Source organism: Chiloscyllium plagiosum, unplaced genomic scaffold (genome assembly GCF_037043375.1).
Source record: "Chiloscyllium plagiosum isolate Xiang-an unplaced genomic scaffold, Cpla_swu_hap1 HiC_scaffold_45, whole genome shotgun sequence".
In the NCBI taxonomy this organism is placed as follows: Eukaryota; Metazoa; Chordata; class Chondrichthyes; order Orectolobiformes; family Hemiscylliidae; genus Chiloscyllium; species Chiloscyllium plagiosum.
In genome coordinates this window covers 13,878,939-14,023,117 of record NW_028270183.1, presented here as the reverse complement: position 1 = coordinate 14,023,117, position 144,179 = coordinate 13,878,939, and the positions used below count along the sequence as shown (strand labels likewise).

The following is a 144,179-nucleotide window of genomic DNA, read 5'->3' as shown; positions in this document are numbered from 1 at the left end:
GGTGGATTTCAAGACTAGGGGACACCATTTTAAGGTGAGAGGAGAGAGATGTAAAAAAGACACGAGGGGCAAACTTTTTACACTGGCAGGGAGATTTGTTAGAGCTGCCCGGGAGGTAAAGTGGGGGGATTGGACCCAGGGAAATAATGAGGAAAGAAATAAATCTGAGACTGGTACAGCTGGGAAAAGGAACTAGTCAAACAGTCAGTTCAGGCGGGAACAAAGCAGAGAACAAGGTAGGACTGGTAAATTTAAATTACCTTCAATGCTAGAGGCCAAGCAGTGAATGCAGATGAACTCAGGGAATGATTAGGAACATGGGACCAGGATATCATAGCAATTACAGAAATTTGGCTCAGGGATAGAGAGAATTGGCAGCTTAATGCTCCAGAATACAAATGCTATAGGAAGGATAGAAGGGGGTGGGGGCGTAAAGGGGAGGGGGAGAACCGCTTTTGATAAGAGATAACATTACAGCTGTACTGAGGGAGGATATTCCTGGGAATACGTCGAGGCAAGTTACTTGGCTGGAAATGAGCAAGAGGAAGGGGATGATCACCTTATTGGGATTGTATTATAGACCCATTCCCCCGCTGCCCCCCCCCCCCTCCCCAATATTCAGTGGGAAATTAGGAAACAAATTTGTAAGAAGATCTGAGTTATCTGGAAGAATAATGGTAGGGAATGGTTATGGTAGGGAATTTTAACTTTCCAAACATAGACCGGGACTGCCATAATGTTAAGGGTTGAGATGGAGAGGAATTTGTTAAGTGCGTTCAAGAAAAATTTCTGATTCAATATGTGGATGTTCCTACTTGAGAAGGTGCAAAACTTGACCTACTCTTGGGAAATAAGGCAGGGCAGGTGACTGAGGTGCCAGTCACCTGCCCTGCCTTATTTCCCAAGAGTAGGTCAAGTTTTGCACCTTCTCGAGTAGGAACATCCACATATTGAATCAGAAATTTTTCGTGGACACACTTAACAAATTCTGTTAGTTTTAAAATAGTGATGGAGAAGGATAGACTAGATCTAAAAGTTGATGTTCTAAATTGAAGGAAGGCTAATTTTGACAGTATTAGGCAAGAACTTTCAAAAGTTGATTGGGGACAGATAAAGGGACGGCTGGAAAATGGGAAGCCTCCAGAAATCAGATAACAAGAGTCCAGAGACAGTATATTCCTGTTAGGGTGAAAGGCAAGACTGGTAGGTATAGGGAATGCTGGATGACCAGAGAAATTGAGGTTTTGGTCAAGATATAGAAGGAAGCATATGTCAGGTATACACAGCAGAGATTGAGTGAATCCTTAGAGTACAAAGACAGTAGGAGTATACTTAAGAGGGAAATCTGGAGGGCAAAATGGGGACATGAAATAGCTTTGGCAAGTAGGGATAAGGAGAATTCAAAGGAATTTTATAAATACATTAATAACAAAAGGGTAACTTGGGAGAGAATACTGCCCCTCAAAGATTGGCAAGGCAGCCTATGTGTGGAACCACAGGAGATGGGGGAGATACTAAACGAGTATTTTGCATCAGTGTTTACTGTGGAAAAGGACATGGAAGATGAAGAATGTGGGGGAATAGATCATGACATCTTACAGAGGAGGAGCTGCTGGATGTCTTAAAATGCATAAAGATGGATAAATCCCCAGGACCTGATCAGGTGTAGGAGAAAGTGAGGTGCACATGCTGGAGATCAGAGTCAAGTGTGTGCTGCTAGAAAAGCACAGCAGGTCAGGCAGCATCTGAGGAGCAGCAGAGTTGACGTTTCGGGCCTAAACCCTTCATTAGGAATGAGGCTTGTTGGCCTGGGGACTGAGAGATAAGTGGGAGGGGAGTGGGGTTGAGGGGAAGGTAGCTGGGAATGTGATAGGTAGACGAAGGTGAGGGAGAAGGTGATTTGTCAGAAAGGAGGGTGGAGCGGAGAGATGGGAAAGGTGATGGGCAGATCAAGAGGGTGGTGTCGATTTGGAGGCTTGGGACTGGGATAATGTGGGGGGAGAGGAAATGAGGAAACTGGTGAAATCCACATTGATCACGTGTGGCTGCAAGGTCCCAAAGTGGAATATAAAACTTTCTTCCTCCAGGCGCTGGGTGCTAAGGGTTTGGCGATGGAGGAGATTCAGGACCTGCATGTCCTTGATGGAGTGGAAAGGGAATTGAAGTGTTCATCCACCGTGCAGTGGGGTTGGTTGGTGCGGGCGTCCCAGAGATGGTCTCTGAAACGATCCGCAAGTTGGCGTCCTGTCTCCCCGATGTAGAGGAGAGCACATTGGGTGCACGGATACAAATCAGGTGTACCTTAGAACTCTGTGGGAAGCTAGGGAAGTGATTGCTGGGCCCCTTGCTGAGATATTTGTATCATCGATAGTCACAGGAGAGGTGTCGGAAGATTGGAGGTTGGCTAACGTGGTACCATTATTTAAGAAAGGTGGTAAGGAAAAGCCAGGGAACTATAGACTGGTGAAACTGACATCGGTGGTGGGCAACATGTTGGAGGGAATCCTGAGGGACAGGATTTAGATGCATTTGGAAAGGCAAGGACTGATTAGAGACAGTCAACATAGCTTTGTGTGTGGGAAAGCATGTCTCAAAAACTTGACTGAGTTTTTTGAAGAAGTAAGAAAGAAGATTGATGAGGGCAGAGCAGTAGATGTGATCTATATGGACTTCAGTAAGGCGTTCGACAAGGTCCCCCATGGGAGACTGATTAGCAAGGTTAGATCTCATGGAATACATGGAGAACTAGCCATTTAGATACAGAACTGGCTCAAAGGTAGTGGTGGAGGGTTATTTTTCAGACTGGAGGCCTGTGACCAGTGGAGTGCCACAAGGATTGGTGCTGGGCCCTCTACTTTTTGTCATTTACATAAATGATTTGGATGCGAGCATGAGAGGTACAGTTAGTATTTTTGCAGATGACACCAAAATTGGAGGTGTAGTGGACAGCGAAGAGGGTTACCTCAGATTACAACAGGATCTGGACCAGATGAGCCAATACGCTGAGAAGTGGCAAATGGAGTTTAATTCAGATAAATGCGAGGTGCTGCATTTTGGGAAAGCAAATCTTAGCAGGACTTATACACTTAATGGTAAGGTCCTAGGGAGTGTTGCTGAACAAAGAGATCTTGGAGTGCAGGTTCATAGCTCCTTGAAAGTGGAGTCGCAGGTAGATAGGATAGTGAAGGCAGCGTTTGGTATGCTTTCCTTTATTGGTCAGAGTATTGAGTACAGTAGTTGGGAGGTCATGTTGCGGCTGTACAGGACATTGGTTAGGCCACTGTTGGAATATTGCGTGCAATTCTGGTCTCCTTCCTATTGGAAAGATGTTGTGAAACTTGAAAGGGTTCAGAAAAGATTTGCAAGGATGTTGCCAGGGTTGGAGGATCTAAGCTACAGGGAGAGGCTGAACAGGCTGGGGCTGTTTTCCCTGGAGTGTCGGAGGCTGAGGGATGACCTTACAAAATTATGAGAGGCATGGATAGGATAAATAGACAAGGTCGTTTCCCTGGGGTTGGGGAGTCCAGAACTAGAGGGCATAGGTTTAGCGTGAAAGGGGAAACATATAAAAGAGACCTACAGGGCAACTTTTCACGCAGAGAGTGGTACATGTATAGAATGAGCTGCCGGAGGATGTGGTGGAGGCTGGTACAATTGCAACACTTAAGAAGCATTTGGATGGGTATATGAATAGGAAGGGTTTGGAGGGATATGGGCTGTGTGCTGGCAGATGGGACTAGATTGGGTTAAGATATCTAGTCAGCATGGACGGGTTGGACCGAAGGGTCTGTTTCCATGCTGTACATCTCTATGACTCTATGACTCTAAGTAACGAAGAAGATTGATGAGGGCAGATTGGTGGATGTGATCTATATGGACTTCAGTATGGTGTTTGACAATGTTCCTCATGGGAGACTGGTAAGCAAGGTTAGATCACATAGAATACAGGGAGAACTAACCATTTTGATACAGAACTGACTCAAAGGTAGAAGACAGAGGGTGGTGGTGGAGGGTTGCTTTTCAGACTGGAGGCATGTGACCAGTGGAGTGCCACAAGGATCGGAGCTGGGTCCACTACTTATCATCATTTATACAAATGATTTGGATATGAACGTAGGAGGTGTGATTAGTAAGTTGCAGATGACACCAAAATTGGAGGTGTAGTGGACAGCAAAGAAGGTTACCTCAGAGTACAATGGGATCTTGATCAGACGGAGCAATGGTCTGAGGAGTGACAGATGGAGTTTAATTTAGATAAATGCAAGGTGCTGCATTTTGGAAAAGCAAATCAGAGCAGGACTTATACACTTAATGGTAAGGTACTTGGGAGTGTTGCTGAATAAAGACACCTTGGAGTGCAGGTTCATAGCTCCTTGAAAGTAGAGTTGCAAGGAAAATGGGATAGTGAAGAAGGCATTTGGTATGCTTTCCTTTATTGGTCAGAGTATTGAGTACAGGAGTTGGGAGGTCATGTTGCAGCTGTACAGGCCATTGGTTAGGCCACTTCTGGAATATTGCATGCAATTCTGGTCTCCTTCCTATCGGAAAGAGTTCAGAAAAGATTTACAAGGATGTTGCCAGGGTTGGAGGGTTTGAGCTATAGGGAGAGGCTGAACAGGCTGGGGCTGTTTTTCCTGGAGCGTCGGAGGCTGAAGGGTGACCTTACAGAGGTTTATAAAATGATGGGCATGGATAGGGTAAAGAGACAAGGTCTTTTCCCTGGGGTGGGGCAGTTCAGAACCAGAGGGCATAGGCTTAGGATGAGGGGGTAAGATATAAAAGAGACCTAAGGGACAACATTTTCACACAGAGGGTGGTGCATATATGAAATGAGCTGCCAGAAAAAGTGGTGGAGGCTGGTACAATTACAGCATTTAATTTGGATGGGTATATGAATAGGAAGGGTTTGGAGGGATATGGGCCACGTGCAGGCAAATAGAACTAGATTATGATTCAGAGATGCCGGTGTTGGACTGGGGTGTACAAAGTTAAAAATCACACAACACCAGGTTATAGTCCAACAGGTTTAATTGGAAGCACACTAGATTTCGGAGCGACGCACCTGATGAAGGAGCATCGCTCTGAAAGCTAGGGTGCTTCCAATTAAACCTGTTGGACTATAACCTGGTGTTGTGTGATTTTTAACTTAGAACTAGATTAGGTTGGGATATCTGGTTGGTATGGACGGGTTGGACTGAAGGGTCTGTTTCCATGTTGTAAATCTCTATGACTCTATGAGTGTGGAATGAACTTCCTGAGGAAGTGGTGTATTTGAGTTACAGTTACAACATTTAAAAGACATTTAGATAAGTTAATGAATAGGAAAGGTTTGGAAGGATATGGGCCAAGCGCAGGCAGTTATGGGATTACGGTCCGCATGGACTGGTTAGACCAAAGGGTCTGTTTCCGTGTAGTGTGGCTCTATGACACTATGACTGTGGAATAGCCTTTTCCGTTCTGTACATCCTTTGTAATCCTATGTGTGTGCTCACTTAGATCCCTCACAGCCACTCAAAGGACAGGAATAACTTTCTTATTCATACCTCTTGATTATTTTTGATTTTCAACAAAGTTCACAGCTTCGCCTCAATTAAAATGATCAAATATGGATTTGTTTCAATATTGTTTTTGCAAAGTTGCTGATATTTCTACAATTAATAATAGAGTCTTAGAGTGTTGTTGAACAGAGAGAGCCAGGAATGCAGGTACATAGTTCCTTGAAAGTGGCATCACAGGTAGACAGGGTGGTGAAAAGGCATTTGGCACACTTACTTTCATTGGTCAGAGCGTAGAGTACAGGAGTTGGGATATCATGTTACAGCTGTACGAGACATTGGTGAGGCCACATTTGGAGTACTGCATACAATTCTGGTTGCCCTGCTATAGGAAGGACGTTATTAAACTGGAAAGAGTACAAAAAAGATTTACAAGGTTTTACCAAGATTGGAAAGTTTGAGTTATAAGAAGAGGTTGGTTAGGCTGGGACATTTTTTTTCCCTGGAGCGTAGGAAGCTAAAGGGTGACCATATAGAGGTTTATAAAATCACGAGGGACATGGATAAGGTGAATAGCCGAAGTCTTTTCCCTCGACTAGGGAAAGCTTAAACTAGACGGCAGAGATTTAAGATGAGAGGGGAAAGATTGAAATGGGACCTGAGGGACACCTTTTTCACAGAGGGTAGTGGGTACATAGAATGAGTTGACAGAGGATGTGATAGAGGCGAGTACAATTACAACCTATAAAAGACACTTGGACAGATAAATGGATAGGAAAGGTTTAAAGGGGTACAGGCCAAATGCAGGCAAATGGGGCCAGTTCAGGAAACTCGGCATGGACAGGTTGGACCGAAGGGTCTGTTTCTGTGCTCTGAATGACTCTATGGTTTGTTCAAAGCATACATCTTCATTCCCTAATTTAACATGTTCTGAATTTGTGACCGTGAACAATGGTTTTAAGTATTTTCTGATGACCTTCAGTGAACAAAACAGTTTGATACCTTCAATGTGCAGGGCAGTGGAGATGGAAGTGGCTACAGCTCCCATATAGTTCACCGTGAGACCTCTGTAAATTGAATGAACTATAGTGTGAGAGGGAGGAGCAACAAAGAGAAAAAAACGAGCAGAGGATGGACAAATTAGAAAGAAAGATTGTAGCCAGGAGAGGAACAAGCTGTGGGAATAACGAAGAGTAACATGGGAGATGTAGGTGAATGGTAAGTGCCCTTGACAAGATGCATGAGGGATTCTGCATTAATCCTGTGAGATAGAGAGGATCTGCCTCCCTTTAGTTGTCTGAACAACTTAATTAAAAATATTTAGAAGGACAAATGGTGGATAATGTTAGCAGGTGATGATGCAAAATTGAGGAACCTGATGCATCTTTCACACAGAAGAAACAGGCAGTTGTGAGATTAACTCCTCCCTTATTGCATCCAAATGATACTAAGAAGAGATTGTGAGGATTGAGAATGAAATTTTAAAGAATTCTCCATTTTGCTGGGCTTTTTATTTTCGTTTGTTGTCATTTTTTGAAAATGTGTATGCTGCCGGTATGGCCAGCATTCAGCAAAGGTGATGTTGTTGAATGGCAAGAGGGGAATGTTTAGTTTATTTCATGTGGGAGACAGTCATTGCCTTGGAGTTGTGTCATAGAGTCATAGAGATGTACAGCACAGAAACAGACTCTTTGGTCCAGCTCGTCCATGCCGACTAGACGTCCTAATATAATCTAGTCCCATTTGCCAGCTTTTGGCCCATATCCCTCTAAATGCTTCCTATTCACATATCCATCCAGATGCCTTTTAAATGCTGTAGTTGTACCCAGCCTTCACCACTTCCTTTGGCAGCTTATTCCATACATGCACTACCCTCTGCGTGAAAATGTTGCCCCTTAGGTCTTCTCTAAATCCCCTCTCACCCTAAACCTATGCCCTCTAGTTCAGGACTCCCCCACCCCAGGGAAAAGACCTTGACTATTTATCCTATCCATGCCCCTCATTATCTTATAAACCTCTATAAGGCCATGCCTCACTCTCCGATGCTTTGGGAAAACAGCCCCAGCCTGTTCAGCATCTCCCTATGACTCAAACCTTCCAATCCTGGCAAGATCCTTGTAATCTTTTCTGAACCCTTTCAAGTTTCACAACATCCTTCCGATAGGATGGAGATCAGAATTACACGCAATATTCTAAAAGTGGCCTAACTAACATCCTGTACAGTCACAAAATGACCTCCCAACTCCTATACTTAAAGTTCTGTCCAATAAAGGAAAGCGTACCAAACGCCTTCTTCACTATCTGATCTAACTGTGACTCTACTTTCAAGGAGCTATGAACCTGCACTCCACGGTCTCTTTGTTCAGCAACACTCCCTAGGACCTTACCATTAAGTGTATAAGTCCTGCTAAGATTTGCTTTCCCAAAATGCAGCATCTCACATTTATCTGAATTAAACTCCATTTGCCACTTCTCAGCCCATTGGCCCATCTGAGGTAACCTTCTTCGCTGTCTACTACATCTCCAATTTGGTGTCATCTGCAAACTTGTTAACCACCTCCTACGTTCACACCCAAATAAGTTAGATAAATGTCGTGTTAATAATACTTATCATTTTCCAATCCGATGCTGAATGTTGCCCAGGTCCTGCTACACATAGGTACAGACTGTGTGAGTACCTCAGAAGTCAGAATTGGCATTGACCAGAGCAACCATCAGTAAATATCCCCACTTCTGACCACACGTTGGAGCTTTGGTTTCATGTGCAAACACACACCAATATTTTAGCCAAGTGTTTAACCTTCCTGTATAATTAATAATGGATTGCGTGAACACATTATTTGTCACAGCTCAGCCTCATCAAATTCGTACATATTTGAGCTAAGCAGAAGTTTAATACTGCATACGGATAGACACCCTGACTTATTTTTCCAACCTTAAATCAGAAACACCGAAGCACCTCCTTTAACTCTGTATTTTAGCTGAGGTCAGCTAACTCAGCAGTGACTGGGGCCAGATAGCGCTAAGGTACGTGTTGGGTAATTTCCTAAACTATTAAGGGAGGTTATTCACCTTTGTCATCTAACTCCCTTGATGTGTTATTACCGCCATTAACTCTGAAAATGGAAAGAGCATCAGTCATTGTTAAATAAGTGTTTAGAATTCAAAGCTTAGCCGTCCTATCATCACAGTGCTGCAGATTAAGAATATCAATTTTGACAACACATAATCCTAAAGCATCTTCTCAGGCCCTAATAGACTCTCCACCATACTGAGCACACTGGTGGTGAAGGTTAACATTATAGGTAATTGCTTATTAAAAAATAAGTTTTTCAAAATTTTTTCTCATTAAGTGCCATGTTTAGGTTGACTGTGATTCATTTAGTTATGGTTAAAATGGGGGCAGCTTTGAAGAGGGAATTGAGGTGCACTCTGTGTTCTGTTACAAAAACCAGGTGATTTTTACTAAGAGGCTGTGATAAAGGTGATCTCAGTTGCATTTTAAGGGAGTATGAAGGTCACTTATATCCACCTTTTGGGAGCAAGCAGATAACTGAAGATTCTTTGGTCTAAAGGAAATATTCTAGAGAAGACCTTTTGGAGGTTAAGATACTGCACAGGATAAAGAAAATATATCCAAAGCAATGCTTTCAAGTGTCCTCAATGTGTTGACAAGGTGACATAGTCTTGTTTTTTGATTTGATTTATTGTAGTCACATATACTAAAGTACAGTGAAAAGTTTTGTTTTGTGTACAGTACAGGCAGATGACAGCAAACAAGGACATACAGATCATAGGGCGCTGAGACAGAGCGAAGCATACAGGCTACACTGCACAGGAGGTGCGTGAAGCAAGATCAACATTGCTTTCAAGTTAGAGAGTCAATTCAGCAGCCTACTAACAACAGGGAAGAAGCTGTTCTTGAACCAGTTGGTGCTTGTGTTCCAACTTCTCTACCTTCTACCTGATGGAAAAGGTTGGAAGAGAGCATGGCCAGGGTGGGAGGGGTCTTTGATGTTGGCAGCCTTTCCGCGCCATTGTGAAGTGTAAATGGAGTCCATGGATGGAAGGTTGGCTCCCGTGATGGTCTGGGCTGTGCACACAACCTCCTGTAGTTTCCTGTGCTCCTGGGCAGAGCAGTTGCCGTACCGAGCCTTGATGCATCCCGATAGAATGCTTTCTATAGTGTATCTGTGAAAGTTGGCGAGAATCTGTATGGACTTGCTGAATTTCTGAAGCCACCGAGGAAGAAGAGATGCTATTGTGCCGTCTTGACCATCACATGTACGTGGGCAGCCCAGGACGGATTGTCAGTTATCATCACCCTGAGGAACTTGACGCTCTTGGCCCTCTCCATCTCAGCTCCAATGATGTCGATAGAAGTGTGTCCTCCTCCTTTCTACCTGAAATCAATGGTCGGTTTTTTTTTGCTGACATTGAGAGAGAAGTTGTTATTATCGCACCACGACACCAAGTCCTCTATCTCCTTCATCGTTGTTTGTTATCCGTCCTACCACAGTGATTTGTAAATGCCATTCGTTCAGAATTTGGCTACACAGTCATGGGTGTACAGGGAGTACAGTAGGGGTCTGAGGATACATCCTTGTGGGGGCTCCAGTATTAAGCGTTATTCTGGCGGAGATGCAGTTACCTATCTTCACCGATTGTGGTCTATGGGTCAGAAAGCTGAGGATCCAGTTGCAGCGGGAGGAGGGGAGATCTAGGTCTCAGAGTTCTGTGATCAGTCTGGAGGGTTTAAAGGTGTTTAAAGAGGAGCTGTAGTCAGTGAGCAGGAGTCTGACGTAGTTGTCCTTGGGGGCCACATGTTCCAGGGATGAGTGCAGGGCTAGGGACATGACGACCGCTGTGGACCTGTTACGTCAGGTAGGCACATTGTAGAGGATCGAGGCAGGCTGGGAGTCAGGAGTTGGTGTGGGCCATCACCAGCCTTTCAAAGCACTTCATGTTTAGGGAGGTCAGAGCCACTGGATGGTTGTCATTATGGCAAGTTGCACGTGCTTTCTTAGGTACCATGATGATGGTGGTCTTCTTGAAGCAACTGGGGACTTGGGCTTGTCATAGGGAGAGATTGAAGCTGTCAGTGAATACCTCCACCAGCTGGTCCACACAGGATGAGTGCATGACTGGGGATGCTGTCCAGGTTTCCTTGGGTTGACTCTCAGGAAGACCATCTGACGTCTGCAGTGGTGACAGCAGGCATTGGTGCATTCAGGGTTGTCATGGTAGGTGCCACCATGTGGCTAGCATTCTGCTCCAATTGTTGTCAGGAAAATCGAGGGTCTCAAAGAAAGACATAAAACCTTGTATTAATAAATCATTTTCCATATCTTCTGGCAATGAGGGCAGCTTTATGCTTCTTTGGGTTGGTGTTCAGCTAAGATTTAATCAGTCACTCCTTTTCCTTGTTGCACTTTCTATCTATTTCTAAACCTTCCTTTCAAGAGACACTTTGGTTGAAGTTTTTAGTTCTCTGAGAGTTTATTCTGAACTATTCCTGTTGTACTTGCAGCTAAGAGCAATGGGGAAGGGATGAGACCCCGTCCGGATTCATATCACAGTGTGGAGAGGACTCCACCGTACAAGGTTACCAAACTGCTGTCAACCTTAATATCCTGTGCAAACTCCACATTCACAGATCCCGAGGCCGGAATCGAACACAGGTCCCTGGCCCTGTGAGGCAGCATTGTTACCATTGAGCCAAGGGACTGGATGAGCGGATTTATTTAAATCTTTCAGGCCAGAATTTCTCACTAGTCTGTTCGAATTTAGTACTTTATATGGTTTGGTTTTTTGACAAGTGCTGTACTTTTTAACATGGAATTGTTCAAAACTATAGATTTCTTCTGTAACATCAACTTATGCAATCTATCTTCACTCCTTCCTGATCTCCTTTCATCGCCTATGAGGAGGGAAGTGATTTGGGCCATCTTAAAATATGTAATACAATTCAATACAGCACAGGAACAGTCCCTTTGGCCCATCAAGCCTTATTTAGATCTGCTACTTATTGCCCACATGTGGTTTCTATCCCTCTTGTGACGACGCTGCTCCTTGGTTATTTTTTCAGAGAGGTCGTAAAAGACACAGACCAAAAAAATCTAAGTTTGAAGGGTTTTTAGGCCAATTTGATTATAGCTAACAGATACTGCCTCAGGAAAAAGGCTTTCAAGTTTAAAAAAAAACATTGTACAATGAAAGGGAAGTGGTCAGTTCTCCCAGCTCAGCTTTTCTCTGGTTTGGTTTGGTTTGAGCAAGCAGTGAGTTGTGAAGCCACTGGATCCCAAGGAAGCAGGTCTATGCTGATCCTCCTCTCTCTCTGATTTCTCTCCTGTAAGACCCTGGGTTTGATTTTACCTTTTGTGCCAAGGGGTTGTTTATGGGGACTGTTGCAAGCATTTGGAACAGCATCATTAAGTTGGGATGATCTGTTGGGTTTTCGGATAGGTTAAGTTATTCTGTTCTGTTTTGCTTGTATTTCGTTCGGTAGTCTAGTAAATCAATTCTGTTTTGTTTGAAATGAAATGGTTTGACCAGTTGCATCCCTTCTGGAATTACACCTGCTTAAAATTTTGAGTGCGAGCAGCAGCTGAGTTTAAACGAACCCGGAAGGCTACAGCTAAGGTGAGACAGTTTGTTTTAAAATTTCTTCCCGGTAGCGGGCAGCGGTGTTTTTTTTCTCTTCACAGAAAGAGCGGGAGCAGCAGGGGGAAGTGACGACGACCAGAGGGGCAGCCGGAAGCTGGTGTAGCGCAAGCTTACCTGGGTAGGTTTTTTTTCCTATAAAAGCACGCAGGAGAGGAACCCGAGGCACTACAGAGGTAGTGCCTCCCACTCTCCCTCCTTCTCTAACCTAATAATAAGACCCGTTGTGGTAAGTAGGTAAGTGCTGCATTTTGCTTGTTCTATTCTTTAGACCTAGTTTTTTTTTAAAAGGTTACTTTTAGAGGGATGGCAGTGAAGGCAGTGCAATGTTCCTCTTGCAACATGTTTGAGGTGAGGGATGCCATGGACGTCCCTGCTGATTACACTTGCAGGAAGTGCACCCATCTCCAGCTCCTCCAAGACCGTGTTAGGGAACTGGAGCTGGAGTTGGATGAACTTAGGATCATTCGGGAGGCAGAGGGGGTCATAGATCGGAGCTTTAGGGAAGTAGTAACTCCAAAGATGGCAGATAGATGGGTGACAGTGAGGGGGACTGGAAGGAAGCAGCCAGTGCAGGGACCCCCTGCGGCCGTTCCCCTCAAGAACAAGTATACCGTTTTGGATACTTGTGGGGGGGATGACTTACCAGGGGTAAGCAATGGGGTTCAGGCCTCTGGCACGGAGCCTGTCCCGTTGCTCAGAAGGGAAGGGTGGAGAAGAGCAGAGCAATAGTTATTGGGGACTCGATAGTTCGAGGCACAGATAGGCGGTTTTGTGGGGGCGAGAGAGAGTCACGTTTGGTATGTTGCCTCCCAGGTGCAAGGGTACGTGACGTCTCTGATCGTGTTTTCCGGGTCCTTAAGGGGGAGGGGGAGCAGCCCGAAGTCGTGATCCACATTGGCACCAACGACATAGGTAGGAGGAGGGCTGAGGATGTTAGGCAGGCTTTCAGGGAGCTAGGTTGGAAGCTCAAAGTTAGAACGAACAGAGTTGTTGTCTCTGGTTTGTTATCCGTGCCATGTGATAGAGAGTCGAGGAATAGGGAGAGAGAACAGTTAAATGCGTGGCTACAGGGATGGTGCAGGAGGGAGGGATTCCGGTATTTGGATAACTGGGGTTCTTTCTGGGGAAGGTGGGACCTCTATAAACAGGATGGTCTGCACCTGAACCTGAGGGGCACCAGTATCCTTGGTGGGAGGTTTGCTAGTGCTCTTGGGGGGGGTTTAAACTAACTCTGCAGGGGCATGGGAACCCAGACTGTAGTTTTAGGGTGCAGGACCTGGAGTGTAGGGAGGTTAGGAACATGGCATCAATCTCAAAGGAGGGTGCCTGTAAACCGGAAAGTGGCTTGAAGTGTGTATACTTCAATGCAAGAAGTATACGAAATAAGGTAGGTGAACTTGCAGCGTGGGTTGGTACCTGGGATTTCGATGTTGTGGCTATTACGGAGACATGGGTAGAACAGGGACAGGATTGGCTGTTGCAGGTTCCAGGGTTTAAACGTTTTAGTAGGGTCAGAGGTGGGGGTAAAAGAGGGGGAGGTGTGGCATTGCTTGTCAAAGATAGTATTACAGCGGTGGAAAAGACGATGGATGAAGACTCGCCATCTGAGGTAGTTTGGGCTGAGGTTAGGAATAGGAAAGGTAAGGTCACCCTGTTAGGAGTTTTCTACAGGCCTCCTAATAGTCCTAGAGATGTAGAAGAAAGGATTGCAAGGATGATTCAGGAGAAGAGTGAAAGTAATAGGGTGGTTGTTATGGAGGACTTTAACTTCCCTGATATTGATTGGGAAAGCTATAGCTCGAGTTCGTTAGATGGGTCGGTGTTTGTCCAATGTGTGCAGGAGGGTTTCCTGACACAATATGTAGACAGGCCAACAAAAGGTGAGGCCATACTGGATTTGGTTCTGGGTAACGAACCAGGCCAGGTGTTAGAATTGGAGATAGGTGAGCACTTTGGGGACAGTGACCACAATTTACTCTAGTGATGGAGAGGGATAAGTGTGCACTGCAGGGCAAGAGTTATAGCTGGGGGCAGGGAAATTATGATGCGGTGAGGCACGATTTAGGATGCGTGGCTTGGAAAAGTAGGCTTCAAGGCATGGGCACAATTGATATGTGGAGCTTGTTCAAGGAGCAACTATTGAGTGTCCTTGATAAGTATGTACCTGTCAGGCAGGAAGGAAAGGGTCGTGTGAGGGAGCCATGGTTTAATAAGGAATTGGAATCCCTTGTTAAATGGAAGAGGGCAGCCTATGTAAAGATGAGGCGTGAAGGTTCAATTGGGGCGATTGAGAGTTATAAGGTAGCCAGGAAGGATCTGAAGAGAGAGCTAAGAGCAGCAAGGAGGGGACATGAAAAGTCCTTAGTTGGTAGGATTAGGGAAAACCCAAAGGCTTTCTATAGGTATGTCAGGAATAAAAGAATGACTAGGGTAGGAATAGGTCCAGTCTAGGATAGTAGTGGGAAATTGCGTGTGGAAGCTGAAGAGATTGGGGAAACACTGAATGAATATTTTTCATCAGTATTCATCAGGAACAGGACATTGTTGCCGATGTGAATATTGAGTCACAATTAATTAGAATGGACGGCTTTGAGGCATGTAGGGAAGAGGTGTTGGAAATTCTGGAAAGGGTGAAAATAGATAAGTCCTCTGGGCCTGATGGCATTTATCCTAGGATTCTCTGGGAAGCAAGGGAGGAGATTGCAGCGCCATTGGCCTTGATTTTTATGTCCTCATTGTCTACAGGAATAGTGCCAGAAGACTGGAGGATAGCAAATGTGGTTCCCTTGTTCAAGAAGGGGAGTAGGGATAACCCTAGTAACTATAGGCCGGTGAGTCTCACTTCTGTTGTGGGCAAAGTCTTAGAGAGAATTGTAAGGGATAGGATTTATGAACATCTGGATAGGAATAATGTGATCAAGGATAGTCAGCATGGTTTTGTGAAGGGCAGGTCGTGTCTCACAAACCTTATATGAATTCTTTGAGAAGGTGACTAAGGAGTTGGACGAGGGTAAAGCGGTAGATGTGGTGTATATGGATTTTAGTAAGGCGTTTGATAAGGTTCCCCATGGTAGACTACTGCAAAAAATACGGAGGTATGGCATTGAGGGTGAGTTGGACGTTTGGATTAGGAATTGGCTGGCTGGAAGAAGACAGACAGTAGTAGTTGATGGTAAAGGTTCATCTTGGAGTGCAGTTACTAGTGGTGTTCCGCAAGGATCTGTTTTGGGACCAATGCTGTTTGTCATTTTTTTAAATGACCTGGAGGAGGGGCTAGAAGGTTGGATGAGCAAGTTTGCGGATGATACGAAAGTCGGTGGAGTTGTTGACAGCGAGGAAGGATGTGTCAGGTTACAGCGGGATATAGATAAGTTGCAGAGCTGGGCAGAAAGGTGGCAAATGGAGTTCAATGTAGGTAAGTGTGAGGTGATTCACTTTGGTAAGAGTAACAAAAAGATGGGGTACTGGGCTAATGGTCGGATACTTGGTAGTGTGGATGAGCAGAGGGATCTTGGTGTCCATGTACACAGATCTCTGAAAGTTGCCACCCAGGTAAATAGTGCGGTGAAGAAGGCATATGGCTTACTGGCTTTTATTGGTAGAGGAATTGAGTTCCGGAGTCCTGAGGTCATGTTGCAGTTGTATAAGACTCTGGTGCGGCCACATCTGGAATATTGTGTGCAGTTTTGGTCGCCATGCTATAGGAAGGATGTGGAGGCACTGGAACGGGTGCAGAGGAGGTTTACCAGGATGTTGCCTGGTATGGTAGGAAGATCGTATGAGGAAAGGCTGAGGCACTTGGGGCTGTTTTCATTAGAGAAAAGAAGGTTTAGGGGTGACTTGATAGAGGTGTACAAGATGATTAGGGGTTTAGATAGGGTTGACCATGAGAACCTTTTTTCAGGTATGGAGTCAGCTATTACGAGGGGGCATAGCTTTAAATTAAGGGGTGGTAGGTATAGGACAGATGTTAGGGGTAGGTTCTTTACTCAGCGAGTCGTGAGTTCATGGAATGCCCTGCCAGTAGCAGTGTAGACTCTCCCTCTTTATGGGCATTTAAACGGGCATTGGATAGGCATATGGAGGATAGTGGGCTGGTGTAGCTTAGGTGGGCTTGGATCGACGCAACATCGAGGGCCAAAGGGCCTGTACTGCGCTGTATTTTTCTATGTTCTATGTTCTACTAAAACAAAGTTAGGGTCTGGGTTACTTTCTTGAAATGTTTTGAGGGGGTCTCGCCTGGTCCATAAACACCTCCCGTTTGTGTGTCTATCTAGATATTCCTTAAATGTTGCTAATGTGCCTGTTTCTGGCACTGGGTGTGTCCCAGGCTCCTCTGTGTGAAACATTTTCCCTGCACGTCTCCCCTAAATGTTATCCCTCTCTTTGAACCTGTACCCTCTTGTTGATCTTTCCACCCTGGGGAAAACAAGCCTTTGACTATAAACCTTATCTGTGCCTCTTATAAATTTTGTAGCCCTCTTTCAGGTTGTCCCTCAGCCTTCATCTTTCCAATGAAAACAATCCAAGTTTAACCAACCTTTCCTCATAACTAAAAGCTTCCAGACCAGGCAACATCCTGGTAAACCTTCTCTGTACCTGCTCCAAGGTTATTTTTTCTCTCTCTCTCTCTCTGGGCTTCTGCCATTTACTCCTCACCCCCAACCAACCCCAACTTTAGCAAACATACCAACCTTTTTCCAGCTACATTCAATTCTGAAGAAGGGTCACTGGACGTGAGACATTAACACCGCTTTCTCTCCACACATGCTGACAGACCCGCTGAGTTTTCCCAGCAATTTCCGTTTTTTTTTACAATATTTTTGTTGCGGGTCTTAAAAAAAATGATAGTCCACAAACAGAGCGACTGGAGAAATACTCCCACTCCACCACCAACCATCGCCACATCCCACAATCTGTCAGTAATTCATGCTTTATGAATATTCTGATACTGAATGGGAGTGGCTTGAGACAATGACCAGCTGTATTGCTTTGGATTATGAATTAAGGGCGAAAAGGAGTTGCAAAAAGCAGAAATTGCTGGAAAAACTCAGCAGGTCTGGCAGCATCTATGGAGCGAAAGCAGAGCTAACGTTTCAGATTCAGTTATCCTTCTTCAAAACAGAACAGTTCAGAACATAGAATCCCTACCATGTGGAAGCAGGCTCTTCGGCCCAACCAACCCTTCGAAGAGTAACCCCCCACTCCAGACCCATTCCCGTACCCTATATTTTGTCCCTGACTAATGCACCCAACCTAAACATCCCTGAACACTCTGGGCAATTTAACATGGCCAATTCACCCTAACCTGCAAGTCTTTGGAATGTGGGAGGAAACCCACGCAGGCACAGGGAGAATGTGCAAACTCCACATAGGCAGTCGCCTGAGGCTGGAATCCAACCTGGGTCCCTGGTGCTGTGAGCCACCCCTTCCAGTTAACTCTGATCCAGTTCCAGTTTACTCTGATCGGGGTGGGGGGGCATCTGTAATGGACTGTTCATTGCCAACACTTGAAATTGGAGCTGGTTGATCTCCCCACCATGAAACCTCACATATTCCTAATTTATCAGACGTGTGCAAAACCCATGCAAGGGAGGAATATTAATGCCCAAATCAACCAAATAGCAAATAGCTCCCATTTGGTTGCGACTTTGTGAATTTCTCTCTTAATTTCCCATCCATGACGCACACAGAAAAGCAGGGTTGTGACTAAATTGTTAATAGAATAATCTGCTCCACAGATTTCTTAAAGTGTTCAGGATGACAAATGATTCCTGCTCAAGGCGAATGCTGATACTGCAGCCCTCGGGTTTTTAATCATGAAGATTCTGCCACTTACATCCCCACATTCTACAACGGCAATTACATCATGTATATTCCTTGCATGGCTGGCAAAGGATTGGAAAGAGCTTCTCTACCCACTGAGTCCACAATGAAGAGTATCCCACTCATCCCCCATCCCTGTAACCCTGCATTTCCCATGGCTAATCCACCCTGACCTGCACATCTTCGGACTGTGGGAGGAAACCGGAGCAACCGGAGGAAACTCACGCAGACATGGGGAGAACGTGTAAACTCCACACAGACAGTCACCTGAGGCTGGAATCGAATGTGGTGCTGTGAGGCAGCAGTGCTAACCACTGAGCCACTGTGCCACCCCGTGGAGTTTAAAAGTCTGCTGGACAGAAACACAATCTTTTAATCTTCTCTCACTAACCGAGCAAAATCATCGTTGCTTCCATTGATTATCCAGATCTAGTTTAAATGTGACTTATTTCCTGCGGCTCACCATTTCGCTCTTACCAACACAGAGGCATGATGGCCTCTACATCATTTTACATTTTACTGTCTTTTTATTCTTATAGCGTTTTGAATATTGAACTGTATTTTGTAAATGTTAAGACTATTACTCCTCGGTCTAAGAGTACTCTGTGGAGACAATTTGAATTTTGTTGCACTTCCTGTTATTTTTGAGTCAAAACGTTTTGCAATGTATTTTACAAATGTTATGAATGAAGTATATTTACCAAACTACAAATCAGGAATACAGTAATTAAGAGACCTGTTGCCATACCTTTTGACAACCATTAGAACACACGTATGAACACCAAATCTCAGACAATCATGACAGGAGAGAGAGAGAGTTGATACTGCAGTTGAAAGAGGCACTAATTAATTGCTGTGTTAATTTAGATTGGTGGAGGTTGAGATGGCTTAGCACTTCGGGCTAAAAATTGTCGCAAATGCTTCAGTCTTTTCTTTTGCATTGACGGGTTGGGTTCCCCTGTTATTAAGGATGGGCTTAAGCAACTCCAAAGAGTTGCTTAATTTGCCCAGCACTGTTCAAGACTGGATGTGGCAAGACTGTGGCGTTTAGATCTGATCAGAATGCTGTGGCCATCCAATCACTTGCTACTTATGGTCTTGGGCACACAAGCAGTCCCGTGTTGTAGCTTTAGCCAGGTTGATACCTTATTTCTCGGTACGCCTAGTGCTGCTCCTGGCATGTCTCCCTGAACTTTCATTGAACCAGGATTGATGCTGATGGTTGAGTGTGCAATGTGGTAGGCCAGAGATTGCAAATTGTGCTTAAGCACAATTCTGCTGCTGATGGCCCACAGTGCCTTATGAATATCTGATCTTGACATGTTAGATTTGCTCAATGTCTAAGGCGTTTGTTGTGGTGATTATCCCACACAACATGACGGAGGGCATCCTCAATGTGAAAATAGGATGTAATCTCCACACGGACTGTGTGATGGTCACTCCTACTGATACAGTCATGGATAGATACCTCTGCAGCCAGCAGATTTCTCATTCTAGAACTCATATTTGACAACTGGATTTTCATTTTTCTCATTAAGTCCTATCTTCAACTTTATTACCTATAGCAATCCCCACTTCCACCTCCATTAGGGACAACTTTTGTTTCTTTATTCCACCCCCTTATCACTCCCTTTGTTTTTGCACCTGTTTTTCCTTTGTCACTGCCCTGAAACACTAGCCGCTTTCCTCTGTCTCTGAATCTGATAAGGATTTTCAGGGGTTTTATTCAGATTTCCAGCATCTGCAGTGTTTTGTACTAAGGGATGGGCCAGGCTGCGAGTGTGGGCTACTAAAAGGGAGGCCCACTTGTGAGCTGCCAACACCTTTGGAAATGTGTACCCCAATTCGTGTCAAACCTGAAGGACAAATGCAGGGAGGGATAATCAGAGAAGAAAAGTCGGGGGAGGGGAACAAACTCATCTGCAGCAATGTTACACTAAAGATCAGTTATGGCAGAAGACAAAAGTCCATTTCCAAATTGAAATAACTCCACAAAGTCTGGTATCCTGTCGGCAAGCCATCTTTTATTTACACATGGAGAGTCCTTGACACTGACCCAGCTCCCTCAGAGTCAGCCCTCAGAGTGAACAGAACCCCTGACATTCCTGTTTATATCTGTCAGCCAGGGCTTCCTGATTGGACCAGGTTAACAGCCCCAATCGGGGAACTCAGATTCTATTAGCTCCACTTGGCTGACCTCGTTACAATCACTACAGAAATGGTGATTACATACCCCACTTTTGTGAAGTCCTGAAGAAAGGTTACACCTGAAACATTGACCTCCTGATGCTGCCTGGTTTGCTGTGTACTTCCTGTCTGTCTACTTTGGATTCCAGCATCTGCAGTTTTTCTGTTGTCTCTATCCCTCTTCTATGGTCAGATTAATTTCACTTGCAGGATAAATGATTCTCCTTTTCAAAATGCGTGGAAAGAAAAATGTGCATACAGTAGGATATCAATTTTGGGTTCGCTAACTGCAGCTCAGATGTCGAATAAAAATCATTTAGTTTTTTGTAGCTAAATGAAATGTTTTGAAGACACTGCTGCCTGGAAAATGTAACCCAGAGGCTGAAGGATCTGATACAGCGCTAACGGAATAGACTTGAAAAAATATTATTTGGAATGACAGGCATTGGGAAATAGAGGCTATTGTTGGAATATTGTGTGTAATTCTGGTCTTCTTCCTATCAGAAAGATGTTGAGAAACTTGACAGGGTTTAGAAAGGATTTACAAGGATGTTGCTAGGGTTGGGGGATTTGAGCTATAGGGAGAGGCTGAACAGGCTGGGGCTGTTTTCCCTGGAGCGTCGGAGGCTGAGGGGTGACCTTATAGAGGTTTACAAAATTATGAGGGGCATGATAAGGTAAATAGACAAAGTCTTTTCCCTGGGGTCGGGGAGTCCAGAACTAGAGGGCATAGGTTTAGGGTGAGAAGGGAAAGATAGAAAAGAGACCTACGGGGCAACGTTTTCACACAGAGGGTGGTACATGTATGGAATGAGCTGCCAGAGGAAGTGGTGGAGGCTGGTACAATTGCAACATTTAAAAGGCATTTGGATGGGTATATGAATAGGAAGGGTTTGGAGGGATATGGGCCGGGTGCTGGCAGGTGAGACTAGATTGGGTTTGGATATCTGGTCGGCATGGATGGGTTGGACTGAAGGGTCTGTTTCCATGCTGTACATCTCTATGACTATGTACGGACGCAGAGAAAGATACTTCCATCACAGGCAATATTTGAAGGGCAGAATTAGCCACTCAGGAGAAAGTGAGGACTGCAGATGCTGGAGATCAGAGTTGAAGAGTGTGGTGCTGGAAAAGCACAGCAGGCCAGGCAGCATCCGAGGAGCAGGAGAATCGACATTTCGGGCATAAGCCCTTCATCAGGCCTATGCCCGAAATATCCACTCTCCTGCTCCAGGATTAGCCACTCATCCAAGGACTCACACTGGACAGAGAGCCATAGAGATGTACAGCATGGAAACACAGCCTTCAGTCCAACTCATCCATGCCGACCAGATATCCTAAATTAATCGAGGTCCCATTTTCCAGCATTTGACATAGTGCAAATTTAGTAGTGTTAGACTGGCAAGTACAGGCAAACATTAATCTGAGTATCGTCAGCTATGAGCAGACCTTGTTGAAGATAGGACTTAATATGAAAATCCAGTTGCCAATTATTGTTTCTAGAATTATGAGCTCCTGCCATTGCCCCTCGGTGCCTATGAAGAACCTGGATTATGAGCTGCATCATCCAAACAGGTGGGATCCAGATGTTGTGCTGGATTGAGTTACTTCAGGTTGGAGTGCAGGTGGGCTGGCTTGATAGTTTCAGACTAGAGAAGAAGAAGGGAAAAGAAAAACAGGCCATGTTTCTGCAGGTCATCGGCAATATTTCTTAAGTGCATGATGACAGCAGGATGCCTGTTGTCCAGTATATGGTCCACCCATGGCTCATTGGGAATGGCCATGCTAAATTGCCCATTGTGTTCAGGGATATGTATGTTTGATACATTAGTCAGGGGTAAATGTAGAATAAGGGGTTTGGGTGGGATACTCTTCAGAGGGTTGGTGTGGACCTGTTGGGCCGAAGGGCCTGTTTCCACACTGTAGGGATTCTATGATAACACTATTAATCATAGAATATATCACAGAATCCACCACTACCAACATCTCAGGGGGTTTACCATTGACCAGAAATTTAACATGACTAGCCACATAAATGCTCTGCTTCCACATGCAAGACAGAGACCAGGAATTCTGCAGTGAGTAATTTATCTCCTGACTCTCCAAATCTTGTCAAAGGGGTGTGTTGGAACACTCTTCCCTGGCCTGGATAAACATACCTCCAGCATCTTGACACCACCTAAGCAAAGTGGTTCACTTTATTGCTAGCCCTTCTGCCGTCTTAAACATTTCCTCCCTCCAGCATCTTCTAGAACTGCTGCAATTCCTAAAGTGCCCTGAGGGAACGAACTCTAGGATTTTGACCTAGCAGAGATGAAGGAATGGTAATTAACTTCCAAGTCAGGATAATGTGGAGGAACTTGCAAATGATGGTTCTGCCCTCCCCCGTATAGGTGGCAGAACTGGAAACATACCAACCTTTCATAAAATCCTCCCAGTCAATTGAGAAGAATAGTGGTCCATCAGCGATGTCCTCTCACAAGCCGATTCCCGTAAGCAACTGCTCTACTCCAGCTTGGTCTATTCTAGGAACGTGGTGCAAATGCTTTAGAGATGTCCACAAAACATCCCTTAGGAGCATGGAAAATACTGGCTTGTGACGGACTGACATGGAGGAAGCTCGTTCGGAAAGACACCGAGCACATCCAGGGATTTTGTCAAGAGTGGAAGTGAAGTCAAGGTGCTGGAGGGAACACACAAACCTACAAACAAGTGCTATTCAAGCCATCTCAGAACCCATCGAACTGGAGTAGAAACAAGGCATCCTTGACCCCGAGTGACTGTCCAAGAAGAGTTGGTGAAGGTCACCTTTGGAAAGTGTTGTTGAAGAAATTCTGGCAAGCTGTTGCAATGTTGATGGTGAACACACTGCATCTGATGGTGGAAGGAGTGAGTGTTTAAAGTGGTGGATTGCTTACTGATCAAGCACACATCCAGGTAAGTGGAGAAAGTTCCATCGCAATTTGGATACCTACACTTCAATGACAGTGAGTGCCGATCAATCTTGAAATAATTTGTACTAGAAGGTCACCACTGCACCCCAGAGCACTTATTTATCTAGATTATTTATCTCACAGCACAATGGATTACCTTACAGCACTTAGACTGCGGTGGGCTTGGAGGGTTTGAGCTGTAGGGAGAAGCTGAATAGGCCCGGGCTGTTTTCTCTGCAATGTCAGAGGCTGAGGGATGACCTTATAGAGATTTATAAAATCATGAGGGGCATGATTAGCTGAGGTCTGTTTCTCAGGGTAGGGGAGTCCAAAACTAGAGGCCATAGGTTTAAGGTGAGAGGGGCAAGATTTAAAAGGGACCTAAGGGGCAACTTCTTCATGCAGAGGGTGGTGCATGTATGAAATGAACTGCCAGAGGAAGTGGTGGAGGCTGCTACAATTACAACATTTAAAAGGCATCTGGATGAGTATATGAGTAGGAAAGGTTTAGAGGGATACGGGCCAAGTGCTGGCAAATGGGACTAGATTCGGTTAGGATATCTGGTCGGTATGGATGAGATGGACCAAAGGATCTGTTTCTGTACTGTACAGCTCTATGACTCTGTGACTCTATGTTTCAAGAAGGTGGCTCATCACTACCTTCTCAAGGTCAATTGGGAATAAACAACAATAGACTGGGGCACCCACATTCCATGAAGAATGCATTCTTAAAAATTGCTCCCCATTTAACTTGATTGTGCGTTTTTGACATTTCTGTTTAATTTTATAAGAAGCTTCTGCACTGAAATCTATTATCAGCTGCCCTCTTTTAAGGTTTCAATGAGCTTCTTTCTAAATAAAGGTAAAATCTCCATTGTGCCCCCCCCCCCCTTCACTACAGGGAGACAACTGGTGGTGGTTTAACCTGAGGGTCACTATACCTCAGGTAAAGGGAAAGCTTGGGAAGGTAGGATTTTCACACTGACCTCAATCCCGTATAGGAATGGAACCTGCACTGGCGGTATCAATCTACATCGCAAACCAGCCATCCGGCCAACTGAGCGAACCACCAGTGGGGTTTAAACTCACAAGATCATGTTCAGCCTGAAAGCAACCACTGTGCTGAGTTTCCAATTGCTGGAGAAACCTATCAGATCTGGGAGCATTGGTGTTTTCTCTCCAGCAGTTCCTGCTTTGGTTTGCTCCAGACGTCGAGCACCTGCTGTTCCTCGGTGTTTTTTTCGCTGTACTGATTTTGTTGCCTTGATAACTCAGTATGTAGCTGCACTAAGTGGTATGAAATCCAATCATGAAGATCAGGAAAGTCTCCAGTCTGAGAATAACTTACATTCGTGAAGCCCTTTCGACAATGATGCTTCATAAGGTTACACACTGAGGGGGAAATTGATAGCAGTGACCAATATGATATGGCAGGTGAGGTGTGATCACCCCCTCTGTTTTTAATTCCTCTCTCAGTCACTCACAACAATTTCTTTAGCACATAACTATCACACCAATTAAAACTAATTACAAACTAATTGCAAAATTTGCTCCAGGGAGTGTTGTTCATTGTTTTGGAAAGTTGCAGATGGTCGTAGCTGCTGTGGGAGAATTTATCACAGATGTGAGCACAGTTTTCAGAGCAGGTTGTTGGATGTGAAGCATCCTCTCAGCATTTACCCTTAAAGAATCCTAAGCGTCTCAATGAGATCATCTCTCCATCTTCTAAATTCCAATGAGCAGAGTCCCAACCTGTTCAACCTTTGCTAATACCACAGGGAAATGAAAGATCTTATTAAAAAGCTTCCTCTTCCACCTTTGTATTTACAGAGCAGCAACCAAGGGGTAAAAGCTGCATCTTTGCACCAACATAACTTCAAAGAGGTGTGTTTGTGTGTGTGAGAGAGTGTGTGTTTGACTGATTGTTAGTTTCACTTGTTAATTAACTTAGTTTTCTCAGCTCCAGTGATGGTATTGAACTCATAACCCCTAGACTATTCGTCTGAGCCCCTGAATTTTTATCCAATGACTTTATTACCATGGAAAAGGCCCATGTGGGAGAGGGAGAGATTTAGTTTAGGACTGAATACCTGCCATTAATGGTGTGACAAAGGGAAGGGAGAAGATGCAGAAATCCAGAGTCAAATGTATGGAGCATTTGAGAGGCTCTAGAGGGGTAAGGAGTACTGATCTGTGGTGGCTAGTTGATTTTGGGCATGTTAAAACATGCTAGCATGGGAGTACAATTTGCTTTCATTACATGGGGTTAAAAGGACAAAAGAAAATATTGGCTTGAAAAATTCACAGAAAGGTCATTCAAGTGAGCTAGCTGTTGGTTCCTCGCTCTCTATGTAGGAGAGCAGGAGCGATTTTGGAAACGGAATAAGGTCACAAAAAACTGCACAGGAAGATTGACTAATTCCAATTGTGTGGGCTGAGTTCAAGACCAGTATGTCGATGCTGTCATTTGCAAAAGGCTATTTTGTCCTTGGTTTCTTTCAAGAGGGATCGTAAAGGCAGAGGTGCCGATATGTCTACTTTAACAATGGCAGGGGAATGGCCAGTTCTCCCAGTTCGGGTTTTTTTTCTAGCTTGGTTTAGTTGTAGCAGAGAAGCTGCTGGTAGCAAGCACAAAAGCTGCGACAGTGGGGAAAAAAAAAGATTCCAAGCTTCAGCAGATGACTCCTGACTGGCTTCTCTTTTTGAAATCTCTCCTGTCTGTAAGAACCTGTGTTTGAATTTACCTTTTTGCCAAGGGGTGTATTTACGGGATGTTGCGGGAATTGGAACAGCTCCTAAGTTAAGTTGTGGTATTGAGTTGGTTAAGTTTTCAAATAATTAGGTTACTCTAAATTCTGTTTTCTTTTGTTTGTGTTTCAACCATAGTGTTTAAATAAATTCTGTTTTGCTTAAAGCCGAGTGGTTTGACCAGCTGAATCACTCCTGGAATACCCACATCACATCCACCTTTAAAATAAGACAAAGTTAGGGTCTAGGCTATCTTCTTAAAATATTTTGAGAGGGTCTGGCCTGGTCCATAACACGAGGCAGTAAATTTGTCCACTTGGGAAGCTCCTTTATTAGTCTGAGTTGCTGTAAGATTTAATTTGATGGTTGCATTAGAGTTAAAAGTTGCTGTAAATTCTACAGATCCATATTCCAGTATTAGCTGCTTTCTTGCTCTTACTTATGAATAAAACCATATCAACTTCTGTTATCCTTTGATCATTCATCTCATTCTATTTTATTTATAGAATCCGTACAGTATGAAGCAGATTGTTTGGTCCATAGAATCCTCAGTTTATCTCAATACTTCTAGTGCATTATGTATCAAAGGATTCCCTTATATTGACTGTTATTGAACAAATCCATCTCAGTAAGTAATGGTTATTTGGTATTCAGTTCCCACTTTCATTGCCTCGCTAGATCTGAGAATTCAATGAATATAGAAGAAGAATCATAGAATCCCTACAGTGTGGAAGCAGGCCTTTCGGCCCATCTGGCCCACACTGACCCTCTGAAAAGCATCCCACCCAGACCCTGCATTTCCCATAGGTAATCCAACTAGCTTGCCCTTCCCTGAACACTATGGGCAATTTTAGCATAGTCAATCCTCCCAACCTGCACATCTGCTGCCTCACTGGACCAGGGACTCGGGTTCGATTCGACCCTTGGGCAACTGCCTGTGTGGAGTTTGCACATTCTCCCCCTGTCTGTGTGGGTTTCATCCAGGTGCTCTGGTTTCCTCCCACAATCCAATGATGTGTAGGTTAGGGTGAATTGGCCATGCTAAATTGCCCATAGTGTTCATGGATGTGTAGGTTAGGTGCATTAGTCAGGGAAAAGGTAGAATAATAGGGTAGGGGAATGGGTTAGTCTTCGAAGAGTTAGTGTGGACTTGTTGGGCTGAAGGGCCTGTTTCCAAACTGTAAGGATTCTACGATGCTATCTTTGGACTGACACGGGGAGAACGCACAACTCCACACAATCAATCAGTCACCCGAGGGTGGAATCGAACCCAAGTTCCTGGCACTGAGCCACCGTGCCTCCCCAAATATTTTTCTTATTATTTACCCAATTTTCAAATCAACCTGTTCAGAGATATTATTTCTGGAGCAGGTGGTTCTCGAACCTGTGTTTCTCAGTTCAGGGGCAGGGACACTATTACTGCGCCACAAGCTTAGATTCCCTACAGTATGGAAACAGGCCCTTCAGCCTAACAAGCCCACACCGACCTTCTGAGGAGTAACCCACCCAGACCCATTCCCCTACCCTACCCTATATTTACCCCTGATTAAGCAGCTAACACTGTGGGCAATTTAGCATAGCCAATTCACCTAATCTGCACATCTTTGGACTGTGGGAGGAAACCGGAGGAAACCCATGCAGACATGGGGAGAATGTGCAAACTTAACACAGACAGTCGCCAGAGGCTGGAATTGAACCCGAGTTCCTGGCGCTGTGAGGCAGCAGTGCTAATCACTGTGCCGCCCCCACGGGCAAATAGAACGCGTTTGTTCACAAAAGTGCAGTGAGAAGTTCCATAACTTAAAGCTAACTCCCATCATACTACAAACTGTTTCTGTTCACTGCAAGAATTGATAGACAGGCTTCCAATCAAAGCTGCCTCTGGCAAATATTTCTTCAATGACATATAAAATCAATTGGTCCACAGATGCGCAAGGGTAAGGCAGCAACTCAGACATACTAGAAAAGGTTCTGCAGGCATTGCAGATCTCAAATGAGATTACCCAGCCACCAATACCATACCAGCCAATAAATCACATTACTAAGGCTGCATGTAATTGGGTTCAGTAATTGCAGAGATCAATTCATTGTTCTAGGTGCAAGAGATTGAATCGAAAATTTGATTGAATTCTTACTATTCCAATATAAATGTAAATGTAAATTTGTTATGACAGGAAGCTTATATTAGAGATGATACAGGAGTAAATATAAGCTGCAAAAGGATGCAATGTTTGAAATTAATTTTACTTTGTTCTGGTTGCAGCTGAGAAATGAATGTTTCTCAACTAAAGACAACAAACAGGTAATGAAATTACAACTGAATTAACCTGCTATTTGAAGTAGCCTAGAGTTCGACATGGCCAGAAATTTGGGCCAATCTTTCCCATCTCAAAATGGTATTTGCAACACGTGTCCTTATCTTTGGTGCTGGCCACAGTACGTGCTATGACGGTGAGAGCTGATTATAGAACTTCTATAGAATCCCTACAGTGTGGAAACAGGCTATTTGGCCCAACAAGTCCACACCGACCTTCTGAAGATTATCTGACCCTGATCCATTCCCCTTCTGTATTACTAGGTGTCGGCACGGCTGTTTCAAGCTCAACATGCATTTGGCAGCAAGAAACACACACGCACACACACACACACACACACACGCACACGTGCACACACACACGCACACACACATGCACGCGCACACACACACACACGCACACGCACGCACACACACACAAGCACACGCACACACGCACACGCACGCACGCATGCACACATGTAAACACGCATGCACACACACACGCACGCACACGTGCACACAGACACACGTGCACACACACACGCACGCACACACACGCACATGCATACACACACACGCACACATACGCACGCACACACGCACGCACACGCGAATACGCACGCAAACACGCACACACGCACGTACACACACACGCATGCACACACACACGCACGTACATGCACACACGCACACGCACACACACGCACACACACACGCACACACGCGCACACACGCATGCACACACACGCATGCACACACACACACGCACGCACACACACATATGCACACTCATGCACACTCGCACATGCACACTCACACACGCACACACACACACACACACGCACATGCACGCATGCAACCACGTACGCACGCACACACACGCATGCACACACACACACGCACACACATATGCACACTCATGCACACTCACACACGCACACACATGCACGCAACCACGCACGCACACACAGACGCACGCACACACACATGCACACACACACACACACACGTGCACGCACATGCACACACGCATGCACACACACACGCACACACACACGCACACACACATGCACGCGCACGCACACATGCACACACACACATGCACGCACGCACACGCACGCACACACGCACACACACGCACACACACACGCACACACACACACATGCACACACACACACGCGCACACACACACGCGCGCACACACACATGCACACACACTTGAAGAGGATCAAGTTAGTGATTCCCAGCAAACATCTGTGAACATTGTACAGGCAGCTACAGTGCCAAATGTCTCAAGCACCAAACTGAGTTTGCATGACTTGGCTGTAGGTACTGACCTCGAAGCAGCTCTGGGGTGGTGGGTATAGACTGTCACACTGCTGCAATGTGCCTTTGCAAAGCAAATCTGGAGAAAGATGCAGTGGTTTTTGTCCAGGTTTGTCCCGAGACATTAGTCTCTGTGCTCTATGGACTCTTCCCTGGGACGCATGCTGAGATAAACATCGACTGTACCTGGAGCACCATCAACGCGGTCCAAGACCATCTTTGGTCTACCTGTAACGAGTTGGTCTTCCAGAGCAAGGAGTTGACCCTGATTGAGTGTTACAGACTGGGACATTCCAAGGTCCAGAACTACAGGCTGAAGGACGCACTAAAGCTTGGAGCAGCTGCTGCCAAGGCACAGTGGGGAAAGACCACTGTCTGAGGTCATCCTGCTGAAGGTAAGTGGGGGTCCGTTCAGTTACTGGACCCTCCCATACCTCAAATGCATGTAAATATAACACTTATACCCCTTTACATTCACACACAGACACATACTCTCTCATAGACATGCATAACCCCCCTCCCCCTACACACACACACACACACACATACACATATACATAAGTTTGTGGGATGAATTTGTACTTGCAGAATTATATTTTACTTTGCTCAAAAACTGCATGAATCCATGTAAGATTCTGTAAATCCATTTTTTAAATTAGAATCAGTCTGACCATTGCGGCACAGACAGCCTCACACAGGGAGCTAACACCTTCAGTACATTATCTGGGCCGACATGACACCAAGTGTTAAAGTTCACTTGACACTGTAACTTTTAAAAAAAGTTTTGTGATTTGCATATGAAAGAACTGAAACCAACATGTTCATTCTAAAAGATGAGAGACTTAACAAACAATCCACGTCTTTTTCAATATATCATTTCAGTTACAGCACGCTGTAAACTTTTGCTATAAATTCTGTGCCTTAACAGTCTTATACTCCACAACCACCTGATGAAGGAGCAGCGCTCCAAAAGTTAGTGCTTCCAAATAAACCTGTTGGACTATAACCTGGTGTTGTGGGATTTTAATTGTGTAAGAGAGGTCTTTGGTTTGTTTGGAGAGTGTCAAACTCCAATATGTGTTTGTTTCTTTGATATGGCACTGTGCAAAACTGAACTGCGTTTGTGACACTGTACTTACGCAAAGAATTTATTTCTGAATAAAGTATCTTTTTGAAATAAAAAAAAGCTTGCGTGACTTCCAAAGGTCGCCCATAAAAGTTGCCCCTTTCAGATAAATGGCATCTCCCTTCCCCTTCACCTCCAGTGGGAAGGCTTCCATTGTGGTATTGGAAAGTCCTAGAAACTGTTCTCAACAGTGTTGTGGCATTATTGAGTGTCCCCAGGTCAAAACAGGGGTTAATGCAGGAGACTACATTAGGCTTCACCAATCTGATGTTGTCATACAGTCCTATGTGGGGATCTCCAGTTCAAGATCCGAATAGGGTTATTGCAGGCTCCTGACTGCCCTGATGATTATGTCCAGCCAACCAATGTAACTTGTATCTATTGCTATTGTGCAATAAACTACATTGTGCAGTTGAGGCAAGTTCCTGTTCTTGTTAAGACTCACTTGTGGTTGACCCTGTACTGCAGTTAACTGGGCAAACCCTTAAACTGAGTAGAGAAAGGAAGATTGGTGGTAGCACTCTATTCCAACCATAACCAGGTAGTAGTTGGTTCCCAGGCATACACTAAGGACCCCTGTTTGAACAACATCCAGTACCTGTGTAGCCACCTCCCCCTCAAAAGAAACAGACTTGGCATGCAAACTTTAATTTATGCTCACCTCTTTGCATTTTGCACCCTTGCCCATAGCTACTCATGAGTAGAGCAGGTCTTTTGTGCAATTTCCTACAATCTATTCTTAATTCAAAGTTACTTAGTTCAAGTTACAGGTCAGTTTTATACTGTACTCCTCCAATGTTCACTCCCCAAATGGGTCACGGAACAGTGTTTAGGAACGTTACCTGATTTTCTCCCTTCTGTCTCGTCCTGAACTGTTGAGGTGAATTGAAATATGGACACGTGTACTGATCAGTAAATGCAATCATGGTTATGGAACGGAGGGGATCTTCCATCCTGAACGGACAAATACCCAAAGGGATGTGGTTATTCCATCGGGAGAATGACTATTGACTCATTTATTAGCAGTTGTCCTAAGTAAGAACCACCACCGATTGCTCAGCAGCAGCAGTGTGTACTATCTACAAGATGCCCTGCAGAAATTCACCAAAGATCCTCAGACAGCACCTTCCAAACCCACAATTACTTCCATCTAGAAGGACAAGGACAGCAGATGTATGGGAACACCTCCTCCTTCATGTCCCATTCCGAGCCAATCGCCATCCCGACTTGGAAATATATTGCTGTTCCTTCCTTCCTCCTTATCTCCACTGCTGCTGGGTCACAATCCTGGAATTCCCTCCCTAAGGACATTGCAGATCAACCCACAGCAGGTGGACTGCGCCGGTTCAAGAAGGCAGCTCACCCCCACCTTCTCAAGGGGCAACTATGGACGGGGAAATAAATGCTGGGTCCAGCCAGCGACTCCCACATCTCACAAATGAATTAAAAAAGGTAAAAAGTCCCGAGTGCCTTAAGTTCCTCACAAATTTAATTGTTAACTTTGCTTGTTTTGGCAGAATCCAAAATTCGTGTGTCACAGCTGGAAGAGGAACAGTGCAATTCTGTTGTCCTGTTTATTGTAAAAGTTAATGGGTCTGAAGACGTTAATGTTCCTGTTACATTGGCACCACCCATTCTACTGATGTCTCACACACACACACCCCTCCTTTAAACTCGCCCCCTTTTACCTTAAATCAATGCCCCGTAAGTAATAGACATTTCTACCCTGGGAAGAAGAATCTGACTCTCCACTCTATCTATGCCTCTTGTAGTCTATCAGGTCCACCCCGCTGCCTCCAGCGTTCATGTGTAAACAAACCAAAATTGTCCAATTTCTCCTCAGAGCCAATACTCTCCAAACTGGGCAACATCCTGGTAAACCTTTTCTGTACCCCCTGCAAGCCTCCACATTCTTCTGGTAGTGAGGAAACCAGAATTGTACACATTATTCCAAATGCAGCCTAACTTGAATTCTATACAGCTGCAACATGACTTGCCAATTTTTATACTGTATGCCCTGACAGATGAAGGCCGTAATGCCTTCTTTTCCACGTTATCCATTTGTGTTGCCACTTTCAGGGAACTGTGGACCAGTACACCTAGATTCTTCTGTATATTGATAATTCTAAGGGTTCTGCCATTTCCTGTATACTTCCCTCCTGCCTTTCACCTTCCAAAGTGCGAAACCTCACTTTTCTTAGAGTAGGATAAAAGATCAGCACAACATCAAGGGCTGAAGAGCTTGTACTGTGCTGTACTGTTCTATGTTGTTCTATTTAGCTGGATTAAATTCTGTCCCATCATTTCTCTGCCCAGATTTCCGGCCTATCTCTATCCTGCTGTATTTCCTGTCAATCCTGCTCACCATCCACAGCTGCCCCCACCTTTGTGTCATCACAACTTACTAATCAGATCACCTATATTTTCCTCCAAATGATTTATATATATTATAAACAAGAGGGGTCCTGGCACTGATCCCTGTGGAACACCATTTGGTTACAGATCTCCAGTCAGAGAACCACCCTTCCACTGCTCCTCTGTCATTCTATAACCAAGCAAGTTCTGTATCATTTTACCAGCTCACTGTGTATCCCATGCAACTTCACCGTATGTATCAGCATGCCACGAGGGACCTTGTCAAATGCCTTACTTGTAGATAACATCCACTGCCTTACCCTCATCAATCATCTTTGTCACTTCCTCAAAGAACTCCACCAAGTTTGTGAGAAGATCATCCCCCAACCACAAAGCCTTCCTGCCCGCCTATCACTAATAACTCCATAATTTTCCAAATTTGAGTAAATCCTGTCCCTCAGAATCTTCACCATAATTTACCTGCTACTGAAATAAGATTCACCGGCCTACCATTTCCTGGATTATCCCCGTCGCCCTTCTTAAACAATGGCCATTCTCCAGTCCTCTGGGATAACTCCCTGACTAAAGAGGATGCAAAGATTTCATGCAAAGCCCCTGCAAATACCTTCCTCGCCTCCCTCAGTATCCTGCGATAGATCCCATCAGGTCCTGAGATGTGTCTACCTGAATGCTTTCAGAACACCCAACACCTAATTTTTTTCTATATTGGCAAGCCCTAGAACATTAACATACCCCTCTCTAAACTCACCATCCACCATGTCCTTTGTGAATACCAATGCAAAGTATTTGTGAAGAACCTCACCCACTTCCTCTGGCTCCACGCATAACATCCCTCCTTTGTCCTTGAGTGACTATCCTTTTGCTCCTTACATACGTTTAAAGCATTATGGTATTGCGTTCACCCAGGACATTTCAAAGCCCCTTTTAGCACTTCTGACTCCTAGTTTGAATTTTTTCCTATTTTCTTTATATTCTTTGAGGGCTCTGTCTGTCTTCAGTTTCCTAAACCTTACATACACCTTCTTTTCTTTTTGATTAAACTCACAATTTCTCTTGCTATCCAAGATTCCTGAATCTTGCCATCCTTATCCTCCATTTTCACAGGAGCATGCTGGTCCTGAACTCTAATCAACTGGCTTTTAAAAGATTCTCGCATGACAGATGTGGTTTTACCCTCAAACAACTGCCTCCAATCTATATTTCACAGTTCCTGCCTAATATTGTTGTAGTTGACTTTCCCCTGATTTAGTACTTTCACCCAAAGACTACTCTTATCTTTATCCATAAGTAACTTAAAACTTACAGAATTATGGTCACTGTTCCCTCAACAAAACTTCACTCACCTGGCCAGGCTCATTCCCCAATACCAGGTCTAGTATGGCCCCTTCCCTAGTTAAACTATTTACATATTGCTTCATTAAACCCTCCTGGATACACATAACAAGGGATATTAGACTGTTTACGGTGTGGAAACAGGCCCTTCGGCCCAACAAGTCCACGCCCACCCTCTGAAGAGCAACCCACCGAGACCCATTCCCCTACATTTACCCTTTCACCTAACACTATGGGCATGGCCAATCCATCCTAACCTGCACATTTTTGGACTGTGGGAGGAAACCCACACAGACACAGGGAGAATATGCAAACTCCACACAGACAGTTGCCTGAGGCAGGAATTGAACCCGGGTCTCAGGCGCTGTGAGGCAGCAATGCTAACCACTGTGCCACCCACTATTAAGGGAGTCCCGGTTACTATAGGGGAATCACCCACCACAATTACACTGTTGTTTTACATTTCTCCATAATCTATCCACATACCTGTTCCTCCATCACTCGCTAGTTGTTGGGAGGCCTGTAGCACAACCCCATTGAAATGATTGCACCCTTCCTATTCCTGAGCTGTACCCATATGACCCTCCAATGTGTCCTCCCTCAGTACGTATTCTCCTTAATCAGTAATGCAACTCCCCCACCTCATTTCCATCCCTCTCTATCTTGCCTGAAACATCTAAGTCCCCAAATGTAAAGCTGCCAGTCTTGTCTCTCTAGGAGAAGCAAGGACTAAAGATGCTGGAGATCAGAGTCGAGAGTGTGGTGCTGGAAAAGCACAGCAGGTCAGGCAGCATCCGAGGAGCAGGAGAATCGACGTTTCCGGCATAAGCCCTTCATCAGGAATGTGGAGGGGGCCGAAGGGGACTGGGGGGAGGTAGATGAGAGTGCGATAGGTGGATGAAGGTGGGGCTGATGGAGATAGGTCGGAGAGGAGGGTGGAGCAATTAGGTGGGAAGGAAGATGGACAGGTAGGACAGATCATGAGGGCGGTGCTGAGTTGGAAGGTTGGATCTGGGATAAGTTGGGGGGAGGGGAAATAGGGAAACTGGTGAAATCCACATTGATCCCATGTGGCCAATCTCACCTAGCCCAATTCAAAATTCCCCACAGCCTTCCCATTTCCGAATCCTCCTGTGATCTGGAGCTGGTAGGACTTGAATGCAAAGCTTTCATTTCCTCTGCCCTGATTCCTGATGAAGGGATCTTGCCCGAAACGTCGACTCTCCTGCTCCTCGGATGCTGACTGACCTGCTGCGCTTTTCCAGCACCACACTCTCGAGTCTTGTCCCGCTCTCAATCAAACCTCAGTAACAGCTACAACATCATAGTTATACGTACCAATCTAAACTCGAAGCTCATCTGCTTGACATGTCACACTCCTCACATTAAAACTAATACACTTCAGACTACCAGTCCCTCCATGTTCAGAAATCTCTCCCTGCCTAGCCTTCCACTCAGCCTTACTGGCTTTAGTCTCTAAGTCCTCCTCAGTCATTTCACTTGCTGACTTACTTGCTGTGATCCTCACCCTCCTGTCACACCCTTACTTGGTGTGATCCTCACCCTCCTGTCACACCCTTACTTGCTGTGATCCTCACCCTCCTGTCACACCCTTACTTGCTGTGATCCTCACCCTCCTGTCACACCCTCACTTGCTGTGATCCTCACCCTCCTGTCTCATCCTCACTTGCTGTGATCCTCACCCTCCTGTCTCATCCTTACTTGCTGTGGTCCTCACCCTCCTGTCTCATCCTCACTTGCTGTGATCCTCACCCTCCTGTCTCATCCTTACTTGCTGTGATCCTCACCCTCCTGTCACACCCTTACTTGCTGTGGTCCTCACCCTCCTGTCACATCCTTACTTGCTGTGATCCTCACCCTCCTGTCTCATCTTTACTTGCTGTGATCCTCACCCTCCTGTCACACCCTTACTTGCTGTGGTCCTCACCCTCCTGTCACATCCTTACTTGCTGTGATCCTCACCCTCCTGTCACACCCTCACTTGCTGTGATCCTCACCCTCCTGTCTCATCCTTACTTGCTGTGATCCTCACCCTCCTGTCTCATCCTTACTTGCTGTGATCCTCACCCTCCTGAAAAAACCCTCACTTGCTGTGGTCCTCACCCTCCTGTCACACCCTTACTTGCTGTGGTCCTCACCCTCCTGTCACACCCTTACTTGCTGTGGTCCTCACCCTCCCTGTCACATCCTTACTTGCTGTGGTCCTCACCCTCCTGTCACACCCTTACTTGCTGTGGTCCTCACCCTCCTGTCACACCCTTACTTGCTGTGATCCTCACCCTCCTGTCACACCCTTACTTGCTGTGATCCTCACCCTCCTGTCACACCCTTACTTGCTGTGATCCTCACCCTCCTGTCACACCCTTACTTGCTGTGATCCTCACCCTCCTGTCACACCCTCACTTGCTGTGGTCCTCACCCTCCTGTCACATCCTTACTTGCTGTGGTCCTCACCCTCCTGTCACACCCTTACTTGCTGTGGTCCTCACCCTCCTGTCACATCCTCACTTGCTGTGCTCCTCACCCTCCTGTCACACCCTTACTTGCTGTGATCCTCACCCTCCTGTCACACCCTCACTTGCTGTGTTCCTCACCCTCCTGTCACACCCTTACTTGCTGTGGTCCTCACCCTCCTGTCACACCCTTACTTGCTGTGGTCCTCACCCTCCTGTCACACCCTTACTTGCTGTGGTCCTCACCCTCCTGTCACACCCTCACTTGCTGTGGTCCTCACCCTCCTGTCACACCCTTACTTGCTGTGATCCTCACCCTCCTGTCACACCCTTACTTGCTGTGATCCTCACCCTCCTGTCACACCCTTACTTGCTGTGATCCTCACCCTCCTGTCACACCCTTACTTGCTGTGGTCCTCACCCTCCTGTCACATCCTTACTTGCTGTGGTCCTCACCCTCCTGTCACACCCTTACTTGCTGTGGTCCTCACCCTCCTGTCACATCCTTACTTGTTGTGGTCCTCACCCTCCTGTCACACCCTCACTTGCTGTGGTCCTCACCCTCCTGTCACACCCTTACTTGCTGTGGTCCTCGCCCTCCTGTCACACCCTTACTTGCTGTGGTCCTCACCCTCCTGTCACACCCTTACTTGCTGTGTTCCTCACCCTCCTAACACACCCTCACTTGCTGTGGTCCTCACCCTCCTGTCACACCCTTACTTGCTGTGTTCCTCACCCTCCTAACACACCCTTACTTGCTGTGGTCCTCGCCCTCCTGTCACACCCTTACTTGCTGTGATCCTCACCCTCCTGTCACACCCTCACTTGCTGTGGTCCTCACCCTCCTGTCACATCCTTACTTGCTGTGGTCCTCACCCTCCTGTCACACCCTTACTTGCTGTGGTCCTCACCCTCCTGTCACATCCTCACTTGCTGTGCTCCTCACCCTCCTGTCACACCCTTACTTGCTGTGATCCTCACCCTCCTGTCACACCCTCACTTGCTGTGTTCCTCACCCTCCTGTCACACCCTTACTTGCTGTGGTCCTCACCCTCCTGTCACACCCTTACTTGCTGTGGTCCTCACCCTCCTGTCACACCCTTACTTGCTGTGGTCCTCACCCTCCTGTCACACCCTCACTTGCTGTGATCCTCACCCTCCTGTCACACCCTTACTTGCTGTGGTCCTCACCCTCCTGTCACACCCTTACTTGCTGCGGTCCTCACCCTCCTGTCACATCCTTACTTGCTGTGGTCCTCACCCTCCTGTCACATCCTTACTTGCTGTGGTCCTCACCCTCCTGTCACACCCTTACTTGCTGTGGTCCTCACCCTCCTGTCACACCCTTACTTGCTGTGGTCCTCACCCTCCTGTCACACCCTTACTTGCTGTGGTCCTCTGCCTCCTGCTACATCCTTTAAACCATCCTTTCGCCCCTTTGCAGTGTTGAGCTTTGCCCACTTGGTGGCACTTTCCCACTGAGGCTGGAGGTATTGGGCTCAAGCCCCACTTAAAGGATTTTAAAACATCATCTAACCCAACTCCTTGTCTAGCGCTAATGGAGCTTTGCATTTCCAAAGATCTGTCATTAATATAGGTGCCGGAGCATGACAATTTTACCATTTCTTCTTCCATTTTCTTTGTCAAAATACAAGTGACAATAAATTACTATTCCATTCGACTCTATTCTGCAGTCTGCGGGGAATGCATCCTTCTCAAAGAATACCACCAATTAGTAGACATATTCCTGTTGACAGTGGACCTTGAAGGTCACACTCACCAGAAATCCTTTTACTGAAATACACTCCCCAATCGAGAGACTGATGACACATGTCCTGTTTGATAGCAGGCATTGCCCACAACCCTGCAGCTGACCAGAATGATGATGTGCAAGGTTTCGATCCTCCATGGAAAATCCAGACAATCCTGGGTTATGGTTAGGGTTAATCCAGGCTCCCTGTGATAGGGTTAATCTAGGCTCCCTGTGATAGGGTTAATCCAGATAACCCTGGATTGGGTTTACGGTTAACCCAGTCTCCCTGCGATAGGGTTAGGGTTAATCCAGGTTTCCTGGGATAGTGTTAATCCAGATAACCCTGGACTAGGGTTAGGGTTAATCCAGGCTCCCTGTGATAGGGTTAGTCCAGGCTCCCTGCGATAGGGTTAGTCCAGACAACCCTGGATTGGATTTAGGGTTAACCCAGGCTCCCTGCGATAGGGTTAGGGTTAATCCAGGCTCCCTTCAATATTGTTAATCCAGACAACCCTAGAAAAGGGTTAGGGTTAATCCAGGCTCCCTGCGATAGGGTTAGGGTTAATCCAGGCTCCCTGCGATAGGGTTAGGGTTAATCCAGGTTACCTGAGGCCGGACCAGGCAATGATATGACTTCCTGCCCCACAACGGAACAGCTCAAATTCTAAATGCGACCATACAAATCAGACCATTGTCAACATGTGATAGATGGGAGGTGGTGAGGCAGATGGCAATAATTCAATCAGAAAACGTTAACTACATTCTGAATTGGAAGATTAAAGCACTGAGAATCCTGCGAGATTGAATTGGGTGCGCTGATGCAGAGCTGGACAGCTGTACCTTTATTATGTAATCTAATACCTGCGTTAGCCAGCTGCAGGTAACTCATCTGTGATGTGGGACTGCAGGGGGTTGGAAACCAGCCTATAAATCCAAATGCTCAGTAAATGCAGGTTAGAGACAAAACAAAACTGCAGACGCTGAAATCCAAAGTAGACAAAGCTTGGCTGTTGTGGTGAGATTTTAAGTAGTGATCCCCCTAACATCCTGAATTTCGAGTTCAGTATCATTAAAATGACACTGCTACCTTCCCATGCATTTGTAATATCCAAATAGAATTATATTCTTTGATTCGTGCATTGAGTTAGAGAAATGCAGTTAATGTATCAGTTCTATTTGTTGTAGCTATATGTGTTACTGAAAAAGATGCAGAGGTGCTGTGGTTGGATTGGGATGGACAAGGTCAGAAGTCAGACGATACTGGGTTATAGTCCAGCAGGTTGATTTGAAATCACAAGCTTTCAGAAGGTGACTTCAGAAGGATGAAGGAGCAGCACTCCAAAAGCTTGTGATTTCAAATAAACCTGCTGAACTATAACCCTGTGTTGTGTGATATCTGAACTTGGGAGGAGAAGCAGATCTCAGTTACAACGGTGTGAACTGCGGCTAAAACTCAATAGCATCTGTGAAGCGCGAGAGTGTTAAGTCTTCAGGTTTCACCACAATGGGTAAGAACCCCAGATTACGTTCGGACATATTACATTATTGGACCAGACGTTTTCTTTTTTAGGTATTGTAAGCCAAGCATTATTGAAAATGTCATGTCTCAGAATGGAATTCACCAAGTGCCATTGACTCCCTGTGCAAACCTACATGCGTCGCACCGTGTAGAATTTCGAGGAACATGAGGGCAGAGCTGGAAGACAATCGACCTGCCTCCACCCAGCAGGAAACACCTCTTACAGGTTATATTCCAGACTGTGGACCAGACACAAAAGACGTGCTTACGTTTCACCTTGACAGGAATATCAATTCTTCACAAGCATTCCACAACCGACCCTTCCATTTTGTAACGCTATCCTTTCTTGAACTCACTTCTCATTTTAATCTTCGGGTACGTGTGCCGCGTTATTGTTGATTCCTCAAGTTTGCAAGAAATAAACTCATATTTAACGAAAGAAAGCCTGTTCAAATCAGCACCTTTTAAACATAACTTCATTTGGTTGGGGGAACCTAATCTGCAAGGGAGTTGATTATTTTGGATTAACCTTATTGCAACCAACCAAGTGTACAAGTGAATGTAACGGTTGTAATGAATGTTACAGCTACTGTCCCTTGGGTTGTACTGAACTGTGGCAGGATATCCAGTCTGGGTGTTGTTTCTAATGGTTAGGATTACCCTGAAGATGGACACCAGTGGGAACATCCTCCAGCCTCGAGATTGGAGGGAGCCAAGACTACCTGACATGGGTGAACAGACAACTGGTCGATGAACTCTCAAAATGGGTGTTAAAATTGACAGCATTAACATGCAGAGTGGTATATCTATTGTGTGATTTGTTTCCATGTTGGCTTGTGTGGCCAATGCCAAAGAAGTCCTCCCGTTTCTGCAGGAGTGTGGGATATCGCACCTCAGCAGCTACGGGAGATGCTCGCGCTTATGGGCTAAGGGGCCTTCAATCTGGTCAGGAGGGGCAGGGCAAACAATTGCTGTTCCTCTGTCGAGGAGGCAACTTCACCATCGCCGAGGTTAAGGAGGTGGTGGGTGGGTGCCTTCTTGTGGCAGATGTTATGTATGAGGATGCTCCCCTGAGACTAATTACTAGGTACGCCCCCAGTGGTAAAGAGTTGAGCAGTTGGCATCCCGCAACAGCTCCCCCTGCTGCTGGTGACATCCAGGCCCACCATTCCGGCCAGAAACTTCAACTGCATCATCGATGAGCTCGGACGGTCCGGAGGGGCTGACAGTGAACCGGACCCCGCGTCCGCATTCCTGATGGAAACGGCTAAAGTCGTCAAGCTGCACAATGTCTTCTAGGAGAAAGTGAAGGCTGCAGATGCTGAAGATCAGAGTCAAAGCGTGTGGTGCTCTCCAGTGCACCTCCTCCACTTCCCACACTTCTGCCCTTGAACCCCACCCCTTCAATCGCAACAAGGACAGAACCTCCTCACCCTGGTCCTCACCTTCCACCCCACCAATCTCTGAATACAACGCATCATCCTCTGCCATTTCCGCCACCTACAATCAGACCCCAGCACCAGGAATACATTTCCCTCCCCACTCCTATCTGCATTCCACAGAGACCATTCCCTCTGCAAATCACTTGTTGGGTCCACAACCCCCACCAACCCACCCTCCACTCCCAGCACTTTCCCCTGCCACCACAAGAGGTGTAAAACCTGTGCCCACACCTCCCCCCTCACCTCCATCCAAGGCCCCAAGGGAGAATATCTCTGGGACACACGCACAAAACACCCCACCACTCTGTGGTCGAACACTTTAACTCCCCCCTCCCACTCTGCCAAGGATATGCAAGCCCTGGGCCTCCTCCACTCACCACCCAACACCTTATCTTCCGCCTTGGGATCCTACAACCACACGGGATCAATGTTGATTTCACCAGTTTCCTCATCTCCCCCCCCCCCCACATTATCCCAGATCCAAACCTCCAACTCCACACTGCCTTCTTAACCTGTCCATCTTCCTTCCCACCTCTCTGCTCCACCCTCCTCTCCGATCTATCACCATCACTCCCCTTCATCTACTTATCGCAATCCCAGCTACCTTCCCCCATTTCTCTCTCGGCTCCCTTTGGCCACTCCGACATTCCTGATGAAGGGCTTAGGCTCAAAACATCAACTCTCCTGCTCCTCAGATGCTGCCTGACCAACTTTGCTTTTCCAATGGCACACTTTTTTGACTCCACAATGTCTTCAGCAGTCCTGCAGAGGGAGTGTCACATAAATTCACCTGGTCGTGGCTAGACGGGTCTATCCACTCAAGGAGAGACTTCCTGTTTGTTTCCGGTGCGTTGTCGGTCAGATCCACTGACGTCAAGCAGGCGTTCTTCTCCGACCACTGCCTCCTGCTGGCCGGATGTCACTTACAGGACGACCAGCAATGGAAGCAGAACGTGAAACTGTTGACCCCAGAAAACACTGAGGAGCTGAAAAGGGACTTCACAAGTTGGAGAACCATGAAGCCATCCTCCAAGGTCTTCAGAAGGTCAGAGAGAAGGATTTGGGGAAAACTGTCCAAACGCCAGAAAACCATGCAGAACCATTCCTGCTGCAGGCGATGGAGATCAATGTTACGAAAGATCTCCAGGTGGTACAGAACCAGAAAGCCTCACTCTTTGCCTCAGGGGCCTCCAAGATAATCTCCTGGTGCAGGGTTTGCACCATAGGCACCACATTTCCCCAACTCAATACACAAATCAAAGAATATAATTCCATTTGGATAATGGCTGGGAAGGTAGTGGTGAAATTGTATTGACACTGGACTCGTAATCCAGACGATCAGGATAATGAGGGATACTGCTTGAAATTTCATCACAGCAGCTAAACAAATTTGCATTCAAATAAGAACCACTGCAATTGAAAGCTAATCTCAATAACGAGCACCATGAAACTGCCATCTTCACTAATGATGTGAAGGTCCTGGTGTTGGGCTGAGGTGGACAAAGTTAAAAATCTCACAACAGCTTTAATGCATTGTCTAAGCTGAGACATCTTTTTTAAAAATAAAACCTTAAGTTGTCTCAGGAATGTAATTTGAAAGAAGTTCTGGAATTTACATATTGATGAATTGAAACCTGCATCCCCCTTCTAAGTAATTAAAGACTTTACAGTAATCTAAGTTTGTTCAATGCACCGCATCAGTTATCGACTCATAGAGATGTACAGCATGGAAGCAGACCCTTCGACCCAACTCATCCATGCTGACCAGATATCCCAACCTAATGTAGACCCATTTGCCAGCACTTGGTCCATATCCCTCTAAACCCTTCCTATTCATATACCCATCCAGATGCCTTTTAAATGATTTGTACCAGCCTCCACCGCTTCCTCTGGCAGCTCATTCAATATACGCACCACCCTCTGCGTGAAAAAGTTGCCCCTTAGGTCCCTTTTTATATCTTTCCCCGCTCACCCTAAACCTCTGCCCTCTAGTTCTGGACTCCCCCACCCGAGGGAAAAGACTGTCTATTCACCCTATCCATGCCCCTCATGATTTTATAAACCTCCATAAGGTCATCCCCTCAGCCTCTGACGCTCCAGGGAAAACAGCCCCAGCCTATTCAGCTTCTCCCTATAGCTCAAACCCTCCAACCCTGGCAACATCCTTGTAAATCTTTTCTGAACCCTTTCAAGTTTCACGGCATCCTTCCAATAGGAAGGAGACCAGAATTGCACACAATATTCCAACAGTGGCCTCACCTTGCATGACACTTTGATCTTTTACTATAAATTCTGTGTCCTATGATCCTGCCCCACAACTGCCTGATGAAAGAGCAGCGCTCAGAAAGCTAGTGCTTCCAAATAAACCTGTTGGACTATAACCTGGTGTTGAGTAATTTTTAACATTATCCTTCACTAATATCTCTCAGAGAAAGGAGATCTGCGATCCTTACTTGGGCTGATGTGTGATGGTTCCCAGGCACACTGCAATATGCTGGTTCCTCACAACTCTCAGAAAGACAAGCAAACCATTCAATTCCAGAGTAACTAACTATGTGCAACTCTGACTAAACATTAGGACACAGACCCACTTCACTCCTATTATTTAAAAAGCTGAGCTATCTTCAGAATGTAATTAAAAAGAAAATCTGGGATTTACGTATCAAAGAACGGAAACCAGCATATCCCATTCAAAACGATGAAAGATTTGTTCTAAAATTGCTTAATATATCTTAGATTACTTACAGTGTGGAAACAGGCCCTTCAGCCCAACAAGTCTAGACCGACCCTCTGAAGAGCAACCCACCCAGACCCATTCCCCTACATTGACCCCTTCACCTAACACTAGGGGCAATTTAGCATGGCCAATTCACCTGACCTGCACATTTTTGGACTGTGGGAGGAAACCGGAGCACCTGGAGGAAATCCACGCAACACGGGGTGAAGGTACAAACTCCACACAGACATCTGCCTGAGGTGGGAATAGAACCCGGGTCTCTGGCGTTGGGAGGCAACAGGCAACTGTGCCACCGTGCCGCCCTTTGGAGTCCTTTGGCTATAAATGCTTTGACCATGATCTTATACGCCATGATTTGGAGGAGCCTATTTTGGACTGGGGTGTACAAAGTTAAAAATCACACAATTGGGTGGCACGGTGGCTCAGTGGTTAGTACTGCTGCCTCACAGAACCAGGGTCCCAGGTTCAATTCCAGCCTCGGGCGACTGTCTGCGTGGAGTTTGCACATTCTCCCCGTGTCCGTGTGGGTTTCCTCCCACAGTCCAAAGATGTGCAGGTCAGGTGAACTGGCCATGTTAAATTGTCTGTAGTGTTAGGTATAGGGGAATGGGACTGAGTAGGTTGTGCGTCGGTGTGGACTGGTTGGGCCGAAGGGCCTGTTTCCACACTATAAGTAATCTAATCTGTTGGACTATAACCTGGTGTTATGTGATTTTTAACTTTTATACTCCACGGTCACCTGATGAAGAAGCACCACTCCAAAAGCTAGTGCTTCTAAACACAGTAAACCTGTTAGACTATGGCCGGGTATTGTGTGATTTATGACTTTGTACACTGCAATCCAACACAAGCACCTTCAAGACTGAATCGATCGATGTTAACCCTTCACACAGACACAAATAATATAATAAAATACATATTACTTTTTCAAACTGCTCTTTTGGACACATAAAGCCCTACAAAAGTAAGGCAACAAAAAAATTGCTTTACCTCTGAGCACTCCTCTCCACGAAAATCTTTAGTAAAAGGCGAAAGATTTATACGATCTGAAGAGAAACAAGAGTATACTGAGTTGGTCATAGCAAGTCCTCCTGCCCCAATAGGCGCCATCCTCTTTAACATTGCACTGACTGCGATGAGCAATATTCAGGGAGAGTACACAGCCACAGATCAATACAACACAGAGCACAGTAACCACAATATCCCATTCCTCTACAAAACACTTGATATCTGGGCTGTTATTGTTTCTTCACGAAACACGATTCAGAATATTACGTGTATGTAAATGAGGTCCAATCACCTCCCCGGCCTGTGATTGCTGGGCGTTTACAATTCGTTTTAGTCCAAGTTTATTTTGCATCAGGGTCCACTTGCAGTGTTTGGACAATGTGGTGGACCCCTCACGCCAGGGACAGTGAACAAACTGTGTTTTAGTTCATCCGTCCGAGAGCAGATAGATGCAGAGCTCAGAAGAAAGCTGAAATGAAAGAGGGTAGATCCAGTCCTAACGGAAAACACTGAACTGGGGGTGCTGGAAATCTGACAGAAAAACAGCAATTGCTGGAGGAACTCAACAGGTCAGGCAGATGGAGTAAAAAGAGAGAAACAGCCTTTGACAGGATATCGCATACATATATGAGGGATGTCCTCTCCAAAATGGGCTTCGGGGAGGGAATCGCTAATTGGATCAGACTGCTCTTCACCAACATTGTCAGTGCAGTCTCAATCAATGGGTGGGAATCAGATAGCTTCCCAGTCAGATCTGGAGTCAGGCAGGGCTGCCCTCTCTCCCCTGCCTTGTTTGTGTGCTGCATAGAGCCATTTGCCGAGTCCATCAGGAAGGATGCGAGCCTGAGAGGGGTGACTATTCCTGGCAGCGGGGGTCTGCAGGTTAAGGCCTCCCTGTACATGGACGACGTCGCCGTTTTCTGCTCGGATCCGCTGTCCGTGCACAGACTCATGTGCATCTGTGACCAGTTCGAACGGGCCTCGGGGGCCAAGGTAAACCGAGGCAAGAGCGAGGCCATGCTCTTCGGGAACTGGGCCGACCAATCCTCTATCCCCTTCACCGTCAGGACTGACCACCTGAAGGTGCTGGGTATTTGGTTCGGGGGGGCTGGGGTGTGCGCCAAGACCTGGGAGGAGCGGATCAGGAAGGTGAGACAGAAACTGGGCAGATGGAAGCTACGGTCGCCCTCCATCGCGGGAAAAAACCTGGTCATCAGGTGTGAGGTACTCTCAGTATTGTTATACGTGGCACAGGTCTGGCCTATCCCCAGAACCTGTGCCGCCGCAGTCACCCGGGCCATCTTCCACTTCGTGTGGAGATCAAAGATGGATCGGGTCCGAAGAGATGTAATGTACAAAGACCGGTGCAATGGGGGAAAAAACACACCCAATGCAACCCTCACCCTGATGGCCACCTTTGTGTGTGGCTGCATCAAGCTGTGTGTGGATCCCCGGTACGCAAACACCAAGTGTCACTACGTACTGAGGTTCTACCTGTCCCCGGTGTTGCGAAGGATGGGCCTGGCCTCGCTGCCGCGGAACACTCCGAGTAGTTGGACCGTTCCGTATCACCTGTCCTTCGTGGAGAAATTTATCAAGAAAAACACCTTTGACCACAAGTCCATCAGGAAGTGGTCAGCACGTAGTGTCCTTGAGACCCTTCGGGAAAAGGAGAGGGCAGATCCTGTCGAGCGGTTCCCTGAGCAGACTGTCAAAGCCATTTGGCAGAATGCCTCATCGCCAGAACTTTCCAACAAGCACCAAGACAGGCTTGGCTGGTGGTGAGAAGGGCTCTGCCTGTGAGATCATTTATGCACGCCCGGACTCTATGCCGCACCGCACGCTGCCCTCGAAGCGGCTGCGGGGGGGATGAGACTGTCACACACCTCCTTCTGGAATGTGCCTATGCAGAAGAAGTCTGGAGAGGAATGCAGTGGTGTCTGTCGAGGTTCGTCCCGAGCAGCACCGTGACGCAGGACTCCGTGCTCTACGGCCTGTTCCCCGGGACGCACACCGAGACGAACATCAACTGGAGGATCATCAACTCGGTGAAGGACGCTCTCTGGGTGGTCCGAAACCTGCTGATCTTCCAGCTGAAGGAGTTGACCCTGACTGAGTGTTGCAGACTGGCACATTCCAAGGTCCAGGACTACGTGTTGAGGGACGCGCTGAAGCTCGGGGCAGCTGCCGCCAAGGCGCGGTGGGGAAAGACCACCGTCTAACATCTGCTTGCCTAAGAAGAACAGGGGGCCCACGCAGTCATTTGGGCTCCGCTGGCGCCTCAGCTCAATGTAATCGCACCAACCTGTGAATAGGCATGATTACCCTGTTTCGATACGCAAAGAAATGGAATGTTTACAGAATGATGACATGTCCAATTGTATAGATTAAATTATATATGAATAAAGTATATTTTTGAAATAAACAAAAAGAGAGAAACAGAGTGAACGTTTCAGGTCCAATTCTGAAGAAGGATCACCAGACTAGGATGTGAACTCTAGATTAACGTGGTGCTGGAAAAGCACAGCAGGTCACGCAGCATCCGAGGAGCAGGAAAATCGATGTTTTGGGCATGATGAAGGGGAGAAAGTGCAAACTCCACACGGACATCTGCCTGAGGTGGGAATAGAACCCGGGTCTCTGGCGTTGTGAGACAACAGGCAACTGTGCCACCGTGCCGCCCTTTGGAGTCCTTTGGCTATAAATGCGTTGACCATGATCTTATATGCCATGATTTGGAGGAGCCTATTTTGGACTGGGGTGTACAAAGTTAAAAATCACACAATTGGGTGGCACGGTGGCTCAGTGGTTAGTACTGCTGCCTCACAGAACCAGGGTCCCAGGTTCAATTCCAGCCTCGGGCGACTGTCTGCGTGGAGTTTGCACATTCTCCCTGTGTCCGTGTGGGTTTCCTCCCACAGTCCAAAGATGTGCAGGTCAGGTGAACTGGCCATGCTAAATTGCCTGTAGTGTTAGGTATAGGGGAATGGTATAGTAGGTTGTGCGTCGGTGTGGACTGGTTGGGCCGAAGGGCCTGTTTCCACACTATAAGTAATCTAATCTGTTGGACTATAACCTGGTGTTATGTGATTTTTAACTTTTATACTCCACGGTTACCTGATGAAGAAGCACCACTCCAAAAGCTAGTGCTTCTAAACACAGTAAACCTGTTAGACTATGGCCTGGTATTGTGTGATTTATGACTTTGTACACTGCAATCCAACACAAGCACCTTCAAGACTGAATCGATCGATGTTAACCCTTCACACAGACACAAATAATATAATAAAATACATATTACTTTTTCAAACTGCTCTTTTGGACACATAAAGCCCTACAAAAGTAAGGCAACAAAAAAATTGCTTAATCTCTGAGCGCTCCTCTCCACGAAAATCTTTAGTAAAAGGCGAAAGATTTATACGATCTGAAGAGAAACAAGAGTATACTGAGTTGGTCATAGCAAGTCCTCCTGCCCCCAATAGGCGCCATCCTCTTTAACATTGCACTGACTGCGATGAGCAATATTCAGGGAGAGTACACAGCCACAGATCAATACAACACAGAGCACAGTAACCACAATATCCCATTCCTCTACAAAACACTTGATATCTGGGCTGTTATTGTTTCTTCACGAAACACGATTCAGAATATTACGTGTATGTAAATGAGGTCCAATCACCTCCCCGGCCTGTGATTGCTGGGCGTTTACAATTCGTTTTAGTCCAAGTTTATTTTGCATCAGGGTCCACTTTCTGTGTTTGGACAATGTGGTGGACCCCTCACGCCAGGGACAGTGAACAAACTGTGTTTTAGTTCATCCGTCCGAGAGCAGATAGATGCAGAGCTCAGAAGAAAGCTGAAATGAAAGAGGGTAGATCCAGTCCTAACGGAAAACACTGAACTGGGGGTGCTGGAAATCTGACAGAAAAAACAGCAATTGCTGGAGGAACTCAACAGGTCAGGCAGATGGTGTAAAAAGAGAGAAACAGAGTGAACGTTTCAGGTCCAATTCTGAAGAAGGATCACCAGACTAGGATGTGAACTCTAGATTAACGTGGTGCTGGAAAAGCACAGCAGGTCAGGCAGCATCCGAGGAGCAGGAAAATCAACGTTTTGGGCATGATGAAGGGCTTTTGCCCGAAAGGTCGATTTTCCTGCTCCTCGGATGCTGCCTGACCTGCTGTGCTTTTCCAGCACCACTCTAATCTAGAGTCTGGTTTCCAGCATCTGCAGTCATTGATTTTACCAAAAATGTGAACTCTGCTTTCTCTCCGCAAATAATGCCAGATCTGGTAAAGATAGGAGTTCAAGACTACAGTATTTTTTTATTTATTCACGGGATGAGGGCATCACTGGCTAGGCCAGGATTTATTGCCCATCCCTAATTTTCCAGAGGGCATTAAAGGTCAACCATGTGTGGGCCTGAAGTTATACATAGGGCAGACTAGGTAAGGATGGCAGTTTCCTTCCCGAAAGGGCATTAGTTAACTAGATGGGTTTTCAGTTAAAATACAGAAAAAACCCGCAAAAAGAATTGGCCTAACTGTAACTCGATCAAAATGCTTAACAAAATTATATACTTTATATACAGTTTATGTGTAATATGGGCGGTATGGTGGCACAGTGGTTAGCACTGCTGCCTCACAGTGCCAGAGACCCGGGTTCAATTCCCGCCTCAGGCGACTGACTGTGTGGAGTTTGCACGTTCTCCCCGTGTCTGCGTGGGTTTCCTCCGGGTGCTCCGGTTTCCTCCCACAGTCCAAAGATGTGCAGGTCAGGTGAATTGGCTATGCTAAATGTAGGGGTATGTGTGGGTTGCGCTTTGGCGGGTCGGTGTGGAATTGTTGGGCCGAAGGGCCTGTTTCCACACTGTAAAATAATCTAATCTAATCTAATTAACTGTTCTGATACAGCACCATCTCATGCATACATCCTTAGCAAAGACGAATTCAGTAAAACAGGTTTTCCCCAATGTAAGTCGAGCAGCAGGAAGAGAACCCCAGTTTTTAGCTGTAATGGAGAGAGGGCCAAGAGCTTCCCCATCCAGCTTCAAGATGCCAGCAATTGCTGAAAGCTAAAATTAAAAACCTTGGTTCAGTGGAAGCTTGACTCCACCCATTCAGGCTGCTTCTATTGTTCCAACTTTAAAAGAAATACCAAGGCCTCAGGAGCTGTTTACTTTACTGGTTGTGAGCAGACTGCCTTCCACCTCAGTTTCAACCTTTCTTCATAAATAACAACAGGACAAAATACACCTCTTAAATTCATAGCATTGTCGCAACATGACGAGGAAAGGTTTAAAGAGATATGGGCAAAACACAGGCAAATGGGACCTGCTTGGCATGGACGGGTTGGGCCGAATGGTCTGTTTCTGTGCTGTATGACTCTATGGCAGACGCATTCACCAACGGGTTGCGTCACATCGCTAATCAGGGCTTTGCGCCCTCTCCTGTAAAACAGTGAGATATCAAACAACAACATACTTAGCCCAAGAAAGCCTACTACCCCCTAGCAAGCTATTGATCATAGCTTCTGTTCCATATGGCAAGAGGTTCCTTCTCATTATTAATATCGCTGGCACTAAAACGTGGAGTACTGTCTGGGTAGAACTTATGACTTCAAAATATTGAAATATCTAGAAGGATGATGGACCAAAGGCACTGTGGCAGAATCATCAGAACTTAAAAGAAAAGCACCAAGGTATATCTTGGCAGGTGATGAGAAAGGGCCTTCCCATCAGATCCTTCTGACCTGATTGACATCTCCCCCTCTCTGCTCTTTTTTCTCGATGTTCTGTGGTGGGGGACAACTTTTGCCCACCTCCTTATGGAATGTGCCTTTGTACAGACGGCTTGAATACAAACTGAGGCAAACATCAAATATGCTCAGGAGGGCCACCACTTTGGGAAAAGATGGGCTTTGCTCCAACTGAAACTTGCCGGTATAAAGTTGTCCACAACCAAGCGTTGCTGACTGGCACCTTGCAAGGACCGTGACGATGGGCTGAGGGGGTGCACTCAATGTGGGGCAGCTTCCACAGAGGTACAACTGGGCAAAGGTTACTGCCTTTCAGTCAAAGTACTGAGGGGCTGGAAAACGTAGAACTTTTACAGGCCTTTAATGTACATTTTTAAGCAAGAGTACAGAAGCTTTTTACAGCAGAGAGCGGCGCGAGCTGGGCGGAAGTGAAGTTGGAGCGCAGAGCTAGTCGGGAAGGTAAGTGATTGATATTTGAGTGGGTGTGTTCTAGACCCCAGGCCCTACATAGTAGGGCCTCCCTCCCATCCTCCTCCTCCTCTAACCTAACTTTAAAGTCCATAGGTAAGCTACTCAGTGTTCTTGTTTTGGAGACTAAGTGTAGAGTAATGGCAGCGCAGGCAGTGGAATGTTCCTCCTGCAGGATGTTTGAGGTAGGGGTGACCACCAATACTCCTGCCAACTTTATCTGCAGGAAATGCAGTCAGATCCTGCTCCTCACAGAACGAGTTAGGGAACTGGAACTGGAGTTGGATGAACTGAGGATTATTCGAGAGGCTGAGAGGGTGATAGATAGAAGCTACAGGGACATAGTTATGCCAGAGAACAGAGGTAGCTGGGTAACAGTTAGAGGTGGGAAGGGGAGGAAGCAGGCAGTGTAGGGATCCCCTGTGGTCGTTCCCCTCAACAATAAGTATACCGCTTTGGATACTGTTGGGGGGGACGGCCTAGCAGGGGTAAGCTGCAGTGACCGGGTCTCTGGCACGAGGTCCGGCTCTGAGGCCCAGAAGGGAAAGGGGGAGAGGAGGAGAGCGCTAGTTATAGGAGACTCTTTAGTTAGAGGGACAGACAGGTGGTTCTGTGGACAGGGGCGAGACTCTCGGATGGTTTGTTGCCTCCCGGGTGCCAAGGTCCGAGACGTCTCGGACCCTGTCTTCAGAATCCTTAAGGGGGAGGGTGTGCAGCCAGAAGTCATGGTGCACGTTGGTACCGACGACATAGGTAGGAAGAGGGGTGGGGAGGTCATTCAGGAGCTCAGGGAGTTAGGCTGGAAGCTAAAAGCTAGGATGGACAGAGTCGCCATCTCTGGGTTGTTGCCGGTGCCACGTGACAGTGAGGCAAGGAATAGGGAGAGAGTGCAGTTGAACCCGTGGCTGCAAGGATGGTGTAGGAGGGAGGGCTTCAGATATTTGGACAATTGGACTGCATTCTGGAGAAGGTGGGACCTGTACAAGCAGGATGGGTTGCACCTGAACCAGAAGGGCACCAATATCCTGGGGGGGGTAGGTTTGCTAGTACTCTTCGGGGGGGGTTTAAACTAATTTGGCAGGGGGATGGGATCCGGACTTGTAGTCCAGCAAGTAGGCTAGCTGTTTGTCAGGATGTCCAAGTGTGTGGAGAGGCTGTGGAGAAGGTAGCACTGACAGGGAGTACTTGCAGACACAGAGATGGGCTCAAGTGTGTATACTTCAATGCAAGGAGTATCAGAAATAAGGTGGGTTAACTTAAGGCGTGGATCGGTACCTGGGACTACGATGTTGTGGCCATCACGGAAACATGGATAGAAGAGGGACAGGAATGGTTGTTGGAGGTTCCTGGTTACAGATATTTCAGTAAGATTAGGGAGGGTGGTAAAAAAGGAGGGGGCGTGGTGTTGCTAATTAGAAATGGTATAACTGCTGCAGAAAGGCAGTTCGAGGGGGATCTACCTTTGGAGGTAGTATGGGCTGAAGTCAGAAATAGGAAAGGTGCAGTCACCTTGTTGGGTGTTTACTATAGCCCCCCAATAGCAGCAGAGATGTGGAGAAACAGATTGGGAAACAGATTTTGGAAAGGTGCAGAAGCCACAGGGTAGTAGTCATGGGTGATTTCAACTTCCCAAACATTGATTGGAAGCTCTTTAGATCAAGTAGATTGGATGGGGCGGTGTTTGTGCAGTGCGTACAATAAACTTTTCTAACTCAGTATGTAGATTGCCCGACCAGATGGGAGGCCATATTGGATTTGGTACTTGGTAACGAACCGGGACAAGTGATGGGCTTGTTAGTGGGTGAACATTTTGGTGATGGTGACCACAATTCTGTGACTTTCACCTTGGTTATGGAGAGAGATAGGTGCATGCAACAGGGTAGGTTTTACAATTGGGGGGAAGGGTAAATACGATGCTGTAAGACAGGATCTGAGGAGCATAAGTTGGGAGCATAGGCTGTCAGGGAAGGATGTCGTGGAAATGTGGAACTTTTTCAAGTAACAGATACGACGTGTCCTTGAAATGTATGTACCTGTCAGGCAGGAAAGAGATGGTCGTGTGAAGGAACCTTGGTTAACGAGGAAGGTTGAATGTCTTGTAAAGAGGAAGAAGGAGGCTTACATAAGGTTGAGGAAACAAGTTTCAGACAGAGCATTGGAGGGATACAGGATTGCCAGAAGGGAGCTGAAGAAAGGCATTAGGAGAGCTAAGAGAGGGCATGAAAAATCTTTGGCGGATAGGATCATGGATAACCCCAAGGCATTTTATGCGTATGTGAGAAACATGAGAATGACGAGAACGAGGGTAAGTCCGATCAAGGACAGTAGTGGGAGACTGTGTATTGAGTTGGAAGAGATAAGTGAGGTCTTGAATGAGTACTTTTTTTCAGTATTTACAAACGAGAAGGACCGTATTGTTGAAGAGGAGAGTGTGAAATGGACTGGTAAGCTAGTGGAGATACTTGTTAGGAAGGAAGAGGTGTTGGGCATTTTGAATAACTTGAGGATAGACAAGTCCCCCGGGCCTGACGGGATATATCCTAAGATTATGTGGGAAGCAAGAGAGGAAATTGCAGAGCCGTTGGCAATGATCTTTTCGTCTTCACTGTCAACAGGGGTGGTACCAGGGGACTGGAGAGTGGCGAATGTTGTGCCCCTGTTCAAAAAAGGGAATAGGGATAACCCCGGGAATGACAGGCCAGTTAATCTTACTTCGGTGGTAGGCAAAGTAATGGAAAGGGTACTGAGGGATAGGATTTATGAATATCTGGAAAGACACTGCTTGATTAGGAACAGCCAGCACGGATTTGTGAAGGGTAGGTCTTGCCTTACAAGTCTTATTGAATTCTTTGAGGAGGTGACCAAGCATGTGGATGAGGGTAGAGCAGTGGATGTAGTATACATGGATTTTAGTAAGGCATTTGATAAGGTTCCCCATGGTAGGCTTGTGAGGAAAGTCAGGAGGCATGGGATAGTGGGAAGTTTGGCCAGTTGGATAGAAAACTGGCTAACCGGTCGAAGTCAGAGAGTGGTGGTAGATGGTAAATATTCAGCCTGGAGCCCAGTTACAAGTGGAGTTCCGCAGGGATCAGTTCTGGGTCCTCTGCTGTTTGTAATTTTTATTAATGACTTGGAAGAGGGAGTCGAAGGGTGGGTCAGTAAATTTGCAGATGATACGAAGATTGGTGGAGTTGTGGATAGTGAGGAGGGCTGTTGTCGGCTGCAAAGGGACTTAGATATGATGCAGAGCTGGGCTGAGGGGTGGCAGATGGAGTTCAACCCTGCCAAGTGTGAGGTTGTCCATTTTGGAAGGACAAATAAGAATGCGGAATACAGGGTTAACGGTAGGGTTCTTAGTAAGGTGGAGGAGCAGAGGGATCTTGGGGTCTATGTTCATAGATCTTTGAAAGTTGCCACTCAGGTGGATAGAGCTTGTAAGAAGGCCTATGGTGTATTAGCGTTCATTAGCAGAGGGATTGAATTCAAGAGTCGTGAAGTGATGTTACAGCTGTACAGGACTTTGGTTAGGCCACATTTGGAGTGCTGTGTGCAGTTCTGGTCGCCTCACTTTAGGAAAGATGTGGAAGCTTTGGAGAGGGTGCAGAGAAGATTTACCAGGATGTTGCCTGGAATGGAGAATAGGTCGAACAAGGATAGGTTGAGCGTGCTAGGCCTTTTCTCATTGGAATGGAGAAGGATGAGGGGTGACTTGATAGAGGTTTATAAGATGATCAGGGGAATAGATAGAGTAGACAATCAGAAACTTTTTCCCTGGGTGCAACAGAGTGTTACAAGGGGTCATAAATTTAAGGTAAAGGGTGGAAGGTATAGGGGGGATGTCAGGGGTAGGTTCTTTACCCAGAGAGTGGTGGGGGCATGGAATGCGCTGCCTGTGGGAGTGGCAGAGTCAGAATCATTGGTGACCTTTAAGTGGCAATTGGATAGGTACATGGATGGGTGCTTAAGCTAGGACAAATGTTCGGCACAACATCGTGGGCCGAAGGGCCTGTTCTGTGCTGTATTGTTCTATGTTCTATGTTCTTAAGCTACCAAACCTGCTGAGTTTGAATATAGAATACATAAAATCCCGCGTGTGGAAACAGACCATTCGGCCCATCGAGCCCACACCGCACCACCTAAGAGTAACCCAGACCCACGCTCCTACCCTATCCCTGTAATTCTGCACTTCAAATGGCTAATCCACCAATCCTGCACCTCTCTGTTTCTCTGGCAATTTATGTTTATGTTTCAACCGGAAAAGCTCATTATTTTTTGAATAGGATTGTAAGATAATTTATACTTGTTTCAACAATTAGGGAGAATTCAGTTTGGTCCCCTATTAAAGCTGGCACTACTTTAAATGCAGAGTACCCACTCCTTTTACTGTACTGCAATGGCAGCCTAAATAATGTACTCAATTTCAGTCAACAGACAATCAAGGCATTCAAAGTAAGTTGAAACTAGTGTAAAGATGTGCCCTAGAACTCTGTGGGCAGCTAGGGAAGTGATTCCTGGGCCTCTTATTGAAATATTTGTATCATTGATCACAGTTGAGGTGCCGGAAGACTGGAGGTTGGCTAATGTGGTGCCACTGTTTAACAAAGATGGTAAGGACAAGCCAAGGAATTAAAGACCAGTGAGCCTGACGTTGGTGGTGGGCAAGTTGTTGGAGGGAATCCTGAGGGACAGGATATACATGCATTTGGAAAGGCAAGGACTGATTAGGGACAGATAACATGGCTTTATGCATGGGAAATCATGTCTCACAAACTTGATTGAGTTTTTTGAAGAAGTAACAAAGAGGATTGATGAGGGCAGAGTGGTAGTTGAGGTTATGTTGCGGCTGTACAAGACATTGGTTAGGTCACTGTTGGAATACTGCGTGCAATTCTGGTCTTTTTCCTATCGGAAAGATTTTGTGAAACTTGAAAGGGTTCAGGAAAGATTTTACAAGGATGTTGCCAGGGTTGGAGGATTTGAGCTATAGGGAGAGGTTGAATAGTTTTGGGCTGTTTTCCCTGGAGCGTCGGAGGCTGAGGGGTGACCTTATAGAGATTTTTAAAATTATGAGGGACATGGATAGGCTAAATAGAAAAAGTCTCTTCCCTGGGGTGGGGCAGTCCAGAACTAGAGGGCATAGGTTTAGGGTAAGAGGGGAAAGACATAAAAGAGAACTAAGGGGCAACTTTTTCACACAGAGGGTGGTACGTGTATGGAATGAGCTGCCAGCGGAAGTGGTGGAGGCTGGTACAATTGCAACTTTTAAAAGGCATTTGGATGGGTATATGAATAGGAAGGATTTAGAGGGATATGGGCCAGGTGCTGGCAGGTGGGACTAGATTGGGTTGGAATATCTAGCATGGACGAGTTGGACTGAAGGGTCTGTTTCCATGCTGTACATCTCTATGACTCTATGACTCTATTTTTCTGTTAATTCCAGTTGGAACTATTTTGCCCTCAGGCAGTATTTTATAAATATTAAGGCTGTTCCAATCGAATCTAGTGGAACATGTCTTGGGGCATGTTGAACTTTCTTACAAATTTTGTAATGTTCATGTTGAAATGTTAAGACTGTAACTATCAAATCTAGTAGAACATGTCTTGGGGCATGTTGAACTTTCTTGCAAATCTTGTAATGTTCATCTTGAACTGTTTTTACTTACAAATGGTATGATCTTTCGGAAATAAGATTTTCCTAAGCAAGATATCCTCCTCGACTAAATTGTGTCCTCATAACTTCGTTTCCCAATGTATATTTTAATTCATAAGATTTACAAAGAAAAGAACTACAAAGCCTTTCGACTTGAGCATTTCAGAATTTGCAGTTAATTCTATTTGTTCAGCATGTTACATTCAATACTAATGCAATAGTCTTAATTACATTCAGTTCCATGTCAGGTAGCTAGCCCAAGGACGAACACCTTTCAAATTAGGAATTACCAGAACCTTTTCTCTGTGCATCATGTTCCACTCTGAGGTGCCTGAGTCCAATTTCAATACTCTTGACTCTCACAACGTTCATGTGTTGTAAGACACACCCCAAGGTGTTCTCCGGCAAACATTTCTTTAAATTTTAAAAATATGCTTTATTCATAATCAAAATTGCATACACAATAGTAATTGAAGCAGTTCTGTTCTGTACAGTAACATATGGAGAAACAAGCAAATGCTGAGGTTTGACTCTATGTAACAAACAAGCTAAAGGCATTTCTTACAAGACTATATTTATATATATTTGAGGCACCAGGGGCAGCTCGCATAGTTTTATACCAAGAAATATGATAAAAGATAATGCAGTAGAACTTGGAACACATGGGCACTGATGGTTGTGAGCACAGCTATTCAGAGGTAAGGTCACATTGCCATTACACTGGAACAAAAATATCATAGTGAGATGGGGTTGAAGTATATCACAAAAATGTTTACAGATTATCCGAAAGGTCAAAATAAATGTCATGACCATGCTTCAAGCATTACAGCAAAAACATTTAGAGTTCGATATGTGTATTACAGAATTTCTAACAGAATCCCTAAAGTGAGGAAACAGACCAACACCAAACAGTAACCCACCTAGACCCCCACCCTATTATCCTACATTTACCCCTGACTAATGCACCTAATCTACACATCCCTGAACACTATAGGTAATTTAGCCTGGCCAATTCATCCAAACCTGCACATCTTTGGACTGTGGGAGGAAACCCACGCAGACACGGGGAGAATGTGTAAATACCACACAGACAGTCACCCAAGGCTGGAATCGAACCCTGGTGCTGTGAGGCAACAGTGCTAACCGCTGAGCCATCAGGCCACCATTCATCATGGATATCATGTTGGTAGATTCTCAAGTTTGCTTGATTCATATTCATCTTCAGGAAAACTTTTCACAGGTAGTTTGCACGTTTCAAAAGAGAAATTAAAGGGGCAGGTGACACAGTGACTAAATATATTTCTGTTTCAACCTATTGCCTTTTCTGTTAATTCCAATTGAAAATATTTTGCCCCCAGGCTGATGTGGAATGTATTTTATAAGTTAAGACTGCAACAATTGAATTGAGTGGAACACGTCTCACGGTATGTTGAATTTTCTTACAAATCTTGTATAGGTAGACAATCCTTTATCCGAAATTCCGAAACTCGAAAAGCTCTCAAATTCAAAGTTTCTTTCCTGAAGTTTTTTTTCGCATTAACAAGGTTGTTTGGCGTGCAAACAGTTAACGCAACTCCACACCCCCTTGACCCACATCACTCAGATGTGACGTAGCGGTGTGGCCCAGCACTGGCAGGCGCCAATTGTGTCTCAGGGCTCGTAATAATCACAGGTGAGTCTGCTGTTCGGTAATTAAAAAAAATGTTACTATGAAAATGTCATTTAATCCTTTATCCGGAAAATTCTGAAATCCGAAATATAGCTGGTCCCAAGGGTTTCGGATAAAGGATTGTCTACCTGTGATACTCATGTTGAAATGTTTTTATATACTGATTGTGTACTTTTGGAAATAAAATTTCCCACTTACTTTCCTGAAGCAAGGTGTCCTCCTCAGCTAAATTGTACTCTCATAATGATGAGCGATATAATTGAAAAGATTATGCCATGACATGCATCTTCAAAAATGGAGGCTGACGCATAAGGGAAATAATGATTGCAAGTTGTCTCAGTAACCTGCACTGGGAAAGTGATGATACTTTGCAGAGAATGACAAATGTTGGAGATCACAGCAGGTCAGGCAGCATCCGTGGAGAGAGAGAGAGCAAGCTAATATTTCAACTCTTCATCATATTGACAGAGGGAAGATGTGAATGAATGAATGACTTACTGTCACATTTTCGGGGAGATACAGTGAAAGGTGTTCCGTCGCCATACTCGGGCGCCATTTTGAGGTGCAAAAGTTTATGAACTTCAGTAGAGTTCATCTTCTTCGGCTAGGATCCCAAATCTGGCTCCAAGACTTCTGCAAGGTCGTCGCGCCTGTCCTACCACAGCAAGGAGCCTCTGCTCTGGGCACAGTCAATGACCCCTCGCCAAAAGAGTCCATGCTCTGGGCCTACCCCTGCCAGGAGTCCCAGCTCCACCATCGCTACAGGCGATACCCCGCCACCATCCCAGGAGTCCATTTCCTGCATCTGCGTGGGTTTTCACCGGGTGCTCCAGTTTCCTTCCACAGTGCAAAAGTCTGCAGGTTAGGTGGATTGGCCTTGCTAAATTACCCATAGTGTTCAGGGATGTGCAGGTTAGGGTGGATTGGCCTTGCTAAATTACCCATAGTGTTCAGGGATGTGCAGGTTAGGGTGGATTGGCCACGCTAAATTGCCCATAGTGTGCAGGGATGTGTGGCTTAGGGTGGATTGGCCATGCTAAATTGCCCATAGTGTTCAGGAGTGTGTAGGTTAGGTGGTTTGGCCATGCTAAATTGTCCATAGTGTCCAGGGATGTGCAGGTTAGGGTGGATTGGCCATGCTAAATTACCCATAGTTCCCACGGATACACAGGTGAGATGGATTGGCCATGGTAAAATGTAGCGTTACGGGCAGAGGGTAGTGGGGGGGTTGTATTGAAGGGAGGCGTCTGGCCTGGATGTTGTTTGAAGGATCAGCTGAATGGCCTTGGCACCGTAGGGATTTTATACAATTACATTTCGCAGTCCCATGGTACATTATGAATGAAAGGTCTTAAGCTGTGACCTTTCTCCATCACAGCTGCCCCAAGCTTTGGTGCATCCCTCAGCATATTCCCCAAGGCAAACCACATGCACTGGTTGATCAGATCATTTTGGGCAAATCACCTTTAACCAAGCAAATGGTCCTCAAGACACGGTTGATGCTTATATTGGCGAGTGTTGGGAGGAACCGCACAAAGAGCAGAGGTTGGCATCACAGAGCTGCTCAGGACAAACCTCAACAAGGACCTCTGCGTCGTTCTGTGGGGATCTTCTTTGCAAAGGCACATTCCACAAGGAAGTGGACAAAGTCCTCACCACAGCCAGATAATAGCCAACCTTCATAGTCTCCAGCCACTAAGAATACTGAAAAGCCACACTTCATACACATCCAGAGCGAGGAACAGTTGAGTGACTTGAAGGTAATAATGGGCCATTTGCTCGTAATTTAGTGGTCATTTGTGAAATTAAATTAGTTCCTATCACTGCCAATGGATGTAATGCAGCTTGTACTACAAGCTAAACTGAGCTATTGAGTCATTTTTGATAAGGCCAGGCAAAATGACTCTGCAACACCAGTATCTCTCTCTCTCTTCTGCAAAGCATAAAATAGCAAAATTAGCCAATTTTCTCTCCTGACGATATCTCTTTATAATGAAAGCTGAAGGGACAAAGCAGCCTCATTTGTCACTGTTGCCTGTCATAGACAGAGCCTGCTGGTATCTCACCCTCATTGATGACATTCAAAGAAGGATTTGATTAATGGGAACAGAATGTCAGATTTGAGCTGTAGATAACAGCTTTATATTTAAGTTTACCTTTTGATAGTTAAAAGATGTCGGTGCTGAAGAAGTGGAGCTGACATAATTAGGACGTATTGTCATGTTAAGCTAGAAATAAATAGATACGGTTCCTTGATATCTCCTCTATTCTACCTGGAGACAGATTTCACACTGAATAGTAATAAATATAATTTATTGGAGTTTTCATTCTGAAGGTTACTAATGTGTAACTATTGCTCTCAAAGTCTACTTGCAATTCTCAGGGTGATAGTGTGTGAACAGTTCACTCAGGGAGTGTGAACTGCTGTGATAATGTGCCTTCTTACATGGGTGGCATGGTGGTTCAGTGGTTAGCCGTTCTACCTCACAGTGCCAGGTACCTGGGTTCAATCCCTGCCTCAGGCAACTGTCTGTGTGGAGTTTGCACGTTATGTCTGTGTGGGTTTCCTCCCAATATCCAAAGATGTGCAGGTTAGGGTGAATTGGTCAGGCTAAATTGCCCATAGCGTTAGGTACATTAGGTAAGAGAATGCATCTGGGTGGGTTACTCTTTGAAAGGTTGGTTTGGGCTGAAGGGCCTGTTTCCATACTGTGGGAAATCTAATCTATATGCATATTATAGAGGTTTAACTTTCTTTCTTGGCTGACCAAGAATCTCTCCTGTTTTTATTGCCTGCCATTGTCATATGTTGGATATGCCAACAGATTGATACTCATTATGAAAGGACTTTGGACATCAAGTCCAAGGTGTGGACTCGGACGTAGACCTTTTGGATGAGAGACACAAATCATTCGAGTGTTGTCGCTCTGAATGCTTAAATGTTGCTGGGGCAGTGAAATCAGAATTAACACCAGAGAGAACTTGTGTCTTCTACAGTTAGGAAATGTCATTTCAAATTAGAGCTTATTTCTAAAGAAAGCTTTGCATCTATCGAACTTTTAAAATTTTATTTATTAGCGAGTTTTGAGAAGATTTGTAGCTCAGGATGTAGGTTTGCTCGCTGAGCTGGAAGGTTTATTTTCAGATGTTTTGTCACTATACTAGGTAACATCATCAGTGAGCCTCCAGACAAAGCCTTTTGAGAAGATTTGTAACTCAGGTTGAGGTTCTAGATGTAGATTTGCTCGCCCAGCTGAAAGGTTCATTTTCAGATGTTTCGTCACCCTACTAAGTAACATCATCAGTGAGCCTCTGGACAATGCCCTGAGGCTTCATCCGGAGGCTCACTGAAGATGTTACCTAGTATGGTGACGAAACATCTGAAAATGAACCTTCCAGCTCAGCAAGCAAACCGACATCCATTTTATTTATTTTTGTATCCAGTCAGAGGTTAGCAGGAATTTTCTGCAACTGAATCCTGGGAAGACCCAATAGTCTCCAGCCCCTACCCAGACCTCCACCTTCCCCTTTGTTACCGTCAGAGCCTGAAGCATACCATTTGTAAGGTTGGTAATGTATGTGACGCCAAGATGGGATTCTCAACTGACATTTGCAATGTCAACAAACCCACCTCGTGGAGCACTGCCCGACACCATCCCTACTTGAACTTATCTACCACTGAAATCCTCATTAAGCCGTGCTTAACTCTATACTTGACTATGCCAGTGTTGTCATAACTGGCTTCCTTTCTTCCATCCTCATACAGAACCCTGCCGCTCATCTACTAACCCGCACCAAATCCAGCTCACCCACTGTCCCTATGGTCATTGCTTCCCTTGCAACATCTCCATTTTAGAGCTTTGATCCTTGTTTCCAAGTTCTCTCGTGGCCTTCCCAACTGTTCCAGCCCCACAACCATCCAAGTTCTCAGTGCAACTCTCATTTTTGAATGGGCTCAATTTTAATTGGTCTGCCATCAGAGGCTATGCCTTCTACTAACTGGGCCTTAAGTTGTAGAGTTTGCTCCTTAAACCTCGCCATGTCTCTCTCCTCCTTTAAGATGAGCCATAAAACCTACCTCTTTGACTGAGCTTTTGGTTTTTAGTTCTATTATTTCCACCTGTGGCTTGGTGTCAAATTGAGCTTGATAATTAACACCATCATGAAGTGCTTTGAGGATGTCTTGCATCAACAAAGTTGCTAGGTGAATGTAGATTGTTATTGTTGGAGAGCACCGTTCACAACTTCAGGACTCCCTGTGCATTTCATAACTAATGGAGTACTGTACTTCTGAAGCTAGGTCGCTGTTGCAGGAAATGTGGAAGCCAATTTGCTCACAGGAAGGTCTGACACACAACAGTGTATCAACAACCAGTTAGTCTGATTCTGTGATGTTTGTTTGAGAGATACATACTGATTAGGGAACTAGGGAGAGCTGAACTGAAATCTTTCAGCAGGCAGATTGCCTTGGGCAGTGTTTGATGAGATCAGCTAACATTGATCCTTGATTAGGGTTGTTACACCAGGCCAATCAGGGAGCCCTGGCTAACAGATAGAAACAAGAGATTCAGAAGATCTCCTCAGTCTAGGGACTAGCTGTGAGCTGGCTGGTCACAGCCCATGTATGGTACACCTGAAAATAAAGGGTGACTTTGTGACAGGATACCACCCTCTGTGCAGCTGTTTCAGGGCCCACACTGTGTGTGGTGTTTTCTTACAACCCAACAAACCGATAGGAGACTTCAGGTATGGGTTAATGATTGTTTCTCATGTGCATGTAAAGAGGGTTAGTCTTATCAGCATAAAACCAACTGTAGGAGTACAGACACCTCTGAGCTTTATGCGTAATATTACAATTATAATTACATTGTTATGTATTATAATTCCCACAGTCTGTCATCCATTTTATACTTTTCTGACTGTACCAACTGACATTGTCTGTATTCCACCCAAGGCCAGCAGGAATAATATGTATTCCCCTCGACTGTTTACAGGGGGCCCCAATTTCTGAATGTCTGACTTGCGATACTTATAAACACAATATCTACAGGAATATAATATTAAAGACCAGAACAGAAACCATTCACATCCCACGGGTTGCCTGTAGAACGTTGGCTTGTCAATCTGTCTTTGTACCTCTGAGGTTCCCAGTTGCTTCCACTGACAATATTCCTGACTGAAAATTTGACCTTTAACAAAATGAAACTGATTCAACCCCTCTTGTGGTTCAAACACAAACTCAGCAAGTCGATAGAGGAACTGGCTCATAATTAATTACGCACAATCCATCATTGTATTCCTCATACTTATAGGTGCACTTGTCCAATGCTAATATTAGATACTGTATCAAGCCCCCAGAAAAGTTCATAAATAGCGAAATGGGTTGTAATTACCCTCATGAGTAGCGGTATTTGTCCGTCATACCAATGGATCACTGATAGTGATGCTGCAGGTAAATGAAACCAATGTGCCTCAGACTGTATTTGTGATGTTTCAGGCCTGGGTGCCTGCAGCTTATGCAGTACCATCTATTTGCAGAATTATCCACGTGCAAGCATGGGGATTTATCCCGAAAGCTCAAGAATGTGGGACAAGCATAGGGAGTGCATGTACAGTTTGTTCATCACCCTTGGGATTAGCTGTACAGCATCCAGAGCAAGAGCCTTCAGATGAAACATGCTTAGTGCCCGGATAATTGCTTTAAAAAATTCATTTTGTGGGGTGTGGTCCACATTTATTGCCCCATCATCAGTTGCCCCTTGAGAAGGTGGGGGGTGAACTGCCATCTTGAACTGCTGCAGTCCACCCGCTGTAGGTTGACCCATAATGCCCTTGGGAAGGGAATTCCAGGATTTTGGCCCAGCGACACTGGAGATATATTTCCAAGTCCGAATGGTGAGTGAACTTGCAGGGGGGTGGTGTTTCTGCTGCCCTTGTTCTCCTGGATGGAGGTGGTCATGGGTTGGAAGGTGCTGTCTGAGGATCTTTGGTGAATTTCTGCAGTGCATCTCAGACAATTGTGCACAGAAACACTTCTGTTCAATTTCAAAGTCATTTTTTTTTCCTTTTCATATGCTCCATTTATGCTAGAAATTGCTTATATTTCTTCCCACTCATTAGGATTCACTCTCAGTTCTCTATTATAACTGTGACTAGAACAACTTAAAATGGGAATGACATTAGGAAAAGCGTTAACATAGAATTCTTAATATAATGTACATACTTATCATGGCTAGGCTTTCAGCATGTTTGCTTTCATTGGTCAGTGCATTGAGTATAAGAGTTGGGGTGTCTCGTTGCAGATGTACAAGACCACATTTGGAGTAATGTATGCATTTTTGATCACCCTACTATAGGATATCATTAAACTAGAAAGTGTGCAAAAAGATTTACTGGGATGCTACCTACACTGGAAGATTTGAGTTGTAAGGAGAGGTTGGATAGGCTGGGACATTTCTCCCTGGAGCGTAAGTGACTGAGTTGTGACCTTATAGAGATCTATAAAATCATGAGAGGCATAGATAAGGTAGATAGCCATCAGATTTTCCTCAGGGTAGGGGAGTCTAAAACTAGAGGGCATGGGTTTAAAGTGAGAGGGGAGAAATACGAAAGGGTCCAGAGGGTCAATGTTTTGTCATTGAGGGCGGTGAGTCCCTGTAACAGGCTGCCAGAGTTAATGATGGAAATGAGTACCATTTCATCATTTAAGACAGTACATGAATGGGATAGGTATGGAAGGATATAGACCAAATGCAGGCAAATGGGACTAATTCAAATTGTGAAAGGTGGTCAGCATGAGCAATTGGCCGAAGGGCCTGTTTCCATGCTGTAGACCTCTATGAGTTTATCATGCCTTGCTCAGGTCAATGGGCAGAATGGCTTTCTTCTTTGGTGTGCTGTTCTAAAGAAACATTGGGCAGGAGTCAGACCTTAAATATTCTAATCTTCTTAATCAGCCTGAGTGATCAAAACATGCTGAGGAAGTTTAAAATGAGAAAGAATTTTCGATATTGAAGGAAAACAACACATATATAGTTTTTGACTAGATTGTGTTTATTACATTTTACAAATGATTGGAAATCTCTGTTCGTCTTTCATCACCTCTTTGACAGAAGATGGGAATAAGCTCACTTCAGATTTATCAGGTCTGGTGCTAATGTAATCGAAATTCAGATTTGTCAATGAGGTTTTGCTGAATCCGTTAATGAGGACAGAGACTAACGTAGTGGATTCTGGAAGCTTGCCACCCACTTTGGACACGGTGAACACAAACATGTTATCTGAATTCTTGCTCTGCCTCGGAAATATCAAGGCCGCAATCTCATAAGCCCGCTCGGCATCTTTGTTTTCCATTGAATACACAAGTTCGCAAATTGATTTCCTGTCACCTTTACAGCTTTGCAGAAAGTATATTGTTCTGCTCGCAGATTTCCATCCCAGATTCAGTACCTCACCTGCAAAGTGCCAACAGACATATCCCAATACTTCCTCCCTTATAAATTACCCGGAAAATCCAGACTAAGAGAACTGATTGGCTGCTCGTGTATTCAAAAGTATTAATCCACTCCATCAACAACAACAGCATCTATTTATTTAGTGTCATTAATGTAGAGAAAGCTACATGGCATTACAAGCACTGGATAAGGAATCTGTAGTAACTTGAGTTTCTCCGGTTACCCACTGAATTAATGAAACTTACAGCGAATTATTACATGTGCACATTGTCATTTGTCGAGTTTCAATATTTTTCTAATTGAGAAATACATCATTGTTTTCTATAATATTGGTGCTAAATCTTTATGAAACACTTGTTAAGTCTGGGCTGGAACCTTATATATGATTCTGGGCACAACTCTGTAGTTGTCAACAGAGAAAGAATGTATTCAATTAGCACCAGGAATGAGGGACTTCATAGAAGAATGATGGAGTCCCCACAGTGTGGAAAGAGGCCATTCTGCCGATTGACTCTGTGCCAACCCTCCAAAGAGCATCCCACCAAGACCCTTTACCCTGTATTTCCCACAGCCAACCTGTGCATCCCTAGAGACCATGGACAATTTCGCATGGCCAAACCACCTAAACTGCACATCTTTGGATTGTGGGAGGAAACAGGAGAAATGGGGAGAACATGCAAAGTCCACACAGTCACCCAAAGCTGGGATTGAACCCAGGACCCTGCTGCTGTGAGGCAGCAGTGCCAACCACTGAGCCACCATACCACAACTTCATGTAGCTTTATGTTAGGTATACAGGCTAACTGAGCTCCAGTTTTATAAAACTGCCGATAGGATTATGAGGGTTTTATTTCTGAATACCGTTTCCTAAAATGTCAGTTTTCATTTTTAGTTTCCTGTTTTAGGTTCCCCTCTTGAAACTGGCTGGCCATGATCCAAGCAAGAGCCAGCCCCACTGCTCTCCTCGTAGCTCGGCAAAGTACCTTGGAGTTTCCAAAGGAAGAAAGCTCACATACCCCCTCGTTTCCCCTTCCATCTGCCTCCTTAATTATACCAAGCCCTCCCCCGCATGAAAAAAGGACTGTGGGTGTTGGTGATCTGAAACAAAAACCAGGAAGGTACAGTCTGGCATAATCTGCAGACAGAGAAAACAGAGTTAATGCTTCCAGAGCGATATGACTCCTGGCTTAACAATGTCCTTTAGGGAAGGAAATCTGCCACTCCTGTCCAGTTCTGGCCGACATGTGACTCCAGCCCCACAGTGATGCGGTTGATTCTTAACTGCTCTCTGAATTGGAATAGCAAACCATTTCCGAAAAAAAAAAGAGTCTCATTGGATATTAGCTCTCTCCATAGATACTGCCAGACCTACTGAGTTTCTCCAGCACTTTGAAATTAACTTTCCAACTCCACCCCATCTCCTGCAAACAAAGCCCCTCCTGGGGCATATGTGTCAACTGTTCAAACTGTACATTCATTGAATTATATTCATAGAATTTGCCAGAAAATTTGGTTCAGCAGCTCTAGTTGCATTTCATCTCAACTTATCAATTTAACCTTCCATTCCTTTCGAACACAGAAGTAGACGTAGGACAGAACTTTGATTATAGGTTAGCGAGTTTTGAGAAGATTTGTAGCTCAGGTTGCGGTTCTGCATGTAGGTTGCTCGCTGAGCTGGAAGGTTCGTTTTCAGACTTTCCGTCACCATTCTAGGTAACATCAGTGAGCCTCTGGTGAAGCACTGGTGGTATGGCCCGCTTTTTATTTATGTGTTTAGGTTTCCTTGGGTGATGTCAGTTCCTGTGGTGATGTCATTTCCTGTTCTTTTCCTCAGGGGGTGGTAGATGGGGTCCAACTTGATGTGTTTGTTGATAGAGTTCCAGCTGCAATGCCATGCTTCGAGGAATTCTCCCACGTGTCTCTGTTTGGCTTGTCCTAGGATGGATGTGTTGTCCCAGTTGAAGTGGTGTCCTTTCTTATCTGTATGTAAGGATACTAATGAGAGAGGGTCATGTCGTTTTGTGGCTAGTTGATATTCATGTATCTTGGTGGCTAGTTTTCTTCCTGTTTGTCCAATGCAGTGTTTGTTACAGTTCTTGCAAGGTATAGGTGTTGGGATGTCATGTTGAAGTTGCACAAGGTGTTAGTGAGGTCTATTCTGGAATACTGTGTCCAGTTCTGGTGTCCCTGCTATAGAAAGGATATTATTAAATTATTGAGGGTTCAGAAAACATTTACCAGGATGTTTCAGGGAATGGAGGGTTTGAGTTATAAAAATAGGCTGGGACCTTTTTCACTGGAGCTTAGGAGGTTGAGGGTTGACATTATAGAGGTTAGAGAAGGGCATGGATAATGTGAATAGCAAAGGTCTTTTCCCAAGTGTGGAGAGAGTTAAAAACTAGAAGGCATATTTTTAAGGTGAGAGGCGAAAGATTGAAAAGACATAGGGACAACTTTTTTGCGCAGAGTGATTCGTGTGTGGAATGAACTGTCAGAGGAAGTGGTGGATGCGGGTACAGTTACAGCATTTAAAAGACGTTTGGATAAGTACATGAATAGGGAAGGTTTGAATTATATGGGCCAAACGCAGGCAAGTGCGACTAGTTCAGTTTGGGAACATGGTTGGCATGGACTGGTTGGACTGAAGGGTCTGTTTCCATGCTGTATGGCTCCATGGCTCTATGACCGTGACATTTGGCCCATCGAGTTTGTTTGGCAGTCAACAGGATCATAGCCGATCTGATAATCCTCAACTTCACTTTCCTGCCTTTTCCCGTAACTCTTGATTACCTTTACTGATTAAAAGGTCTGTTGATCGCAGCCTTGAGTATACTTACTACCCTTTCTCAGTACATCGCTGCAGTAAAGAATCCCACAGAATCATTACCAATGAGAAAATTCCTCCTTATCTTTGTCCTAAAGGCCCTTACTCTAAAATTACTTAGGCCAGTTCTCTTGGCCTAACTATAAGGTAGCATGTGCCTCCTGAAGTTATAAAGAGAGTTTGTTTCTACTGAGGTGGTTTATGACTGGCGAGACAAAACATTGACATAGATTGGTTTGTTTTTGATGTTTTCAGCTAGAAATCATGGGACGATGCTGTGACTTTAAAAGGTTATTGTGTCCTGTTTTGCTTTTGAAGAGAGGTTGTATGGCAGAGGAATCAGGCAGTCTACCAGAACCATGAGAGAAAACAACTTGGGAGACCTTGGGCTTTTTTTTTAACAGCCTGAGTGGATACGGCCAGCTCTCACAGATCAAAATTTCTGGGTTTTTCAGGTTTAGCTTTGAGCAGAAGTTATTGGGCTCTCAGCAGAGTTGGGAAGCATCAGTGAATGTCTCCTGGCTGCTACTCTGTCTTGGTATTGCCTCCCTCATGAATTGGACAACTGCATGTGAGAATCTGTGCCTGAATTTACCTTTTGTTTTTGCCAAGGGTTGATGGGATGTTACTACAGTTAATTAGTAATGGCTACTACATCTATTATTTAGTTAAGTTTTCCAATAGAGTCAACTTATTCTTTCTTCTGTTCACATTTTAACCGCAGTATTTAAATAAATTGTATTTTGCTTAAAGTCGAGTGGTTTGCAGAGTTACATTGTGCCAGGGACCTTTCAAAATAAAAAATAGTTAGGGTCTAGGCTACCTTTTGAGGATATTTTAAGGGAGTCTGATCTGGTCAATAACTGTCCGCACTGGTTATTCACACCTGACAAGGTCTAGAGTTGAATAAGATTCAAGGAAAATGCTTCAAAACACACAGGACAGGAACTGAGAAATAAAATCACTTAAGACGAAGCTATAATTTGGGCAGGGAATGCAAATTTCTGTGGCTTTTGAGTTTTTTAAAGTGATAATATTGGGGAAGAGATAGGATTTCTTTGGCTCTATGTTTTGAAATCTTTCAGATTGTGTTATAGCTTGTTCTGAGGAAGGGTCATTCGAGTTCCTTGAACACAGAGTCGCAGGTAGATAGGATAGTGAAGAAAGTGTTTGGTACGCTTTCCTTTATTGGTCAGAGTATTGAGTACAGGAGTTGGGAGGTCATGTTGTGGCTGTACAGGACATTGGTTAGGCCACTGTTGGAATTTTACATGCAATTCTGGTCTCCTTCCTATCGGAAGGATTTTGTGAAACTTGAAAGAGTTCAGAAAAGACTTACAAGGATGTTGCCAGGATTGGAGGATTTGAGCTACAAGGAGAGGCTGAATAGGCTGGGGCTGTTTTCCCTGGAGCTTTGGAGGCTGAGGGGTGACCTTATACATGTTCATAAAATCATGAGAGGCATGGATAGGGTAAATAGACAAAGTCTTTTCCTTGGGGTGGGGGAGTCCAGAACTCTAGGGTGTAGGTTTAGGATAAGAGGGGAAAGATATAAAAAAGACCTAATGGGCAACTTTTTCATGCAGAGGGTAGTATGTATATGGAATGAGCTGCCAGAGGAAGTGGTGTAGGCTGGCACAAATGCAACATTTAAAAGGCATCTGGATGGGTATATGAATAGGAAGGGTTTGGAGGGATATGGGCTGGGTGCTGTCAGGTGGGACTAGATTGGGTTGGGATATCTGGTCGGCATGGACGAGTTGGACCGAAGGGTCTGTTTCATGCTGTACTCAATGACTCAATGACTCTATGATTTAAAAGGTTAATTCTGATTTCTCTCCACCAACGCTGTCAGACCTGTCCAGCTTTTCCAACAATTTCTATTTTTGTCTGTGTCATAGCTTGATTTGTTTTACTTTATTTTCACTTCTTTTGTATAATAAACCAATGACTTATCGGTAAAATCAAAGCTGCAGCTGGAATGGTGTGTGAAATACTGTCGCAGTGAATTATAAAGAAAACAAAATATGATCTATGAAGCCAGACCAAATTCAGGGATCTGACTCGTGATGTAGTAACATCATTTGGGATCATAACAATGCACTTTTTCCTGGCATCTTCGTGCAGATTTTGGATTCCAATCCTACAGTGGCAACACAACCACCTCAAGCAAGGTCTAGCAACTTGACAGAACTATGTGATGGAATGATAAAACCTGCAGTTCTATAGGACCCTCATCAATGACCAAATGCGTTACATTCCTAAGAGGATCAATTTAAGCATAACTCTCTCAGCGTGAGGTTTCGTTTCAAATACCGACAAAGGTGTAATTGTTGCCATGGTTACCATAGCCAGCCAGGCCTCATTGGGCTTATTTCAGAGCAGGGAAACTTGAACTGTTTCAATATGCGACCTTCATCCTGCCCGACCTGCTGTTTGACAATGAAATGATACGACACAGGACTCGATCAATACGTTTGTGTTTATCCAGCTGTTTCTTGTCTGCTGTTCTGCAGCTCTGCACTGGATGGCTAAACGATGAATGTTGAGTAATGATAGTTCACACAAATAAAACACGGTAATTAAATCTACAGACTATGCATGTCTCATTTTTTCACCCAACCAGCACGTTGAGTATTGCTATTACATCGCTCTGCTTGTGCAGATAGGCCTAATGTTTCATTAAAAGATAAAAATTCAGCTTTATTCAATTCTGCTATATATCTATATTTTAAAAGTTGGATATAGGAACAGGAGTAGGCCATTTGAGTCCTCCAGCCTGCTGTGCCATTCAATATTAAGTTCGCCCTCAAATCCACCTTCCTGCTGTATCACAATATCCTGTGATTTCCCTGGTGCCCAAAAACCTATTGACCTCAGCCTTAAATCTATAAGCATCGACTGAACAGCCACAGCCCTCAGGGATAACCGTAGCCATTCTTCGAGTGTCTATATATTAGCACCAAATATGTCTTAAAATCACAATATGAGGGCAATGTTGTAGAACAGAGAGACCTAGGGGTTCAGGTACATAATTCTTTGAAGACTGCAACACATATAGACAGTGGTTAAGAAAGCATTTTGTCATGTTGAGGTTATACAGGACTCAAAGATCTGAGCAATGAAGGCAAGTGTGCTAAATGTCTTCTTAACCATCCTGTCCATATGTGATTCCTGATGAAGGGCTTATGCCCGAAACGTCAATTCTCCTGCTCCTCAGATGCTGCCTGACCTGCTGTGCTTTTCCAGCACCACACTCTTGACTCTGTCTGTATGTGATGCAAATTAAAGAATTATGTGCCGGAACCCTGAGATTTCTCTGTTCTACAACATTGCCCACCTATTGCGATTTTGCGACATGTTTGGTGATGGAATCATCATAGTATCATAGAATTCCTACAGTGTGGAAACAGGCCATTTGTTCCAACAAGTCCACACTGACTCTCCAAAGAGTAACCCACCCAAACCCATTCCCTATTACTTTACATTCACCCCTGACTAATGCACCTCACCTACATAACCCTGAACAGTATGGGCAATTTAGCATGGCCAATTCACCCTAGCCTGCACATCTACTCCAAGAATGACTATGGTTATCTCAGAGGACTATAGACGCTCAGTAAATACATATAGATTTAAGGCTAAGATCAATAGATTTTTGGTAAGGCCTCTTCTGGAATACTGTGTCCAGTTCTGGTCTCCCTGTTATAAGTAGGATATTATTAAGCTGGAGAGGGTTCAGAAGAAATTGAGTAGGGTGTTTCCAGATATGGAAGGTTTGATTTATAAGGAGAGTCTGGCTTGGATGGGACTTTTTTCACTGGAACGTAGGAGGTTGAGGGGTGACCATAGCAAGATTGATAAAATCATGAAGGATACAGATAAGATGAATGGCAGATGTCTTTTCCTTAGGGTAGGGGGATTTCAATACTATGGGACACATTTTTAAGGTGAGAGGAGAGAGATTTAAAAAGGACGCAAGGTGCAATTTGTTTTACAGACATGGTAATTTTGTGTATGGAATAAACCTCCAGAGGGAGTGCTGGATGTGGGTACACTTACAACATGGATAAGTTCATGAATAGGAATGGTTTAGAGGGATATGGGCCAGGAGCAGGTGGGTGGGACTAATTTAGTTTGGGATTATGGTCGGTATGGACTGGTTGGGCCGAAGGGTGTGTTTCCGTGCTGTATGACTCAATGTCTCTATGACTCTATGATCTTGACAGTACCCCTGTTCCAATGTTCCTCTGGCCCAGCATATTTGGGAGGGAGTCCTATTTAACTCTACTCCAGCACGAGTTGACACCTTGAGGATAGGGTTGATCATATTTACCACAACTGATGAAGGGCTCCGGCCTGAAACGTCGATTTTCCTGCTCCTCGGATGCTGCCTGACCTGCAGTGCTGTTCCAGCGCCACACTTTTTGGCGCAACATGATTCAGGAAGGAAGGGAGAGCAAGGGAATTTGTTGATACTTGATGCCTAAGATTTGTAGTCCTTTGAAAGCATGATTCAGACGTACCAAGGTAAAAACAGAGATAAGAGGTTGCAGTCAGAAGAGAATAGCAACTGAATTAACTCTATAGCTATCAGGGCTAATTCTTTCAGCTATAAAAGGAGAGGAAGCTAGTAAAGGTAAGAGCACTAACTCTGTCACTGAGGATAAAAAGCTTTGTGAATCAGAGAATCTTTTAATAGAATGGTGCACGTTGTACCTTGACAGCCACACGACACGGTGATGTTATCTGACAACAGTAGTGTTGCAAGTTTGAAAGCAAATCTTTGACTTTAACAGAGCTCCCCTGTTGTTCTCGGCAGTGAGTAGAAACGTTGCAGATTCACTCGCTGAGATGGTGATGTAGGTGCCCTCTGACTGGATGAATTGAAGAAAGAGAATCGGTGCCTGATCATACAGCCCCTTGGCCCTGGGGTCATGGCTGATCTCTGCCTCAAAGTCACTCGCTCCCCATCTTGCTGAGCTACCAAAGATCTGCCCATCTCAGTCCCAAACATACCTTGTCATGGAACAGCCATAACGCTCTGCTGCAGAGAATTCCAAAGACTGTCCGACGTCAATCACAGGCCCCTACCCCTGATGATCGCAGCGTGCTCTGGATTCTCCAGCTGACAGCAACCTGACACCTCCAGTCAAACCTTCTCAGAATCCCATATGTTCCCTGAGTCAAGTTCATTCCTAGTTGTCCCAGACAAAGGGAAAGTCAAACTCCCTATTTTGTTGTAGGACTCTCTTTTATTGCTCTTTGCCTCTACGTTTACATCTATCATTAGGAGCCAGTGTCCCAATGGGCCAGGTTGGATTCCCACATAACAGTGGTGTATGGAGATTCCAGCAATCTAGTGAATGTGTTTGCCCATATTGAACTTGGCAAGGCTTTCATTTTGACATCACATTTGAGCTACAGGGAGGGGCTGAATAGGCTGGGGCTGTTTTCCCTGGAGTGTCAGAGGCTGAGGGATGATCTTATAGGAGGTTTATAAAATCATGAGGGGCATGGATAGGGTGATTACACTAGGTCTTTTCCCTGGGGTGGGGGAGTCCAGAACTAGAGGGCAGAGGTTTCGGGTGAGAGGGGAAAGGGACCTGAGGGGCAGTTTTTTCACACAGAGGGTGGTGCACATATGGAATGAGCTGCCAGAGAATGTGGTGGAGGCTGGTACAATTACAACATGAGTATATGAATGGATGGTATATGACTAGGAAGGATTTAGAGGGATATGGGCCAAGTGCTGGCAAATGGGACTAGATTAGTTTAGGATATCTGGTCAGCATGGACAAGTTAGATCGAAGGGTCTGTTTCCGTGCTGTACATCTCTCTGACTCTGTTGCTCTAACCATGGAAATGCAGGGTTACAGAGAAAGAGTAGGGGGTTGCATCTGGGCGGGACGTTCTTGAGAGGGTCAGTGTGGACCCAATGGGCCAAATGGTTCCCACACTGCTCCCACACTGTAGGGGTTCTGTGAACAGCTGACATACAAAGGGAGAAAGCTTGCATTGAAAGCTGGACGCTTTCCATCTCCCTTAGACGGATTCCCTTGACCAGCATAAGAATGTGGGAGACCAGTTATTTATCTCATTGCTGACTGCAGAATGGTTTCCCTCTTGCATTTGTATCCAAGTTATCATTTCGCAAACATGTTTTCGAGCTCGTTAGCTCTTCTCTCTTCGGTTCTGCTTAGGAACAGGGCACAGCGCTTCTGTATTCGAGATGCCTTGTATTCAGCCACAAATCAGTGAAAATATTCACGTCAGATTGACAACCAAACCTGCAGCGTAATTTGAAGAAGCATTAGTAGTTTAATTATTCACTTTGAAATAAATATCCAGTTAGCAAGTCCTTTGGTGCTTTATAAAATACTTGATAATCTATGTTCAGATCTATCAATCTGAGATTTGTGCGTTGTGTTTAGACGCTAGTTTCTTTGCTCCTTTATTGAAGGTGCTGATTCATGCTGGGATTGAGATGTTTGAGCAGCAAAAGGTAGCAGGCACCATCACTTGGTAAATATTTTTCACATGTAAGGTAAGCAAGGAGTGCTGATGTGATCCAGCTGTGAATCACTCCTTAAAGGTCCCATATCTGACATGCATTTCTGGAGAGATTTTGAGAACTCGGAACAGGATAAGGACTCACTGAAATTTCTTCGCTCTCCCTCAATTGAAGCTCCTGAAGCTCATTACATCATTTCGCATGATCTTGTGATCCCTCTGATTTACATAATTCAGGCGCCGGTTATGAATTGCAGTTACACACTACAACGGGGGAGAAAGGGAAAGAGAGATGTTATGTTGAGGTTGTACAGGACATTGGTGAGGCCTTTTCTGGAATACTGCATCCACTTCTGGTCTCCCTCTGGTGGGAAGGACATTATGAAGCTGGAGAGGGTTCAAGAGAGATTTACCAGGATGTTGCTGGAAATGGAGAGGCTGGATAGGCTGGGACTTTTTTCACTGAAGCATAGGAGGTTAAGGGGTGACCTTGCAGAGGTTTATAAAATCATGAGGGGTATACATAAGGCAGGTATATTTTCCCTTGGATTTCAAGCCTAGGGGGTCATAATGTTAAGGTGGGAGGAGAAAGATTTAAAAAGAACAGGAGGGGCAACATTTTTTACACAGATAGAGGTTGGTGTATGGAATGAACTTCCAGAGAAAGTGATGGAAGTGGATACAATTACAACATTGAAAAGACATTTGGCTAAGTACGTGACTAGGAAAGGTTTGGAGGGATATGGGCCAAGAGCAGCCAGGACTAGTTTAGTTTGGGATTATGGACTGGTTGAACTGAAGGCTCTGTTTCCCTGCTGTGTGTCTCTATGAGAAAGACAGAAAGAGAGAGAAAAGAATTTTATCATGTCTTTCATATGCTTAGCCTGAAAGAAAAATCTCTAAATTTTGCAAATGATACATCCTATTCCGAATTGTAGGCTTCAAAATACAGGGCTAGTGCATGTTCTTTCCAAGTATTGCTAGTTTTGAAAGTTTTATTTCCTCTGGGATGACATCACTAAGCACCTCACAGCCAATTTTACATTGCATTTCAGCTACAATGAGAGTAAGCAGTGTGCGTTCTTAACACTAAGATTATGGACGTAGAACGGTAAACACAGATGATGTCATGAGACATGAAATCAGGTTTTTAAGGTGAAATTATCCTCACCAGCAGAAGTTGGATAGCCAGGGGACAAATTCAAGTAATATTCACAAGTGACAGGCAATGACTGTCTGCAATGAGAGAGAATTTAGCCCTCTCCTGTTCGCCATTACTGTCACATTATCAATGTTCTGGGGATTACAATCGATTAGAAACTGAACTGGGCCAGCCATATAAATATTAGAAAAGGGTATCGGAAACTGAGATTTCCTTTGTGAGTAACTTACCTCCTGATGCCCAAAAGCCTGTCCATTGTTTACTTGGCACGAGTCAGGGGTGTGATGGAATTCTCTCTGGGTGGGTGCAGCTCCAACAACACTCAAGAAGCTTGACACTATCCAGGGCAGTGCAGTTCTGCTTGATTGGTATCTCATTCATTACTTTCACTACTCACTGCCTCCATTGTTGGCAGCAGTGTTTACCATCTACAAGGTGCATTTCAGCTCCTTTGATTAATAATTATTATAAATGAATAGTCTTTAAACAGCACCTTCCAAACCTGCGACAACTACCATTTAGAAGGACAAGGGCTGGAAGTGTGTGGGAATGCCAGCTGCAAGGTGACTTGCAAATCACACCATTTTCACTTGGAAATGTATTCTATATGTTCCTTCCACTGTTGCTGGTTCAAAATCCTGACGTTCCCTTCTTAACATGTATACATACACAAACACAGACAAACATGGACACTTTTGAGTTGGGGGTCACTATGTCCCAGGAATGAGAAGCTTAACATATGAGGAACTTTTGAGGACTCTGGGTCTACACTCGATGTGGAGACTGCAGAGGTTCAAGAGCAAAGAACAAAGAAAATTTACAGCCCAGGAACAGGCCCTTCGGCCCTCCAAGCCTGAGCGCATCCAAATCCACTGTCTAAACCTGTCAGCCATTTCCTAAGCATCTGGGATCCCTCTGCTCCCCACCTACACATGCATCTATCCAGGTGCATCTTAAGTGAATCTACCGTGCCTGCCTCTATTACTAAGAAGGTGGTTCACCACCACTTACAAGGGGATGGGAAATAAATACCGGCCTAGCTAGTGACACCAACATCCTGTGAATGGAAGAAACAATTTACAGAAGAAAGAGAAGTTGGCACAAAGGATGTCATTTTCTACACAGACTTGCCGTGGGCTGGAGCACACTGCTGCAATTGTTTTGGAGGCAACTTTAATCGTCCTTTCAAAAGGGAATTGAATAAATACTTGAACTGAAAAATTCTGCAGGAGTACGGGGAAATGAAATGCACTGGATAACGCTTTCAAAGCGGTGACAAAAGTTTAATATGCTGCACCATTCTATGATTCTAAATCCATCCTTTTAGCTATTGACTGTAAATTAGTAAGGCTTGGACATATGAGACTTTTCTGTGACAGATATTTAAAGACAGAATTAACTCTGGCTCCTTTCTCATTTTCCCCACCTGGCCCTTAGGCAGTTAACACTTTAGCCCTAGTAAGTTTACAGGATAATGGCTCTGCGCAAAGTGTCTGGCTAGAATTGTGCTGATTGAGCCAAGGGTCCTGTGTTTGATTATTACCATAAGACCATCAGACATAGGAGCAGAAATTAGTCCATCCAGCCCATCAAGTCTGTTCCACCATTCGATCATGGCTGATACGTTTCTCATCCTCATTCTCCCGCTTTCTCCCCATAACCCTTGATCCCCTAGATACTCAAGAACCTATCTATTTCTGTCTTAAATATACTCAGTGGCCTGACCTCCACAGTCTTTTGAGGCAATGAATTCCATAGATTCATCACTCTCTGGATGAAGAAGAGAGTGATGCATCTAATTGAAGAGAGAAATCCTTATCTCCATTCTAAAAGGCCTTCCCTCTATTCCAAAGCTGTGCCCTCGGGTCTAGTCTCTCCTACCAATGGAAGCAACTTCCCAACATCTATTCTGTCCAGGCTATTCAGTATTCTACAAGTTTCAATTAGATTCCCCCTCATCCTTCTAAACTCCATCGAGTATAGACCCAGAGTCCTCAAAAGTTCCTCATATGTTAAGTTTCTCATACCTGGATCATAGTGACCCCCAACTCAAAAGTGTCCATGTTTGTCTGTGTATGTGTATCCTTGTGTATGTATACATGTCTGGTTATTTGGTGAAGGTAACATTGGGTTCAGTGGTGCTGCTGTTCAGAGGCTGTTGATACACACCTTTGGGTTAGATGTATGATGGTTGCCAGTGCCTGTGGAACTATAGCCGGACAGATTTAGCATTGGAAGGTATTACAGGACATCAGACATCAGCTTGTTGCTTTTTGCCAGGGAGCTGAAGACTTGTTTATTCAACATTGCTGACTGATGTCCTCATATTCTCAATTCCATCCATAATTCTAGTTACTGTATGCTAATACGGCAAAAAAAATTGTTTAATTTATTTCCATCACGTTCATGTGTACTGAGAAATGATTTCAGTTGAATTTTAATAAGGGACACAATGGGCATGTTTACCAGACCGTCTAAAATTCAATGTCACAAGTGGGACAGAAACCAAATTCATTTGCCTGTTTATTCGTTAGCAGTTTTTAGGAAGTAATCAAAAGGAATTTAATGAACTACCAAGCTCTTTCACATCCAAGATCAAAGTTTGAATCTATACAGGATTTTGTAATTCCAGGGGGAGTTGGTTTTAAAGGAACTAACTGTACAAGACCATATCGCACAATTGTGAGGCACACTGTCACAAATTGACAGTCTTGCTTGGAGATTGATGGGTGGTGTTAGGTTTTCAGACTAGGTTTCATTTTTACCTGTGTCTGAGCAGACTAAACCTCCTCAAAACATATCATGGAGGTAGCCTAGACCCTAACTTTTTCTTATTTTGAAGGCAAATGCCAGGCATTGTATTCCAGATGCAGTATGACTGGTCAAACAATCAGGCACGCTTTGTTCATACACTATAGTTAAAATACAGACAAAATAAAAATAAAAGAATTGACTTTACTGTAACTCTACTGAAATACTTAACAAAGTAATAAACTACCAGGATGTTACTAGGAATGGAAGGTTTGAGTTATGGATAGGCTGGGACTCTTGTCATAGGAGCGTAGGAGGTTAAGGTTGGCTTTTTATAAAACCATGAGGGGTACAGCTAAGGTGAATGGCATGTGCCTTTTCCTTACGATGAGGGATTTCAAGACCAAGGGGCATATTTTTAAGGTGAGAAGAAAAAGATTTTAAAAAGAAGGGCATTTGAAGGGCATTTATTTTACACAGAGTGGGTTCGTGTGTGGAATGAACTTCCAGAGGAAGTGGTGGATGCGGGAACAGTTCCAATATTTGAAAGGCATTTGGATAAATACATGAATAGGAAATGTTTGTAGGGATATGGGCCAAGCACATTCAGGTGAGACTAGTTTAGTTTGGGATTATGGTCGGCATGGACTGGTTGGACCAAAGGGTCTGTTTCTGTGCTGCATAACTCTATGACTTATTAACTGATCCAATATGGTAACATTCCATAAGCACACCCTTCACAAATGCAAATCCAGTAATGTTGCACGTGCAATTCTAGCAGCAGGAAGATAACCCAAGCTTTTAGCTCTCACAAAGAGACAGAGAGAGATATCGCCGCTTTCACAGCCCCAACAGCTACTGAAAGCTAAAATTAAAAATCTTGGTTCTGGGGGACCTTGACCCCACCCGTTCAGTCTGCTTCTATTGTTCCAACATTTTAAAAAAATCTCAAGGCCTCACAAGCTGTTTGCGTTATTGGCTTTGAACAGACTACTTGCTAGCTCTGTCTCAACCACACTTCATATAAAAAAAAACCAGGACAAAAAAGCCATAGTATCATCACAGTATGGAGCAGTAACGTACTGGCAATATTCCTGAGTTTTAAATCCCAGAGGTCTAAACTAAGGCTCAGGAATCATGAGTTAGAACACAATCACAGCGGCTGGTGGAATACAAAACTGAATTAATTAATAAAGCTGGAATAAAAGAGCTTGTGAACAAATAAAAGAAACACAATATCACTGGTGAGACCAGCATTTATTGCCCAGAGGACACGTAACAGTCAATTCCATTGTGGCTGTGACTCTGGAGTCATATGTAGGCCAGACCGGGTAAAGCTAGCAGATTTCTTCCCTAAAGAACATGAATGAACCAGCTGAGTTTTTCGAACAATTGAATGTGGCTTTTGTTAGATCTTTATTCCAGATTTTTAAAAATTTGAATTCAAATTCCACCATCTGCCATGGCATGGTAGGGATTCAGTAGTGATCGGGACTGCAAGATCTCTTATTGGGGTTGTTAACCTGGGCCAATCACGGAGCCCTAGCTGACCAATACAACCAGGGGAGAAATTGGCCAAAAGCAAGTCCAGGCAGCGGGCCGTGGAGGGGGTCGTCATGGCCGACTGCCTGACCCTCTTCCATGGGTATGTCAGAGCTTGGAGAAGAAGCACACGGTGTCTTCCAACACCCTTGAGCTCTTCAGGGAGAGGTGGGCGCCGCAGGGAGTGGAGTGTATTATTTCTCCCTCCAACTCTATTTTGATTTAATCCCTGCCCTCCCCTTCACTGTTTGATCACACAGCACTGCCCTTTGATGTGAAGGGCCCTGCTTGTCACTGGCCACTCGGGTGTTTCCTATTTTCCTGGTGGTGGAAATTGAATAAAGATTCGTGTACTTTGTGTCTCTCACTGTGTCTCACACCTGCACACGCACACCATGGGTGCTGGGGGAAAAATAAGCACTACCGCAGTTAGGTGGTAGTGTGGGGGTTTTTGAAAAAAATTAATAAAAAAGAAAGAAATATAAAAACAAGAGATAAAGTCCTTAGAAAGAAAGAAATAAAACGATACAACCAGGGGATTTAGAATCTTCCCAGTTTGAGGGACTGACTCCGAGCTGATTGGCTACAGCCAGTGTATTGTGCACAAGGGAATAAATGATGATTTGGTGATGGGATGTCAACCTCTCTGCAGATTCTTTGATTCTATGATTCAAACCCTGGTCCCCAGCACATTACCTGGGTCTCTTGATGATGAATAGGTGGAAGTGGGTACTGCAGATGCTGGAGATTAGAGTCAAGGTTAGAGTGGTGCTGGAAAAGCACAGCAGGTCAGGCAGCATCCGAGGAGCAGGGAAATCGACGTTTCAGGCATAAGCCCTTCATCAGGAATGAGGCTTGCGGGCCGGGGAGGCTGAGAGATAAATGGGGAGGGTGGTGATCTGGCCTACATGTGATTTCAGAACCATAGCACCGTGGTTGACTGTTAACTGCCCTCTGAAATGGGCTGAGCAACCTACTTTGACTGCCCAGTCACTCTTCAGAAGCTGATAAGGTGTGGAGCTGGGAAAAGCACGTCAGGTCAAGCAGCATCAGAGGAACTGGGGAATTGATGTTTCAGGCTGGGACCTGTCATCGGGACTGACACCCCTGCTCCTCTGTTGCTACCTTACCCACTGTGCTTCATCCAGCTCCACACTTTATCCACTCTGACTTTCCAGCATCTGCAGTTCTCACTATCTCCGACTCTTCAGAAGCTGTCTGACCTGTTGTGTGGTTACGTTATCGCTGGTTTTGCTCCAAAGTGTTCTAACCCCTAACTCTGACATCCCATAATTCAACTCGCAAACAAACGAAAGCTTGCAAGTATAAGTTGCGATTGAAAAAACCCATAACTTTATTTCTATTTTCAGGAAGCTACAATCTTGCTGGTTGAACATTAAAGTGCTCAGCATCACATCGGGGCACTGGCTGGGAGGAACTAATGAACCATACTGTAAAAGAAAGCTGAGTTAAAATTAGCTGATGCCGTCATTGACTAGATGTGTCAGTGTGGTTACCATTGTAGATCTGCGTAAGTTGAACTTGATACTTAAGCGCCTTTTGAAAGAGAATCAGAAGTCAGAAAACATGCTAAATAAAGTGTATTTTTTAAAATAATGTTCGAAATAGTCCTAACATACCTTTGAAAGGATTGAAATAAACAGGCTGGAGGTAAACAGCAGGCCAGGCAACCTCGGGAGGTGGAGAAGTCAACATTTCAGGTATAACCCTTCTTTAGGGCTGGGGGTGTGTGTAGGGGGAGCTGCAGATAAAGGGGTGAAGTGGGGATAGGTGAAGACAGGTAGAGGGCACAACCTGGTTGGTCAATGGAGAAATGAATCCGGTTGATGGGAGTGGAAGGGAGGGGGAGGGGCTGGGAAGGTAGTGGGGGGGATGGAGAGGGAGGGTATTTGAAATTGGAGAACTCACTGTTGAGTCCTCCGGGCTGTAGGCTGCCCAGGCCGAAGGTGAGGTGTTGTCCCTCCAATTGCTGGGCTGATTCGCTGTGGCAATGGAGGAGGCAGAGGATGGTCATGTCAGAAAGGGAGTGGGAAGGGGAATTAAAATGGGGCGTGACTGGGAGGTCAGCTCAGCCCCTGCAGACCCAGCTGTGATGCTCAGTGAACCGCTCCCTAAGTTTACGTTGGGTCTCCTTGGTGCAGAGAAGACCACACTGGGAGCACCTGACGCGGTAAACTACTTCGGAAAGGATTAAGCCAATGGAATTAGAATCCGTGATTTTTTTGGGTTGTTTTGAAAGGAATGGCCTCAGTGGGACAGGGTCATTATTCTTTTTCTGTCATCTCTTGTAGTATCAGTGTTCTTGCTAATGAAGTCTGTGTATTCAAATCCCATGTCCTTTGCAGTGCTGAGGCTATGCTGCATTGTCAGGCGTGCTGTCTTCTTTCATCTAAGCAGGTAGATAGAAACTAGCAGCAAGGGTAGGTCTTTTGAACCCTCAGCCTGCTCCGTCATTCAATATGATCATGGCTGATCATTGAACTCAATACCCTAATCCTGCCCTCCACCCCCCCAATATTCCTGGATCCCTTCAGTCACAAGAGGTCTTTTCCCCAGGGTAGAGGTGTCCAAAACTAGAGGGCAGAGGTTTAAGGTGAGAGGGGAAAGATTTAAAAGGGACCTAAGGGGCAACCTTTTCACACAGAGGGTGGCACGTGTATGGAATGAGCTGCCAGAGGAAGTGGTGGAGGCTGGTACAATTACAACATTCAAAAGGCATCCAGATGGGTATACGAATAGGAAGGGTTTAAAGAGATAAGGGCCAAATGCTGGCAAATGGGACTAGATTAGGTTAGGATATCTGGTCGGCATGGACGGGTTGGGCCGAAGGGTCTGTTCCTATGCTGTTCAACTCTATGATTCCATAACTATATCTATCTTATTCTTGAAAACACCTAATGTTTTGCTCTCAACCACTTCCTGTGGTCGTGAATTCCACAGGCTCTCTGGGTGAAGACATTACTCCTCCATCTCAGTCCTAAAGGCTTTACCCCTTATCCGTGAACTGTGACCCCTGGTTCAGGACTCCCCCAATATGGGGAACATCCTGCATCTAACCTGTCAAGTCTTGTTAAACTTTTATAGGTTTCTATGAGAACCTCCTTCATTCTTTTAAATTCCACTGAATACAATCCTAACGGATTCAATCTCTCCTCATACATTAGTCCTGACACCTCAGGAATTAATTTGATCAACATTTGCTGTATTCCTTCTCAGATCAGGAGACTAAAACTGTACACCATATTTAACTACAGAAGTTAAATCCAAACTTTGTTTGTTCTCTGATGTGGGTGGTGTGGTGGCTCAGTGATTAGCACTGCTGCCTCACAGTGACCCAGATTCGATTCCACCCTCGGGCGACTGTATTTGTGGAGTTTGCACATTCTCCCTGTGTCCACATGCGTTTCCTCCCCCAGTACAAGATGTGCAGGTTAGGGTGGATTGGCCATGCTAACTTGCCCATAGTGTGCAGGTTTGGGTGGATTGACCCATAATATTCAGGGATGTGTAGGTTAGGTTACCACACCTTGACTGTCTCTGAGCCAGACCTCTGGTACTTCCTCCCTGACAGCACCATGGATTTCAGTGAATCGTAAAATCCCTACAGTGTGGGGAAACAGGTCCTTCGGCCCAGCAAGTCCACACCAACGCCCCAAAGAGTATCCCACTCAGACCCATTCCTCTTTATTTAACCCCTGACTAATGCACCTAACCTACCTGAACACTGTGGGCAATTTAGCATGGCCAATTCACCTAATCTGAACATTGTTGGACTGTGGGAGGAAACCCATACAGATACAGGGAGAATGCGCAAACTCCACACAGACAGTTGCATGAGATTGGAATCGAACCCAGGTCCCTAGCACTGCGAGAAGGTTTGAGAAGGTAGCTTACCACCACTTTCTCAAGACAATTAGGGATGGGCAATAAATACAGACTTTGCCCATCCCATGAATGAAAAAAATAATAACTTTGGCTACTTTTCAAAAAGTAGACAGGCAAGAGGCTGATAAAACGCAGCATCAGGAGGTGGAGAAGTTGACGTTTCAGGTGTAACCCTTCTTCAGGCATGAAGATTTATATCCAAAACGTCAACTTCTCCACCTCCTGATGCTGCCCTGGCTTGCTGTGTTCTCCCTGTCTCCTGCCTGTCTGCTTTGGATTCCAGCATCTGCAGTTTTTTCTTTTGTCTCTAACTCTACAAAAAATGGCTGCAATTCACTTTGAGACATCCTGAATTCAGGAGAGGTGCATTTTAGATACGTGTTGAAAAGTGAGGTGCTGGAAAATCACAGCCGGTCAGGCAGCATCCGAGGAGCAGGAGAGTCGACGTCTCAGGCATAAGCCCTTCATCAGGGATGAAACATTGAGTCTCCTGCTCCTTGGATGCTGCCTGACCTGCTGTGCTTTTCCAGCACCGAATGTTTTGACTCCGATCTCCAGCATTTGCAGTCCTCACTTTCTCCTAGCATTTTAGATCCATGTCCTTCCATCGTTTGTATCTTGACTTGTAGGCAAGGGAGGCACTGAGCTGACAGCTGTAAAGGGAGGGAGGGTACTTGGTCCTGCAATCTCTTTGCATTTGCCCTCAGCAGCAGCTAGTAATTGTCTGGGGTGTGGCAATACTAACAGCAAGGGACAACTGACTAACTTACACCCATTTGGCCAGGACTCAGAGCAGGAGGTACAGATACTTTTCAGAAAAGTGGTAACCTTTGTCAATCGCACTTTTGTGAAGAAAGTCTACTCACAAGGCAGTCGTTCACTGGAGTACCCCGTTTAGGTATTTTTCCATTGACGTTTGGCAACCTCCTGTTTGAAAGGGCTTGCTGCCATTGTGCTTTATCGGTGTGTAACACGAATATCAAGAAGAAAACCAGAACAAAACGTTCAAACTGAAGATATTTAAGGGGTGGCACGGTGGCTCAGTAGTTAGCACTGCTGCCTCCAGGGACCTGGGTTTGATTCCAGCCTTGGGTAACTGTCTGTGTGGAGTTTGCACATTCTCCCCGTGTCTGCGCGGGTTTCCTCCGGGTGCTCCGGTTTCCTCCCACAGTCCAAAGATGTTGCAGGTCAGGTGAATTGGCCATGTTAAATTGCCCATAGTAATAGGTGCATTAGTCAGGGGTAAATATAGGCTAGGGGAATTGTTTTGGGTGGGTTACTCTCCAGAGGGTTGGTGTGGACTTGTTGGGCCAGGGGGCCTGTTTCCATACTGTAGGGATTCTCAAAATTAACAGAAGAGACCACTGGGAAATTGAGCCAAGTTGCCTTCTTTTCTCTAGATTTTCAACTTCCAGCTTCCCATTTTCAAGTGCAAAATGTGTTGCATTTGGGGGGGATCGTTCTCTCCCCCTCCAATGCCAGTCCACCTTCAAATCCCCAATTTCAATTAAATACATCTCTCTCACCCAAGATGGGGGCCAATTAGCTAGATAGTTGGTTTGTAAGGCAGGGTGATACCACATGACGTAGGTTCAATTCCCACACCGGCTGAGATTATCATGAAGCATTTTCCCCTTCACCTTTCCCTTCCCTGAGGCACGGTGACCCTCAGGTTAAACCACCACCTCAGTAATCGCTAATGACAGAGCAGTACTGCAGTAACTTTACATGTTACTCTGAGTGCTTTATTCATTGATGGGTCAAAAGCATTGAAACTAGCAAATGCCAAATTCCAGGTCCATTAAATTAAATGTGTATGGTACCTGTAAGCCTTGTGAGCTGAATTGTGAGGAGCACAGGCTGGGTGGTTTTGATGTCTGAACACATGCCTTGCCAAGTGTCAATGTACTCATCCTAGTTCCTTCAACAGCACCTTCCAAACCTTCAAGCTCAACCACCTAGAAGGTCAAAGGCAGCAGATATTTGGGAATGCCACCATCCTGACTTGGAAATGCATCACGTGCCTTTCAGTGTGGCTAAGTTAAGATCCTAGAACTCTTTTTCTTAAAGCACCACTGGCATCCCTACACCCCAAGGACTGTAACGGTTCAAGAAGCCAGCTTTGTAAGGGCAATTAGGGATGGACGATATATGTTGACTTAGATGGTAACTCCCACATCCCATGAGTGAATAAAGGAAGGAACGAAATCAGTAAGTGATTTATGAATGGACCCTATCATTGATATTCCAGGCTAATCCAAATATTATCTGGGCTGACACTATTTGTTAAAATTCACTTGAGAATGTAACTTTTTTAAAAAAAAGTTTTGCAATTTACATATGAAAGAAGTGAAACTATCATGGTCATTCTAACAGATGAGAGACTTAACAAACAATTAAGGTATTTTTCAACATATAATTTCAGTTACATCACATTGTAAACTTTTGCTATAAATTCTGTGTCGTACAATCGTGTACTCCACAACCACCTGATGGAGGAGCAGCGCTCAGAAAGCTAGTGCTTCCAATTTAACCTGTTGGACTCTAACCTGGTGTTGTGTGATTTGTAACTTTGTACACCCCAATCCAACACCGGCATCTCCAAATCATGTATTCCAAGCCTGTTTCACTAACCCAATGACAACTGCAAAACACTCTGGAGTAGCTATATCTGCTTTGAGTTCTTATTATCAAGAGACTGAACAGATAATTCAATGAATACTTGATAGGTTATGACAATTAAGTAGCTCTTTCTCATTGAATATTTAAGGGTGTTTGTGTAAATTTGATGGGTTCTAAAACCACTCTTATTGTGGAATGTTAATTGGAAAAGCAGCCTACATAATTTGAACGTGAGATTTCATTGAGATATTGAATGTGGCACTTAGCACAATTGACATTTTGGTCTCTTTAACTGAATCTATTTGGAAGATAAATATGCCTGTGTTACATAATGGCTGCATTTTCTTAGTTAGACAAGTCATTAAAGAAACAAAGTCTACAGTGCAGTCCTGTAAAGGGAAGCCATTAAAAATCAATTTTATTTGGTTTAAGTATCTTGCTTACTCCTCTTGTGTGTGTTTGGTTGATTTGTTGAAGGCTACTGCTGTCAGCATCTTTCAACAGAGAAGCAAGTTATTTACTCAGGGTTACTTACACACAGTGTCTCTACTAATGTTAGTTGGCTGTATTGCTATAGTCTTACCAGACCATAGGGCAAAGCGACTGGTGGTGATGTAACCTGAAGGACACTAGTCCTCAGGTGAAGGAAGATGTTGAGGAGAGTCCTTCATGGGAACTGAACCCACACTGTTAGCATCATACTGCACTATAAACCAACAATCCGGCTAACGGAGCTAAACCAATTCCCTCTACTAGCGTACAAATCAGGCAAACCCCACTTTCCATTTCAGCATCATCTAGGTTCTCAAAAGACTTTGATTGAAGAACACTTTTTAAATGGATTTGTAATCACAGATCACCACTCCTTTGATGATAATACGAGACTCACAGTGTAGATGTTTTGCATTAAAGAGTCTTAAATAATGCTTTTGAGGGAGCAGAGATTTACTTACAATCACATGGGGGATGGGTGTTCCCGCCTCTAATTGCAAAACGTGTCTGTCCTTGGTGCAGTGATTGGCAATGACATTCACAAACTACTCTCCACTTCCAGACAGTACCTGAATTTGACAATGGGTCAGTTAGACTCGAAACGTCAGCCCTTTTCTCTCCTTACAGATGCTGTCAGACCTGCTGAGATTTTCCAGCATTTTCTCTTTTGGTTTCAGATTCCAGCATCCGCAGTAATTTGCTTTTACCTGAATTTGTATTGTGGTCACCTTTCTTTAAGCATGTAGAACTTCACTATTTTTTAAAAAAACAAACTTCTCTTAGGGACATGGTGTCTACCACCAACCTTGTTAACTGTGGTCTCCCTGGTTATTGCCATTGCCATTCTCACAGCTGCTCCAAGGACTTATGTACTGCAGTGATAGTGTCCCTACCTCTGAGTGAGCAGACCTGGGTCCAGGTCCCACCTGCTCCTGAGGTGTGTTGTAACAGCTCTGAAGCAGGTTGATATGGGAAAATAGCCATGTAGACTTCCCATTCTAGATCAGGCATTCCGGCCTGCTTCAAAGTGACCACTACCCATTGCTCATTTTCCACCCTTGACCAGAGTGGACTCAACTGTTGCTACCATCGACCACCAAAGGAGGGGCTCTCCTCATTAGTTTGCCTACCCTTACCTCATCGGAACCCTGTGTCACCATGAGACTGTAGTCAGAAGTCAACAAACGAGACCAGGTTATAGTCCAACAGGTTTAATCGGAACACTGCTCCTTCGTCAGGTGAAGTGCAATGAGGGAACAGTGCTCCAAAAGCTTGTGATTTCAAATACACCTTTTGGACTATAACCTGGTATCGTGTGACTTCTGTCTTTGTCCACCCCAGTCCAACACCACATCATGTCCAACAGACTGCAGTTTGAGGCTGACTGATCTTGGCTGACATGTAATTCCAGGATGGAAGGACTCCTTTATTGTTGGAGGTGACATCTTTTGAAAGAGACACTAACCTAGCTATCGACCCATTTGAATATTTTAGATGGTCCTTGAAGATATCTGAAGTGACACGGTGGCTCAGTGGTTAGCACTGCTGCCTCACAGCACCAGAGACCTGGGTGTGATTCCGGCCTCGGGCAACTGTCTGTGTGGAGTGTGCATGCTCTCCCTGTGTCTGTGCTGGTTTTCTCTGGTTTCTTCCCACAATCCAAAGATGTGCAGGTTAGATGAATTGGCAATGTTAAATTGCCCCTAGTGTTCAGGGATGTGTAGATTAGGTGTATTAGTCAGGAGTAAATGTAGAATAAATTGGGGAGTGGATTACTCTTTGGAGGATAGATGTGGATTTGTTGGGCCAAATGGACTGTTTCCACACAGAAGGGATTATTCTGAAAAAAAAACTTGGAGTTCTCTGTGGCCAGGTAAATTTTTTTTTGACCAACACACCTGAAAACTAATTAATTAGTGTGGGCCTTTACATTAGACAATGAAGCTACAATGTTGTCTTTTAAGTTAAGGCCCACTTTAATTTGTAGTAAGTTAACTTTGACTAATTGAAGTTCGGGGCAACTTTAGGTGTGTTTTCAGTAGCAGTTTAAAAATATCCCGAAGCAGACGGAGCATAAGAAAAACTTCTGGTTGGAACCAGGTATTTAAGTGAACTCTGTTGAAAGAGCTTCCTGACAGACACAAACACACAGCAGATAGGTAAGTTCTAATTATCACAACTTTGACAATGTTACAAACAAACCAGAATACAGAATATGAAAGTGTTGTGTGAATGCATAAGAAAACGAGGCCAGATTGTTATGGATGAGAGTCAAGATTAAAGTGGTGCTGGAAAAGGTCAGACAGCAACCGAGGAGCAGGAAAATCGACGTTTCGGCCAAAAGCCCTTCATCAGGAATCTGTAACTCCTGATTCCTGATGAAGGGCTTTTGCCCGAAACGTTGATTTTCCGGCTCCCCGGATGCTGCCTGACCTGCTATGCTTTTCCAGCACCACTCTAATCTTGACTCTAATCGCCAGCATCTGCAGTACCCACTTCCGTCAGTTATGGATGAGACCAGACCCCTACAAAATATGATAAGAAGGTAGCCTCGATGCTAATTTTCTCTTACTTTTAAGGCAAATGTAAAATGCCATGTTCCAGAGGCAATGCGACTAGTCAAACTACTCGACATTAAGCAAAAACAATTTATTTAAACACTATGGTTAAAATATAAACAAATGAAAGAGAGATTTAGAATAACAACTCAATTGGGAAAATTAACTGAATAACCGATACTGTAACTATTAGTAACTAACTGTTCCAATACAGTAACATCCCATAAACACACCCCTTGGCAAAAAGGCAAGTTCAGAAAAATAGATTTGTCTCCCAGGTAACCCAGCAGCACAAAGGAATCCCCAGCTTCTAGCTGTGACTGAGTGAGAGGGAAAAGATGGCTTCTACTTCTTCAAGCCCACAACAGCAACAGCTTAAAGCTAAACCGAAAAATGGAAAATATTGGTCTTTGGGAATGGAGCCAAGCGCAGAGCATTCTGGGAAAGTAAGTAGTATAAAAACTTACTGCATCTACTTGAGGCCTTCACTTCGGGAGAGGAGCTGAGCACAGAGCATTCTGGGAAGGTAAGTGGTATAAAACATTACCGTGTGGATTTAGGGCCTTCACTTCGGGAAAGGAGATAAGCGGAGAGCATTCTGGTAAGGCAAGTGGTATAAAAACTTACCGCGTAGACTTGGGGCCTTCACTTCGGCAAAGGAGCCGAATGCAGAGCATTCTGGGAAGGTAAGTGGTATAAAAACTTACTGTGTAGACTTGGGGCCTTCACTTCGGGAAAGGAGCCGAATGCAGAGCATTCTGGGACGGTAAGTGGTATAAAAACTTACCGTGTAGACTTGGGGCCTTCACTTCGGGAAAGGAGCTGAGAGGAGAGCATTCTAGGATGGTAAGAGATTCTGAATCTGAGTGGAAAACTGAAAGGTTAAGTCACAGGAGGGCTAAGATTAGTTTGGCTAATAAGGGGTCAGTTAAATTTGAATCTGTGCTAAATTCCATTTTATTAACTCTTTGGTTACAACTTGCATAAGCAGAGATACAAAAACAGTTAAACGTTTTTAAAAAAAAACAAATCCAAACCTAATTAAAACAAATGGAGTCATAGAGATGTACAGCATGGAAAAAGACCCTTCGGTCCAACCCGTCCATGCCGACCAGATATCCCAACCCAATCTAGTCCCACCTGCCAGCACCCAGCCCATATCTGGATGAAGGGTCAGGTGATGTGTTGCTTCTGCATGATGTGGGAGCTAGTGGATCCACTGTGGTTCCCAGTGACCATCTCTGAAGTAAATGCTGGTTGCTGGAAGACCTCCACCTCAAAGTTGATGTGCTGGAGTTTGAGCTTCAAACATTGCAACACATCGGGGATGGGGAGAGTGTTTCAGGAGACAATCACACCCCTTAGACTAACCAAACTGAATTCAGCCAGTGGTCAAGGACAGGAGGGTGCAGCTGTGAGTGAGGCAGGTAGAGGGATCCAGGAACCTCAGCCCCTCCTTGTCCGATAGGTTCAAGAGTTTTGCTCCCTGTGTGGATGGGAATGGGGATTGCAGGGAGGATGAGTCAACTGCCTGCATCACTGTGGTGCAGGGTGCCATGCAAGTGAGGGGAGAGAAGAGAAATGTTGTAATTGGAGATAGAATAGCTAGAGGTGTTGACACTGTTCTCTGCCATCAGGACTGAGTCCCAAAGGTTGTGTTGCCTGCCTGGTGCTTGGTGTGGGATATCTCATCGGGGCTGCAGAGGAACCTGGAGTGGGAGGGTAAAGATCCAGTGGCTGTGGTCCACATAGGTACTAACGACATTGATAAAGTTAGAGCAGAGGTTCTGCTAAGGGAGTATGAACAGCTAGGAGCTAAATTTAAAAGCAGAACCAAAAAAAGGTAATCTCTGGATTACCACCTGAGCCACGATTTAATTGGCAGAGGGTCACAATAAGGTTAAGTAAGTAAAACCGTAGTTCGGAGATTGGTGTGGGAGAAATGGGTTTGAATTCATGAGACATTGGCACCAGTACTGGGGAAGAAGCGACCTGTTCCAATGGAACAATCTTCATCTGAACTGTGCTGGGACCAAAGTCCTAAGGAGTCACATAACCAGGGCTGCACATGGGGCTTGAAATGCAATAGAGGGGGCAGGGTTCAATTATAAGGGAAATTAGAAAACCCAAATTAAAAGAGGGGGTAAGAGTGCAGAACTCAAGGGAGGAGATTAAAATCCCCAGCACAGACACAAATAGGACAGACTGCTTGGAAAGGGTTAGCTATCAAACTTCAAGCATACTGGATAAACGAATGACAATGAGGAGCGGGATGGTTAAATACCGGGCTGAAGGTGTTTTATCTGAATGCACGCAATTTAAGGAAAAAGACAAATGAGCTTGTGGCGCAGATTGAAGGTTAAATATGAGGGTAAGCTGGCCAGTAATATAAAGGAAGATTGTAAGAGTTTCTTCAGATACAAAAAGGGCAAAAGAGAGGCAAAAGTGGACATTGGACTGCTGGAAAATGACACTGGAGAGGTATGACGTGGTGAGCATCACGGAGATGTCGTTTCAAAGGGATCAGGATTGGGAGCTGAATATTCAAGGATAGACATCCTATCGAAAAGATAGGCAGGTGGGCAGAGAGGGTAGGGTTTCCCATTGATTAAGAAACAAAATTAAAGCAATAGTAAGAAACAAACTAGGGTCAGATGGTGTAGAATCTATGTGGGTAGACTTGAGGAACCACTAAGGTTAAAAACTCCATAGTTGGAGTTATGATCAGTCCTCCAAACGTTAGTCAGCAGCTGGGGCGTAAGGTACACCAGGAGATAGAAAAGATGTGTAGGAAAGGCAAAGTTGCAGTGATCATGGGGGATTTCAGTATGCAGGTGGACTGGGAAAACTAGGTTGATAGTTGATTGCAAGGAAAGGAATTTGTGGAATGTTTACAGAATGGCTTTTTTGGAACAGCTTGTGGTGGAGCCCACTAGGGAACAGCCAATTTGAGTTGCGTAATGAGGCAGACTTGATAAGGGAGCTTAAGGTGAAGGAACCCTTAGGAGACAGTGATCACAACATGATTGAATTTACTCTGCAATTTGAAGGGGGCAAAAATAGAAGCAGCAGTAATGGTATTACAGGTGAATAAAGGCAACTACAGAGGCATGAGGGAGGAGCTGGGTAGAACTGACTGGGAGAGGAGCCAAGCAGGAAAGACAGTGGAACAGCAATGGCAGGAGTTTCTGGGAGTAATTCAGGAGACACGGCAGAGATTCATCCCGAGGAAAAAGAAGCCTGGTACAGGGAGAATGAGACAATTGTGGCTGACTAGGGAAGTTAGGGATAGCATAAACGCAAAAGAGAAAGCATATAATGTGGTGAATTACATTGGGAAACCAGAAGATCAGGAAGCTTACAAAGGCCAACAGAGGGCAACAAATAAAGAAATAAGGAGGGAGAAGATTAAATATGAGGGTAAGCTAGCCAGTAATATAAAGGAAGATATTAAGAGTTTCTTCAGATATATAAAGGGCAAAAGTGGACATTGGACTGCTGGAAAATGACACTGGAGAGATAGTAGTGGGGAACAAGGAAATGGCTGAGGAATTGAATAATTACTTTGCATCAGTCTCCATGGTGGAAGACATGAGTAATATTTCAAAAATTTGAGAGTGAGGGGGCAGAGCTGAGTATGGTGGCCATCACCAAGGCGAAGGTGCTAGAAAAACTGGCCTGAAGGTGAATAAATCACCAGGACCAGATGGACTACACCCCAGAGTTGTAGAGATTTTACAGGATGGAAACAGACCCTTCAGTCCAAGTCGTTCATGCCAACCAGATATCCCAACCTAATCTACTCCCATTTGGCTGCACTTAGTCCATATCCCTCTAAACTCCTCCTTATCCTAAGGGAGATGGCTGAAGAGATAGTGGAGGCAATAGTGGCAATCTTTCAGGAATACTAGAATCGGGGAGGGTCCCAGAGGACTGGAAAATTGCTAATGTGACGTCTCTGTTTAAAAAGGGAATAAGACAAAAGACAGAAAATTACAGACCAATTCGCCTGCATGGAATCCATTGTGAAGGATGAGATTTCTGAATATTTGGAAGTATATGGTGAAAATAGGGCAGAGTCAGCATGGTTTCATCAAGGGGAGGTCATACCTGATAAATCTGTTAGAATTCTTTGACGAAGTAACAAGCAGGTTAGACCACGGAGAATCAATGAATGTTATCACCTGGACTTCAACTAGACCTTTGGTAAGGTGCCGCACAGGAGGCTATTGAGTAAGATAGCCCATGCTGTCAGAGGCAAGGTGATAGCATGAAATAGAATCTTGGCTGTCTGGCAGGAAGCAGAGAGTGGGGAGAAAAGGGTCCTTCTCAGGGTGGCAGCTGGTGTTCTGCAAGGCTCAGTGTTGGGACCACAACTTTTCACTTTATACATTAAAGATCTAGATGAAGGAACATACAGAATACTGAATGGCCTGGACAGAGTAGATGTTGGGAAGATGTTTCCATAGGTAAGAGAGACTAGGACCTGACGGCACAGCCTTCGAGTAAAGGGAAGACCTTTTAAAATGGAGATAAGGAGAAACTTCTTCAGCCAGAGAGTGGTGAATCTATGGGATTCACTGCCACAGAAGGCTGTGGAGGACAGGTCATTGAGTATATTTAAGCTGGAGATAGATAGGTTCTTGATTGTAAAAGGGACCAAGGGTTACGGGGAGAAAGCAGGAGAATGGGGTTGAGAAACTTTTCAGCCATGATTGAATGGCAGAGCAGACTTGATGGGCTGAATGGCCTAATTTCTGCTCCTGCATCTTATGGTCATGAAGGGCATGGATAGGGTAAATAGCCAAGGTCCTTTCCCCAGGGTATGTGAATCCAGAACTAGAGGGCATAGGTTTAGGGTGAGAGGGCAATTTAGCATGGCCAATCCAGCCTAACCTGCACATCTTTGGACTGTGGGAGGAAACCCAAGCAGACACGGGGAGAACATGCAAATTCCACACAGTCTCCTGAAGCTGAGATCAAACCCAGGTCCCTGGCACTGTGAGGCAGCAGTGCTAACCACTGAACAATTGTGGATTCATAGAACACTGAAGCGCTGGCAACTGTAATCCCGTTTGTGCCGTGTGTTTGGTAAGGAATGTATATGGTCAATATCAACACTATTGAACATGAATTGAGGCTATTTGGAGTAGAACTGGAGAAAACTTCAATTTCACAGTATCTCCTATAATAGTCAATTTGAAATGTTTTTGAATCTACCTTTATAAATTTGGTGAATGGAATATATTTTTGTGAAAAAAAAGTACTACTTGTAACTTTGACCCCCAGCTGTGAAGTCACCTCTGCTCAATTTCACTGACACAGCGGGAATGGGAATCTGGGAGAAATTGCTACTGATGTATCAGTAACATTGCAATCCAGTTCCAATAGTCATTGTCTACCTCAATATCCACTGCTGGGATCTTGTCTCCAGGAAAATTTGCACAGAAATGGGGACATGTCATGAAACTATTCCGACGACAGTCAATTGAATTTTCTTCCTTAACCCCACCCCTCACCACCTCCACAGCTGCCTTTACCTGGGAAGATTAAGTCCATTAATTGGGTTCCTCCCTTACAACTGCTACCTTAACTGCAGAGTTTTCCAGCTAATTCTGTTTGGTATGCTTTCCTTTATTGGTCAGAACATTGGTGACAGGCGTTGGGAGGTCATGTTGTAGCTGCACAGGACATTAATTAGGCCACTTTTGGAATACTGTATGCAATTCTGGTCTCCCTGCTATAGAAAGGTTGTTGTGAAACTTGAAAGGGTTCAGAAAAGATTTACAAGGATGTTGCCAGGGTTGGAAGCTTTGAGCTACAGGGAGAGGCTGAACAGGCTGGGGCTATTTTCCCTGGAGTGTTAGAGGCTGAGGGATGACCTTATAGAGGTTTACAAAATCATGAGGGGGATTGATAGGATAAATAGACAAAGTCTTTTCCCTGGGGTAGGGGAGACCATAAGTAAAGGGCATAGGTTTAGAGTCAGAGGGGGAAGATAAAAGGGACCTCAGTGGCAACTTTTTCACGCAGAGGGTGGTGCATGTATGAAATGAGTTGCCAGAGGAAGTGGAGGAGGTTGGTACAATTGCCATCTTTAAAAGGCATCTGGATGGGTATATGAATAGGAAGGATATAGAGGGATTTGGGCCAAGTGCAGGCAAATGGGACTAGATTAATTTATGATATCCAGTCGAGATGAACCAAAGGGTCTGTTTCTGATCTGTATAACTCTATGACTCTAAATCCGCCTCCTCTAGTTTCATATAGCACCATATTTTGTGTATTAGGAGTTTTTCTTTCTCCTGGTATAAATTAAGAAGTGATTTTGCGCAGTCGTTGGCATTAGGGAGCAGAGAGAATAACAATTAGTGCAAATTTAACGGAGGTGACAATCATTCAGTTATGTGTTTGATTCTTGCCTTGCCAGCCACATTTGAAAAGGAAGTCTCTTGTTGTTGAGATTCATCTCGAGCAGCTCTGTGAGGTGGGACTTTGTGCTTTATGGACTGTTCCTGGGACGCACACTGAGACAAACATAGACTGCGCCTGGAGCACCATCAACGCAGTGAAAGACGTTCTTTGGTCTGCCCGAAACTTGTGGGTCTTTCAGAGCAAGGAGTGACCGAGTGTTGCAGACTGGCACATTCCAAAGTCCAGGACTACGTGCTGAGGGCCACACTGAAGCTTGGGGCAGCTACTGCCAAGGCGCAGTGGGGAAAGTCCACCGTCTGAGGTCTTCCTGCTGAAGGTAAGTGGGTCCCATTCAGTTATCTTGGTGCTCTAATTATATAAAAACATAATTTTGCATAAGTAAGAGATGCCTTTGGTTTGTTTTGTTGGATAAAGTCAAACTTCAATGTTTGTTTTCTTCACATGCTACTGTACAGAGCAAACTGCATTTGTGACTATGCATATTTTTTGAAAATGATAAATGAAATAAAAAAGTTGGCCCTGACAATCAAATTCTACAAGAAATTCCCAGCTCACCGATCCCATCTTAAATCCCAGTTTAAAGTCATTTTTGCTTACGTTGAGTTTGCTCTGGTGGTGTAGAACCAGACATTTGTTACAATCTAAAGAAATGAAGAGGTCCTTTAATCGAAATATTGAATCTTAGTCTGTTTGCAATCTTCTAAATTCTTATTTATCTGTCTAGGACTGATTGCAGCGGTGAGTCAGAATTTAAGTTCTGTGTGAAAAAGATTGCTCTGAGCACCGACGGAGAGAGAAAGAGTTAATGTTTTGAATCCACTATGACTCTTTTTTTAGTTTTCATTCTGAAGATGTCATGTTGGATCAGAAACATTAGCTCTGCTTCTCTCTCCAGATGCTGCCAGACCTGTTGAGTTTCTCCAGCAATTCCTGTCTTCATTTCAGATCCCCAACACTCAGTATTTTGCTTATGGTTAAAGGTTGTCAGGGTTGGTTTCCCCAGACAGGTTGCTAGCAACTAAGACAAAAACTGTTTGGATAGTCAATTTGAGAAAGTTAGTTGAAGGAAAAGAGTATATTTAACATTCTTTAGTGTAATAACTTTCACAGCTATACCTGGATAAAAATCCATTGATAGGTTTCACCCTCTCAAAACTCTCCATCTCTGCACTCCCATCATCCAAAGAGATTGACAGGTGGTTCTAACCTGGAGAGTTTTCAGTACTTAGCTCGTGATGAAACCATGTGGAGTCTTGTTTTTTAACCCCTGATTGATCATCACCTTACATCAGAGTCAGGCTAATTTAACAATCGGCTCTAGCTGTTGCTAGGTTAATTTGATTGGCTGTTAGTCATGGTGGTCACTGGCCTCAGTGTCTCGGGTGTGAATATCATGTGGTTGTACCGGGGACTGTTGTGGCACATTGGTGTCATCCCTACCTCTGGACCAGAGGCCTGGGTTCAAGTCCCACCTGCTCAGAGGTGAGTATTAATATCTCTGAACTGCTGGGTTAGAAAAATAGCTATCAGAAGGTTGTGGGCATGTTGGTAGTGTCTGAGCTCTGGACCAGGAGGTCCAAGTCTCTCTTCCTCCAAAGGTATGTAGCAGCATGTCTGAACAGGAGGATTAAAAATATCCATCATGAGGGGGTGGATAGTGGATCAGTCTGCTGGATTATAACGCAGAGTGACCTTAACAATGTACTGGCTGAAATCATCATGAAGGTCTCACCTTCTCAGCCTCTCTCCTCGCTCGAGGCATAGTGACCCTCTGATTAAACGTGGCAGGTGGCATGGTGGCTCAGTGGTTAGCACTGCTGCCTCACAGCGCCAGGGACCAGGGTATGATTCCAGCCTCAGGCGACTCTCTGTGTGGAGTTTGCACATTCTCCCCATGTCTGTGTGGGTTACCTCCCCACAATCCTTCAAAGATGTGGAGGTTAAGGTAGATTGGGTACTCTAAATTGCCCATAGGTTAAGGGCATTAGTCAGAGTGAATGTAGAGTGGAATGGGTCTGGGTGGATTGCTCTTCAGAGGGTTGGTGTGGACTTATTGGGCCAAATGGCCTGTTTCCACACTGTAGGGATTCTGAGTTGTCTCTCTGTAATGGGAGAGCAATTGTATAGTTCTTGAGGATAATGGTGACTTTGAAGGCTAAAGTGACATGATTACAACTTGGGTCAGTGGGATTTGGATCATGGTCTGTGTGGAGTACCCTTCTTTAGTCCACTTTCATGTAAAACAGAATCGGTGGAGGGCTTTCTACATAGAAATCTTCCTTGTTTCCATAATGGGCATGGGGGGTGAAGGGTGTTGCACGCAGCAGTATAACTGCAGACTGTGGCTGGTTCTCAGATTCCCAGCCTGACTGAATGCTTTGTGGAGTCCATGGACCATTGGTTGTGGGCGACTGCACTCCCTTCTTATCTATTTGATCTTCGGGCACAAGGCGCAGAGGGGACCGGGCAGATCGGAGGGACCTCTTTGTGGGTCTGCTGCGGGGCCTGGCTGGCTATAAATACGTCCAGACACCGGGGTATGCTGACAACCTGCCCATCTTCCGCAGCTATGTTTGTGACCTTGCAGAGGGAGCACATGGTGCCCACCAATAATCCTGATACCTTTAGAGAGAGATGGGCACAGCAGGGGAGACTGTGCTTTCTCTACCCTTCCAATTCCATATGGATTTAGCCCCCTCTCCCTCACCTTTTTGATGGTGATAGATGAAGACAAATCATGAGATTGTAAAGGCGCTTGCAGCGCAACGGTAGTGTCCCTACCTCTGAGGCAGAAAGACCAGGGTTCAAGCCCAGAGGGATGTAATAACATCTCCTGACTGGTTGATCTAGCTATCATGAGGTTGTATAGAGATTTTCTAACACTGTAGTACTGTCCTTACCTTTTGAGCAAGAATCCTTGGTTCAAGTGGCAAAGTCGGTGATAATATCTCTGGGCAGGTTGATTAAAAATAATATCATGAGCGTGTACAGTTTCCTTCGGGTACAGTGGTAGTGACCTTAACTCAAAGCCAGGAGTCCTGGGTTCAGGTGTCCCTCGTGCTCCAGTGGTTTGTAATATCATCCCCCAACGGGTTGATTAGGAATTATCTATCATGACCTTGGGCTGTTCTAGCACAGTGAGAGTGCCCCTATCTCTGAACCAGGAAATCCTGGGAGACAACGGCCGAATGATATTATCACTAGACTATAAATCCAAAAACTCAGCTGATGTTCTGGGCACCTGGGTTAAGATCCTGCCATGGCAGATGGCGGAATCTGAATTTAATAAAAATCTGGAATAAAGAGTCTAATGATGACCATGAAGCCATTGGAAAACCCCATGTGGTTCACTGATGCCCTTTAGGGAAGGAAACTGCCACCCTTACCTGATCTGGCCTACATGTGACTCCAGACCCACAGTGATGTGGTTGATTCTTAACTGCCATCTGGGCAATTAGGGATGGGCGATAAATGCTGGCCTAGCTGGAGATGCCCTCATGCTGTGAGTTCACAAAAACAAAGGTACAAGCCCCACCTGAATCATAGAATGGAGCCCCTACGACATGGAAGTCCATTCAGCACATCAAGTCCACACCAAATCACCCTTCCCCTGTGACCCTGCATTTCCCATTGTGAATCCATCCTAACCTGCACATTCCTGGACACTATGGGCAATTTAGCATGGCCAATCGACCCTAACCTGCACATTCCTGGACACTATGGGCAATTTAGCATGGCCAATCGACCCTAACCTGCACATTCCTGGACGCGATGGGCGATTTAGCATGGCTAATCTACCCTATCCTACATATCCCTGGATACTTTGGGCAATTTAGCATGGCCAATCCACCCTGACCTGCACAATCCAAAAATGCGCAGGTTAGATGAATTGGCCATGTTGAATTGCCCATAGCATTCAGGGATGTGTAGGTTAGGAGCATTAGTCAGGGGTAAATGTAGGGTTGGGGAATGGGTTTGGGTGGGTTACTCTCCAGAGGGTCGGTGTGGACCTGTTGGGCCTGTTTCCACACTGAAGAGATTCTGCGAACATTCTATTCTATCTTGGAACTGAAGGAAATCCACATTAACACAGGGAAAACGTGCAAACTCTACACACCCACCAAAGGGTGGGATTGAACCCGGGTCCCTGGCGCTAACCACTGAGCCACGCCAGAGGACATCCCTGAATCAGATTGACATGGAAAAAAACATTCAGTTCTGGGTCTGCAGATTCACAGTCTAATTTTTTTTTATGACGGCATTTCAAGAGGAAAAATAATTCTTTGCATATAGACCATTGTCACAAACGCAGTTGGGTTCTGCATCAAGGGAGCAAACAGTGGAGTTTGACTCCATTCAGAGACACCTCTTACACAGACAGGTCTACACCTCAGCCCCAGGGACACGATGAAAGGGGCTGGTTTGTATTTCCCTCAGGGAACTAAGTCGTGTTGACTTGGGGCATCGATTAGATTCCAGGTCCCAGCAACTGCAGCAGCTCAGAGACCCCCCCCCCCCCCCCCAACGTTTGCTGATCGAGAGAGGGCAGTAGATGTGAAGTGAGTCCAGTCTTGAGCTGCAGCTTGGACAGTGAGGAGCTAGTTCTCCTGCCTCTCCCCTCCCCGGAATGTGATTGGAGTCAGTTTGAATTTGCCTTCGACTATTGCCGGGAGAGCCGATGACCCGCGACTGATATCGATTTCCCCCACCTGCCCTAATCGGAACTAGCCATGTCTCGCCCAAACGGGCCAGGTATCGAAAGCGGTATCGGTACCAACTCCGGACTGACCGAGCCCCCCACGGGCGGCGCGGAGAGAGCCGCCGTCACCGGGGTATCGGTTACTAATCGGGGAGGTATCGAATCGATTAGTCCCCGGGGAGGAGCGGGGGCGACGTTGCTGGAGTTGGCCACCGATTCCGGGCTCTGGGCGAGGGGCAGGGGGGAGCCCAGCTCGGGTATCGGCGCAGGTATCGGATCCGATACCAACCTGACGGGCGAGGAGAACCCGCCGTTCCTCACCGATTCCTGGCTGGTGCCCCTGCTCTTCGCGTTGATCATGTTGCTGGGACTAGTCGGAAACTCGCTGGTGATTTATGTGATCAGCAAACACCGGCAGATGAGGACGGCCACCAATTTCTACATCGGTGAGGCGTGTATGTGTGTGTGTGTAATGTATATATTATCGATTAGAATCGGGGAATTCAAGAGAGAAAAGGAAAATGCGACTTCCAAACGGTGGAGGCTGTGGGCTGTTTGTGAACATACAGGGGAAAGGCAACATTTAGAGCCAGATCCCCAACTAGTCTGTGATTTTAAAAATTTCAAATATGTACTTCATATATAGTTTTTTTTTGTGAATAGTCATTGAAGTTGTTTGATTCTGTACAGCAGCATATCACGGAAACAAGGAAACACTGGAGTTTGACTGTATCCCAACAAGACAAAGGCAGCTTAAACTGGAAGGAGATTATATTTGTGTTTGAGAGACTGGGAGGGTTTGAAAGCTGAATGGACCCCCATTTACTTTCAGCAGGAAGACCTCATATCTTTCCCCACTGCCCCTTGGCAGCAGCTGACTCAGGCTTTAGTGCATCCCTCAACATGTAGTCCTGGACCTTGGAGTGTGCCAGTCTGCGTCCCTCACTTGGAGTCAACTCCCACACCTGCTGAGGTTACTGTGAAGGGATCTCCTTCTCAACCTCTCTCCTCGCCTGAGGTGTGGTGACTCTCTGGTTAAACCACCATGATGTCTCTCTCTCTCTCTCTGTCTCTGTAAATGAGACAGCAGCCCTCTGCTCTGGTAGGAGTCTGGACAATTTTACTTTACCCTGAGGAGGGCACATGTGCAGCACAGATGTTGTTAGGGGTTTAAAGGTTTTGCTTCACAGATAGAGGACTGACCTTAGCTCACTGTTTCTTGAGTCTGGATGGTGGTGGGATGCACTGTGAGCACAGCAGGCAGACAGACAGACAAAGTGGTTAGCACTTCTGCTGCTCTGTGCCAGGGACCTGGGTTTGATTCCAGCCTCGGGTGACTGTCTATGTAGCGTTTGCATATGCTTCCCCGTGTCTGTGTGGGTTTCTATGTGCAGGTTAGTATGTATTGGCAGTGCTAAGTTGCCCATAGGGTCAAGGGATGTGTGGGTTAGACATGGGAAATATAAAAGGATAGGGTGGGATGCTATTCAGGCAGCTGGGTGGATTTGACACTTCCTGCAGTGCAGGGGGTTGAATTTTTATCGCGCCTTTTGTAATTTTCTGGTCAAAATATTTTGCAATGTTTCTTTACAAATGAGTAAAGTGTTTGTACTTGGATGAAGAAAAAGACCATTCAAAAATACTGTCAGGAGGGCACTTCCATCTCTCTCTTTCCCCCTCAAATAAATTGTAGATGCTGGGTCAGCTGAAACTTTAAGGCTATGATCAGTAGCTTTGTTAGTGAAAAGTATCTAGGGTTATGCGTGGAAGGTGAGTAAACAGTGTTGTACATATTAATCAGGATCAATAGTAGTCCATTCGGCCCCTCAAGCCTGCTCCACTATTTAATACTCTGCCTACTCCATGTTCCCACCTTACCTCAACAATCTTTCGCCTTCCCCCTCTACTTGCTTAACAAGGCTCTGTCTGGCTCTACCTTAAAAATGTTCAAAGACTCTACATTCCAGCTCCTTTTGAGGAAGAGAGTTCCAAAGGTTCATTATTCTCTGTAAGGGGGATAAAGAACTCCCAACTCTGTCCTAAATGAGTGATCCCCTTATTGTTAAACAGATGCTGACGATCAGGTGTGAGGGTGGGACAGGCTCAAAGGATGTTGCCAGGGTTGGAGGGTTTGAGCTACAGGGAGAGGCTGAATAGGCTGGGGCTGTTTTCCCTGGAGCGTCGGAGGCTGAGGGGTGACCTTTATAGAGGTTTATAAAATCATGAGGGGCATGGATAGGGTAAATAGACAAGGTCTTTTCCCCGGGGTAAGGGAGCCCAAAATTCGTGGGGAAAGATTTAACAGGGATCTAAGGGGGAACTTTTTCACACAGAGGGTGGTACATGTATGGAATGAGCTGCCAGAGGAAGTGGTGAAGGCTGGTACAATTACAACATTTTAAAAGGCATTTGGATGGGTATATGAACAGGAAGGGTTTGGAGGGAGTCAAAAAGTTTGGTGTTGGAAAAGCACAGCAGGTCAGGCAGCATCTGAGGAGCAGGAGGGTTGATGTTTCGGGTATGATGAAGGGCTTGTGCCCGAAATTTCAACCCTCCTGCACCTCAGACGCTGCCTGACCTGCTGTGCTTTTTCAGCACCACACTTTTTGACTCTGACTCTCCAGCATCTGCAGTCCTGTTGTGGTTCTGTTCGCCGAGCTGGAAATTTTTGTTGCAAACGTTTCGTCCCCTGTCTAGGTGACATCCTCAGTGCTTGGGAGCCTCCTGTGAAGCGCTTCTGTGGTGTTTCCTCCGGCATTTATAGTGGCCTGTCCCTGCCGCTTCCGGTTGTCAGTTTCAGCTGTCCGCTGCAGTGGCCGGTATATTGGGTCCAGGTCGATGTGTTTGTGGATGAGTGCCATGCTTCTAGGAATTCCCTGGCTGTTCTCTGTTTGGCTTGCCATATAATGGTAGTGTTGTCCCAGTCGAATTCATGTTGCTTGTCGTCTGCGTGTGTGGCTACTAGGGATAGCTGGTCGTGTCGTTTCGTGGCTAGTTGATGTTCATGGATGTGGATCATTAGCTGTCTTCCTGTTTGTCCTATGTAGTGTTTTGTGCAATCCTTGCATTGGATTTTGTACACTACATCAACAAACACATCGACCTGGACCCAATATACCGGCCACTACAGCGGACAGCTGAAACTGACAACCGGAAGCGGCAGGGACAGGCCACTATAAATGCCGGAGGAAACACCACAGAAGCGCTTCACAGGAGACTCCCAAGCACTGAGGATGTCACCTAGACAGGGGACGAAACGTTTGCAACAAAAATTCCCAGCTCAGCGACCAGAACCACAACAACGAGCACCCGAGCTACAAATCTTCACCCAAATCTGCAGTCCTCCTAGGGTTTAAAGGTATATGGGCGAAATGCTGGCAAATGGAGCTAAATTAATTTAGGTATGGATGGGTTGGAGTGAAGGGTCTGTTTCTGGGCTCTACATCTCCATAACTCTCGGACTGTATGACTGAATGAAGTATCAATGCTCTTAATCTTTCTAAAGAATGCAGAATTTCTTTCACTCACACCTTTCACGACTACTGTCAGCAGTGCTGGCTCAACCAGGCAAGTGGCAAGCTTAGAGTTGACCAAGAGTCTCATCAAACATACAAATAGTGATTGCACTGCAGAAGAAACAAACCTTTCAGTTCAGTTACAGAAACATTTAACAGCCTGAAACTACTGGCTGCAATACTCATTTGCACTGACCCCCAGTTTTCAATGTGAGAACCACAGATTTAAAACCTTATAAATAGCTGGAATGTTAATTTGCCATGCTGTGATACAAAAGCTTTGTGAAAACATAGATTTCTGTTTAAAAATTGAGCAATTGGTGTCCAAAAATCAGCTATGTGATATCTCTATGTATTAGTACTCATGCCCTGACTGAAATTCTCAGCTGTGAATTTGAGGAATGGTTAGAAAGTCTATTTGTTCCAACAGATTTGTTGGAAATAGGGCTGCATTGTCCAGTCAATGCAAAGATGACTACTTGATCCACTCAACGTAAACTCTCAGTTGACAATACTAGTTCAGCACTGCAGGAGTGCTGCACTGTTGGAAGAGCTGTCTCTCAGATAAGATGTTAAACCAAAGGCCAGTCTGTCCCGGAAAACTGATCCAAGAGATCCTATTGCCCAAAGTTGAAGATCTGGGGTTCCACGCCAATATTTATCCCTCAACTAACCTCACAAGGAAACAGATTGCAACCATAAGTTGGAGTGTTTTGTTTGAACTAACCTATCTGATGACTTCATTGATCCAGTGACAACAATTATTCTTTTGCATACACTCAGTATGGAAGGTTAACCCACGACACAACACCACGTTGAAAATAATGTGGAGAACATGTTTCTGAGCACATCCAAGACCACAGTTGAGTGGATGAGGATGACGTGGAGATATGGATTGGTAAACAAGTGGAATACGCCTTTCGGGCTGTATAACTGCAGCTTTTTTTAATATGGGACATGTTCAGATCCCATACAATCAATGAGATCAAGAGGTGCTGCTGAAGAAATCATACCCAACAGCAGTTATACTGAAGGGTCCAATTTCCACAGTTCAACGTTGGCAGGTCGTAGAGCAGAGAGATGTACAGCATGGGAGAAAATCCTTTGGTCCAACTCATTCATGCTGACCAGCTATCCTAAATTAATCTCGTCCCATTTGCCAACATTTGGCCCATATCCCTCCAAACCCTTCCTATTTATATACCCATCCAGATGCCTTTTAAATGTTGTAATTGTACCAGCCTTTACCACTTCCTCTGGCAGCTCGTTCCATCATCTGAGTGTAAAAGGTGCCCTGTAGGTCCCTTTTAAATCTTTCCGCTCTCGCCTTAATCCTATGCCCTCTAGTTTTGGACTCCCCTATCCTGGGGAAAAGACCTTGACTATTCACCCTATCCATGCCCCTTTATGATTTTATAAATTTCTGTAAGGTCTCCCCTCATTCTCTGATCAAGGCCAAAAGAACTGTGGATGGTCTAAATTAGAAACAAAAACAGAAATTGCTGGAAAAGCTCAGCAGTTCTGGCAGCATCTGTGAAGAGAAATTAGACTTAATGTTTCCAGTTTGGTGACCCTTCCTCATAACTGATAGTAGCAAGGAAAATGTTTTTTATGCAGAAGCTAGGATGGGGGGGGGGGGGGGGGGGTGGTAAGGAGTAAACATTAAGTAGGGATAGAACCCAAAGAACAGTTGGACAGATAGTATTGGATAGCAATCACCCTCCGCTAGGAGGGTGAGTGTAAACTGTTAGCGGCTAACAATGTAAGATGGGTTCATAAATGTATAAAATAACACACAGGAATAAAGCAAGGTTAAGTTTTTTTTAATGCAGAGGGTTGTAATCAAATGCATAAAATATTTTCTCACAAGGAGTCGGTAAAGATGGGAGATCCTGTGGTGTGGTGTTTGGTATTCCCGCCTCTGTGCTGGATTAAACTAAGGAAGCCGTGCTTGTAATGTGGCAGGAACAGGTTGATGACCAACTTGTAAATACTTCCAATACATATCAATGTGTTATGGACCAGACGCAGACCCCCTCAAAATATGTTACAAAGGCAGCTTAGACCCTAACTTTTTCGTACTTTAAAGGCAGGTGTGAGGCGTCTGCCCCAGATACTGGCCAAACTCCTTGAGGTTAAGCAACAATTTATTTAAACATTGTAGTTAAAAGAAAGAATAACAACTCTATTGGAAAACTTAACAGAACGATGGATAGAGCAACTATTACTAATTAACTGTTCCAATGTCCTAACATCCCACAAACACACCCCTTGGCAAAAGAAAAGGCAAGTTCAGACACAGATTCTCACATGCAGTTCTCCAATTCAGGAGGAAGATAACACCAAGAGAAAATTCAGAGCGTAGCAGCCAGGAAACATTCACTGAAGCTTCCAAATCTGTTGAGAAGCCAATAGCTTCTGATGTTACCCAGAGATCCTGATCTGTGAGAGCTGGTCATACCATTCAGACTGTTTTAAACAAACACCCCAAGCTTCCTGAGCTGTTTAATGGCGGTTTTAACTAGCCAGCTCTGAACGTCTGTCTTACAATCTCTCCAAGATACAGCCAGGACAATACAATCTCTTAAAGTGACAGCATCATCAAAAATGGCAGGCAATGGGGCCTCGCCTGGTCAGTCATATGATGGTAAGAAATTGGGAGCCGCTACCATCGCTATCCATAGCTACAACATGTACCTAAGAGCATGTTACCACTCCGCAGCTCAGACTCCTGGGTGGGGTGTAGCAGTTGGCTCAGACGACTGTGGCGGATCAGATTCGGGGTTCGATTTCCCCGCTCCAGCTGGGGTGGATTGAGGAGTTGCCTCCCTGGCCTAGCGCAGGAACAGATAATGGTGGTGTGGACCAGACCTGCCCTTGGGCAGAGAGCTCAGGAAGTGGTGAGTGGATCTTTCAAGGGAAAGGTAGGTGAATGTTTGAACTTCTGCAGAGTAATGGATAGAGAATGGGCCAGAGGGATTAGTTTCAGACTGGGTTTCAGGACACATGGATAACACCCCTCCCACCAAACACTGAGTGTTCAGCCAGGAATCAAGGAAAGTCCTATCTGTTCTGGTATGTTCTTGGTTGGGGAAACCAACACTTGGCTGTTAACTGTCTCTGTCCTGGAGATGTGGGACCACAGTTTGAAATAAACTTAAGAAATGAATGTGTATTAAAAAGTTACTGTGTGTGGGTGTGAGACATTTTATTGTTGGGATGTAATTTTGCTTTAATAATGCACTCCAAATGCACATGCACCATCAGAGTGAAATAAGATCCCTGTGAAATGGTTTCACATTTTTCAATTGCAGTATATTCATTTTGGATTAAGTATGCCAGGCTGTGGAACAAGTGAGCGTTTTTTGACTGAGGAAGAATTGCACTTCTGTAGTGCTTTCTGAGCTTCTAGCTAAAATCTGTCAAGGAGCAGTCTTCCAAACTGCAATGATAAATGCCCGAGTCAGTGCAGAACACTCTTCTTTTTTCACTAGGATTTAAATAGCTTGAAGCACTGGAGCTGGAAAACGGTTATTCAGTTTGTCAGGAGATGATGGTTTCAACTTGAATTTCAGTGAAGTGAGAGCATTCATGGAATTCATAGATATGAGTCGAAGCCATTATCTCCTGTCCACCTGAACAGGATTCATCCTCAGCCCCCTACTTTACTTCCTGCACACCCTCGACTGTGTTGCCAAATTCCGAACGAATATCACCTACAATTTCACAGAGAAGGGAAATAGAGAGCTTGGTGACATGTTGCAACGAGAACAACCTCTCTCTCTCTCAACATCGGCAAAACTGAAGAACTGATCGTTGACTTCAGAAAGAAAGGAGGAGAACAGAGCTGAGGTTGATAGGGTGGAGAGCGTCAAGTTCCTCGGATAACCGACGACCTGTCTTGACTTCCTATGTAGATGTGATAGTCAAGAACGCCTCTTCTTCCTCAGGCGGCTCAGGAAATTCGGCATGTTTGGAAGGATCCTCACCAACTTCGACAGGTGCACCACTGAAAGCAAACTGTCTGGGTGTACAACGGCCTGGTATGGCAGCTGCTCTGCCCAGGACTGTGAGAAACTGCAGAAGGTGGTGTGCACAGCCCAGACCATCACTGAAGCCAACCTTCTATTCTTGGACTCCATTTACACCTCTCTCTGCAGCAGAAAGGCTGCCAACATCATTAAAGACCCATCCCACCACGATAATGTTCTATTACAACCTCTTCCATCAGGGGGAAAATACAGAAGCCTGAACACACACACCAACAGGTTCAGGAACAGCTTCTTCCTGGCCATTATAAGACTGATGAATGGACTCTTTTTAGCCTCAAATAACGCTGATCTTGGTAACACGATCTCACCTCATGCACGCCCTGTGCAAAGTAACCTGTACACCTCTGTCTAAGCCTTTTTGATCTGTATGTCCTTGCTTACTGTGATCTGCCTGTACTGCTCACAAACAAAGCTTGTCACTGTATTTTGGTACACGTGACAATCAACCAAGCAATCATTCTACAGCTCCGGCATTGCAAACTATTCAAATCCCAGTGAAAAGAACAGTGTCTTGCTGCTTTACCACTGACTCAGGCATTTATCATTGCATGACATTTTGCTGATCTAATGCCACTTGAACTAAACAAAACAATCAACTGCTTAATTACAGATTTTGCTCCCTCAATAATTGGATGTTGCAATGTAAGAAGGCTTTGAGCTTTTTTAAATATGGAAACAGGAAAGGAAATGGGCCACTCAGCCCCTCCAGCCTGCTCTCCCCACCCCATTCAACAAGGTCATGTCTGATCTGCTGCAGGCCGCAAACTATTCTTTTGTCCCTAATAGTCTTCAACTCAGCTAGAAATCTATCTACCTTTTCTTTAAATATTTTGCCTCCATAGTTTTCTGGGGTAGTGAGCTCCAGACATTCACTGCCCTCAGAAGAAATTCCTTTGCATCTCAGTTTTACATTTATGTCCCCTCCGTCTGTCTCCTAGTTTGAGATTCCCCCACCCATGGAAACCTCTTCACAAGCACCTGCCTTGCCATGCTCCCCAGAATCTTGTATGTTTCAATAAGATCACCCTTCATTCCTCCAAATGCTAATGAATGAAGGCTCAACCTGGTTATCTGTACTTGATAAGTCACCCATTTCATTCCAGGATTCAGCCCAGTGAATCTATTTGAACGGCTTCCAGTGCCCGGACATCCTTTCTTAAATACAGGGACCTGAACTGTACACAGTACTCCAGATGCAGCCTCACCAACACTCCGTACAATTGTTACTAGGGAGAGCAAGAAGAAGATGGTGGCACTGGCAAGGTAGGCTGCGTCTGGCCTCCTAGGCCCGTCTAATCCAGATGGCTGTTTTCTCCCATCTTTCCTTCCCTTTCTTGTCTTTCTTTTTACCTTTTTCCTTCATCTTCTTCCTGTCGGGGGTGACGTCACGGAGGGGAGTGGAACTCTTGGTAAGGTGGCGGCCTGGCCTGGTGGTGGAGCCAAGGATTCCTGGCTGTGGTAGGCCCGAAGCAGGGATCTCTGGTAATCAGTGAGGCGGTGGTGGCAACTCTTGGTTTCGTTGGCCTGGAGCAGGGTCTCCAGGTAATTGGTGAGGTGGTGGTGGTAGCTCCTGGTTGTGGTAGGCCCAGAATAGGGACTCCTGGTAATCCATGAGGTGGTGGTGGCAACTCTTGGTTTCGCAGGGTCTCCAGATAATTGGTGAGGTGGTGGTGTCAGCTCCTGGTTGTGGTGGGCCTGGAACTGGGGACTCCCTGTTGGCAGTGGCAGTAGCGGAGCTGCGGTCTCCTGGTTGCTGGGCAAGTGTGAGTCCAGCACGGGACCTGGAATCAGCGGCCAGGTGGGCCCAGCAACGAAGAGATGGCCCCTGAAGAGTGGCGTCTTCTACATTGGCACAGGTGGCAGCGAGGCGACAGAAGGACACCGGCACAGGTGTTGTTGGTCAGCCGTCTCAGAACCCATGGTGGATGTGGTGGAATGAAGATGGACTGATTCCGCCTTATCTTTCTCTTCTTAAACAATTCAAAATGGCAGTGGATTGTGGTGACAGTCCAAGCCTTTCCCTGCGTTGCTCATTGAAGAGCACAAGTGGCGATAAATTGTTATCTGTCATTCAATATGAGGAGGTGGATTTAGTGTTGTATGGCTGTGCCAGATCTCTTATTCATTTCAAAAAATATACTTTATTCATAAATATTTTGATCTGTACAATTGGTCATGCCGTACATATGTAAACATTCCATTTCTTTGCATACAGAGATTGAGTAATCATTCATATATATATCCATATGTTTAGCTGAAGCGTCAGTGGAGCCCACTTTCTGCGTGGGCCCCCTGTTCTTAGGCAGGCAGACTTTACATGGTGGTCTTTCCCCACCGCGCCTTGGCAGCAGCTGCCCCAAGCTTCAGCGCGTCCCTCAACACGTAGTCCTGGACCTTGGAATGTGCCAGTCCGCAACGCTCAGTCAGGGTCAGCTCCTTCAGCTGGAAGATCAAGAGGTTTCGGACCGCCCAGAGAGCGTCCTTCACCGAGTTGATGACTCTCCAGGCACAGTTGATGTTCGTCTCGGTGTGCGTCCCGGGGAACAGGCCGTAGAGCACGGAGTCCCGCGGGACGAACCTCGACAAACACCACTGCGTTCCTCTCCAGACTTCTTCTGCGTAGGCACATTCCAGAAGGAGGTGTGTGACAGTCTCGTCCCCCCCGCAGCTGCTTCGAGGGCAGCGTGCGGTGCGGCTGAGAGTCCGGGCGTGCATAAAGGATCTCACAGGCAGAGCCCTTCTCAGCACCAGCCAAGCCATGTCTTGGTGCTTGTTGGAAAGTTCTGGCGATGAGGCATTCTGCCAACTGGCTTTGACAGTTTGCTCAGGGAACCGCTCGATAGGATCCGCCCTCTCCTTTTCCCGAAGGGTCTCAAGGACACTACGTGCTGACCACTTCCTGACGGACTTGTGGTCAAAGATGTTTTTCTTCATAAATTTCTCCACGAAGGACAGGTGATACGGAACGGTCCAGCTACTTGGAGCGTTCTGCGGCAGCGAGGCCAGACCCATCCTTCGCAACACCGGGGACAGGTAGAACCTCAGTACGTAGTGACACTTTGTGTTTGCGTACCGGGGATCCACGCACAGCTTGATGCAGCCACACACCAAAGGTGGCAATCAGGGTGAGGGTGGCATTTAGTGTATTTTTTTTCCCCCGTTGCCCAGAGCTTTGTACATCGAGTCCCTTCGGACCCTGGCCATCTTTGATCTCCATACAAAATGGAAGATGGCCCGGGTGACTGCGACGGCACAGGTTCTGGGAATAGGCCAGACCTGTGCCACATATAATAACACTGACAGTGCCTCACACCTGATGACCAGGTTTTTACCCGCAATGGAGAGTGATCGTAGCTTCCATCCGCCCAGTTTTTGCCTCACTTTCTTGATACGCTCCCCCCAAGACTTGGCGCACGCCCAGCCCCTCCGAACCAAATACCCAGTACCTTCAGGTGGTCAGACCTGACGGTGAAGGGGATGAAGGATTGGTCGGCCCAGTTCCTGAAGAGCATGGCCTCGCTCCAGATCACTGGGTCGGTTGAGCTGCAGCTCATGAAGTGTGAGAAAAGACAGGACTTGCTTGGTTCAGGTTGGCGGCGGGAAATCCACTTCTTGGTCTAACTAGAAGGGACTCCTTTCGTTAACAAGTCTCCGTTTATTGCACGTCAGCAACTAGTTACGGGTTACATTGCTTGGAAAGTCACCGTTTACACATGCTTTGAGGAGGATCAGATGGTAGATCCTATTCCTTCAAGATCCAAGCTGTTCCGCTCACAACTCCATAGGGCAGCAGCACCCCTCGGTATTAACCCTTTCAGACTCTTTTATACAACATTTGCATCCAGAGTTTAATGATTTTTTAAATTTTGTACGTTTATGCATATGATTGCCTTTACCACTACTGCATCTCCCCCAGACTCTCTGACCCTAACTTTACAGACTGAGGTGATCTGCATTTCTCACTGTTTTCCGAGAATGGAGTTCTCTTTTGGATATGGGAGATGGGTAGTTTGCCGGGTGGGAAGACTATTGACTTTGAAGAAGGGTCACTCGACCTGAAAGGTTAACTCTGCTTTCTCTCCACAGGTGCTGCCCGACCTGCTGGGTTTTCCAGCAATTTCTGATTTTCTTTACTTTGATTCTCTCCCTGATGGCCTGAGAATCTTGCTTGGCTTTGCGGTCTGAGGGCTGTCCAGTGTTGGATTCTGGGATCTGCAGTTTTTTTTTTGTCTCTAACTTAGTTCAGTGTTGATTGCAGTGGGAAATATTTGCACAAAATGATTAACGTCAATGGATTCTGATTTTTGTGAGTATTCCCCAGCCAATATCTCTGTCTCAGGCTCCTTGCAGACCTCCAGCAATGATCAGTATCTCATGTTCCGCTTGGGGACCCTACAACCTTCTGGACTCAATATCGAGTCCCAAGTCCTTACCTCCGACCCACACACACCAGACCTTGTTACCACATAGTCTGCTATTACACACCACCATTGTTAACCACTATCAGTGGAGAAAGTGAGGTCTGCAGATGCTGGAGATCAGAGCTGAAAATGTGTTGCTGGAAAAGCGCAGCAGGTCAGGCATCATCCAGCGAACAGGAGAATCGACGTTTCGGGCATAAGCCCTTCTTTAGGAACCATTAACAGTCCTCATTTGCAGCTATCATTGAATCCCTACGGTATGGAAACAGGCCCTTCAGCCCAACAAACCCTCTGAAGAATAGCCCACCCAAACCCATTTCCTTATCCTGTAACCCTACCTTTACTCCTGATGACTGTATCTCACCTACACATCCCTGAACACTATGGGGCAATTTAGCACGGACACTTCACTTAAGCTGCACATCTTTGGATGAAAAAAAAATCCCACATCTTTGGGAGGAAACTCACACAGACACAGGGAGAACGTGTAAACTCCACACAGGCAGTCACCCGAGGCTGGAATCGAACCCGGGTCCCTGGCACTGTGAGGCAGCAGTGCTAACCACTGAGCCACCGTGCTACCATTTAACCCCTACTCCCCCACCCTATGTTCTGCATAAAAACCAAGGTTGTCCTAGCTACCATCAGGTTTGAAGGGTCACTCGACCTGAAACGCTAAGTCTGATTTCTCTCCACAGATGTTGCCAGTCATAGAGATGTATAGCACAGAAACAGACTCTTCGGTCCAATCCGCCCATGCTGACCAGATATCTGAAACTAATCTAGTCCAGCTGAGCTTTTCCAGCAATTTCTGCTTTTGTTTCTGATTTCCAGCATCTGCAGTTCTTTCAGATTCTAATATTTGTTTAAGTTCTGCTATGGAGTCATAAAAAAATCTTTCACTGATGTGCTTTCACTGGTTGCCCCTAAGCCAGCTGTTCTCTGACCAGTTGATCCATGACTGGCTGTATTAACTTTCTATATTTTAATTCTATCTGCCATTTGAAGATGACTAAGGTCACAATGCTCCTTTCTATCTGAGGATGACCATTCTTGATTTAGGTATGTATGGATTGTTGACCATTTGGAAAGTTGAACACCTTTGACCTTATCTGCTGTGCCCCCTGGACTATGTAGTTGCACTGTTGTTAGCTGTAGAGAGTGTTTTCCTCACAATGAATCATAGAATCCCTTCAGTGTGGAAACAGGCCCTTCGGCCCAACAAATCCACACTGACCCTCCGAAGAGTATCCCACCCAAACCCATTCCCCATTACTCGACATTTACTCCTGACTAATACACCCAACCTGCACATCCCTGAACACTGTGGGCAATTTAGCACGGCCAATTCACCTTGACCTGCACATCTTTTGGATTGTGGGAGGAAACCGGAGCACCCGGAGGAAACCCACGCAGACACGAGGAGAATGTGCTAACTCCACACAGGCATTCGCCTGAGGCTGGAATCAAACCCGGGGCCCTGGCGCTGTGAGGCAGCAGTGGAGTGTTAAAGGTTAAATTTGTCCAGGGGGTGGTGAGCAAGTTGTATTACTCAAAAATAAGGTGCAAGTGTTTACAGCTGTAGATAATGGTAAGGGTACTTGTGATAATAAGCTGTGTCTCTTGAAGTCTCACAGGGAGCTATTAGGAATGTCATGGTTTTAAATGACTTGACTTTAAGCTGTTATAGAATCATACTGCATGGAAACAGACCCTTCGGTCCCATCAGTCCATGCTGACCATAATCCACTAGCCCCGCCTGCCTGTTCCAGGCCCATATTCCTCCAAATCTTTCCTATTCATGGACTTATCCAAATATCATTTAACCATTGTAACTGTACCCACATCCACCACTTCCTCTGGAACTTCATTCCACACATTAACCACTCCCTATGTAAAAAAGAAAAATGCCCGTCATGTCTCTTTCAAATCTTTCTCCTCTTACCGTAAAAGTATGACCCCTAATCTTAAAATCCCCCACGCTAGGGAAAATACTTCTGCCATTTACCTTATTTATACCCCTCATGATTTTATAAAGCTCTCTAAGGTCACCTCTCACCCTCCTACGCTCCAGTGAAAAAAGGTCAAGACCTATCCAGCCTCTCCTTATAACTCAAACCTTCCATTTCCAGCAACATTCTGCTCAACTCCAGTTTCATAATATCCTTCCTATAGCAGGGAGACCAGAACTGGACACAGTTAATTTAAGTCCTTTTAATTTCTTATGGGCTCTTCCTCCCTCAAATGCAATGCAAGGTGTATGAAGTACACTCGGTTTTGACATATCAAAGACGTAGAGACCAACTAGTGCCCAGTAAGCTCCCACAACCAACAACGGCGTAGTGTTCAAATTAAAATAACTCCACAGAGACCGGTATCCCATCGCCAAGTCACTCTTTATTCGCACATGAACTGTTCTTGACTATAGCACTGTCTCCTACAGAGCCAGGCATCAGAGTGTGAGTATCTCTGACTCTCGACCTTTTAAAAAAATTTTATTCAATGATACAGTTTACAAACATTTAACATTAACAGCTGTATACAGAGAAACAGGGAGAGCGGTGGCTAAGCCAGGCCCCAAACCCTGACATTCAACCGGTTTTCAGGGAAATGAGGACAAACCACAAATCCCAGTTTCAATCATCACAAAATAGTAACAATGACAAGTACATATAAGGCAGTCCATTTACATAAAAAAACAGTGCAGACAATACACACCCTCCCAGGAAGCCAACCATCCCTCCCACCTCTGGCTACTGTAAAGGCAGCCTGCTCCTACGCCTTAACCTTTCTTTATTTTCCTGTTTATATATTTTTTTTTATTAAACAAATTACAAAACAGTTTACAAAAAACATTGACAGCTGTACACAAAAGACAGCAATTTTACAAGGGAGAGGAGCAGCAAAGCTAGGCCCCGAACCCTACCGTTCAACCATTTTACAGGGAGAGGAGGACAAACCTCAAATCCCAGTTCCACATATGACAAGACAGTGACAATGATATTTGTACGTTAGACAATACCGTTACATACAAAAGTGCAGACAATACAGACCCAGCAAGCCCCCGCCCCTCCCACCTTCCGACCACTAAGGCAGCCCGCCCCTACCCACCTTCCGGTTTTAACCTTTCTTTATAATGTCAGCCAGGGCTCTCTGATTGGACCAGATTAACAACTCAATGAGGTCCAGCTAGCTGACCTCGTCACAATCACCATGCAGATAATCTCTTTTTTTTGATGTTGATCGAGAGATAATATTGGTCATTTTTGTGAAGTGTTTTGTGAAGATCTGTAGCTCAGGAGTTAGTTGGATTCGTTGTTGAACTGTTTCCGGTTTTTTTATTGCATTGGGTCCCGGTCAATGTGCTTGTTGGTAGAATCCCGGGATGAGGGCCAGCTTCCAGGAATTCCCTTGTTGTTCTTTATTTAGCCCGTCCTTCGGAATAGTACCGTACAATTTTCCATCTACCCAGAGAGGGTGGACAGGCCTTTGGAATTTTGTCTCACCTGGAAGGCAATGCTTCAGACTTCTTCTTACTTCAAGAATATACTTTATTCATAAAAAATATCTTTGTATGTAGGCACAGTCACAAACGCTGTCGGGTTCTGTACAGTAAACAAACATTGGAGTTTGACTCTATCCAAACAAATCAAAGGCATCTCTTACTTGTACAATACTTTATTTGCATGCATTTGAGATATTGGGAGGGTCCGATAACTGAACGGGCCCCTATTTACCTTCAACAGGAAGACCTCAGACGGTGGTCTTTCCCTACTGTGCCTTGGCGGCAGCTTCCCCAAGCTTCAGTGCGTCCCTTGGTACGTAGTCCTGGCCCTTGGAGTGTGCCACACTGCAATACTCGGTCAGGGTCACTTCCTTGCTCTAGAAGACCAACAAGCTTCAGGCTGACCAAAGAGCATCTTTCGCCACGTTGATGGTGCACCAGGTGCAGTCGATGTTTGTCTCAGTGTGCGTCCCGGGGAACAGCCTGTAGAGCACAGAGTCCTGCATCATGTATCTCAACAGGAACCAGTGCATCTCTCTCCAGATGTCTCAGACAGTGCAGCAGTCTCTCAGCACTACCATGCAGTATCAACTTTGATTTTTGTTTTAAAGCTATGATCCTGCTGTGTGTCTTGAACCCAGAGCTTCTGATTCATGGGAGTTTTGCCCTCTGCGAATTGACACCAACATGCAATGTAACTGTACTCTTTGTGACATTGAAAGTAAAGTAGTTCAGTAGCTGCATTGCATTCACAACTCTAAGATACTCAACAAATACATTTATGAAGAGCCAACTGGAACCAACAGCAGCACTTTCATAATACTAATCCTTCTCTAGTGGTAGAAAATGGGCAAATTGATTCTACTTAGACTTCCAGTAATGATCAGAGAGAAAAGATCTTAATCCAATCAAAATGAGATAGATTTGAATGCACGTCCCAGAGCTCAAAGATGATATTTGTAATCCACTCCATCTGACTCGCAAACACGGTATATATTATAATGCAAACTCAGAGCAAACATTCCTTTTTTTGTGTAAGAGGTGGTGAAAATTTGAATATCTGGAGGACATTAAATTTAACTGTGGTGTTTCTGGCAGTTATCGTTTGATGTTAACCAACGTTTTGGAAAGTAATAAGCTAAAAAATTCATAAAACTATTCAAGCCTTCCTGCTTACCACAGATTAGGTAGGCTTTTTTTTTTGTGGGACAGGTAATGCTTGCTACTAGATTAGATTCCCTACAGTGTGAAAACAGGCCCTTCAGCCCAACAAGTCCACCCGACCCTCCGAAGAGTAACCCACCCAGACCCATTCCCCTCTGACTAATGCACCTAACACTGTGGGCAATTTAGCATGGCCAATTCACCTGAGCTGCACATCTTTGGACTGTGGGAGGAAAACCCACACAGACACTGGGAGAATGTGCAAACTCCACACTGACAATCACGCGAGATTGGAATTGAACCTGGGTCCCTGGTGCTGTGAGGCTGCAGTGCTAACCACTGAGCCACCGTGCCACCCAGACCCAGTGCTCCTACCCTATATTTACCCCTGACTGATGCAGCTAACCTACACATCCCTGAACACTGAGTCACCTAATTTGAATCATCTGCACATCTTTGTGAGTGTGGGAGGAAACGGGAGCACACCCACCAGACACGGGGAGAATGTACAAGCAGACAGTCACCCGAGGCTGGAATCTGGGTCCCAGGCGCTGTAAGGAAGCAGCGGTACTACTGAGCCACCATGCCGTCCCATTGCTATTGTTATACTTAACAGGCAATATGGCGTTCACAGTATCCCCACACCAACCCTCTGAAGAGCATTCTACCCCATTCCTATGACCCCACATTTCCCATGGCTAACTCACCTAGCCTGCACACTATGAGCAATTTAGCATGGCCAATCCACCTACCCTGCACATCTTTGAATAGTGGGAGGAAACCAGAGTAAACCCACGCACAGAGCGAATGTGCAAACTCTATGCAGACAGTCACCCAAGACTGGAATTGAATCTGGTACCCAGGTGCTGTGAGGCAGCAGTGCTAACCACTGAGCCACGATGCCACTCTAAGTCCAAAGACAGTAAGAAATACCAGAAATGGTCAGCAGTTCAGGCAGTCTTTGTTGAGATTTGTCCTTTCATCAGTACGGGTAGTAATTAGAGAATGGGGTTGAGATGTGTAGAGAGACAGGAATAGGAAGAAAGAAAGGGAAAGTTCTGTGTTGGAAAGGAAGGCAATTTCTTCATGAGATGTGGGTATTGCTGGCACTCATCCTGTATCCCAAAGCCCCTTGGGAAGGTGGTGGGTGAGCTGCCATCTTGAATTGTTGCACTCCATGTGGTTTGGAGAGACTGTACCGTCCATGCTGTTAGGCAGTGAGTCCCAGGATCTTGAGACAGCGCCACTGAAGGAGTGGCGATCTCTGGTCCCTCTAATGTTTCCTGATCCCACACACCCCTCTGAGGGCTGTGAGCTGCAGTGGTTTCAGGAACCAGAAGACAACGTTTCTGCTTTCCAGTTGTTGAGAAAACACCTTCCGGGTGGCTGTCCTTCCCGCGCAGCATTGACGGAGACGGAGTTCCTATCCAGGATGGTGAGTGGCTTGAAGGGGGACTCGCAGGCACCGTGCTCCCATGTATCTGCTGCCCTTCCCAGTGGTGGTGCCCCAGCTTCAGAAGGTGATGTCGAGAGATTCTTGGGGAGTTGCTCAATACAATCTGGTATATGGCAGGCACTGCTGCTGCAGGAGTGATACATTCTTAATCTCGCAAGGAATTAAGGGATACAGGGAGAGTGCGGGTAAGTGGGGTTGAAATGCCCATCAGCCATGATTGAATGGTGGAGTGGACTTGATGGGCTGAATGGCCTTACTTCCACTCCTGTGTCTTATGGTGGCGGGGACAGAGTGAAAGTGTCACCTGGTGGATGGGGCACCTATCACATAGGCTGCTTCGTTCCTGAATCATTTCCAGACTGAAATGGTTGGTTCCAGTTACTTTCCTGGTCATCAGTCAACCTCAGAACGAAGGTGGAAGTTCTCCCAGTGTCCGGATGAGTGGGCAACACTGATCATCTGGTCATTGGTGCTGTTTGCTGGAGCTTGCTGTGTGCTAATTGGCTCCCGCTGTTCCTGTGCTACACCAGTGATGCACTTCAGAAATACTTCATTCCATTGTAAAGTGCTGTGGTCACGGAAGATGCTATTAAATGCGATTCCTTTAAGTCCTTATTATAATTTGGAGGCTTTTAGACCATTGAGTGGCTCGGTGGCTCAGTGGTTAACACTTCTGCCTCTCAACGCCAGAAACCCAGGTTTGATTCCAGCCTCAGGCGACTGACTGTGTGGAGTTTGCACGTTCTCTCTGTGTCTGTGTGAGTTTCCTCCGGCTGCTCCGGTTTCCTCCCACAGTCCAAAGATGTGCAGATCAGGTGGATGGCTATGCTGAATTGCCCATAGTATCCAGGGATGTGTCGGTTAGGTGCATGAGTCAGGGGTAAATGTAGAGGAATGGATCTGGGTGGGTTACTCTTCAGAGGGTTGGTGTGGACTTGTTGGGCCAAATGGCCTGTTTCCACACTGCAGAGATTCAATAAATTGAACTGAGCCCAATATAACCTTCCATCTCAAAGAAAATGGAAGATGGCGACACTTTTTACTGAGGAGCCTTCCAAGGTTGCTTCCTAAGTGAGCAGTGACCTTCCCCACACTGGCCTGACCTAGAATGGTATTTTCTCTGAGTGGGGATTTGTCCCAACCTTTCTCTGACCACTGCTGACCACAGCAGACCAAGATTTCATTACATTACAGTATGGAAACAGGCCCTTCGGCCCAACAAGTCCACACCGACCCGCCGAAGCGAAACCCACCCATACCCCTACATTTACCCCTTACCTAACACTACGGGCAATTTAGCATGGCCAATTCACCTGACCCTGCACATCTTTGGACTGTGGGAGGAAACCGGAGCACCCGGAGGAAACCCACGCAGACACGGGGAGAACGTGCAAACTCCACACAGTCAGTCGCCTGAGGCGGGAATTGAACCCGGGTCTCAGGCGCTGTGAGGCAGCAGTGCTAACCACTATGCCACCGTGCCGCCCACTCATTGTATCCCTGACCTTTTCCCTCTTCCAGGGTACTGGAAGGTTCCTGACTGACGTACCTGAGGGAGGTGACGGGAAGCAAAAGGACCTTTAAGACAAAAGGGGAAACCCCGTCCCAATTTTAAGGTCAATTTTGATGAGATGTTGCTGACAGGAATTCTAAATGATTTGGAGATGCTAGTGTTGGACTGGGGTGTACAAAGTTACAAATCACACAACACCAGGTTATAGTCCAACAGGTTTAATTGGAAGCACTAGCTTTCGGAGGGCTGCTCCTTCATCAGGCAGTTGTGGAGAATAAGATTGTGAGACACAGAATTTATAGCAAAAATTTACAGTGTGATGTAACTGAAATCATATATTGAAAAGGACTCAGATTGTTAAAGTCTCTCATCTTTTCGAATGATCATGTTGGTTTCAGTTCTTTCATATTTGAATCGCAGAACTCTTTTTAAAAAGTTACATTCTCAGGTGCACTTTAACAATTGGTGTCATGTCGGCCCAGATAAAGGTGTTAATTCCCTGTGAGGCTGTCTGTGTCACAATGTTCAGACTGATTCTAATCTAAAAAAACAGATTTACAGAATCTCACATGGATTCATGCAGTTTTTGAGCAAAGTAAAATGTAATTCTGCAAATACAAATTCACCCCACAGGCTGATATGTGTGTGTGTGTCCATTCTAATGCCTATGCTCTTTCTCCATGAAGTCATTGGCTCGGAGCCCCTCACCATCCTTTACACCTCGTGCTACTGGGCTGCAAAGTCAGGAAGACATGACTCTCCCAGGAAAATCAAAAATCAGCTCTCGACCTTGCTCAAAGTACCTGTGGCCTGTGTCATTTCAGGTCAAAAGAGCAGAGAGGGAGGTTTGGGGTGCGATCATGCTACTACATCACATGATCACGCCACTATGTCACGTGTTCACGCCTCTCTATCACGTGATCATGCCACCACATCACGTAATCACATGGCTTTGCAGCATTCTGTTTCATTGAGAAAGTTGTCACACCAGACAAACGGTCACCCAGAGTGTAGGGGTGAACCACAAGTCCCTGAAACTGATATTCAGCAAGAGAAACGCTGAACAGACTGTCCCCTCAACTCGAGGTCCAGGTGTGCTGAATGTAGCTAGTGCCTTCCCCAGCACCTTTAACCACAAGGTCGGACTCTCGTCGCATGGTGGTGCTGAAATCCATAAGAAGGAACCAGCTGGATGTGGAGCCCAAGGTGAGACCACAGTTCGGAACCAGGCATCAGCTCATTATTCTGTGGTCAAACGTAGACATCATTTGGGGGCGGCACTGTGGTTAGCACTGCTGCCTCACAGTGCCAAGGACCCGGGTTCGATTCCCACCTCGGGCGACTGTCTGTGTGGAGTTTGCACGTTCTCCCCGTGTCTGCGTGGGTTTCCTTCGGATGCTACGGTTTCCTCTCACAGTCCAATGATGTGCAGTTGGCTGTGGTAAATTACCCATAGTGTCCAGGTTAGATGCATTAGTCAGGGGCAAATGTTGAGTAATAGGGTAGGGGAATGGATCTGGGTGCATTACTCTTTGGAGGGTCAGTATGGACTTGTTGGGCAGAGTGGCCTGTTTCCACACTGTAGGGGTTCTATGATTCCTCCCATCAATTCTGAGGCAAATTGTGAAGTCAAGTGAAAGTAGCTAGTTGGACTGATAGGTTGTCTACAGAGTAAAATCTTTGAGAGCAATTGGCAGAGGAGCAGGACTCGAGTGAGAGCCTCTTTAGGTGGCACAAAGGCTCAGTGGTTAGCACTGCTGCCTCACAGCGCCAGGGACCCGGGTTCAATTCCACCCTCGAGCGACTGTCTGTGTGGAGTTTACATATTCTCCCTGTTGTCTGGGTGCTCGAGTTTCCTCCCACAGTCCAAAGATGTGTAGGTTAGAGTGATTGGCTGTGCTAAATTTCCCATAGTGCCAAGGGAGGTGCAGGCTAGGTGGATTAGCCATGGGAAATTGGGGGTGGGTCGAGGTGAGAGGTTCTTCAGAGGGTAGGTGCAGATTCAATGGGCCAAATGGCAACTTTACACAATATCTGGATTAAGCATGTTGCACACTGTGGGAGAGCATGGCTAATTTGTACCTTGATTCGAGCCCCTGCCATCTCCTTTTATTCCCTTTCTAGAGAACTGCTCCCATTCTTAATGAAGTTGGCACCAACTGATTTTGGTTAGGCGTTTTGTGGACAGCATTTCTCCCACTGAGCCTAAGCTCCGGGTTCGGGTTCCAATCCAGGACTCGACGGCCAAGGGAGGAGTGGGGCCAAATAGGTTGGATAACAGCTTCTGTGAATCCTTCTAACACAATGGCAATAGCAGACAGGAAGAGCAGGAGAGATTCCTGATCTATCACATGATAGAGACAACCTCGGAGCCTCTACTGACACTGTCTGTAGCTCCAGGCTACCACATGCATGGGAGGTAATGGCCTAATGGTATTATCGCTGGACTGTTAATCCAGCAACTCAGGTAATGTTCTGCGAACCTGGATTCGAATCCGCTCTGATTAATGCAATAAAAGTCTGGAATTAAGAGCTGATGTTTCAGGTTAAACTCCATCTGGTTCAGTCATGTCCTTTACGGAACAAAGCTGCTATCCTTACCTGGTCTGGCCTACATGTTACTCCAGACCCACAGTAATGTGGTTGACTCTTAAACTGCCCTCTGGGCAATTAGGGATGGGCAATAAATGCTGCCTAGCCAGCGACACCCAAACAATACATGATTCCCACAGCAACACAGACTCCCTAAGTGAACAGTGACACACCATTTACTGATTATTGCAGGAGAGTCTTCCACAAGTAGGAACAGGAATTGGAATCCCTTGTTAAATGGAAGAGGGTGGCCTATGTAAAGATGAGGCGTGTAGGTTCAATTGGGGCGATTGAGAGTTATAAGGTAGCCAGGAAGGACCTGAAGAGAGAGCTAAGAGCAGCAAGGAGGGGACATGAAAGGTCCTTAGTTGGTAGGATTAGGGAAAACCCAAAGGCTTTCTATAGGTATGTCAGGGATAAAAGAATGACTAGGGTAGGAATAGGTCCAGTCAAGGATAGTAGTGGGAAGTTGCGTGTGGAGGCTGAAGAGATTGGGGAGACACTGAATAAATACTTTTCATCAGTATTCACTCAGGAATAGGACATTGTTGCCGATGTGAATACTGAGTCACAATTAAGTAGAATGAATGGCTTTGAGGTATGTAGGAAGAAATTCTGGAAAGGGTGAAAATAGATAAGTCCCCTGGGCCTGATGGCATTTATCCTAGGATTCTCTGGGAAGCAAGGGAGGAGATTGCAGCGCTATTGGCCTTGATTTTTATGTCCTCGTTGTCTACAGGAGTAGTGCCAGAAGACTGGAGGATAGCAAATGTGGTTCCCTTGTTCAAGAAGGGGAGTAGGGATAACCCTAGTAACTATAGGCCGGTGAGTCTCACTTCTGTTGTGGGCAAAGTCTTAGAGAGAATTGTAAGGGATAGGATTTATGAACATCTGGATAGGAATAATGTGATCAAGGATAGTCAGCATGGTTTTGTGAAGGGCAGGTCGTGCCTCACAAACCTTATTGAATTCTTTGAGAAGGTGACTAAGGAGGTGGACGAGGGGAAAGCGGTAGATGTGGTATATATGGATTTTAGTAAGGCGTTTGATAAGGTTCCCCATGGTAGGCTACTTCAAAAAATATGGAGATATGGCATTGAGGGTGAGTTGGAGGTTTGGATTAGGAATTGGCTGGCTGGAAGAAGACAGAGGGTAGCAGTTGATGGTAAAGGTTCATCTTGGAGTGCCGTCACTAGCGGTGTTCCGCAAGGATCTGTTTTGGGACCATTGCTGTTTGTCATTTTTATAAATGACCTGGAGGAGGGGCTAGAAGGTTGGGTGAGCAAGTTTGCGGATGATACGAAAGTCGGAGGAGTTGTAGACAGTGAGGAAGGATGTGGCAGGTTACAGTGGGATATAGATAAGCTGCAGAACTGGGCAGAAAGGTGGCAAATGGAGTTCAATGTAGGTAAGTGTGAGGTGATTCACTTTGGTAAGAGTAACAAAAAGATGGGGTACTGGGCTAACGGTCGGATACTTGGTAGTGTGGATGAGCAGAGGGATCTTGGTGTCCATGTACACAGATCTTTGAAAGTTGCCACCCAGGTAAATAGTGCGGTGAAGAAGGCATATGGCGTACTGGCTTTTATTGGTAGAGGAATTGAGTTCCGGAGTCCTGAGGTCATGTTGCAGTTGTATAAGACTCTGGTGCGGCCGCATCTGGAGTATTGTGTGCAGTTTTGGTCCCCATACTATAGGAAGGATGTGGAGGCACTGGAACGGGTGCAGAGGAGGTTTACCAGGATGTTGCCTGGTATGGTAGGAAGATCGTATGAGGAAAGGCTGAGGCACTTGGGGTTGTTTTCATTGAGAAAAGAAGGTTTAGGGGTGACTTGATAGAGGTGTACAAGATGATTAGGGGTTTAGATAGGGTCGACAGTGAGAATCTTTTTCCACGTATGGAGTCAGCTATTACGAGGGGGCATAGCTATAAATTAAGGGGTGGTAGGTATAGGACAGATGTTAGGGGTAGGTTCTTTACTCAGCGAGTCGTGAGTTCATGGAATGCCCTGCCAGTAGCAGTGGTGGACTCTCCCTCTTTATGGGCATTGAAACGGGCATTGGATAGACATATGGAGGGTAGTGGGCTGGTGTAGGTTAGGTGGGCTTGGATCGACGCAACATCGAGGGCCGAAGGGCCTGTACTGTGCTGTATTCTTCTATGATCTATGTTCTAGGCCATTCAGCCCCTCAAGCCTATTCTGCTATTCAGTAAGATCATGGTTGCTCTATAGCATAACTCCGTTAGCCTTTGGCCCACGTCCCTTAATACATTTGGTGTAACAAAAGTTCCTCTATCTCAGAAGTAAAATGAACAACAGATCCAGCATCTACACCATTTCGAGGAAGAGGGTTGTGTAAAGAAATATTTCATTATTTCTGAGTGGCCTGGTCCCGATTTGGCAGTTTACAGCCCTAGTCCCAGAGTCCCACGGCAGATGGAACATGAAATATCAGAATTAATAAGAATTAACATGAGAGGCATTTGGATCGATGGTAATTTATTGGATATTGACTGATGTTTAATGTTATCTCCTGGGGACATTGCAGTTATTGTGTGCTTTTGGAGTCCAATTGCATTAATTTAATCAAAGCTCTCAGCACTGTGTGATTTATGATCATGTCCTATGTGTCATTTACACTGTTCTGGGAATCAATTGTAAAAGGTTCCTTGATACTTTTGTGGTGATGAATGAAAATCTTTTACCTCATTGCAAGAAAGTTTACCTGTTCAGTGCAGAATAAAACTATTTACTTACAAACGCGGCGTCACAGGTGTTAAAAAAAAGCAAAATCTCTTCTTTGAAGTTTTTGAATCTAAAGGAAAATTATGAACATCCCTCAACATTAACAGCCAACAACTGACTCGAATGATCTCTTTGATCCCGGTTATCCCTCAATGTTACTTGGCACAATCTAACCATGAAAGGATGGAGGGGAGAACATGACATAAATTCATAAAAGTGGCAAAATGTTGGGTGTTTTTAAAAGAAAATGCTTTCGTTAGGGGGTGGAGTAGTGTGTGGAAAAATATCAGAAACGTGATCAAGTTGAATACTTACAGAAGATGAAGTCCTTTTAACCCATCCTGAACTATCCATCCAACCCATGACACTACAGGACCATTTCTTAAATTATTCCAGAGTCTTCAAGAGAACTTGCATTTATATACCTCTTTTCACTTCCACAGGACATCCCAGTGTACCAAATTAGCAAAATGTTACATTGGAAATGTAAACACTGTCAGATAAATAAATGTGGCATTCGATTTGTACATGTGTGGAATCTTGCTGTGAGGTGAATAATATCTGTTTTGGTATTGCTTGAGAGTGAATGTTGATCAGGGCAATTAGTTTGAGTTTGTCTTCATCAGGGTGTTGTATTTGACATGGAATAACATATGTGTATCTGTTTATTCTGGTATTGATGAAGCCAACAGACATTTGTTACAGCTAACCAACATTTCATTCCTCAGGCACATAAGTGTCTGGGCTAATATTAAGCCACTAGCTTACAACAAGGAGTGTGCTTCCAGTAGAGTGAGAGGCTTCATGTGATACTGGAGTACAATGAGGTATGAGCCCTTCAGAGCACACAGTGATAATATCATGAGCATGTTTCTTAAAGGCATATTGCTGTACTATTGACTGTGTGAAATAAGAGAACAGCATTGGCAAGTACACCACACTGCTCGTCTTCAGAAAAGTGCCGTAGGATATATTACTGCTGAATGATTGGACTCTTTGATTTATTCTTTCATTATTTCCCTCCCTGGGTCATGCTTCATCTGAAGTAAACCACTCCTCGGTCCAAATATGACCGTTCGTCAGCGTAACCAATTTCATTCAGGGTGAAGTTGGATGGTAGATTAGGAGATGCTTTCATGCTGTGCAGGACTTCACAAACAGGAATATTGTCCTCCCATCCATCCCGGGATAGAAAGGGCAGCGTGTGACAGAGAGCACAGGTTCTACACCCAATATCCCACCTCCACATGAAGGGAGAGCTTTAGTTCTTTTCTCTATGTTTCCCTCTGTTTTGAAGAACAGTGTAGTCTGCTACAATTCCAAAGCATTGAAGACTAAGAGACTGACATTTTTTCTTTTTGTATTTCCAGCAAATCTGGCTACGACAGACATCATCTTCCTGGTATGCTGTGTTCCATTTACAGCCACACTGTATCCACTGCCCAGCTGGGTATTTGGAGACTTCATGTGCAAATTTGTTAACTACTTACAGCAGGTAATGAGTGGCCGTCTCTAGTTGATCCCCGATTAGCAGTGGATTGGGATTGGTCTGTGCTAATGTGCAGGGTGGACTCAGTTTATACGGTCTACAAGCTGGTGGTAATACAGAACAAGTGAAATCCCAGAGTGAAACCCAGCGTGATAGATCGTAGGATTACTTTTTGCAGTTGGTTCCCATGATGGATAGTAAGATCTATATTCACAAGAGGCTGCCAGTGTTCTTGAACAAAAGAACACAATGTGAAAGAAAAAAAGCTTAAGTTTAGAAAAATCTTAACATAAACAGCAAAACAAAACTTTGACCTTTTATCCACAGCAATATCCTTTATAGATACTCAATCCCAGAGAAATACTAACTCTGCTAATTCAACGCTTTAGTTGGACTAATAAGTTATAAAGGTGCATTGCTTAAATTTGGATGGTATCCCCTTACGCAGAGGAGATTGATGGATGATCTGATGGTGGGGTTTAAAGGATTTCATAGGGAGAACTATTTCCTTTGGAGGCAGAGGAATGATTATATAAAAGGGAGCCGATTGTAAAATTGAAGTTAGTGCAGGAAGCACCTCTTCACACAAGAATGTGATTGGAAATCTGAAACTCTTTCCCAAAAAATGCCTGTTGATTTGGGAAGGTGGTTTGATCCTTCATCACTGCAAGTTTCACTGGGAATGGGTGTCAAGAAATACCATGAATAACCAGGATACAAATCAGGCAGATGGCCAATTACTGTTCTAATGGCCCTTTGAAAAAGAGGAAGGAGATGTGTTATGGACCAGACCAACCACCTCAAACTATTCTAAGTAGCTAGCCTCGACCCTCACCTTTTCTTATTTTAAAGATGTGAAATGCCATATTCCAGATGCAATGTGACGTTAAGCAAAACAGAATTTATTTAAACACTGCAATTGAAGTACAACTAAAGAAAGAAGGACTTAGAATAACTTAACTCTATTGGAAAAGTTAACCGAATCATAGATACATTATGATGCAGTACAGGCCCTTCGGCCCTCAATATTGTGCTGACCTATGAAACCAATCTGAAGCCCATCTAATCTACACTATTCCATTATCATCCATCTGTTTATCCACTTACCATTTAAATGCCCTTAAATTTAGCAGGTCTACTACTGTTGCAGGCAGGGTATTCCACACCCTTACTACTCTCTGAATAAAGAACCTACCTCTGACATCTGTCCTATATCTATCACCCCACAATTTGTAGCTATGTCTCCTTGTGCTAGCCATCACCATCCAAGAAAAAAAGGCTCTCACTGTCCACGCTATCTAATCCTCTGATCATCTTATATGTCTCTATTAAGTCACCTCTCAACCTTCTCTCTAATGAAAACAGCCTCAAGTTCCTCAGCCTTTCCTCATTAGACCTTCCCTTCACACCAGGCAACATCCTGGTGAATCTCCCCTGCACCCTTTCCAATGCTTCCACATCCTTCCTATAATGTGGTGACCAGAACTGTATGCAATAGTCCATGTGCAGCCGCACCAGAGCAGATACAGTAACTTTTACTGATGCACTGTTCCAATATAGTAACATCCCATCAACACACCCTTTGGGGAAAAAGGTAAGTTCAGAAAAAATAGATTTGTATCACACGTAACCCAGCAGTAGAGAGAAACTCCAGCTTCTAGCTGTGACCAAGAGAGGGAAAAGATAACCTTTACTACTTCAAGTCCACAAAAGCAACTGCCTAAAGCTAAACCTAAAACTGAAAAAAAAACCTACAAATCCTGGGCTGTGAGAGCTGGCCACACCCAGCCAGTCAGCTTCTATTGTTTCAACTTTTTAAAAAACCCCAAGGCCTCACAAGCTGTTTACTTTCTTACAGACAGCTCGGTGCCTCTCATTCAATCTGTTATAGAAAAAAAACCAGGACAAAATGACCTTTTAAAGCCACACTATTGTCACAGAAGGCACCTTTAATAGTGCAAAGGCCACTCCAAATGTAACCCCTAATGAGTGTTGCTATTTGCCCTCCCGCAATCCCACCAACACCATTTCTGTCTTTTGCTTTAGGTGACTGTCCAGGCGACATGTATCACGCTCACTGCGATGAGCGTGGATCGTTGTTATGCGACTGTTTACCCTCTCCGGTCACTGCGTCACCGTACTCCGAGGCTAGCGATGGCGGTCAGTGTGCTTATCTGGATCGGTGAGTGTGACTAAAAATCGATTGACATCATGACGTTGGGGTGGGGTACAAAGAAAAAACGTTTGGAGGGAAATAGGCCAAGTGCAGGCGGCGGGTCTAGTTTAGTTTGGGATTATGGTCAGCATGGACTAGTTGGACCAAAGGGTCTGTTTCTGTGCTGTCTGACTCTATAACCAACATCACTGACACACAGAAGGTCAAGGAAGACAGAAGATAGAAGTTAACTTTCTATTTATCCCTCTCTAGCACAGAGCTGGAGAACTCCCTCTAGGATGGGTGGGAAGAGGCCAATCAGCATCTGCGTCAGTATTCTACCCAGACCCACCCTGCATTTCCCCATGGCTAATCCACCTCATCTGCACATCCCTGGGCACTGCGGGTAATTTAGCATGGCTAATCCACCTCATCTGCACATCCCTGGGCACTGCGGGTAATTTAGCATGGCTAATCCACCTCATCTGCACATCCCTGGGCACTATGGGTAATTTAGCATGGCTAATTCACCTCATCTGCACATCCCTTGGCACTATGGGTAATTTAGCATGGATAATTCACCTCATTTGCACATCCCTCGGCACTATGGGTAATTTAGCATGGCTAATTCACCTCATCTGCACATCCCTCGGCACTATGGGTAATTTAGCATGGCTAATTCACCTCATTTGCACATCCCTCGGCACTATGGGTAATTTAGCATGACTAATCCACCTCACCTGCACATCCCTGGACACTATGGGTAATTTAGCATGGCCAATCCACCCTAACCTTTACATCCCTGGACACTATGGGTAATTTAGCCTGGCTAATCCACCCTAACCCGTACATCCCTAGACCCTACAGGGAATTTAGCATGACCAATCCACCTAATCTGCTATGGGTAATTCAACATGTCAATGCATCTAGTCTGCATATCCCTGGACGTTATGGGTAACTTAGCATGGCCAATCCACCTGGGAACTTGGTATAAACAGATTCTTTCAGATGAGCTAAGTCCTGGGCCAATGGGACTTGCTGCTCGGACAGCCAGGAACGAAGGAATCAAATGGAGATGCTTGCGTGTGAGATGGCTGTGCATTGACTTATATCACAAACCTTTAATTCACACGGTTTGGAGGCAGATCCCTCAGTATGTCTTCAGGCATTACATTTTGCTGTTGATCCTCAGGGGTGTCTCCCAGTCTGGGCTCAGCTACCATGTGCACCGGCCAAGTTGGAAGCGAACCCTTGAGCTCAGCAAAGCTGTGACCTGGGCCCTCAAGCAACTTATAACCAGGCACTGGCAAGGAAAGGGCTGCTTCAGATCATTTCATTGCCACACACTTGCGGAAGTACTTGCGTTGAAACAGGAGAGCTGGGGCTAGACAGGGGGAGCAAAATGGAGACCTAGCTGTCATGACGAGTACAACTATATAACCTGCTACTTTTCAGGATCTGGGTTAACGTGGTAAGAATGACAATAAAATGAGATGACAACTAGGGTCAATCAGAAACTCAAATCCTGACAGAGAGGTCTGTTTCCACGCTGTCTGATTCTGTAGCCAACATCAGGTGTTGGCGTAGTAATATTATCTGTTAATCCAGAGACCCAGGAAATATTCTGAGGACCTGGGTTGGAATCCTGCTGTGGCAGCTGGTGGCACCTGAATTCAATTTTTTTTTTAAAATGGAGATAAGCGCGAACGATGACCATGACTCCATTGTCGATTGCCAGTCTGGTTCATTAATGTTCCTTTAGGGAAGGAAATGGCTGTCCTTATCTAGTCTGGCCTACATATGACACCAGACCCACAGCAATGTGGTTGACTCTTACCTGCCCGATGGGGAATAAATGCTGGCCCGGCCTTCGTCCACTGAATGAATTAAAAAAAGACTTCACATAATTGGCTTCCTTAGTTTTGCTCTGGTGTGGCAGCCATCTTGTTGTGGCCATTTTGCGGCAGCCATTTTGGGGCTGCCAGCAGTCATGTCCCACAGCATTGGGCAGGGAAAGTGCCTACTGTTCTGTTTGAAATAGTGCCAGTGGCACCTTTAACATTCACCAGCGCAGAAGAATGTCCTCGATACTGCAGGAGTCTTCATGAATTGCAGAAAAAAAAGTTGCACCTCAGATCAAAAGGGCATATTACGAAGGATTAGCAGTAGGTCGGAGTGTGCTGTCAGGTGATATGCAGGGGCGGAGAGTTTCAGGGAGAAGATTCTGGGATAAGGAGCCCAGACACCTGAAGACACACCCTGCAAGGATGGAATTATAAATCCCGTGTATCCTTCTGAGCTTCACTCTGCTGAATCACCTCGAGACTACAAGGATTAACCGAATCTTGAAAGAATGGTGGGATTAAATGGGAACATTCATATCACGGTCTCACTTGACAGGGTTAAAAATCTCAGTGCAAAGCAAGACTCTTCTGCTTCACCTTTAGCTGTTCTTACAGCACGGAGACAGGCCCTTTGGCACAAACTGGTCTGTCTCAACCAAAATGTCCGCCCACGCTAACCCCATTTAGCACATATCCTGTCTATGTATCTGTCCAAATGCCTTTTAAATGTTGTTAATGTACCTGCCTCAACCACTTCCACTGGCAGTTCATACCATATGCGTGCCACCCTCTGTGTAAAAAAAGTTGCCCCTCAGGTTCCTATTTATTCTTTCCCCTCCAACCTTAAACTGATGCCCTCTAGCCCTCGATTCCCCAACCCGGGAAATAAAGACGGAATCCTATCCCGAGTTCGTAAACCTCACACCTCTTTTCATTTTCAGATTTCTCTTCCGTGATCCAGGAGCTCGTTTCTGACTTTCCATCGCTTCGTTCTCCCTCTGTAGGTTCCTTCCTCTTGTCCGTTCCCATGGCAATGTACCACAGGTTGGAGCGGGGTTACTGGTACGGGCTGCAGACTTATTGCATCGAAGCCTTTCCGACAGCATCGCAGCAGCGAGCCTTCATCGTGTACACGTTTCTCGCAGTCTACCTGCTTCCCTTGCTCACCATCTGCGTGTGCTACACCATCATGTTGAAGCGAGTGGGCCAGCCCATGGTTGAACCCATCGATAACAACTATCAGGTAAAGAGAGTGGGAAGGCCCCTTCGCCGGGTGCTTCCTGAGGTGTCCCAGTGACCTTCACAGTCAACACAGTATTTGAAGTGTCCGTTTGGAAAATGGGAACCACATTTGGGAAGTGAAAAAGAGAGAGAGAGAGAGAGAGAGACTGATGGGAAGAAGGGGGAGGAGAGAGAGTGAAGCTGGGGGGAGGGATAGAGAAAACCCGAGGATGGGGGAGGGGAAAGAAAGAGTGAGAAAGAGACCGGGGAGAGAGACAGAGATTGGGGTAGGGAGAATGGGAGAGAGAGAGAGAGAGAAAGACTAGGGATAAGGTAAGGGGGAAGAGACAGAGAGACTGGGGTCAGGGAGAGGGAAGAGAGAGAGACTGGGGCAAGGAGAGGGAGGAGAGAGGGAGAGACTGGGGGCAAGGAGGGGAAGAGAGGTTGGGGATGGGAGTGGAAAGCAATATCGGGAAGGGAGGGGAGGAGAGAGAGAGACTGAGGACAGGGAGGGGAAGAGAGGGCGAGAGAGAGAGAGACTGGGGAAGGGAGTGGAAGAGAGAGAGTGAGTGACGATGTGGCTGGAAGAGCTGTTTTTTGTCCTGGTTTCTTTTATTGGGGGACATGTGTGGTGCAATCTATGAAAAGAAAAACAACTTGTGAGGCCTTGGGTTTTTTTTTGTAAAGTATAGAACAATAGAAGTACCCTGACTGGGTGTGGTCAACCTCTCGCAAATCCTGGATTTTAGTTCGCTTTTGGTAGGTCTTGCTGAGTGCTCAGCAGGATAGGGAGGGAGAGAGTGGGGATAGGGAGGGGATGGGGAGAGAGAGAGAGAATGGCGGGGATAGGGAAAGGGGGAGGGAGAGACTGGAGATAGAGAGGGATTGGAGAAGAGAGAGAGAGACTGAGGATGGGGAGAGGAGGGTAGAGAGACAGAGAGAGAGACTGAGGGGTAGGGAGGGGGGGATAGAGAGAGAGAGAGACTGCAGATAGGCAGAGGGAGTGAGAGAGACTGGGGATAGGGAGAGGGGTAGATAGATAGAGAGAGAGACTAGAGATCAGGAGAAGGAGGGAGAGAGACTGGAGATTGGGAGAGGGGGAGTTAGAGAGTCTGGAGGTGGGGATCGGGAGAAGAGGAGAGAGAGAGAGACAAAGGGTGAGTAGAGAGTGTGAGTGTGTGAATAGTGGGGGGAGAGGAAGAATGACTGGGGGTGACAGGGAGAGACTTGGGGGAAGAGGGTGACAGACATTTTCGATAAAGTATTTGGAGAACATTTGAATGGGACTAAGAGTGGTGCCGACAGCACGGGGTTCGATCCTGTTATGGCTGAGGGTGAATTCAAGTCCCACCTCACTGGCTCACCCGTCGTGATGGTCACAGCACTGTGGGTTAGACCGACTTCAGCGAGGGAACTCAAGGAGAGGAAAAGTGGGAGGTGTCGAGATTTGCCGAGGTGGACATTCTCCTTTTAGTATTTGAAGAGGCTGATCCTGAACGTTTGGTCACAGCTCAGTCCCACCCTTCTGGCCTTCAGCTGCCTATCGCAGGTGGGGGGAGTGGGTCAGCTGGAGTGGTACCCCCCCCCCTTCCTAGTGAGCCTGGCTCTGCCTCATGGCCAAGATGCCCATTAAAGGATACAGGCAGCGACTGGGGAGGGGCTCTGTGGCACCAGGACCCACCTACCCCTTTTCCCGCTTGTAGAAAGGGAGTGGGCAGGGGTCCATCAACTTGGAACCAGTCAACTATAAAAGGGAGGGCCCCACAGGGTGCATTGTCACAACCAGAATTAACACTTTAACACTTGGATACATTTTCCTTTCTAAGATTCTGTGGAACTTTTGATTGTTTCGTTATGGTGCCCACCAGCAGTTGTATCAACATTTATTCCTTTTGGAAGAGATTAGAAAGGAACTTACTGAGCATTGTTACGTAGGGGGCTGAGATCTGTAATGGTGCAATCTGAGTAACTGCATCGTCAAGAAAAGATTTCATGTCTAGTTTCATATTTCACCATCTGCCGTGGATCCATTCAATGAAATGGGTGGCACAGTGGTTAGCACCACTGCCTCACAACGCCAGGGACCTGGGTTCGATTCTACCCTCGGAGTGACTCACCGGGTGGAGTTTGCACATTTCTCCCCGTGTCTGCATGAGTGTCCTCCCACAGTCCAAAGATGTGCAGGTTAGGGTGGATTGGCCATGAGGGATGGGGTGGGACTTTGGAGGGTTAGTGTGGGCCGAATAGCCTGCTTCCACGCTGTAGGGATTCGACGAAAGTAGGACCAGAACAACAGATGTTTGGATGAGGTTGCATTGCTATTCGTGAAAGTGCTGTCTGTTAATTCCCATGTGCTCTCTTGCAGCAAGTCCCCCACTTATCGGAGAGGTCGGTCGCTATGAGGACCAAGGTGACCAAGATGGTGGTGGTGATTATCTTGCTGTTTACCATCTGTTGGGGCCCCATCCAACTCTTCATCCTCTTCCAGGGCTTTTACATCAACTTCCAGGCCACCTATGAGACCTACAAAATCAAAACTTGGGCCAACTGCATGTCATACGCTAACTCTTTGATCAACCCTATCGTCTATGCCTTCATGGGCGAGAGTTTCAGAAAGTCCTTCAAGAAAGCTTTCCCCTTTATGTTCAGGAAACGAGTAAGAGACAGCAGTATTGCCAATGGCTCCAGGAATGCAGAAATGAAGTTTGTCACAGAGGAGTCTTAAGGTCTTGGAAGATGACAATTGACTTTGATTATCGATATATCAGTTATCGTTAACCGAATGGCAAATGGAAATTCTTCGTCATTGACTCGTAATGCTTGGAATTAGGTGAGCCATATAATGACATTTGCCAAGATTCTAGATAAAGACCTTGTGAATGCTTTCCATGTGTTGGAGAGTTCACAATTCAGCCCAACAGCTCGGTGTAGACTCGATTGGCTGAAGGGCCTCATCTCCACTGTATGATTCTAAGTCCATTCCCTCCATGACGCATCTAACATACTGACCACCCAACCACCCCCCCCCCCCCCCCCCCCATCTTGGAGTTTAACTATTCCAATGATCCATCGCAGCTCTATTGGAGCTATCCAACTCAACTGATCTCTTGACATCAACCCAACCCAACTCAGAGTCAAGGACAAACTTCCAGTCTTCGAGTGAGGCTTATTGTTGTCAAATAGTACATACGTTGGGTCAACTCGGGGATGAATACCCTCCAGATATTCATAACACTTCGTCAGATAGATTAGTTTAGATTAGATTCCCTACAGTTTGGAAACAGGCCCTTTGGTCCAACAAATCCACACCGACCCTCCGAAGAGTAACCCACCCAGACCCATAGGACCGGAGCTAACACAGGAGCCACATTCCAAACTGCAAAACTCTAGATTAGCCACGCGATTAATGGATGGGAGGAAGATGGTAAAAGTTGCTAACAGGCTCTTGGTTATGTAGGGGGCAAGAGAGTTGAGCATCATTGACTCGTGCCTGAACAGACAAATGCTGGGAGGTGACTCCCCATCAGAAAAGAGGTTGCAGTGTAACGTGGAGGATTTGCATTAACATTTGGTACCCTCTGCACTTTCAATGTCAGTTAATTTTTACTTTTGACAGTGTAGCTTCTTGTTGTAATTTAGAAATATCCAAGTCATTTTATGCACAATAAAGGATCACAAGCAGCTGTGGAAATGCATGATAAAAAGAGATGTGTTTTCAGTGACGTCTGCAATATAGCCTTTGTTCAGGACACAGGCAAGAGTGCTTCAATTGTTTTTCAAACAGCTTGGGGTCTTGTTTTAACAACTGTTATGGACCAGACCAAACCCCCTCAAAATATATCAAGAAGGTAGCCTAGACCCAAATTTTCTCTTATTTTTAAGGGAAATGTAAGGTGTTGCGTTCCAGATGTAATTCGACTGGTCAAACTACTCAACATTAAGCAAATCACAATTTATTCAAACACTGCAGTTAAATTACAACAGAAGAAAGAAGAAATTGGAATAACTTTATTGGAAAAGCTAACAGAATAATAGATATTGTAACTATTATTAATTAACTGTTCCAATATGGTAACATCCCATAAACACACTCTTGGCAAACAGCACATTCAGAAAACAAATTGTCTCACATGCAATTCCAGCAGCCCAAGAGGCAAAACATCAAGAGAAAACTCTGAGAGAGATTAGCGTGGAGTAAGGTACTGCAGCAACAAATGCTATTGAATACGATGAAACAAAAAAATCCTGGTTCTGTGGGAGCTTGACCCCACCCATTCAGGGTGCTTCTATTGTTGCAACTTTAAAAAAAATGCAAGGCCTCACAAGCTGTTTACTCTTGTAGCTCTGGTAGGCTACTCTATACCTCTGTCTTAAAACCTCTTATTAAAAAAAAAACCAGGACTATAGACCTCTTAAAACCCCAGTATGGTCACGCACCTCATCTACTACACTGAAGCATCAGCCTCGATTATGAGTCCAATCATCCAGAAGTTTGGACCCATAACCCTCAAACTTTATTTTTCCAAAACTCTATTCATAACATTTTTAAAAGCATATTAGGTGAGTGCGCACAGTTGACATTATGTATAAGGTGACATGGTGGCTGAATGGTTAGCACTGCTGCCTCACAGCACTGGGGACCTGGGTTCGATTCCAGCCTCGGTGACTGTCTGTGTGGAGTTTACACATTCTCCCCGTATCTGCATGGGTTTCCTCCCACAGTCCAAAGATGTTAGGTAAATTGGCCATGCTAAATTGCCCATAGTGTTCAGGAATGTGAGAGTTAGGTGCATTAGTCAGGGGTAAATGTAGGGGAATGTAGGGGAATGGGTTTGGATGCGATACTTTTCAGAGGGTCATTGCGGACTCAATGGGCTGAATGGCCTGTTTCCACACTGTAGGGACTCTATGATAATGAACAAACCAACCCCTTTCTTCCCATACCATTATGTTCCACAGTACATTTGGAATTACATTTCGTATTTTGACATTACTTGTCAAACATCGAGCACAAAGTATTTTTTCCCAGCTTCTTAATGTACTGTGGCTGAAAGGCCTTTGGATTGTTGTCTTTCCCCACTGCTCCAAGCTAAATTGTGGACTATGTTCCAATCTGTAATACGTGGTCATTGACATCAGGAAGCAAGGTGGCGGGCATGTCTCTACCCACACCAATGGAGCTGAGGTGGACAGGGTCAAAACCATCAAGTTCCTGGGAGTTACGCTCACCAACAATCTGTCCTAATCCACCCACGTTGACTCACTGGTCAAGAAAGACCAACAGCACTTCTACTTCCTCAGGAGGCTGAGGGCATTCGGCACATCCATACAGACTTTTACCAAGTTTTGTAGATGCACCACAGAAAGCATGCTATCTGGACGAATCGCGGCTTGGTATGACAGCTGCTCTGGCTAACACTGTAAGAAACTACAGAGAGTTGTGAACACAGCCCACGCTAACTAGCCTTCTATCCATTGACTCCATCGACACTTCCCGCTACCTTGGGAAGGCAGCCAACATCATCAAAGAACCCTCCCACCCCGGTTAGAATCTCTTCCAACCTCTTCTGTCAGGCAGAAGATACAAAGGCTTAAACACACGCACCAACAGATTGGACAGCAGCTTCTTCCTTGCTGTTCTGAATGTACCTCTCAAAGTTAAAGTTGATCTCGCTCTCTGTGCACTTTCTCTGTAGCTGTAACATTGTATTCCTCGCCTTGATGCACTTTGTATGGTAAGATTTGCCTGTACTGCACGCAAAACCATGTGACAATAATAAATCAAAATCAAATCAAACTCTTGGCATTGGAAGATTTCGGGCAGACAAATGAGCACCTCTCACCGAATCCAGGCACTGTCAATATTTGTCTAGTGTCCATGTTGGGGAACAGACCGTAGAGCAGAGTCCCATGTCACAGAGCTGCTCGGGACACATCTCAACAAAAACCACTGTATATTTTCTTGGCAAAGACAGTGTCTGACAGATACAAAGGCAAGAGTGCCACCCTCTGTCCTGTAACTAGTGTAATTCCAGTTGCAATAGAGAGGCAGTTTTGACCAGAGTGTAGACAGTGTAGACATTTGGAGCTGGATTGCTAGGCTCATGCAACATTATAGTTCAATTATTGCTCTCCCTATAACTATTAGAGCCATCCCATCATCTGAAAATAAAAGAGGGTAAAAACATGAAGGAACTTGCATTTTATATAAAGACTGTTTTATGAGTTCATAGAGACCTACAGCACGGAAACAGACCCTTCGGCCCAACCAGTCCATGCCCATCATAGTTCCAAAGTAAACCAGTCCCACCTGCCTGCTCCTGGCCCATATCCCTCCAAACCTTTCCTATTCATGAACTTATCCAAATGTCTTTTAAATGTTGTAACTGTCCCCACATCCACCATCCCTCTGGAAGTTCATTTCACACACAAACCACTCTCTGTGTAAAAAAATTGCCACTTCTTAAAATCTTCCTACTCACACCTTAAAAATACCCCCCCCCCAGTCTTGAAATCTGAGGGAAAAGACATCTGCTATTTGTCTTATCTCTGCCCCTCTTGATTTTATAAACCTCTATAAGGTCAGCATGCCCCCAAAGCCATTGAAATATTATTAAAAGGAGGGGGATTCAAATCCTGATGAATTTCAATTAATTTTAAATCCACGTATTGCTAATTCTAATTGGTAGTACCAGCTGGAGTTAAAGTAAATTGGAGTGAGGAAGCAAGGATGATATGTGTTGTGTTCTTCCAGTCTGTTTCTAACAATGGGTACCAGCTCCATTAGTGAATCTGTCTGCTGTGTTAAGTCTAGATTAGAGTGGTGCAGGAAAAGCACAGCAGGTCAGGCAGCATCCGAGGAGCAGGAAAATCGACGTGTGTTAAGTGTGTGTGTGTCGTATTCCTGTATCTAGCCAGTGTGAAGGAGGGAGTCAGGTGGTGGGGAATCAGTCCATTTTGTCTCTATAGGGAACAATTCCTATATTGGGATCACTTGGCATTTCAGCTCTGAACACTGGGTGAGATGGCGTGATGTTCGCATTGTGCTGTGCAGTGTAAATTAGTGAGAAAGAGAGTAAACAGCTACATCCCAGCACTTTCCAGCTTACGACACCTAAAGGAAAGGGCCGAGATTTTATCCTGCATTTCGGCCTTCAATCCCTCCACTTGAATCTTCTGAATTGACGTGCATTCTGTTGAATCTATTTTTTCCATTGATTCACGGGATGAGGGTGTCACTGGCTAGGCCATCATTTATTGCCCACAGGGTTTTTAAGAGTCCACCCCATAGCTGTGGGTCTGGAGTCACGTGTAGGCCAGACCAGGTAAAGATGGCAGTTGCCTTCCGTAAAGGGACATTAGTGACCCAGATGAGTTTTTCTGACAGTCGATTCATGGTCATCATGAGACTCTTAATTCCAAATTTTTATTGAATTCAAATTCCGTCACCTGCCATTGAGTCTTGGGATTGATAGCCTACTGATAAAACCATCAGGCCATCACCTCCCCTCTTCTATGCAGCCGGTTCAGAGATGGTATTACACACCTCTGGAGCGGATGGGACTCGGCTGGGCCTCCCCGCCCGAGGTAGTGACACTACCACTGCAATCTCATGGTTGGGCTAGTTTGTTGGCACCATCCTCTTGACTGCGTTGAAGGGCCACAGTGGTAGAGGAATAACCATGAGTGAGTGTTAATGAGAAGAAGGCTCTCATCTTAAACAGAGGCTGTTTCCCCTTAGGCCTGAGAATCGAGGATGACAGGGCTTCACCTCAGAGCAAGGAGTCGCACCTTTGAGATCGAGATGAGGAGGAATTGCTTCTCTCAAGAGGGTGGTGAATCTATAGAATTCCTCACTGTCGATCACGCTCAGGTCTGCTATGTCACCCGGAGGCATCGATTAAAGGTAAGGGACAGGAGGGTTAGAGGGGATATAAGGAGAAACATCTCTACGCACTTCCAGTATTTGTTGTGGGTCACATAACACTTTAGATTAGATTAGATTAGATTCCCTACAGTGTGGAAATAGGCCCTTCGGCCCAACCAGTCCGAAGAGTAACCCACCCAGACCTTTGGGGCACTGGGAAAATGGAAGTAGCTTTTATATGTGTGTGTGTGTGTGTGTGTGTGTGTGGGGGGGGGGGGGGGGTTATACAATGTTTTAAGATTTTTGAGAGGAGAGAGATTTAAAAAAGACATGAGGGGGCAAATGTTTTACACAGAGGATAGCTCGTGTGGGGAATGAACTTCCTGAGGAAGTGGTGGATGTGGGTACAATTACAACGTTTAAAAGACATTTGGATAAGGACATGAATAGGAAAGGTTTGGAGGGATATGGGCCAGGAGTAGGCAGGTGGAACTGTTCATTTTGGGATTATGAACTGGTTGGACCAAACAGTCTGTCCCTGTGCTGCATGACTCGATGGAGAAGGGAAAATTTAATCCTGATACTTAGGATTTCTTTGCACAAACAATTATCTTCTTAGCTGGGGTTGGTTGAAGCGTTACGGGTAAACTGGTCAAATCAAAGGTGAGAGGGTATTTCTGGGTGTCAAGAAACAATTACCCAAAGCAACCTTATGATGGATCAGTGTGGCCTCTCGGATGTAGATGAGTCCCTGTTTGCAGGCATTCCTAACTATTGCTGAACGCTGAATGTGAAGGTTGAGTTTCAGTTGAAATGCTTTATCTGACTTGGCTTTAGATCGGTTTATGATCTTGCCGCAAGTCCTGTATGATTGTATCTGCACAGAGGGAGAGGTTTGATGGTATGGGGCTCACAGTTCACACAGGGAGTGCAATTTTAGTTGCAGTGTGTTGTAGCTTGGAGCTATGGTCAAGGCTGCACTGCTCCTTTCCTCACATGGTTGACCAGGAATCTCTCCCAAAGGATTTATTCAACACTCCAAAATTTTGACGAAGGGTCACTAGACCTGAAACGTTAACTCTGCTTTCTCTCTCTCCACAGACCCTGCTGAGTTTCTCTAGCAATTTCTGTTTGATCATTGGCCTGAGTGTCCATGTTATGAACTTCCTCAGCCATCAAGTCCTGGAGTGGGACTTGAACCCTCGGCTGAAGGATCTGGGGCAGCTTCGCAAGATGTATTTCCAATGTCAGCACTTCTCCACCAGGCCTCTTGGTGGCGCCTCAGCGCGATTTTCCCATGAGCAGATTCCCATGGGCCACTCTGCAGCTGCACGTTTCCAGCACTAGGTGGAGCTTCATTGGCACCGGGTGCTGATACCAATACCCGCCATCGGAGGGCGCTTTGCTTCATCCTGACCTTCCATGGACAATGCCAAAAGAGGGCAACTGGCTGAGAGACAGACAGGATCTTTGTGGGAGGGGGTGGTGGGTGGGGGGAGAGGAAGCTTGACAAAAATATTTCTAACTCAAGAAAATTTGGGAGAAGAGTTCTCGTCAGTACTCACCATTGCTTGTTTTCTGTCCAATGCAGATTGTATCTACAGCGCTGGCACAGGCCATTCAGCTGCGCTAGTCTGTGTTGGTCTTCACAAAAATCTCCTCCCACCCTTCCCCATCAGCTTATCCTCCCACTCCTTTCTCCGTCAGTTGCTGCTCTAGCTCCTCAAAAATCTATCTACAGCATTCACGCCGTTCTACTCTCACTGACCGCTGGGTAAGAGAGATGGCTTCCGACCTTACACTGGCCATCATCGATTGCGATCTGTTGACCATTGGCAAGGACAGTTAACGCAGCAAGAGTTGTTCTCCTTCGAGTGGACCCTGTGCCGAATCAGACAAGGTTATCCCAAGGATAATTCCCTACAGAACGGGAGGGGAATGTCAAGTCAGTTCAGTATGTGCTGGGCACCATATCAGAGAAGTGTCTGACAGACATGACTTGCAGTTAGATCTTCAATAAACTGACCCGAAATGGCAGTACCCAGTGCTCTGCTTCTGGAAACGTATTTCCTGGCTGTAGTCTATTTTCTCCCTGTTTATTTGTGTTTCTCTCTGTGGTACTTTTGGCTCGATTCCCCTTCCAGTAATTATTTACAGCCACAAGTTGTGCGACGTTTCACCATCATCTTTCGTCTGACTTTGATTTTATTTTTTATGCTACTAAATTTCTGATCCACAAAGACAGCCGGGTGTTTCAATGTTTCAATAAAACTCTCTGTGCACGGGGCCATGCATCATTCAGTACCCATCTTGTGATCGATCGGTACATCTCCAGTACGTAGAGTCGTATGGCCCTTCAGTCCAATTCATCCACGCTGACCAACTTTCCCAAACTAATCTAGCCCCACTTTAGATTAGATTAGATCCCCTACAATGTGGGCCCAACTAGTCCACACCCACCCTCCGAAGAGTAGATTAGATTAGATTACTTACAGTGTGGAAACAGGCCCTTCGGCCCAACAAGTCCACACCGACCCGCCGAAGCGCAACCCACCCATACCCCTACATTTACCCCTTACCTAACACTACGGGCAATTTAGCATGGCCAATTCACCTGGCCTGACCTGCACATCTTTGGACTGTGGGAAGAAACCAGAGCACCCGGAGGAAACTCACGCAGGCACGGGGAGAATATGCAAATTCCACCCAGACAGTCGCCCGAGGGCTGGGCTTGAACCTGGGACGCTGGTGTTGTGAGGCAGCAGTGCTAACCACTGAGCCATTTAACCCATATCCCTCCAAATCTTTCCTATTCACATACCTGTCCAAATGTCTTTTAGCTGTTGTAACCATCCCTGCATCTACCACTTCCTCTGGCAGTTCATTCCACG

At 45.4% G+C, this 144,179-nt stretch overlaps 2 protein-coding genes and 2 non-coding genes across 4 annotated transcripts; 1 reads left to right on the top strand and 3 right to left on the bottom strand.

The window, feature by feature from the left end:
• Nucleotides 1–45,189: 45,189 nt before the first annotated feature.
• On the bottom strand, nt 45,190–45,302 carry LOC148136396 (U5 spliceosomal RNA). Its single transcript, XR_015754520.1, has one exon. It is a non-coding gene; the product is annotated as a U5 spliceosomal RNA (small nuclear RNA).
• Nucleotides 45,303–48,575: 3,273 nt separating this feature from the next.
• Nucleotides 48,576–48,688, bottom strand: LOC122552461 (U5 spliceosomal RNA). The gene has a single exon (XR_006312408.2). It is a non-coding gene; the product is annotated as a U5 spliceosomal RNA (small nuclear RNA).
• A 52,974-nt stretch (nt 48,689–101,662) lies between these two features.
• On the top strand, nt 101,663–136,401 carry LOC122552448 (G protein-coupled receptor 54-like). Its single transcript, XM_043695179.2, has 5 exons — nt 101,663–102,193; nt 128,083–128,207; nt 130,248–130,383; nt 133,205–133,443; nt 135,787–136,401. The coding sequence occupies exons 1-5, from the start codon at nt 101,779–101,781 to the stop codon at nt 136,144–136,146; spliced, it is 1,275 nt and encodes a 424-aa protein (XP_043551114.2). The 5' UTR covers nt 101,663–101,778; the 3' UTR covers nt 136,147–136,401.
• On the bottom strand, nt 111,628–115,873 carry LOC148136395 (uncharacterized). Its single transcript, XM_087983162.1, is given in 2 exon segments — nt 111,628–112,760; nt 115,855–115,873. Coding segments are annotated over 2 exon segments (1,152 nt in total).
• Nucleotides 136,402–144,179: the final 7,778 nt, after the last annotated feature.

What these genes read in the sequence shown, in the direction of transcription:
- LOC122552448 (XM_043695179.2), top strand. Translation starts at nt 101,779, where the DNA reads ATGTCTCGCCCAAACGGGCCAGGTATCGAAAGCGGTATCGGTACCAAC. An exon ending in CAGTGTGCTTATCTGGATCG is followed by an intron (nt 130,384 to 133,204) that starts GTGAGTGTGACT and finishes CTCCCTCTGTAG; the next exon opens with GTTCCTTCCTCTTGTCCGTT. An exon ending in CCATCGATAACAACTATCAG is followed by an intron (nt 133,444 to 135,786) that starts GTAAAGAGAGTG and finishes GCTCTCTTGCAG; the next exon opens with CAAGTCCCCCACTTATCGGA.